This window comes from Glandiceps talaboti, chromosome 15, assembly GCF_964340395.1.
Source record: "Glandiceps talaboti chromosome 15, keGlaTala1.1, whole genome shotgun sequence".
In the NCBI taxonomy this organism is placed as follows: Eukaryota; Metazoa; Hemichordata; class Enteropneusta; family Spengelidae; genus Glandiceps; species Glandiceps talaboti.
The window spans coordinates 4,228,523-4,361,921 of record NC_135563.1 but is presented as its reverse complement, the minus strand read 5'-3'; the positions used below and the strand labels follow the sequence as shown (position 1 = coordinate 4,361,921).

General features: G+C 35.8%; 5 protein-coding genes across 7 annotated transcripts in view; 2 read left to right on the top strand and 3 right to left on the bottom strand.

Annotated features, from left to right (window-relative positions):
* Positions 1 to 8,814, bottom strand: part of LOC144446389 (solute carrier family 28 member 3-like) — a 21,651-nt gene extending 12,837 nt beyond the window's left edge. Inside the window, exons 1-4 of one of the 2 annotated variants that reach the window (XM_078136138.1) lie at positions 8,784 to 8,814; positions 8,234 to 8,399; positions 3,980 to 4,117; positions 2,600 to 2,883 (exon numbers count right to left, since the gene is read on the bottom strand). In XM_078136138.1, the coding sequence (XP_077992264.1) occupies positions 2,600 to 2,883; positions 3,980 to 4,117; positions 8,234 to 8,347 (536 nt within the window). In that variant the 5' untranslated portion in view covers positions 8,348 to 8,399; positions 8,784 to 8,814. Of the gene's footprint in view, positions 1 to 2,599; positions 2,884 to 3,979; positions 4,118 to 8,233; positions 8,400 to 8,546; positions 8,626 to 8,783 lie in introns of those variants that run through there. The other variant, XM_078136137.1, reaches the window with a different exon arrangement.
* Positions 8,815 to 11,867: 3,053 nt separating this feature from the next.
* LOC144446676 (nucleotide exchange factor SIL1-like) lies at positions 11,868 to 20,492 on the bottom strand. Its single transcript, XM_078136495.1, has 7 exons — positions 19,996 to 20,492; positions 19,000 to 19,232; positions 17,508 to 17,699; positions 16,149 to 16,270; positions 14,604 to 14,871; positions 13,055 to 13,119; positions 11,868 to 12,695 (listed from the first exon to the last, which is right to left on the bottom strand). The coding sequence occupies exons 1-7, from the start codon at positions 20,267 to 20,269 to the stop codon at positions 12,392 to 12,394; spliced, it is 1,458 nt and encodes a 485-aa protein (XP_077992621.1). The 5' UTR covers positions 20,270 to 20,492; the 3' UTR covers positions 11,868 to 12,391.
* A 296-nt stretch (positions 20,493 to 20,788) lies between these two features.
* LOC144446850 (uncharacterized) lies at positions 20,789 to 51,013 on the top strand. The gene is made up of 12 exons (XM_078136691.1): positions 20,789 to 20,899; positions 21,354 to 21,448; positions 23,279 to 23,401; positions 24,109 to 24,199; positions 24,903 to 25,099; positions 28,648 to 28,776; positions 29,510 to 29,655; positions 32,012 to 32,054; positions 35,831 to 36,016; positions 36,879 to 36,926; positions 46,243 to 46,317; positions 48,565 to 51,013. The coding sequence occupies exons 1-12, from the start codon at positions 20,875 to 20,877 to the stop codon at positions 48,613 to 48,615; spliced, it is 1,209 nt and encodes a 402-aa protein (XP_077992817.1). The 5' UTR covers positions 20,789 to 20,874; the 3' UTR covers positions 48,616 to 51,013.
* Positions 51,014 to 61,982: 10,969 nt separating this feature from the next.
* On the bottom strand, positions 61,983 to 80,276 carry LOC144446849 (fibroblast growth factor 18-like). The gene is made up of 5 exons (XM_078136690.1): positions 80,251 to 80,276; positions 79,959 to 79,995; positions 78,481 to 78,682; positions 66,742 to 66,848; positions 61,983 to 62,574 (listed from the first exon to the last, which is right to left on the bottom strand). Exons 1-5 carry the CDS (start codon positions 80,274 to 80,276, stop codon positions 62,260 to 62,262), a joined length of 687 nt encoding a protein of 228 aa, XP_077992816.1. The 3' UTR covers positions 61,983 to 62,259.
* A 14,118-nt stretch (positions 80,277 to 94,394) lies between these two features.
* Positions 94,395 to 133,399, top strand: part of LOC144446554 (F-box/WD repeat-containing protein 4-like) — a 77,079-nt gene continuing 38,074 nt past the window's right edge. Inside the window, exons 1-3 of one of the 2 annotated variants that reach the window (XM_078136344.1) lie at positions 94,395 to 94,898; positions 96,206 to 96,208; positions 103,246 to 103,338. In XM_078136344.1, the coding sequence (XP_077992470.1) occupies positions 94,711 to 94,898; positions 96,206 to 96,208; positions 103,246 to 103,338 (284 nt within the window). In that variant the 5' untranslated portion in view covers positions 94,395 to 94,710. The remainder of the gene's footprint in view (positions 94,899 to 96,205; positions 96,209 to 103,245; positions 103,339 to 133,399) is intronic. The other variant, XM_078136342.1, reaches the window with a different exon arrangement.

The following is a 133,399-nucleotide window of genomic DNA, read 5'->3' as shown; positions in this document are numbered from 1 at the left end:
AAATTGTGTGGTTCAGATTACACTAAATTTTGGAATAGGTGGGGTAGGTAGATTTTTTATTATTATTTTTTTGTAATTATTTTTTTCACGTGTGAGTGTCTAGTTCAGATATTTATGTTATGTTTTCCGCTGTTTTCTATATGGTCTCTGTGTTACTGGTGTCTTCCTGTCAGATATACAACCATTATAGATTGGAAGAACACTTTTACATTGTCTTTTTAATTACAATGTAAGTTGATGTCAGTTTCCGCGTCCACTATTTCTCGCGAGACTTCACAATTTTCGCTTTTTTGTTTTTTTATTGCTCGAATACGTAAAACAATGTTTAGGGTCAGCAGTGAAAAACTAGGTTGGATCGGGTAACCGGAATCAAACTATTTTTTATGTGAAGTAATTGACTTTCTTTAGGGCTAATAAAAAATGTGTGGTTCCGATTACGCTCAATTTTAGAATATGTGAGGTAGGTAGATTTTTTATTCTAGTTTATTCTATTTTTTTCATATGTGAGTGTCTACTTTTCCAAATTGTCTCTGTGTTAGTTATTTCTCCAATCAGATGTACAGTCATTATAGATTGGAAGAACAGTTTTATATTGTCTTTTTTAAGTTGATGTCAGTTTCCGCATCCACTATTTCTCGTGAGGCTTCCCATTTTTTGCCATTTTATTACTTTTTTCTCGAAAACGTAAAACAAAGTTTAGGGTCAGCAGTGCAAAACTAGGTGGGGTTGGGTTGGGTAACCGGAACCAAACAATTATGTTTTTAGGCCTTATCACAATATGTATGTATTGTTTCAAGTATTAAAGACAAAATAATGGGGTTTTTTTAAAGTTTGTTTCCGTTAACACGACTTCAGAAAGTAAAAGGTATTAGTAGGTATTTTGATTATTTCTAGTTTTGGGGGAGAAATTGCTCCGACCCAAAGACAAGATACTCATTGGTTACGATACTTCTGTGACAGTGTGATGATGTGTACAAGGCGTAAAGGAAGGCACGATATATGTGAAGTAGACGAACGTAGAATACACACTTTTACTAGCTGTATCAATTCAACAAGACTCGGTGTCTATGGAAACGGATTTTCTTTTTAATTGGACAAACATACTTTGGGCAAGAAAATTTACACGTAAATAAAAGTAAATTCTCGGTATTTACCCTAGTGATCCGGTCTTTATGAACGTAAAAAATCTGTTTAGGATCGGCGGATTAAACTAGGGTCGGTCAGGTTCTCGGAAACATAGTTTTTACATATTTGTTGTGGCCTAAAGGTGTAATGACAGTGCAACGAAAAGGGTTGTTTGAAAGAATAAATGTACTCATGAATGTACACGAACAAGGGAATACGTGTAGATGGATGGATGGGAGGGTGGGTGGGTGGGTGGATGGATGGATGGACGGACGGACGGACGGATGGATGGATGGATGGATGGATGGATGGATGGATGGATGGATGGATGGGAGGGTGGGTGGATGGATGGATGGATGGATGGATGGATGGATGGATGGATGGATGGATGGACGGACGGACGGATGGATGGATGGATGGATGGATGGATGGATGGATGGATGGATGGATGGGAGGGTGGATGGATGGATGGATGGATGGATGGATGGATGGGAGGGTGGGTGGGTGGACGGATGGACGGACGGATGGATGGACGGACGGATGGATGGATGGATGGATGGATGGATGGATGGATGGATGGACGGATGGGTGGGTGGGTGGGAGGGTGGGTGGGAGGGTGGATGGGTGGGTGGGTGGATGGATGGACGGATGGACGGACGGACGGACGGACGGATGGATGGATGGGAGGGTGGGTGGGTGGACGGATGGACGGACGGACTAACGGACGGACGGATGGATGGATGGATGGATGGATGGATGGATGGATGGGAGGGTGGGTGGGTGGATGGATGGATGGATGGATGGATGGACGGACGGATGGACGGACGTACGGATGGATGGATGGATGGGAGGGTGGGTGGGTGGATGGGTGGATGGATGGACGGATGGATGGATGGATGGAAGGGTGGGTGGGTGGATGGACGGACGGACGGACGGACGGATGGATGGATGGATGGATGGATGGATGGATGGATGGATTGCTTGACTGATGGAATAAAGAAATTGACTTGATAAAACAGAACACAACACAATGGAAATTATTATGACACTTCTCTCCTCGTCATTTTAAAGCTGAATTAGCTACAATCTTTTCGACAACAATTGATATCAATGAAAATGGTTAAAATACCAATAATTAGACATAATTGTACATGTTAATTTGAGGTCTGTTTTATCCACATGTAAGACTGTCTGTTTTATCCACATGTAATACATGGAAATCGTGATTGAATGGAGGGGGAGGGCGTTGAGTTTTGGGTACGGACCCAAAAATCAATTTCATTGGAATGATTCTACCATATCATGTGTACAGCTGCATAATATACATTCACCAACAGGTGATTCAATAGAGTTCAGGGTGCACAGTATTATAAACAAGCCATTGTATCTGTTTCAAAAGGACCTCTGTAAATGAAATACGTGGAATGAATTACATATTTATTTACAATGTAAACAAAGAAAACATGTAACTTGCCATTTCCACACTTTCCAATATTTCTTGACGTGTCCAACAGGGAGACCACATGTAGATTTATAAATCAAATCTCCCCAATAGTGCTGTATAAACTTGTACAGTGTAAAAAGCACAGCTACAAGAGTACCAATCCACAGTGCCTTAGCCCTCCATACATCATAGAATAGAGCAAAGCCAAAGTAAACCAGGTATGCAACCATCAATACAGTACAGATTATGGAAATAAGAACAGTACTGTGTTTATGACAAAAAGCTGTCACGGCTTTGTCCATATCGTCAATTGCCTGAAATTTCACAACACAAAAAAAAATTAAATTGAATGACGGAATTTAACATCGAGTTCAAACAGTATTATTACGCAATGCGTAAAATCGGTCACTAAATGGTGATATTGCCCTCGCTGGCATGTGTTATTACTTAACTATACCACAACACTTCCAGACTAGTAACTTTTTTTTCTCGTAGTTCTTCTTAGCCTTGTAACATAAAAGAGTTGCAACTACGTATACACAACAGACTATCGTAGTGACCTACCGAGTAAGATTAAACACGTTTTTGCAGGCAAGAGTGATTTTCCATTCAGGTCTGAAGTGTTGGGTGAGGATTAAACTGTATATGTCTAAATTTACAAGTTATTAACTGATACACAGTTTGGAAGGTAAACAAATCTAGCTAACACTTTTAGATATAGGCAGGCGGGCGGGTGGGCAGGCAGGCAGGCAGGCATTCAGACAGACAGACAGACAGACAGACAGACAGACAGACAGACAGACAGACAGACAGACAGACAGACAGACAGACAGACAGACAGACAGACAGACGGATGGATGGATGGATGGATAGATGGATAGATAGATGGATAAATAGATGGATGGATGGATAGATAGATAGATAGATAGATAGATAGATAGATAGATAGATAGATAGATAGATAGACAGACAGACAGACAGACAGACAGACAGACAGACAGACAGACAGACAGACAGACAGACAGACAGACAGACAGATAGATAGATAGATAGATAGATAGATAGATAGATAGATAGATAGATAGATAGATAGATAGATAGATAGATAGATAGATAGATAGATAGATAGATAGATAAATTAGATAGATAGATAGATGGATGGAAGGATGGATGGATGGATGGATGGATGGATGGATGGATGGATGAATAGATAGATAGATAGATAGATAGATAGATAGATAGATAGATAGATAGATAGATAGATAGATAGATAGATAGATAGATAGATAGATAGATAGATAGATAGATAGATAGATAGATAGATAGATAGATAGATAGATAGATAGATAGATAGATAGATAGATAGATAGATAGATAGATAGATAATCTCAACAAATGATCACACCCTACCTTGGTGAATGGATTACTTGGAGGATTGAAATCATCTGATGACTGATCATCGATGATCGCAGTTGATGATTCCGTTGGGTACAGGATAATATCATCGGGAGATTTGGATGGGATATCATTCAATTCAATATCGGCTGCCTAGATGTTGAACAAAACGATACACATATCAAATGGGTTCAACATTCGTCTATTTATATTTATCTAAAAGTGTAATAAAATGATAACTATATTACAATATATCATTATCTAAAATAAGTCGTCTGTCGAAAAGTTCAACGGTTGAAATGTGTGTGTGCACATTATACATAATGTATAACTGCCCCAATGTGTGAGTTGGCGTCCAGGGACCGGGTGATTAACTGTCATATACGACGGGCGTAAACGTCCAATTTGGAGTTGTCATGTCTTTATTTGTATATGACAAATTTATGTATGTGGTTTACTGTTTTTTTTCTTTCATATAAATACAGTCTTAAATACTTCAAACCACTATACGTATGTCAAATCATGTGAACAAGTGGTATACAGAAACTCGTTTGACGACACATTTTTTTATGGACACCTAAGACTTCAGGCTTTAAAGAGTGTGTCTATACATGTAGACATTGTTAAAATCTTAGCAACCACAAAATTCAAAAGACCAGCATCGATTAATGTACAATTTAACCTATGGTAATTTAGGTATAGGACGAGTCAGGCGCACTATACAAGGGGAAACTAGAAGTAAACACTTCTAATTCTTGTACGTGATTCATCCGGTAGGCCCGTCGTACCGCGACTCTCTATTGTTATACAGTGCAACTATTGTTGACACCTTTTGCATAACTCATACAGTATGCTAGCAGGACTTGTTCCCGCGGAAAAGGTTTTTGCAAGGATTCGTGATATAATGCAGCTAAAATGAATCCATCGCCGCAAAATATACCTTACAAAATACTATAGATGGGATTTGGTACAGGCTACTAGTACTAGATTATGTTAACAATATGAACGTTAACAGGTTGCTAGTTTGAGATTCTATAGACTATAGACTTATATATTATGTATTTGATGAGTTAACTTATTTTTGAGGTGTAATTTTGTATACAGGATATTGCTTTCCAGTATACATTTTTGACTTTTACTTCCATTTTCAAGGTCAGGAGAAGAGAAAAAGTAATGAAAATGTACCAGGACGTATTGTAAAATTGCACCCTATATCTCTGACGTCATTGAAGGAGGCATAATATGGCAATGCAGACTACATGAACACAATGGCAAAAGTAATAGGCAATGCAGTGTCGTTAAGATAACTAAAATCACCGAAGTTTTAAATAAACCATATTCAACAAGGTGATAGTAAGTTAACTGGGACAACACTGCTCTACAATAACTTGTAAAAGAAAGGTCACTTCAGGTAGCACGCTCTTCTCAATGCAGACTCTATTGTTGAAATTGGGTCACGTAAAGTGTATTTGTCATCATCGTTATAGTTGAGCTCTCACCTTTAGAAATCATTATGTACAACATACAGGTATTTGGTTGTTTACAGGGAACTTGCCAATCAATTTTTTTCTCTCTCTCTCTCTAGAAGTTTGGTGGCCATTTTGAACTATAACATGGGTAGATTTGATATCATTCTGTTATCTATTGTAAACTGTTATTAAATTAAGGGCTTGGTAATAACTATTTTTCGCACTTTTTTTGTTAGCCAGATATATAAAAAATTACGAATGAAGTCTGGCGAAACATTGTTTACAGATTATCTATGAGACTGGGACCCGTTAAAATTGATTTTGGTGTCGACCTGTCATTACCATGGTAACCCTATAAGTGAAGTTGACAAATTTAGCCCTAATTGTTTTGTCAGGTAAGTCAAAATGGTATACAAATGGCAGGCACACAAATCCATGGATGACTGCTTGTGAGTATGGGTCAAATGACATTGTAAGAAATTTATTTCTGGTATGGTTACCATAGTAACAAAAATGTCTCCGCTGTCCGAGGTTATGTTTTCACCACAAGAATTGCTCAAATAACAAGTGAAACTCATCATCTACTTCCTATTGTTATTGCATATATGTCAAATTCTTTCATTCATAGGTAATCTTGGTTTACTTTTTCTTCCTATTTATATACCCATATTATGATCACATCACTTAATCTAAAGTTTGACGAATTTCTACGAATTGTAAGATCTAATACATTACTTAAGTAGTATCAAACTTAAATATATTCTTGAAAATTCTATAAGTATATAATTTGTTACCACTTCCATCATTCTTTGTATATCGTTGAATAAATTTGTTCTCCAAGCAATCAAATATTCATTAGACATTTTTTTTCTTTAAAACTGATGATATGATTTAATTCCAAATGATTTGAACACTTTAGTATAATTGTAACTTCCTAAATTCTGATGAACAAAATTGTCCAAGGTGAATTTAAATCAGAGAGATTTAAACAAAGTTTCGGATTTAACATTTTCTCATGTAATACAGACTTTCTGATATTAAACTTTGCTTTCATTGCCTTATTTTTCATTTTTACTTTCCATTTGGCGTATTTTAAATTACACCATGTATATGTACATGTACATATGTATACTGCCTAACTGCTTCAATTACATTATTCTCAAAATAAAATGACTGATTGGCAATGAGACGATTACCCCAATAAAGATCATTGCTTTTGTCTTTTTAGTGTTTAGCAGAAAGACCCCAGGTTTTACTAAATGAGTTTAATTTATTCATACAATTCTGTAAACAATCTGCAGATTAATTTTTTGACATCAGAATTGACTCATCAGCATGTCACAAATAATTTATTTTCAAACCACCCATTTCAATTGGAGAATCTGAAATATTACCGAACATATCTGGAACATCATTAAGAACTATATTAAAAAGTTAAGTGTGGTGAAAGATAGGAACATTGTTTTCTGTATCTGTAACGTAGACGTATGTACGCACCAATACTGGTTGTCGCGTACGTAGTCAAGGGTCGCGTGTGGGGCAATACCATCAAAGTACTAAAAGGGCTAGTATTGATAACATTCAGTGCAGTTTTGAAGGCATGTGTGTTGGATGCACAGCGAACTTCTTGAGGTAGCACATTCCATAGTGGTGTTTTGGCATAAAATGAATGTCGATAGCAGTCTTTATTTGTGGTTATCACTTTGTATTTATGAATGCCTGATTATCTGGTCTAGTACTGAACGTGGAGTATTTGATGGTTGAATGTATTCGTTAATGTTGTTGTTTTACCCCACATGAAGAGAGAAACTCATCTGAAATCCCATTTGCCAATTTCACTTTATACTGAGTGTTGTCATAGATAACTTTATAACATTATAGAAACCTCCTGTTATCCTGCATATTCAGAAATGAACCTTTTTCCCCAAACAGAATCAGATGTTTTTTTCTTTTTCTTTTTTTTCTAGCTAGTTTCTAAAGTCACGTTCTTGATTTAAAGTTACACTGGGTTTACCTTGGCACTGTAGAATTTAGGTCGTTAGCATTTTACTGTCTTTGTGATGTCTACATTTCTATTCTTGCGAACAAAGCATTCCAAGGGTACCAAACGGGGTCACAATTCGTGTGACTATATACATAATCCAAACACTTATCACTCCGCTCTTTGTTCTCCTTTGACATTGAGATATTATAGGTATACAATATGCTGAGATAATGTCTTCCAGCGATCTCACAGGGGAAAAGTACAATGTTAACTGAGTGCAAAATGTGACAGGCAAAAGTTTACCTTTGGCAAGTTTTTTAAACTGATCGTCTGAAACATAGGAGTAACGCCTAGCCTTAGAAATAACATCGCAATATTCCTAGTGCTATTCGACCATTTACAATAGTCGGTGTACGTAAAAAAATAGCCCCATATAGTCCATCGAGGAAATGTGACAGAATAGAAGTTTCCTGTAGTGAACGATACACAATTTACGAGAAAGTTTTCGATTTGACTTGTAGTTTGTTTACAACTTAAAGTAATATTTCAACTGCTCTGAAATACTCGAAATTCTTCTACAGTACAATCTACACATGTTATATATTACATATTCAGATACTAGTATTTACATAGTGAACGTATTGCACCATGTTTACTTACATGCAAACATTAACTTGTAGCATGTGTTACTTTTACTGTATATGCCACAAGGTAAGGCTTATATGGCCCGGACTAGGGTTACTTGTTCCCATACACCACTACTTCAAGTGTGGTATTTCAGCTACTGTTTGATTTGTAAGAATCTTTTAAACTTACCTTCATGGATGACTGGCGAATTCCAACCGAGTCAGAAGCGTTTTCTGGGTTATCGAAATCAACCTGTATTCCCATTGAGAAGGCAACATTAGTGTTTCCTACATCTCTTGACATGGTGGGAATCGTTGTAGTTGTCTCTAATGTGTATCAACTTAAGAGGAGCGAGCTGTCAGATGAAAAGCGAAAATAAGTAAGACTTCACTGCAAGGACATTGCAGTCAAGCCGTATCTAAAACTAACTCTGCCTTACGACTGCACGTATCCCGTCTTCGACAGAACTTTATGATAACATCATTATACCATAAATAATTACCTTGCCGCTGTTATACAGCTACAAAGTTTGCTTTGTGCCACTCGAAGGTGAAACTCTGAAGTAAAATGTCTGCCGTACAGGTATGTCAATTGAATACAACCAACCAAACAATACTTCAAATTTATTTCAGAAACCTTGTGTGACCTTTACGAACAAAGTAACCTCGCTTCCACTCGGTGAACAAAAGAGAACAGACTACTGGCTTTATAAAGAAAACCAAATATTTAGTATACCTACCGCTGTTATGCATGTCAGCAATACAGGTCAAATGTTTTCTGGTTGTGAGAGTACAACGAAAGTGACTATCTAATTAATTGTGACCCGCGCATAATGAATTAACCTTGAAAATTACGGTAAACGATGCCGCCCAGGGGGCAAAGGTTGTCAACATACCTTTTCTGAAAGCTCCGAATGTAATCTTCATGAAAATATCAGTTAGACTTTTCAAAAGAGTAGCATTAAGTTTTTAAAAAACAGTTACCGTGGCAACGACCTTTGAATTTTGCCAGGTCAGTTTCTATTATGAATCTCAATGCCTTTAGAAAGCTATTCGCATGATGTAAATGTGTAAACATATACTTTCAACATAGATCTATGTGACCTTGGTAATTGATGGTCAAGGTCAAATGAAACGTAATACATAAATGACAAAAATGGGAATATATGATATGGTGTTGTGAAAAAGTCAAAAGGCAGCAGTAGTATACTTTTTTGAAATTTTCTTTTGATATATATAAAGAAAGGTATGTTAAAATTTAAGTTGGTCTATTTTTCGATGAATTAGATATGTATATATATATATATATATATATATATATATATATATATATATATATATACACACATCATTGAATTTGCATGCAAATTATAAAGACAATGTCAATTCTTATGTGAACATTTAGAATGTGAACTTAGCAAACGTTTGTGATAGATAGATAGATAGATATATAAATTAATTAGATTACAATGGCAACTGTTTTTTAATACTGTAATATATCCATTTTCACATTTTTCACTAACATGAAATTTATATCTCAGCAATAAAACATGATTGATTACCTATATCTCACTATATGTAAGACAACCATTGACAAAATGTCACAGTCTGATTGCTTTGTTTGTTTTTAAAGTTTGCTTTGTTAGTTTAAATCAGTGCCTCTACTGCTAATAGCAAAAACCAAATGTAAAGAAATATAAATTCTGCTCACAAAATTTACAAAGCAAGCCAAAGCCAGTGTTTTAGACATCAGAATGGAATGAATGATAATCCATATATCCACTTGTATATCTACTTGCCCAACCAACCCGGATATCATTTCAATATGAAAGACCATTTGATTGTTGCCATGGGCGTGGCCTTGTTGCTAGGTAGACATGTATTCACTTTTTTGATACATATCCACTTGCCCAACTAACCCTGTTATCTTTGCAATATAAAAGACAGTTTGGCAGTTCTTATTGGCGTGGTCATGTTGCTAGGCAAACACAGGAACACTTTTTAAATGTTTATCATACAATACCTATCAGTTTTTATCTTTGGCAGACTTTGCAATACACACCATCATTTGATTGTTGCTATGGGTGTGGTCTTGTTGCTAGGCAAATTTCCATACATTGTTTTGAATGTTTATTCATTTGCCCACCCAACAATGTTATCTTTGCAAAATATACTGGCATTGGGCTGTTGCTAAAGGCATGGTCATAGTTTCTAGGGCCAGTTGTGTCAAAATGATTTGAAGAACACTAGTATCTTCAGAATAACACTTTGAGAAAGAGTTCAGCCATATATACCAGGTAATTGTCATGATATAAGTTTCTAACCAAAATTGAGATTTTTAGACCTAATTTGCATATCACTTATTGGATCATTAAGTCATGAATATTTCTTCATCTACATGTCCCCAGATGCACTCTCATTAAATTTCAGCCAAATTTGCCTAGTAAAGTTGGAATAAATATTTTTTACCTAAAACTCACTTTATATGTAGTTTGCATGTCACTCACGGGATCCTGAAGTCCCTTCATCTACACATCCCAAGTCAAAATTTCAGGCCAATCTGCCCAAGAGTTTTTGAGTTTAAGTTTTCTACCAAAAATCACATTTTCGACCCAAACTGCACATCACCGATGTGACCATTTTCATTTGAACAATTTTCACCTACACACCCTAAGTAATGTTTCCATCGAATACCAAGGCAATCCGTCTAGTGTTTTTTTTTACTTTAAGTTGTTTACACACACACACACACACACACACACACACACGCACACTTCACCATGCCTAGTGATTAGCTAACAACTAAACAGCAAAGGTTACAATACAATTTATAAAGTTTTAATACTTAAGTCATTTACAGTTTTTAAAAATCTTGTTTGTTCTGTCAATGAGTTTCCTGAGCCTTATCCTACACATTTTGAGCTATATCTCACAACTTATCAATAATAAAAAAGACTACATTGTTACAAATACACAAATGTATGACCTGGGACAAATCATTACAAAAAAGAATGTCATTAGAAACACCAGCAAAATTACAAGAAATATTGCTAGATGAAGTAAATTACTTGCAAGCCTTGATTTACTTTGTGAGTGAAAGGGCCACTTTTATTGGCTAGAAACCATGTGATGTCTGCTATCTGTATTGTTCATCATGAGAAACATAAAGTGTAGTCGTCAATGCTTTCCAATCAGGGAAACATGAAGTGCGCCCTCTAGTGTCCAACAGAGCTTTTAACTGCCAGTATATGTATATCTGTTAACATAAGGTGGTAGATGCCACTTCACGAAATAAATGTTTTATCTTAAACTTTTCATTCTGGAGAGTAATTTCATAATTTCACATCACATCATTTTTCCTTGGTTGCCAGGAAACACCAACTTGAAACTGTTTTTCACCTCTACTATGATGTCAGTGGAATAGCATTGCATCATGGGTCTAAACAAACCATAATATCTATTAGATGCACACTGAATATTCATGACTATTTATCTAAAGGAAATAAGCTCTTAATTAGGAGTCAACACACTTATCCTATGTACTCATTATCCATACATATCAATTAATTTAGGACTGTTCAAAATTTATAAAAAAGACACCAACATTACTGTGTTGACGACTGATTTAAGGGAAAGGATACCTTGCAAATTAGTTTCATTGAAGTCACTTTAACTTTGCAGTATGAAACTATCATCAATCTGAACTTAGGCAGAAGTGACATTGGAGCTTTGCTACAGAACTTCCATTCAACATATATTATCAACTGCTTGTATTGTTGTACAACAACAACAACAACAACAACAACAACAACAACAACAACAATAACAATAACAACAGGAATAGTTGACACTATGTTTTAATGGAAATTGCCAAGCAATGCCTGTAGTAGGTCACTTTAAACTAAGTTCTGATCAATGCCAGCTCTATACTGATAAGTGAAAGTGAATGAAACCAACGCATTTTATCATGTTTAACATCAGAAGTTTTATTACACATAGTGAATTCACAATGTACAGTTTCCCTGTCATGGAGAACATAGGGTGAGTTAATACATCTTTGATAGCAATATTTTCAACCATCATTTGTTATCGCTAGAACTCAAACTGAGTATTCAGGAATACAAACAAATTCAATGACTAATACTATACCAACAATAGTACAGAAGATAGTTGTAATGTTATAGAAGTAATGCATCATATTATACTAGTCTAAGACTTAGTAAAATCATAGACTGATGTAAGCATTGAAGTAAAAAAGCTGACACACTCAGGTTGTATTCCTAACTTCCTGAGATATTTCTATTGGCACTGCAAAATTCAAATTTAGAAACTGACATTAATACAAGGGTTAAAGTTCTGTGTGTCTAGTATGCAAACTATCAAGGATTTCACCAATTAGATTTTTGAGTCCAGTGAAATACAAATCACCATCATTTTCTTGAGCTTCTTCTAAAGCGAAATCTTCATATTCTTTATGAAGTGAATGTAATGTGTCTTCTAAAGATAACTGTTTATAATACTCTGTACATGGATCCAGCATGATCTTCATAGCATGGAGAACTTTCTCCCTGTGGTCATGTTCAGGAACCAATAAAAGTGTTGGTATAAGTTGACACCAGCCCTGCTCTATCATGGCTGGTAGGAGAGGGATCCTGTCATGAAAGTACAAAATGTGTAATGTTTCTCAATGAAGTGTGCCCTCTAGTGATGATAACTTTTGACTGCAAGTTTTCAAAACACCATCCTTGTCAAATTTCGCACCAGCACCCACATAGTTTTACAGTTTAACTTTTACATCAAAAATAACATATTTATGGTGTAATCATTTCGATTTCAATCCTATTAAACATCCAAACTGACATCCCAACAAATACCAAAACAATTAGCCAGGTGGTTTTTACAATAAGTTGTTCACACACACACACACACACACACACACACACACACACACACACACACACACACACACACACACACACACACACACACCTAATAAAGTATATGTACTTACATATGATACTGTCTTTGTCTTTCTTTAGTAACATCATCTGTTATGTCTGTATTCTCAAAGGTTTTCTATGAAAAAATGTCAGACAACATTAGTTCTTAGATTTATGATTTGATGATACCATATAATAACATACATGGTATAGAATACATTATAATGTGTTTATCATATCAATTGATTTTTATGTCCATTAGGGAAGCCTTAGTTAATTCTGCATTTCTCATAACTCAACCAACCCTACCCCTGGTATATCTCTTCAATCTGGTGGAATAATTTTAAAAATTGATGCCCTCTATGTCAGAATTTGAAACTAATCACAATGTCACTGATGGTAAGATGGCAGCCACGCGCATGCATCTTAGCAAAACTTATCGTTTATTGCTGAAATATGGGAACTCTAATAAAACAGATTCAAAGTTTCCTTCTGACTTTAATTGTCATTTCTAAGTCATTCAGACTGTTAAAATACAGGGGGTATGGTTATCAGTTAAATGTATCACTAACATGTACACATACTTTTATTCACTTTTTAACAAAATTATAACGTTAGGATGAGAAACTAGAAATAACTAAGGCTGCACAATCAAAACTAGTTAGCATTTAAACTAACTACATTTACATATCTCAGGTCAATAAATCACTTTGTATCAGTGTTTTAATAGAAGCAAGTTTGATACATGATAAGGAAAACTGACAACTTCAAAGTTAGACTTTTACCCTGAAGTCAGTCTTGTCTCTGTATACTGATATTTGACTGAACTTGTCTTACTGCTTAACCCAGTCTGATTAAAATCTGATGTAGTGTACATGGCGTGATTTCTTTTTGGTTGTTTATTGTCGTTTGTTCTTTTGAGCACTCGTTACATACTTCTGACACATTACCAAATTCCCAAACCACACGAGCGCACTGAGTGAATTCACTCAACAAATGAGAACGCATACTATGCTGAAACATATGAATGCAGTACTTCAGAGCGCTCTGTTCAAAAAGAGCATGAGCACAGAGCGCAGAAAACCATGTTGTTGTTATTGTTTGGTGGTTCGCTTTCTTTCAATTTTGAACGTTGAGTGTACTATATTGTAAGACGGATTCTGGTTGGCTACTTGTAAGTATGAGATTGGGTTTGGGAAAACCTATGGTATTGTGTCAGATTTATGTAACGGGTGTTCACAAACAAACAAACGACAGCAAATGTAACAGCCAAAAAGGAAATTGTGGCGTGTACACTACATCGGTTTTTAATCCAATTGTGCTTAACCCTGCCATAATTTAAATATGCTTCCTGAAAAGATATAAACCCTTTTCATGTAAATAAATCTGCTATTGCATCCTTAGACTATTGTTTCTTGTTTTTATCCTTTTGTCTCTTCTTTCTGTGTATTATGTAGTATTTTCATAAGTTACTAAAATACATATCCAAAAAACAGCAACTTTTTTTTTTAATAACAAAGATTGATAATGAATCCAAACATGAATAAAATACCCAATGTCTGTAGGATAACAGGGAGTTTTGAAATACTAAACATGGAATATACATGCATGGTTTCTCACCTGTTCAACAAGTAAATCATGAAGTAATGTGGTAGCTTTTACTTTCAAAGGTAAAACATTTGAATCGGTTTCTCTGAATAGTGATGATAATGAACTTAGTCCTCCAAGCTCCAAAAATCTCTTCTGTGCAAACGGGAACTGTCTAATGAGTGAGGATATCGCATATAGGACTTTCTTTTTGACGACTATAGGTTGATTGCCAGACATTAAACGTAGTAACAGTTGTATGGCACCTCTTTCTACAGCTTCTACTTGAACAGTTGGATTGCTATAAATGAACATACAGAGTTGTTATTGCTTTTACAAAACATTGCAATCCATGCTGATGAAGTTTCAACTTTTTTAGCACCAAAAAAAATACTTCGCACCCCCCCACCCCCACCCCCACCCCCTGTACACACTTTTTGACAATACCACATAAATACCACTTTATGTGCAGTCATACCACTCTTGGCACTATTGATTGCTACTGTACTACGGTAAGTCGGTAGCAGTGTGGTTATCTTGTGTGCTTCTCACAAGTCTTGGGTCAGTCCCACCCAGCATCAGATTAAGACTTAACTAAATCTATATGTAAGAAGGGTGACCGTGATGTTCATTTTCACCCTTCCAAACAGCACAGAATTTCCTCAAGTACTTTGGTTTCCTATTGCTTTAACACTAGGGTAGTATAGGGCACTGTACATTTGGTGAAGATATCTCAATTCCCAAATTTGATTTTGGGTCAAAAATGTGCATTATTCAATAAGAATTACTTGTGTTTACATAGTGAACGGAAGAGTTGTATGTATGGAGTTACAGGAACACTCATAATTTCAGAGAATCATGTTAAAGAATCATTTTCAGAGAAGCTAAGTGGTATTGGTTGACAACCATTATATATCCTACTATTATATGTAAAGACATTGTTTTATGATAGTCAGAAAGATACAATGTTAGCACCATGCTATTGGCTATCACTAACAAAGTGAAAGGTGTTGGCTGAAGTGTGAGGGCGCCCTACACAGTGTACCTTACAGCCTTAGCTATGTTTAGCACCGACTCACACAATTTATACAAACTTCATAATTGTAGAGTCTGGAAGAGGTTTTATGCAAATGTTGCTCCTATTACCATCAACGTTGGTGGAAAAGTCAAGTTTATCACATTTTTCACGACATACACATTTTGTATACCACAGAGCACATAGAGCGAGTTACTTACAAGATGAGTAGATACATATCACATCTTTGAATTTATACCCGAGACACACAAGCCAGGTTGAATGGGTTCAGACAAAAAAATATGGGTGTTTATACCCTGACCGTTCTAAGTCATGACAACTCATGTCAACGTAATTGCTTTGAATTTGCAGTCCTGAAAATATGAGTCCAAATATTCTAAATTATCATTACTTCCCTGACATTTATCCTTTTATATCCTTCCCAAATGTTTTTCTCTGTCCAGTCGGAAAAGACTTGTGACCTAGCAAGGCCCCTTAGGTTACTCCTATTTCCCTTGGCTGAATGAAGAGAATATTGAATACCATATCTAAATACAAGTTACCTTTGTACAGCTGATCCAAGGACAAATGCTGATTCCTGGCGTATGACATCTACTGTGTCATTGAGTCCTTTAATTATCAGATCTAAACCACCAAGTGAAACCAAATCACGGGCATTGTCAATCTGAAAGATCAAATTAACACAAGTACAGCAAATTCTAACAATTTCAATTATAATGCATTTGATAGTTGGCTTTATATGTTCTGACCATACTGATGTACTATATGCTTTATCAGGGTCCTGGGACATAGAAACACAAAACAGTATATATATTTGACACCTACAACCAAACACAGGCACATGTACATTATACACATCATAGTTTCCATAAGTATTCAAATTAACTTAATTATATTAGGTGCAGCCAATGAAGGTGTTTGTGCAAAAAGCTGTTCATACATGATTTTTCAGTGGGAGGGAATTTTTTTGTACTGGTCAGTGGGAGGGGAAAACATCTGGTATTTCAGTGGCAATATTTGGATATCAGCTAGTAGGTAAGGGGACAAGGGAAAGGTATTTGCAATGAGTGTTATTAAATTTATATCAGTGGAATTTGATATAAAAATATAATAACCTGAGTGGTTTGTTGATGTCTTTTATGACATATCGCAACTATCAATATCTTTTTGGAAGAGAAGATGAAACTGAAAGATCGGGTGGCAAGGGGCAGTGAGGAGTATGCTGATATAGGAGAATGGGGAAACAGATACATATTTCTGGGTAGATTGCATGTGGATCAAGAAGGAGGGCAAATCGTGAAGTGTTCAATTGGCACATTACAACAGTTTTCACTTTCACATTTAATTGATGATACATGTTTAACTAAAAATTGCATCAACACAGTTTATTAAAGTGGCACAAACTGAGTTTATAAAATTTTTACTCAAGTGAAAATACTTACACAAAATCTCAGTTTAACTCTACTAGTACACGTACATTGTATACTGTTGATGTCAATGCATACATTCTATAACATTACAATTGTCATCTTAACATTTGTTAGTCCAGTCGATTGCATAGCAGGGGATTTCTGCGACATTTTTAAAATAAAAATTATGTCATCTGCCCATGTATAGAAGATATTTTGATACCAGGTTTGTGTTCAGTCAGTTGTAAGTGATGGTTGCATATACTTTGCAGTATGTATAACACTAAAAGTGCCTTTTAAAGATGCAGCAATATTTGACTCCAAAATGTATCAACTCAGTTTGTGCTCCTTTAACTGTTTTGGTGGGTTTTTAAAAAAAAATGAATTCAGAGTATTTCTTCATTCTCTGCACCTGTTATATATGGTGCTACAAGAATTGCCTACAAAGAGTACTGAACATAAAGAGAGAAGACAAGAAATTATACTACAAACCTGGTGAGCATAATATTCTAAGTCCTGTAAAGCAGTTTGTCTGTCTTCAATTGTAGCTCCATCATTTTTATATTTATCCAATAACTTAACAATGATTTCAGCATCGGTTTCAATGTTAATATTCATATCTTCAAAGTCTTTCTTCAAATCATCATATGAACGGAATTGTTTTTTGATCTCCTCTTCATGGCCCTGTTACAACACAGAATAAATCAAAATGGATTCCGCTTGTTATTGGTACACATGATGATGCTATCAGTTTCATATGGCTACAACAGAGCTAAGTCTGCCCCACAATACCATTAAAATCATGAAACCTTTAACAAAAATCTTACTAACACTGCCACATTTTATCATTTTGCATGCAACAAAAATGCTCTGTTAATCAGCATTTTGTTGAGCCACACAATACAATGTAACACTGTTAATCAGCTTTTTGTTGCGCCAGACTATACAATGTATTATTACATATATACCAGAGATTACTTACACTAGTGCATGCACACATACTAGTGGTATTTGCATTGCAGTGCAATACTGGAAATGTTATTGCATACATGTATGCAAATGATATGCAAATGAGGATCCGATCTTTCGTTGAACACAAAAGTGTGTGATCACACAGTGTAATTTTTACAGAAATTTGCTGTTGCCGATAAACATATTTAATAATAACAGGCTGTAGAGGACACTGCAAGCACTCACTGCAATTACCCCAAGTATGCCACACTTGCACTAGTGCATCATGGGGGTTCGGTCATATCACTGTTTAGTAAGATTTTCATCAAACTAGATGACATTTTGTTGTAGTTCTGTTGATTTTAATTGTAAGTGAAATTAGATCCTACTTTGTGGTTTTTAATTAACAGAAAACTAAAACATTTTGATGTCAAGGTATCTGTTTTTCAACTGGTTTTGAATCTTACTTAAAGTGGCACACTGTAACAGTCATTGGTGTTTTTTACTTCATCAGTTTACAAACTACATAAACAACAATTCAACTGATCTAGTATAATGTCAATGTCAATGGCATTAGAGATTGTTTTCTGGCAAGTTTAGACCACTAGATGGCTTGTTTTACTCGACAGTTTAATTCTTTGTGTGTGTATTCAAATTATATCAAACTGTGTTCATAATTCTAACTTCACTTTGAAATAGTATAGTACATAGTAGCTCACCAAATCGACACCATGGCTTCATCGGTGTTTCTGATCAGTTTGGTGAGCTACTAGTATTCCTTGGTGCAAACTGAAATTAAATCAAGGCACAACCACTTTGGTATAAAATTGAGGGTGCCTTTAGTGTACCTCTTTCCTGCTTCTATTTGTACGGGTGAAGTAGTCTCTTACGATTTATAAACACAGACCGAACATTTGCACAGATGAGCTTTCACCATTCTATATCAACCTGTTTACCTATTATGCCTAAGTACCAGTGTGACTTGCATCAAAACGAAGTGATGTCTAAAAAGTAGAACAGTGTTACACCATACCTCAATTTCATGCTTAACATCATCTTGTTTTGCTTTGAAAAGTTTCAAGGCATCTTTCAGTTCTTCCTTGCTGAATGACTTCTTGTCAGTGTTCACCACTCCCATCCTTTCCCCTTCTTTCCAATATTTCATTCCATCATCATTCTCCTTATCCTCTTCATCCATTAATTTGGCTTCCTTCAGTCCAGTTTCTAGATTAATCCTGACATGTAAACCAGCTGGTATAGCTTGTCCTAAAACACAAAAGTGTTCAACTATTATACAGTAATCATGTTCATGCAGTGTCAATCATCAGACATATTTGGAGAGCCACATTCAACCAAGAAACATAAACTTGAACTGAGAAATAAGTATAATCTCTGGTCAATAATACTGTAAATTTAAATTATGATGGGTAGGCACAAAGAAATCTATACTATAAACAGTAAGCATGAAATTCAAATGACCTATCTCAAGATTTACTGTAAAGATCTAGTTGTACTTCTCACCCATTGTGGTTTATTACTGACACTAAAAATAAATTGGACAGATGGTGCTTTAAGCAATATCTAATTTCTGTTGATGTTACTAGGTTGAATGTGGCCATTTGATCATTGAAGCTCAGGAATGCAATTATCATTTCTGCTATTAATATATACACTGTCATATTTCAGTAAGTGAGTTTTTATCCTTGATAACTTTATAGTTGAAGAGATTAAACTTCGTGTAATCATTTCATTGGTCGATATCAGTTGAACCAGAGTAAGGTCTACACAGGTTGAACAAGAATGGAGAATAGACCTACTTTACAATAGATAAACATTTTTATTCAAGCTAGGGAGTTCGGTTATGGACAGGCAATACCTCGCACAAAGATTTGTACGTTGTGTCTCCTTCAATAGGTGAACGTTGTTATTACACGTGTCCAAGTCATTTTAGCTTCTGGTCTACATCTAGTATCTGACATTTATTTGAGATTGACTTGAAGTGCAAAAATAATGATCACTTGTTCTTTACCTGGTTTAATTGTCTGCCAATCCTTCGTTGGGTAGAATACTTCTAGTTCTTCATCCTCGCCATCGGCCAGAGTAACGTACCCATCCCCCTCTTCGTCATCATCAGTTTCAACTGCTACGACGGCAGTCTGTTTCGCACGCCACTTGTCAATTTCTTCGTCATCGAGTTTTTTCTGCTGGCCCGCCAAATTTGCTTCGTGGCTTATAACTTTCGTGATGCCATAGATAATACAGAATATGGATAGAAATACCCAAAGGCATTGTCGTGCGTTCATGATTCTACGGTATTTGAGTTAAAATTCAAAACAGCTTTCATAAATCGAAACTTGACGAAAGGTTGAAAATTGATTGGAATATTCAAGTTGTACACGTCGGACCTGACACAAAATGCACACTTTCAAAATTTCTTGTCGTAGTTTTGACTAGACGAAACGATCTTCTCCCCTCTCTGAAATGAACTGCGTTCTATTTAAAGAAATAACAGCATAAATGGTTAGATATGAGCTGTAACTACCACGAAAGGACACGTCAACCTTCCGCGCTACGGCTTTGTTATGATGACCTCCCTTGACCCCTGACCTTTCACATCCGCACCAATCACAGAAATTATTTCAGATAGTAAATTACAATTTTGTGAAAGTTATGCAAGGTTATTTCAAGATGAAATAGAGCTAGAAATAAATAGGATTCAAGAAATATACTTCGAAGATTAGAGACAAAAAATCGACTGCAGAAGTCGCAAGCTAAGATTGGTGCTGCGATTTCACAACCATTATGCGCATGCTCAGTGGCCCAACTGCTTCAAAACACGTGTAGGGGAGCTGTACTAATTCAGAAGACGTAAATTTTAGAAGTAACTAGAAACTAGTTTTCAGACAGAATGGAAGCAAATGAATATTTTTGGGGTGAGTAGTGAATGGGCAATATCCCAAACAGTTTAGTAGTATAGTTGTTGATCTCATTTAAGTCGAGACGTCGTATAAAATGCTGTTCTGGCCTGTTAACCGTTAACCGTTAGTTTTAAAGCATACAGCACCACGTGTGAATCAATTAGTAGTACTGATTGTTCTGTAAAGCGATGTATCATTAAGTTTCCTCACCTTTCTTCATTATTTAATATTCTCTAAAATCACTGAATTGGTGTGAAATCGGACGGCTCTTCATTACAATCACCCTATTAACACAGCCAATTGAGTCATTTACATGAATACAATCTTAAACAACCAACCTAACATTAACAAGCACAGTGTCGAGTAACATGAGTAAAGCATACAAAAATAAGGTGCAGAAATCGTGAATACAACCCTTTGAAATTGATGAGTATAGTAATCAGAAGGTTTTGATATTTTTTACCTACAGGTGCTGAACTTCGCGAGGGTAAGACCATAGTAAAATGGTCTCCAGAAAGTGAATCTGCTGATGATGATCTTCGGCAGTTGTTGGAGGTTCAACAGGTAAATTATTAGTCCTGCTGGCAGACGGATTATGGAACTTGCTTCTGGCATTGTGACTAAACAGATGAAAGAAGAAAAGGGACAGTGTCAGAATTGAGTCCCAATTTAATCTATCTGCAAACAGGACTAGTAGTAGGAGTACACTATTATCTGCCTTGCATCAGCTGATCGTACAGCATCATATGCTGCTTACAGGACTGTAGTTCTACTGATCAATTCTGACCATTGTCACTTGGCAATCAGAATCAAAGTTCAGAAGTACAGTCAAGCAAGTGAGGCTATAAATTGTAACTTAGAACAGAATTTAACCTTACTGCTTAGCAAGGGAATTAAATCTTATCACACTAGTTTAGTAGACAGAACTAATGTGGTAGACCTATCATTAATGTGTAATCAGGTACTATATAGGTAATACAATATTAAACCAAGGGTAAATACTACTTTGGCAACTAAGGTTTTGGTTTGCGAAGATCTACTCAAATGAAAGCTAAATGTTGTTCATTGTAGTAGATTATACAAGTGAGTATTAGCAGGGCCTCTATTGCTCAGATATATACTCACCCTGTAATCAAGATAGTGTAAACATTGGAAATTCTCAAAAATGTACACTGCAAGACCACTGAAGTCATTGGAAATGTCACCCTACTGTGAGTACAATTAAACCAGTGTCTATTCAATACCATATATCAATATGTCACAACTATAGTGTAAACCAAGATTTCAGGTTGCCAGAGTAGTATTCAGAAAAGTAGATTATTAGTTAACTAGAGTCAAATTGTATTTAACTTTCAAGCTACTTAGGGTTATTTGGCCAAGGACAGGTTAAAGATAAAGAATGGATAATGGATTATTTAGAACCTAAAACTTTTGCAGTGGTGTGTTACATATCTTTGATTTACATGTGTGTTATGATGTTTACAAACAATTAAGAGTTTGACACTCAAACTTTTGTGGTTTTTGTCAAGCATCATGTGTAATCCCAAGGTATATTTTGTATTGATCTGTTCTCTTGTACTGATTTGCTTTTCATATTGTCCTGCTTCGCCCAGTAAAGTGTCGTGGTTGTCAAGTCAAATGTGCACATCTGGGATCCTCTCCTGGGGCGGTACCAGTGGTCAGCTCTGGTAGGGTGCTGGAAACCCCAGGCCCCATTTTAGACTCAATTTTTCCAAAAATCAATACCCCATTTTAGACCATTACACTTACCGGTTTTTGAAAGCTGAAAGTTTAGACCAAAATACATTTTCCTTAGGAGGCAACATTTTGGGGCAATTAATGGCAGGTATGATTTGGTAAAGGACAATGGACCACATTTTAGACTAAGCAAAATCGAAAATAATGCAAAGTGAACTGTCGCTGTTTTACACTTCAGCTTGAAAAAAACAGACCCCATTTTAGACAGAATAGACCAAATCCCTCCACCTGGGGTTTTCATTGGTCCCACACTCCAACCAGAGCTACCCACTAATTCCCCTCCTACTCCCTCAGGTATAGGTTTCCTTGAATATATTCATTAGATTGGTAACACTGTATGAAGTTCAATTCTAATAGCTTGTTGCCTAGCAATAACAACTCGCAAACACAATTTGACAAAACCTAGCATTGTAGTAATCATTACCTGAAATCGCTCTTACAAGTTATGTAGTTGTTGGTTGTGCTTGTCATATCAGAATTAAACTTTAAAAGGAACTTAGTTTAACGGTATAAATGGAAAAATGCACACCACAAGTAAAATTCAAAATAAAAGAATATAATTATTGAATATATGTCTGGTACATTTGTAATCCAGTTTACTTACGTCTATTTGCTATACCTTGTTTTCTTTGATAGGCAGTACTTGGTGGTAAGGCAGTGAAAGGTCAAAGAAACATAGTGGAAGTTACAACCAAAGGTTACAAAGACACACTAATCAAGCAGCCAGTGTTGTCACTTGAACTTGGCAAAGAGAATCAGGTAAGTTGGTGTCTATGTTTAAATCAGAATCTCCCCAATCAAGCTACTGAGGGCGACAAACCATCTTGTGAATTCTGAAATCTGAGTACATTTGTATCATATTCAAATAATGAAAGTCATATTCCAAACTGTGATTTTGTACATTGTATGAAAACAGATCCCAGCTGCACATACTCTTTACATGATATATTCAGCAATGTCAGAAAGTGACTTTTCATGTCTATGAGCTACTGGATGGGGTGGGGTAGGGAGGAGGGTTACTTCTTGTAATTGGATAGTATATGTGCCACCTTCTGGGATGTTTTGTTTTAGCTGTTTAGTCTAAAATAAGGATTAAAGGTTGGTTTGTCAGGTGAAGAGTCACTCACACTATTTTTTATTGTGTTTCATCTAATTTTTAGTTCTGATGGGTGCACAGTTGTTTTATATCCAGCTTTAACACTCTCTGAGATGTTTTTGTTTTATTTCTCCCCATGTTGAAATGTCCTGAAATTCCTGTATTGCCTAAATTGAGGTATTCACTTTTTACGTTACATGAAGTCTGGGATTGGCAGCAGGACGGCACACCACTACTAGATACTGATTAGTGTACAAAAGCCCAGCTGTTTGCAGAATCATAGTCAGACCCGAAATGAATGGATCACATGATTTATTGTAAAGCCATGTTTGATGTACTAATTATACTTATTTTTTTTCATTTTCTCCAGTGTCATTTGAGCCTCAGTTTTCGTCCACCTGTAACATTTAAGCTTACTGCCGGATCAGGACCAGTGTATTTAGCAGGCAGACATCTGATGGGTCAGTATTTTATTCAGCAAGGCTTTGCAACTCTAGAGGGCGCCAAACACAACTTAGAACAGATACAAAGCTTATACAATGGGTTATCTTTTACACAATTGTATAGTTTCAGATGGAGGTGTACGTGTTGTGTCATATTAATTCAAAATGCTACCAATTTGTCCTTTCATTTGATATTCAGATAAAATGAATGGAACTGAGATACTAGGGTTAGGGATGTTAGATATCAAATTGATTAAAATGTTTATAGAGTTTTTTTCCATTGCAAATTGTAGGTTTGGCTCAGTGTACTTCTGATGTGCTGAAAGATCAGACATTAAAGTGGCCATTATTGGTATTTATTTTGGACTTTGTATTCAAAACAACTTTATATTTTCCAACTTGAAAAAGCGATATCGTTATCAAACAACATATACCAAGTCCTTGTTTGTCACTCAATGAATTGTGCTATTGTAATGCTACAAAAATCCTAGCCAGTAACTAGTGACTGCTCAAACAGTTCTTTGTTTTAGGGCAGAAAAAAAAGACTTTCCCCCCTCTGTGTCACGTAAACAAGGAAAATGGTTAGACCTAGGGATGTTTATGAGTTGATGTGGTGATCACAACTTGATGCAATGTGTCTTGGTTGTTTCAACAAAAACACCTTCATTCCATACCAGACAAGCAATGAACTTAAATCCATTCTTTTTTATTGACATTTTAGAAGTAGAGTTAGGAGGGATTGATGACAGCTATTTTGAAGAAGCAGAAGACGAGGAGGAGGAGGAAGAAGAAGAAGAAGAAGAAGACGAGGATGAGGACGAGGAGGAGGAGGAAGAGGAGAAGGAAAGTGGTGCTTCTCCAGATTTGCCCAAATCAAGGAAACGACAAGCAGCAACACCTGTTGAAAAAGCAAAGAAGGTAAACATGATACTTAATTGTTCCCTGTCAACAGACTGAAATTTTATTTTGTCCCATAACCCTACAGACAACACAATTTTCTTAATGATTTTCTCAATGTGATGTTTAAAATGTAAAAATAACTGATATCTGTAAAGTGTTATGATCTGTTCACTATTAGACTGAGACTTAACTGATATCTGTAAAGTGTTATGATCTGTTCACTATTAGACTAAGACTTAACTGATATCTGTAAAGTGTTATGATCTGTTCACTATTAGACTGAGACTGAACTGATATCTGTAAAGTGTTATGATCTGTTCACTATTAGACTGAGACTTAACTGATATCTGTAAAGTGTTATGATCTGTTCACTATTAGACTAAGACTGAACTGATATCTGTAAAGTGTTATGATCAGTTCACTATTAGACTGAGACTGAACTGATATCTGTAAAGTGTTATGATCTGTTCACTATTAGACAGAGACTTAACGTATATCTGTAAAGTGCTATGATCTGTTCACTATTAGACTGAGACTTAACTGATATCTGTAAAGTGCTATGATCTGTTCACTATTAGACTGAGACTTAACTTATATCTGTAAAGTGCTATGATCTGTTCACTATTAGACAGAGACTTAACTTATATCTGTAAAGTGCTATGATCTGTTCACTATTAGACTGAGACTTAACTTATATCTGTAAAGTGCTATGATCTGTTCACTATTAGACAGAGACTTAACGTATATCTGTAAAGTGCTATGATCTGTTCACTATTAGACTGAGACTTAACTTATATCTGTAAAGTGTTATGATCTGTTTACTATTAGACCGAGACTTCACTGATATCTGTGAAGTGATGTGATCTGTTCACTATTAGACTGAGACTTAACTGATATCTGTAAAGTGTTATGATCTGTTCACTATTAGACCGAGACTTAACTTATATCTGTAAAGTGTTATGATCTGTTCACTATTAGACCGAGACTTCACTGATATCTGTAAAGTGCTGTGATCTGTTCACTATTAGACCGAGACTTAACTGATATCTGTAAAGTGCTGTGATCTGTTCACTATTAGACCGAGACTTAACTGATATCTGTAAAGTGTTCTGATCTGTTCACTATTAGACCGAGACTTAACTTATATCTGTAAAGTGTTATGATCTGTTCACTATTAGACTGAGACTGAACTGATATCTGTAAAGTGTTATGATCTGTTCACTATTAGACTGAGACTGAACTGATATCTGTAAAGTGTTATGATCTGTTCACTATTAGACTGGGACTTCACTGATATCTGTAAAGTGTTATGATCTGTTCACTATTAGACTGAGACTGAACTGATATCTGTAAAGTGCTATGATCTGTTCACTATTAGACTGAGACTTAACTGATATCTGTAAAGTGCTATGATCTGTTCACTATTAGACTGAGACTTAACTGATATCTGTAAAGTGCTGTGATCTGTTCACTATTAGACCGAGACTTAACTTATATCTGTAAAGTGCTATGATCTGTTCACTATTAGACTGAGACTTAACTGATATCTGTAAAGTGCTATGATCTGTTCACTATTAGACTGAGACTTAACTTATATCTGTAAAGTGCTATGATCTGTTCACTATTAGACTGAGACTGAACTGATATCTGTAAAGTGCTATGATCTGTTCACTATTAGACTGATACTTAACTTATATCTGTAAAGTGTTATGATTTGTTCACTATTAGACTGAGACTTAACTTATATCTGTAAAGTGCTATGATCTGTTCACTATTAGACCGAGACTTAACGTATATCTGTAAAGTGCTATGATCTGTTCACTATTAGACCGAGACTTAACTTATATCTGTAAAGTGCTATGATCTGTTCACTATTAGACCGAGACTTAACTTATATCTGTAAAGTGCTATGATCTGTTCACTATTAGACAGAGACTTAACGTATATCTGTAAAGTGCTATGATCTGTTCACTATTAGACTGAGACTTCACTGATATCTGTAAAGTGCTGTGATCTGTTCACTATTAGACCGAGACTTAACTGATATCTGTAAAGTGCTGTGATCTGTTCACTATTAGACCGAGACTTAACTGATATCTGTAAAGTGTTCTGATCTGTTCACTATTAGACCGAGACTTAACTTATATCTGTAAAGTGTTATGATCTGTTCACTATTAGACTGAGACTGAACTGATATCTGTAAAGTGTTATGATCTGTTCACTATTAGACTGAGACTGAACTGATATCTGTAAAGTGTTATGATCTGTTCACTATTAGACTGGGACTTCACTGATATCTGTAAAGTGTTATGATCTGTTCACTATTAGACTGAGACTGAACTGATATCTGTAAAGTGCTGTGATCCGTTCACTATTAGACCAAGACTGAACTGATATCTGTAAAGTGCTGTGATCCGTTCACTATTAGACTGGGACTTCACTGATATCTGTAAAGTGTTATGATCTGTTCACTATTAGACTGAGACTTAACTGATATCTGTAAAGTGCTGTGATCTGTTCACTATTAGACTAAGACTTAACTGATATCTGTAAAGTGTTATGATCTGTTCACTATTAGACCGAGACTAAACTGATATCTGTAAAGTGCTGTGATCTGTTCACTATTAGACTAAGACTTAACTGATATCTGTAAAGTGTTATGATTTGTTCACTATTAGACTGAGACTGAACTGATATCTGTAAAGTGCTGAGATCTGTTCACTATTAGACTGAGACTTAACTGATGTCTGTAAAGTGTTATGATCTGTTCACTATTAGACTAAGACTGAACTGATATCTGTAAAGTGTTATGATCTCTTCACTATTAGACTGAGACTTAACTGATATCTGTAAAGTGTTATGATCTGTTCACTATTAGACTGAGACTTAACTGATGTCTGTAAAGTGTTATGATCTGTTCACTATTACTAGTATTAGACTGAGACTAAGTTTGTAATGTGTTATTGAATGTATAATTGTGAATGAGGTATACAAATCCCCCATAGTAAGTAGAATACCCCACAGTTCTCCCTGATTTGTTCGTAGACATTATGCTTTGAATTCAGGAAATCTTGCCAGTGTACATTGACATATTTTAAATGAGTTGCCACTGGTTGGTTTCTAGATATTGTACCATTTGACTGCTGAAATGCAGAGCTTCAGTGCCGCAGACATGAAACCATCTTTAAGCACACATTGTTATGAAAAACTGAAGAATTGGTCACATAACCATCTGTAAACTGCAAATTTTAACAGTTAACAGTTTACCGACTCATTAAAAATGAAATGGTTGACAAATAGAGGACAGTTTCATTGATAACAAGTTTGTGGACAATTTCATTGTCTAAAATAGGAAAGGGTATTGCTGAATCATGGAATTGAGAGCATGGTTGAAACAATATGGACGAGACAGAGAGGAATATAAGGGCTGTTTTATGTAAGACCAATTTTAGTACGTAAAGCTAAGAAGGAACTAAGACAGACAGCGTAGATTGATTCTAAGGTAGTTAAAATGATAACTTGGCATTCTTAATTCTTCTTATGATATTCATATTTTGTCTCCGTAGGTGGCTAAGTTGGATCTGAGTAAAACTCCAGAAGAAGATGACGAAGATGATGATGATGAGGAAGAGGATGATAGTGAAGAAGAATCAGATGATTCTGATAGTGATCTAACAGAAGAAATGAAGAAAAGGGTAAGAACTGTTGACTTGTTGATGTTAACAACATGACTCACTGTATGTCAGACTTTTGACAGTTTTCATTGTGAAACAATTCTGAGATGTCTGGAATTTAAAATTCTTGTCAAAACCAACTAGACCAGGACAAGGGGAAATTGAAATCCACTAATCCTGCTTGGAAATCTACTAGTCCTCATTTTGTTTCTTATAAAGTCTGTTTACAGTTAGTACGTAAAGCTGAGAATGAACTAAGTAAATAGGAGAGTGTACAGATTGCTTAACTTAGTTAAAATGATAAGTTGGCCTTCTTAATTCTTCATATGATATTCAAATGTTGTCTCTGTAAGTGGCTAAGTTAGATCTGAGTAAAAATTGCAAAATGGCATCGTCACTAGTTCGACGATGTTTACATCGCAAATCACATCCAAAATAGATAAATTACGACTATAATTCTACTGCAGAAACAAAACGGAGTAGTTATTCTTTGAGAATAAGTATATATTTTATGCTCCCATTTATATTTATTGGTTCCAGTGTTAAAAATTGACATGACAACGTACCTACGCCCTACTGTCCATAGTATATACAACACTATGCTTGAACAAATGTATATATATTATTTTCTGTTCAAAAACAGTCATTTGGCTTTGCGTTGTATATGTATGTAGTGTTATATCATTATCCAAACACACCCTCATGTATGAAAACTTGGTTTTATGGTTTTATTCTGGTCACCTATTCCTTACAGCTTTTTGATGATGAAGCCATGGAAGAAGATGATGAGGATGATGACACGTATGATGAAGAAGACAGTGATGATAGTGATGATGAAGATGATGATGATGATGAAGATGATGAAGAGGGAGACAGTGACGATTGGGAAGACGCAGACAGGTAAGATGATTTGATATGGTGGATGTTTATATCACAATTTTAATTCATTATTTGTCATAGCCCCAATTTTAGGATACCTAATTTGTGAGATTTAAACTGGTTGTTATGGTAAGTGCTCAGGATTAGCGGTTAGAAGGTCATGGGTTTGAATCCCACTGGAGATGGGGGGGGGGGGGGTGGTGTGTGTGTGTTACTATGACCAACCCAAACCCAGGGTGAGTGTTCTACAATCTCAATTGGTAGGCTGTACCACTCAACCATGTCTCACTAACAAGACGAGTGTGAACTTGGAGGGACATATGTGCTATGTTTGCCGCGCCTAGGATAGCATGGCATGTGAACAGTTGAGAAAAGCCCTGGCAGTTCAACAGTGAATAACATGATATGGAGCATGCAACATAGCCTGGTCACATAATCCCAAAACCTGAATGGATTCCTGTAGAAATGTATGAGATTATGTTTATGTGTGTATATGTCTGCATAGAAAGAAAATCAATCTGAACATTTCCCAGCACCAAGAAAGAAAAAAATCATATAAAGTCCAGTACTACAACTGAATCTGAGAATGGAGGAGTCTTGTATTAAACAATTCAAACTATGTCATCTGAAATATAGCCCTGTGGTGTAACTAATATTTAACTGATATTGCAACATTTCATTGTCTGGCTTTCTGTCTTGCCAGAGTAATATTATTTGGTTTATTATATACATAGACCCTCATATTCCCAGGGTGTGACGTCAAAGTATAGTAATGTGAAATCCATACATGTCATATTCCTATGTTTTGACATCACAGTATATAGTAGATTACCGAACATCAACCATCATCATCTGTGTATAACAGTGAACAAATACACCTCTTTTGGACACATCTATCATCTTTCGTACCGCCACTAACGTACGTAGACATGCCATAAACATTACAACATAGTAAAAACCTCCATTTGTGATATGTAGTTGCACAACACAGTGAAATTATTGTCTGTTAAATTCAACTATCGATCAAATTTTTGAATGACTTTTGACAATGTGTTTTTGAAAATTTCACAATGTTTTTGATGTTTTAACTTATCATTATTAATGTTTTTAGCCGATGACTCTGAGCCAAGTTCTATGCATAACCGGTGTAGGCATCGGTATGACTCATTTTTTCCAATGAAAGTGTCTACATTTTGTCAAAGAATTAACCACTGCTGTTGACAAACGTCTTGTCATTGGCAGAATGTTCCCTACCTGAAAGTCTGTGGTATAATATTACATATACATTAGTAGTAGTAGCGACAGCAGCTGGTGTAATGGCGACTATATTCAGAAAACAGAATGAACAGCTGAGCCCCATCACTTCATAAAATTAATGCACGTTCATCATAAGTTTAAGGATATTTTAGTATAAAATTGTCATCATAATAGGAAAAATAATGGGTCTATGTAAACTATATAATAGATAAATAATCTCCCGGTATTTCTCATTCATGCTATGTCATGTCGGACTCATGATTCCCCTATGTCCGTATCCCACCTCACCTATCGGCTTAGTGGGATAGGGCCGACATGAGGGGAATCATTCATCCTCGATGACGTAGAACTCGTTCAGAATACCGGGAGATTAAATATAATAATTACCAAGATAGACACAAACTAAAATTATTGTCACATGTTGATACAACAGTGGTGACATATCTTTGTTTTAAATATAGTCTCAGAACGGTGGCTCTCTGAAAGCTAGTTCAATCAACCTGCTGTATACTGTTTTGAGACTTCCAATGTTTACACTATTATGATCATATGGTGATTAGATTTGCACAATAGAGGGAACCCCTATCACTCACTTGTGTAATCTAAGATAAGATAAGATAAGATACTATAGGATAGATAAGATCCGATAAGATAAGATAAGATAAGATAAGATAAGATAAGATAAAATACATGTGATACTTTATTGAGGGAAATTGAAATGTACCATCAAACAATAGTTGTGTCTATCTCTCAGTAAACCAAAGCCTCCATTACCAGTCATATTACACTTGGGAGTATTATGTGCAAAAGTGCATTTTATTTCCAAGTCATGTATAAATTGTGTTGTACCACACATATCTTAGAAATAAAGTAAAATGGAAATGATTTTCTTGGATAAACTAGTGTTAGAATCATGTGACACGTTAGGATTATATTGAACAGCGCCCTCTATGGCAATATTGTGAATCTGGTCACATTCTTTTTGGCCAGTGTAATCATATCTGAAATATTTTAACACTATCAATTGTGAACTCCAAGTTCTCTTTGAATTTAAACAATGTACAAGATTTATTCATAATTTTATTTTTTACTTACTATTTTTATTTTTGTTATATTTCAGTGATGAAGAGGAGGAAGAAACACCACAAAAGAAAAACACTCAGGTGAGTTGTGATCCAATTTAACATGAAAGTTAAACAAATATATAGTTGTCATTAAAAAGTCTCAAGGATGGAGAAGGTCTTTTGAAATCCATCTTTATCATGTCTGAGTATGCACAACTCTGGTTTATACAGTCATGTATATATCAATCCAAATTGTGTTAGGTGAGGTAGGAGTAGGAAGAGGCTACAACATTCATATGTGTAAGTTACTATTGAGTCAATTTCACAAATGCAAAGGGTTGTGGCATGAATTTTAATTGCTGTGGTGTCTATTGTGCATGATATGATTGCTCCATGACAAGGGGTGGGGATGGGTACAACCAGTGACAGGCAAGCAGTTACAAGCAGATCATGTTACTAAACAGGAAAATAAATGGATTAATAACACTTGGCACAACATGTTGGAAGTACAGAGACTGTGTATTACATTTCATGGTTTGATAAGAACAGCTGTATGGCCACTGTATGTGTACATGAGGAACTTGACATTGCTTGTGAGTATGAGCCATTCTGTAAAGAGACCATAAAACATTTATCAAGCCACAGTAGAGATCTGACTATGTCCTGACTATCTCTCCTATTAAATGTAAACATGAAATGTAATAATACAAGTCTCTGTAAACCCAACATGCTGTGCCAAGTGTTATTAATCCAATTCAGTTTTGTACTTAACCTGTTTCTAACAAGTTCTGTTTGTAAATGCTTGCCTGTCACTGGTTGTAACTTAGTAGATCAGTGGTTGTTAGGATGCACATATTTAATTGTGTGTTTCTCATTGTAACGCCCCTAAAAATTATGGGTTGGTTGGTTAAACATTTAAAAAGTAAAAATCAAGTATTGTATGTGTATATATTGGTGATACTTTCATTTCATAATCATATTTTAAGTCTGAATAACTTAGAAATGACAGTGAAAATGGAACTTCAAATCATTTGTTTTAGTAAAGCCTAGGGGTACAAGCTGAGTGTATACATGTTTATGATTAGTTTTTACACATATTTTAAAAGGTACTTGCATTAATGTACCAACTGAAGCATACTTAACCACCACTTGCAATTGATTCAAATTCAAACCTAGTATTAAGGTATAACCCATAAACGATCTGATGACATAATTTATGATATGTGCCAAGAAATGTTCAAGAAATTCCTCCTATGCAATCAACTGTTCTAACAATGCCAGAAGACAATTGAAGTTTTATAGAAGACATTCATCAACATTAACAGCATACTGGAATGTGGTTTTATTGAAGTATTTTCACTTGAGTATAAAAGCTTATAACATTTTAAAGTTCAAACATTTCAGAATTGAACGATAATTTGGTTTAGATGCGTGTTTGTGTGGTCAACATCATACAATCAGTAGAAACATAAGAATTAAGTATGATCACCCTTACACACACAGAATGACACACAGTTTACAAGGGTGATTGTTACATGTGTAGGATTGGAATTCTATTTTTCCCCATAATGCACCATTCAAGATGATAGTTTTGGGTCATCTTACCCGCAGTACATAGTACATAAATCAAGTCTCTTTAGAAATATTTTCTTTGCAAATTACTTTTAATATATGGTTCTTAGTGGCAGGTTCATAATCTGCACATTGCTTGTTACATACTTGATTACTTGTAGCTTCCGGTATTCTGTTTAGTGTCAACCCAATAGAATTCATTCACAGTTAATCAGTTTAATACATATATGTTTTCATTTTGATTTTATGAGATACCCCCTGTGTGTGCAATAAGATATCAGGGGTATGAAAACAAAAAATAGTCTTTTACCAGCAATAAAATTACACAATGTAAAATCAATGTTTAAATAATTAATCCCAACCACTAAATATTACCTAAGGAGACATCTAGTTAGGTTTCCACTGTTCAATTTATTTCTGATTGACTGAAATCAAGAAGACAAAATCTGAACCACACCTATGCTAGTATTGTCAGCCATATTATAGCTAAGAGCAAAGCAGGGTGAGATTGTAATGTGACAAATTAAATGTTTACAAAGTCCCCTTTTAAGCCTGTCATGAAAAATTAAATTGGTCTTGATTGATCAGCACCTATTTTTTTTTGGTGATAGCGCCCTCTAGTGACCAGACTCTAAAAAACATTTGTTTTCTTATCACAACAATGCTTATTCTGTACTGCTACTAGTGTTTGTAGTGAGTTAATGATATGACTGGAAGCAATAAAAACCCAGCAAATGTTTTTAAAATGACATTAAAATGACACAATTTTTTGGTTGTTAAAAAATTAGGAAAACTGTACATTCTAGGTTTTCTAGTATGTATGTGTGCACAATGTTTACTCAGATTTGTTTCCTTTGGAGGGGCACAAGCTGAGTATACATGATTTAGGATGTATGTTTGTTGCATATTTTACTTACTGAAGCCCACTTAACCATCATTTGTAATTGACTGAACTCAAACTTGGTATTAAGATATAACTTAAAAACAACCAAAAAAATGTAATTTATTCTACGTGTAAGTAATGTCGAGGATGTCCCTACTATGTACTCAACTTTTCTGATTACACGAGAAAAAATTTGTAATATCATAGGCACTAGTATTATGCTAAAATGCTGTAATCAAGGTTGTAGATAGATATTTTCACTTGGGTGAAATGTATAGATAAACTCAATTTGTGTGAGTTTAAAGTTGTAATTTGTATTGGATCAGTATATTTGATCGACTTGAGGTGAAAATCAAGCCTCACTTACAGACTGGGGGGCTTTAAACAGATGGTTCATGGACTCTTTCTTTGAGGAAATAGTCACCCCATGGAGTGATGTGTACATATTGTACATAGAAACATTTGAAGGTCTTATGTTTCAATCCCATTCATCACATTAGATTTACTTTACAAGTGGAGTCCTCGGGACTATATGTGGAATCATTCTTTTGTTCTGGACTGTCATTTTCTACAGCTTTGTCAGGCGCTTGTTTTTGACAGCTAAATCCTTATCCAAATTGGGCCTTTAAGAATCTTGACGCTTGAGTCTCGTGTAGAAGTAAAGTTTCCAAGAAAGTGGTGAATTGTTGGACTCTTATCTTTCCAGTGAAATTTTATTGACAATATTTGAGACATTACCCACAGAAGAATCTTTCCTATACTATTGATATTATGCTAATGATATGAAGTGTTAGTCCATCAGACAGGTGGCATAACTCGGGTCCAGGAAAATGTCTCTAACTGGCATACTTTTAGAAACCACAGATGTTTTGTGGGCGTAAGAAAACAACCGGTACACAAGATTTGAAAAGATGTAGGGTACCATGGTACTGTGACAAAAGTGTATGGGAGGCATAATCATTGGCTTGTAATATATAGCTCAATTCACAAATATGTGACTAGTACCTTTCATTCAGAACTGACTATAGTAACTAGGTGAGGATATATTGTGACTTCAACACAATATATTAAATATGTAGCTTCGCACTCACAGCATGAAGCTGGTGATTTGTCCACACCTCACAGCATTATTTGAAGATAAAGAAACAGTTCTCACTCAACCTCCCCTCACAATCAAACTCCAATGAAATACTTTTTGACTTTTCTGCAATCGCCATCAGTGGTGTATTGTTTATTTAGAATTTCAGCATGTTATTGTTGAATGGCGAAAGAGTGAAAATAGTATGAAATAAGGTGTGAAACTTTTAACAATGTGTGAAGGCTGTCAGCATGTGCTATCAGTGATGTGACCCAGTGGCTTCTTTTATGTGACATAACTAACTTCAATTGTGGTCGCTTTTGGGTGTGCTTATGTTTGTAGAAACAGGTGAATGGAGACGCCAGCAAGGCCAAGGTCAAAACTTCGGTAACCAAGAAAGAAGAGAAAAACAAGCCAACACCAAAACAAGTCAAGGGTTCATCAAAAAAAGTAGAGCAGAGTAAACCAACACCAAAATCTGATAAAGGAAAAGACAAGGCGAAACCTACACCTAATGCCAAAACTCCAGTATGTGTAGACTTTGTTTGATTACTGGAATGTTGAATTAATTTTGAGTTTTTCCATGAAGGCATTCCCTTACACCTCCATGCTTGTTTGTAGCATCATAGACCAGGGAGTGTACAAGATCTATGGTAGAATAAAACACAAAACACCAAAGACATAACTGGTGTAATTGTGAAGTAAATCAACTGTTAGTGTGTCAGCCAAAGTTATAAACTCTTGAGTACAAGTTACTATTCATGTAATTACGACAAGTTTGGATTATTTTTTCCCCCGGTTAGAAATTTTTGTATGTTCTTGAGATTCTTGGAGACAAAATTTGATGCAATATTGAGTCAGATGCATTGTATAAATATATACTGTGATGACAAAGAAAAACATGCAAACAGTAACAAAATTTCATGTTTTGTTTCTTCTGAGTAGTCAGTGAAATCTGTCTCTGATGGAAATGGGACGGTTTATAATAATTCTATGTTTGGTCAGGTACTTCTGATTTACTGATTCAGTGTAAACCTAACACTTAGGCCACTAAGAAAATATTTGGTTAGCTGAGGGGGATCACTTTCACCACGTTGTTTTAATTAAGCTGTTGATGAACAAGGAACTTAAAATCACTGGGCTGCATTAAGTGTTCTGGAAATGAACCAGAAAGTACCAACTATTATTGTAACACAAACGGAAGTATAACACCCCAAATGGTTCAGATTTTAAATAATTTGTTTTGAAATGTACATAAATGAAGGCAAAACAATTGATACATTTCATGCTTAACAAGTCAAGTACACTATAAGTCCTTTTCCTGTTATAATGCCATACAAGTTGTAATTTCTGATTAATGTGTTGTTGTTTTCTGTATTTCTTTTCCCAGAAACCCAAGTTTACTTCAATAGATGACATTAAGACAGATATATCCAAGGTAAGGAGCATAACCATGTTGTCATGAAACCCCCTGGTGGTGATTATTGTTTTGTTTTGTTTTGTTCAAGGCAAGAGTAATGAAAATGAAGAGACTAGCCCAAGTAGATAGATGGCTGAATAGAAAGTGATTGACAGCACTCACAAACCTATTCAAGTTGCTGTATTTACAGTAATGTAAATAAGAACCTGTAGGTGGCAAAAACAAATTCCTGTTTTTTACTTTGTGGCTACTTTCAACTACTTGTTCATGTGTATCTCACTTTTTGGAGTCATCATCATTATCAAAGGGTGTTAGCTCCACAACAAGTTCTCTAATTTGTAATCTACAGTTTTAGAACAGAGGGGGGTAAATCTGGTTGATTTGTTTACCTTGTATCATAAATGTTGGTTTGGAACCTTGGTAACAGAAGGTGGAACATCTAGTAAAAGTTGTTATTGCCAGACCTTGTACCATAATTTGGGGAACCTGGTGAACTTGGATGGATTTAACCAGCTTATCAAAAACACCATGTATTTGTAAAATTGAGAGACGTAGAAAAATTGATTAGCCCCCTCATAGTTCCTTACACAAGTATGAAACAAGGGTGACTAGTTTGATCATAGACCCTCCATCAACATAGGGTCTATTGGTTTGATTGCAATGTTTGCTCCAATGAGATACAAATAAAATCTTAATAATAAGTCCTTTTACTACTGTGTTATTGTGGTTGGAGGAAAAAGACACCTACCAAATGAATTTCAAGTGAAATACTGTGCCATTGAGATCACTTTATGGAGTGTTGTAATTGTAGGAACAGCTGTACCACCACATAGCAGTCATTTTGTATGTCACATATATATATATATATATCTATATACTAGTTGGTGAATGATATATCAGAAACTAATTGAATTCAAAGCCAACCAAGTGGGGACAGCTGAGCTAAATTGTACATCTTATTGATAAATCAGTCAGGAATACTGTTGATGGGAAACTTTTACTGACCAAATACATACAAGTGATTCTTTGTATGATTGCTTCAGTGTCAACGTACAGAAAGTTGCCTTCACCCCCCCCCCCCCCCCAGCCTCTCATTTTACGACTCAACAGACGAATAGTTGCAAAACTCTCAGAACATGATTATTTTACAGCTGCATGATCAGAAACATTGTTATATCAGATCTTAAATCTGTGTTTATACCTGCAGAAGCTGAACTTTAAAGAAATTTGAGGCAATAACCCTGATTTTGTCTGAAATATTAAGCACCACAGAAGCATGATGTCTATGCACATTGTCGTAAAATGAGCAGGGTATAGATTCCATGTTTTCTGTTCAAACATATGCAACTTGGCTTGTGCATGGTCAAATATATTATATCAGCCAGTACTTTGATTCTTGTATTGTTCACTTGATATTCTTTGTTTTACTGACAGTAATCAAGACTAATAAGCTGTGTACCCGATTGTATAGAAATAACGATACATTGTAATACATTGTAACTTAATTTACAGTATTCACAGTCTCTGACACTATCATTTTAAAAAGATCAGTTTGTTGCTTAATCCAGGTTAACATGACTACAGGTATTACTTGCCAGTTTTCTTTCATTCAAACTATTAAGTTCCATTATAAGATTTGGGGGATCAAGGTATTACAAGGTAAAAACAGTTTCTTTTCAGGGTTTGGTACAAAGCATTTGTATGGGTAACCTTAGCAGGGTTGTGATTTAGGTCGAGAGTCTTCCAACTAGTACAGGTTGTTCTATATCCAGCGCTCCAGTCTATAACTGTTATCCCCAGTGGTCAATGTGGTTCATCAGCATGGTGAAGTACATTTAAAGAAATGATCAGTAAGCTTGGAGAAATTTGATATATGCAGTATTATTTTTTAGTAACGAAAACTTTAACAGCCCAGTTATATGGAAAGAGAAACCTATTTAAGATGCACAAGCTGAGTTTATATATATTTGGGCGTAGTTTTTGCTGCATATTTAAAAGGTACTTGCAGTAGTGTACTTACTGAAGCACAATTAACCATCACTTGCATTTGACTGAACTCAAACTTGGTATTAAGATGTAGCCTATGAACAATCTGATGACATAATTTATCATGTTCATCGAAAGATGTTCAAGTAATCCCTACTATGCAATCAACCGTGACTATGTCGCCTAGTTTCATTCCTCTTTCCTCGATTTTTTAAAAATGAATTTGTTGATATGTTTTCAAGTTTATATGATCTAGATTTTATAGTCTTGTGAAAAGGAACAGTTTCCTGTTGTTTGTCATGCTTTCCCAACAGTATGACTTTTTAACATTGAACGGTTTTGTGAAAAATGAATTTTGCACTTCAAGTTTACAAATATCCCATGCAAGATTTGTCATGAATTGTTAGATAAATATGGCCAAATGACGTATTTTGATAGATGTGTGTGACATTCCACAGCACATCAACAAAGAAGCCATGACAGTTGATGCTGTGTTCCTCTTGAATTTCAAGTGGCCACACACAAGTTGTAAAAAAAATCAGAAAAACCTAAATATTGACAAGTGTGTTTTGTGATTAAAACAAATTGGAAAGTGTTCTTGAAAAGTATGTGTACACATAGTATGACAGCACCAAATGTACACCAGAACAAAAGATCCAGTACACAAACAGTCACAATTTAAAACAAAGATTTCAGTGTGGGTTGTACTTGAGAGAGCAGTATGTTCACAAAGTTAAATGACACAGGTATAAGAATGTTAATGCAGTGTTTGTAAGATTTGCAATGTTCTTCCCCATTGTACAGTCAATTTACTTAAATCTTGGGCATTTCCAAACATGTTTTGTACATGCTGTTTTACTGTCTGACTTGTTGGTATTGGTTAGGCCCTCAAGATGTATTTGCCTGCCTGGTATTATGCTTCTGTCTATCTCCAGTCATTGTAACCACCCTGAAGGTGTGTATACAGATTGAGAAAACTGTTTTTCTCCACGGTGCACGGTGTGTACGTCTTTTGTTCCATTCTGCACTTGGGCTCAATGAGATGCGATAAGTGCCGATCTTCTCTTTCTCCTGACACCTCCAACACAAAAACAGCTCTCTCTTAACTGCGCTGAAAGGCAAAGATTGATTTTTGTGTGCTTTCTACAGAAAAAGGCCTCCCCAGACTCTGACGTTGTCCTTGACAACACAATTGAACCTTATCCTTGTACAAGTGAATAGCTGTCTGCTAGAGCCACTTGACAACAAACAGTCGTGTCACTTTCACAAAGATTACATCATTTAACAGTATTATTAACCTTTGACCTCTCATTTAGGGTACACCCCCCATTGTTGTCGCCAGGTTAGTGCAGTCTACATGTTACCAGAAATTATCGTACAACACCATTTCCCGCCAATGCTAATTTTTGTCACTTTCCCTTTTTTTGTAAGAATTTTGTGTCAAAATTTTAACCAATCTCTTCTCTGTGTCTGTGTCTTCATTAGAATATTAAAGTTGTAATATTTTGTCAATTTTTTCTTACAAGTGAAATTATTATGTCAACTGAAATAGCCATGATACCAGTTAGTGTTTCAGCCATCTCTTCACCAGACGCCATAATTACAAATGAGGTCGTGTGACTTCGGCTAATATTTCATGATAGATGTGCCAGACAGGCAGACTTTATTTGTTGCAAACATTTCAACACAGACAGGTTTTAATCCCACATTGGAAGCAGTCCAGTAATAAATGAGTTACACAAGATATACAAAAGAAGTAAAATATTTCCAAATGTTGTATGTTTGCGATACAGGAAGTGAAAGACTTGAACAATGGCGGCATACATGTAAGAGAAAAGTCAACATTAGACAAGTGCATATGGTAAACACTTGGAATGACGTTTGTGTCCTGTCACAGAGTACCACCACATATCGACACTGAAATCATTATTATTAGCTTGTTTTCTGACTTGATGGACCGTTCATTTTCTCAATCTGGTTTAATCAAACAGAAAAACTGGCTTCATTGTTGTTATTTTCAAGTCAGTTCATGTAACTGATAGAAAGTAGTAGAAAGAAAAGACAACTAGGAGAAATGGAGTGTGTAAAACATCTGTTGCATTGTGCCTACCATTGTTACTTGGCAAGGGTTCTCTATTGTCATATAAGACATGGAATGATCCACAATGTCTTTACATGGAGATGACTTCAAGTTACCTCAATTCCAGTTTAGTTGGTCAAGTGATTGAAAGCCTACAAAGTACAGATGGTCAATTGAAAGCCTACCAAATTATACGGTTTGCAGAATTTGAACAAGCTAGAGTTCTAGTAAAAAGCTCTCCACAATACTCTTGTAAATTGGTTTAAACAATTTTTAACAGGTTTAAAACCAGTTATTAAATAAATAGACTTTCGCAAATCTGGTGACTTTTACACAAAAATTTTTGTACAGAGAGTATAGTTTTTCAAAGGGAACCAATTAATATACACTAACTACCCGGCTATGAGCGCACTAGTAGACATCTATTACTAAGAGAACTGTTATGCAGCAACTATTTCCCTAGGCTGAAAGTCAGGATGGTAGGTTCCAAGGGGAGGTGTTGAAGTATACTAGGGGTAATAACATACACTTATTGCCTCTCTATGAGTGCACTAGTAGACATCTATTACCCAGAGGGCTTTTATGCAGCAACTGTTTCCCTAGGCTGAAAGCCAAAGGAAATAGTTGTTACATAACTGCATGAGTGGAAATATGACATCTACTAATGCCCAAATAAGGCCAGACAATAAGTGTTTTATATCACATCATATTCTCAAGCACATATTCTTTTTATAGTCAAAGCAAATTAGCAGTAGGACTCCTGCTATGTGACTAGTGCCCTAGGGAAAATAGAATGCGACTAGTGCATGATCAATGAAAGTTGATGTCACTATGGGTCACTAGACTACACCATGTGATACGATCTAAGCCAATCACTGACAACTGCAAGAAAGTGATGTGTTATAATGGATAATACTAGGAATTCAAGTACCTATTATTTGCTGACTACACTTTAAAATACAACATTAATTCCCAGTGTCTCATTGATAAGGATTTGCAGATCTTGTAACAGAAACGGAAAATCTAGTAAAAGTTGGATTGGTTAGTAAACATTGTACCATAATTTTAGATAAGTCTGAAAATAGTGAAATTCATTTGTTATATCATAACTCAGTAGTCCTATATAAAGGCATTGTGACATCTGATATTAACTTAGCAAGCTATTTATATGATTGATTAGTTTTCTGTTGAGTTAATAATAATGATAGATATTTGAAGGTAGAGGTGCTTGTAGACCATGTGCATCATATATTGATATTAATTTGCTGTGACTTTCAATAATGATGTTACAGTCTGGTTGATAATCACAACTTTAAGGAAACTTAATTTTTGTACAAGTTTTGGGGTGAATCTTTTAGTCATAATGAAGTATATGCAAATGATTTTAAACTTTTGTTGTCCATAATACATATCCTGCATTGTATTTTTTGTAGTCCAACATTTTTTAGCTCCGCTGTCAGCGAAAGCTGAAAGCGTAGCTTTAGGTATAGGTGGGTATTGAGGTATAGAGAGTAGAGTGAATCATAGGTGTCCGTCAAACTTTTATATTTTTACTATCTATTCCGAAAGTGACAGTCGGAATTCTTCGATATTTGGTGTGCATGTTCCCTGGGGGGAGGCTATTCAGATTTGTTCATGCCAAGTTGATCTGTGCCATTTTCAATTTTTTATGATTTTTTTTCATAAAATGTCATTTTCATCAACTCCTTGAAAACCTCTTATTAGATTGCTTTGATATCTGGCGTGTTGATGCGCAGGGGGTAGCTTACTCAGATTTGTTAATTTCAAGTCAGCACATCCTCATTTTTATTTTTTATGATTTTTTTTTTGTAATTTGAAAAAAAAATGAATATGTTAATGAGCATAATGACCGACGCCATATTGGAAATCAGTCGACGAGACTTTAAGTAAACTGCCACTTTTCAAAAGACACTATTGACGTCAAACAAGCAATGTAATATGTGCTATAGTCATAATTCTACGCATTGGGCGCCCAAATGACAAGCGTTTGTTCGAAACAGGGTTGTAAACTTCAAATACATAATCAGCCAGTCCGCAACATCCTCATTTGCATACTCTATCCTGATTCGACCAGAAGCTGAAGGTGACCTCATTCGACCGAGCGATTTTCCACAGCAAGTATCTTGAGTATCAACACAGGACGTTCTTGGTACTCACTAAAATCACACTTCAGACCCACTATAAAAGTGTGATGTTTTCAGATAACATGTAACTTGTGGTTAATTCTATATTGTCGTGCAATTTGGAATGACAGTGAACCAGAATTCAGACAACTTGCGTAAGGAAGGGCATGCCAGGCATGCGGTTGAAGTTATGGCCGACAGTTCACATGTAAAGTTAAACGACATGAACGTGTCTTGCCTTTCCAAAATGCAAATATTTGGCAAGTAAAAATAATTAAAATAATTACAACTTTAATTTGGCTTCAGACTTTGCATTATGTTTTGCGTATCTTTCCCCGTTTTACATGTAAATCCGAAAAGGTTCTCTCTCATCATGTCATCAGTGTCAGTGATCATACCGCGCGGGGTAGTCATCTGGTGCACGAGTCTGTATTACTGACTTGACTCTAAACACCGGAGGGGGAGGGACAATTGTCAGAATCGAGTCCCGAATTCCTCCGTATGCAAGCAGGACTACGCGCGGGGCTGCTTTGAGTACGAGCGAAGTGAGGCATGTTGAGGTATTTTGTTGAGAATTATAAATATTGCGAAATGTCAAGTACAAGGTTTAAATACAATGGAATGATGAAAAAAATGGCAGAGTCTGCTGACAGGCGCCGGTCACAAGAAACACTGTGAATTAAAATATCAGACGATGTATGTATTAATCGCCGACAATCCACCCGTATGCACGAGGGACTAACCCGGAAGCAAGTCGTTGTCAGCCATACGTTACAGTGGTAACATCGTCCGAGAAATCGCTGCGTTCAGAGTGTCATTATTCACAGAATTGTTGTTTTCGAGTGAAAACGCGTCTTGAATTGTATAACTCTAACAAATGAAGACATGTCAAGTTATATTTTGAAAGTTGTATCGCTAGTTTGAGACGATTTTCTCACGCACTATAGTACTATCGAGGCTTACTTGGAAGTAGTAGGACCTTACTCCAGTTCATCGGGAAGTTTAGCCAGTCCGATAATTCTTTCTGGTTTAGTTTACAACACTTTTGATCACGCAGATTTTGTTGTTGTGATGAAAAGAAATAAAAAAAAAAGATCATTTCAACCATTTCGTTGTGTTTTCTTTGTGAAAGGTAACCGAACATGAACGAGTGTTACCACTGTAACGTATGGCTGAGAATGACTCTCTTCCGGGTACTTGAGATTGTCGCCGTACGGAAACTAAGATGGCGATTAATACATTTCTTCCCTATATATATCTACCACAACTAGTACAAGTTGAATGTTGTTGACTTTGTAAATTTGTTAGAAAATTGAAATTCAAATTGCCTCAAAATTATTTTAGATCCCTAGTTTATTTCATTCATCATTAAAATTTTCCAGGGTTACAGCTGTAAGACACTGGAATTATTTATAGCCAACCTCAAAATCCTCTTTTTTTCTTTTTCTTGTGTGCATTTCCCAGTCATTTTTTTCTGAGATTTTGTGCAATTTTTCATAACAGTAGATTTTTGTTATAAAATGGTGACTATGGTATAAAAGTACAATACATTACCAACTTCTGTGTAAAATGTGTTTTATAGTGAGACATCATATGAAACCACTAACCACTTTATTGCATCGCTAAAACAAAACTGCATAGTGAAGAGCTGAAGACCTGAACCACTTCTACATGTCACCAAAATAAAAAATTAAATTAAAAAAAAAACAGCGGAGCTATTCTGACCGATAGGTCGCTTGTCTATTTCTCACGTAAACACAATCCTCACTTTTTCTTGTACATAAAAGTGTGCTCTTAACTCGTTATCCATACCCCCCCCACACAGTGTGCTCTTAGTTCTGTTATCCATCCTCCACAGTGAAATGAGCATATACATGTAGTCCATCAAGTCACTTGTTAAAGGCTGCTGCATAGACACCAAGTTACCAATACAGAGCGTGGCTTTCATTCCATACTGTCCTTCAAAAGACAGGGCCCAGTTCAACTTAAGATTACTGATGGGCATGAATAAAAAACCCAGTTTTTGTGGCTGAATTAAAGAAAAAAGTCTGTCCAGAACAAGAGAGTGATCCTATGTAATCTTTATAGTGCCCCTGCACTAATAACACTAATACGAGAACCTAGGATGGAATACTTGGCCTTTAAAGACAGTCTGTAGAACTAAAGACACAAATTACCAAATGTTGATCAGATGGTAGCTTTGAATCTTTCAGTCTGATTTACACAGAGGAGATAACTATATGTCTTGTACTAAGTTGTAGTATGTATTGGTACCAGGCCATGCCAGGTAGATTCTGTGAAATCAGTTTGAAGTAAGCTTGTAACCCAATATGGCCACTTCTTGAGATTCACTCTGAGACTACAGACAGCAGTAACCTTTGACCTCTTCATCCTACAAACCAATACTTGAACATCAAGTAGGTCAAGAGATGATTTTGCAAGTACAAGCACCCAAGCTATACCTCCTTGTCACTGAGTGGTCATACAATAAACACGGCCAAAACAACGAGTGGCAGGGAGGTTGGACTGTTTGTTTTACTAGTTTACCTCCTAACAACAACTCCTTGTGAACAAACACAACATTGTGAATGCTTCCCTTTCAACTGGGTTCACATACATTGGCTCAGTCTCAGATGTATCTACTTCAGTGTGATCACATACAAACTTTGTGGGCTTGCTCAAACTGAGGAGCACTTGTAAGCTAGTAATGGAGAAGACTCCTAAAGCATATAATACTACTATTCAAGCAGAATTAAGCACTAAATTTAAGTAAGTCCCCACTTGCAAAATGGTCGGCAGTTTTATTTAAAAATCTGGAATTGTTTCTAGGATGCTAGAGACATGATGAGAAATGAAATGTTTTCTTCTTGGGCTGCAATCTGTAGACAGAGTTTACACTTTGCTATAATTTATTGGATATGTATGAAAAATATCATAATTTCATCTGTCTTAAAGATTATATTTCTACAGAATTGAGAAATACTTGATCAGCGTTGACTCAAAGTTGTGGTGTAAAAGTTTTTTAGAATGTAAATGTTTACTCTTCACTCAAAACAAATAGGACAACCAAATAGTTGTACCCTATCCAACACTTTCACAGTTTGTTCTGTTTGATTATTTGTAGTCCCCTGCACTGCCTAAGAAAGAAGGCCGATTTGAAAACTGGGTGCGAAACAAATACAAGGTTGACGACAAACAGGTAGGTCTTGTGTTATCTTTCTCACTATCTTATCATTTGTAATCAGAGCCTTTTGCAAATCTTATCACAGGTTACGATCAAAGCCAGGGCTGTGTGAAAGTTAATCCGGCCTTTTGTGATTGGAATCATCTTAGCTTGTATCATTACCAGAGGAAGAGACACGGCATGAAAGACAGCAAATAGGGAAACAAAAGGCAAAGAATAGGGAAATTATCTAACAATTGAGTACAATGTGAAAAGTAAAAGAGGAAAAGTTATAATTATGAGGTATTAGGGGTAATTAAGCAACAAAGCACCCAAAAGGTGATAATGAGTCAAGACCTGTGTTTCTTCTTCTTTCATACCTGTAAAATGTTATCACAAGATATCCATGCCTTCATAGTTTTTTTGCCTCCACTGCCCTAATGGCTTGTGGGTGTTTGATGTACTCTCCTGTTTTGTTCATTGTTTACCTTGGTAGCAAACTGACTTCAAAGTTACTTTGCTGCTTTCTATTGTGTCAATTTGCAACCCCTTAGGGCTGTTTGTTGGCTCTTTCTTGCTATCCTATTAAAGCTAAGAATATATCACTTTAGTGATCCACCCCCTCGCCTCCCACTTTGGTCAATAGCTCCCAGGAAGTTGAGCATTTGCACTTCGAATTTGGAGCAATTAGGAGTGCAGTGGGCATGCAAAGAGAATTGAAAAAAAACAACCACAGCAAATGTGATGCAGCTGGAACTTTCAATTAAAGAGTACATAATTGCAGTAAATTGGACTTTGGACAAAATGGGTCTTTTTGAGAGAGAAAATGAGTGCCGACACAAATGTGGTGTAATTGGTAGCCTGTCTAATTCATGTAAAAATACTGGCCTTCTAATTGTGTGTCAGTAATTTAATTGACGTTACCTGGGTTTGTGAATTTGCTGACCTATCGTGAAAGTAGAGTGTTGTGTGGCATTATGGTATCTAGGCAGTAGCAGTGGGCAAATTGACCAGATACACAATACACACTTCACTGGAATAACGTCATAGAGTGGCAGTCTTCAAATGACGTCATTCCATGCCAGTCTGCTTTATTTCCTGGCATCATTTCGTTTGAGTAAATGCAATGATTATATTTGGTATACATATATTTACACAGAACGTTGACATTTTGCAAACTGAAAACACAAGGAAACGATAAAATGATACCCTTACAATTTACACAAAGGGAAAGTAAACGTTCATGGAAAGGTTAGGATAGCTGCACTACAGACTTGCCTTCAAATGCTACTGAAATGCTACTAATTGTAGGTGATATTATTTTCATTGTTTCATCAAAATTGACTGCTTGGATTTCAGATATACAATTTACTCAAAATCAGGCTGAAAGACGTGTCTCTTAAATTTCAAATTATTGAAGTATTTTTTCCATAATAGTAAACTAAAAGATTTTTTTTCTGTTTTTTTTTACATTGATAAAATAAGTCTCAGCATTTTATGGCAGGTGTGTGTGTGTGTGTGTGTGTGTGTGTCTGTCTGTCTGTCTGTCTGTCTGTCTGTCTGTCTGTCTGTCTGTGTGTGTTAGTGTGTGTGTCTGTCTGTGTGTGTGTGTGTGTGTGTGTGTGTGTGTAAGAACTAGGTAACTGAAATAACTTTAAATCCTAGCCCTCTTGGGGATGATCAAACAATGTCATACAAGCTCAATCAATCAAAATTTGTTTGTTTAGGGGGAGGGGGTCTAGGTCAATGCAATTGCTGAACTTCATTTTTGCACTGTTAACCAAATTTCAAAAACTTTCCCACCTTCAATGATAAAAGGTTCTGTATTTACTACTGAGATGTTGATTAAAATTCACTGCTAATACTGTGCTGTGTTTTTCTGGTTAGTATTTGAATGTGTTTACAATGTTTTTACATCGTATTGATCATAGTGGTCAGACCATTACAATTTTCACCATGCATGGTTTATACACCATCTATAAATGTGTCGATGGCACACTTGTGAACATTCGTATAGGACAAGGGGGAGGAGGTTTTGGCATAAACGAACAAGGTTCATTTGTTGAGCTGTGTGCCATTGTGCGATCGTCTCTTAGAGGCATTGATTTAACACATCAAATAAGAACCAACAAAATAAGTAGTTAACAATTGTTAAAAGATGTATGCACAATACCTGACAGATGGACGAAAGGTCAAAGAGAAAAGAAAAAAATACTATGCATTTTCTCTTCCATTTCAAGAACTTACAGTGTTGTTTTTTTTTGTTATATTTTCTTTTTGCAGAAGATTAAAGAGCTTTGGACCTGGCACCAGAAGACAAACATCAAATCATAGTACCTTACAAGAGTTTATATAGAGAAAAAGACAGAGTGCTCATACCCTGAAACACCAATAACTATAAAAACTGGTGTGGGGGAGAGAGAAAGAGAGAGAGACTAGTGATGTATTTTGTACTGCCCATGTACTGTCATAAATTATGAAGTACTTCTTATCATTCCACTAACTGTGACAACTAGAGATGGAGCACTCTAACTTCTCTATAACAAACAGTTTCATGGACCAGTTTTCTTTTGGAAGCACCACACGTATTCTGAAACTTCTGTATCTACTAAAGTGCATGCTTATACTAAAGTTGATACTTGACTAGACAGAAGCCCTTTTCATGTGTTCTAGAGAAATTGTTATAAAGAAGTTACAGTCCACCGTACAACACAACCCATAACTCTTATTTTACACTTGATGTGAACACTTCTCAAGACCAGTTAGTGACTTGATGTTTAGGTAGTTCCCTCTATGTTTGTACAGGGCAGGTGAAAACAACACCTGCAGCAGTGACAGTCAACAAACCTGACATCCACATTTTGCAGTTACTAGTATGTTATGCATCAATCTTTGTAGGATATTGTTCTTCCATTTTGGCAAGACTGGCAAATGGTGCAATCGATCTTCACACTCAGTTGTGGCTTAGACCACCACCCCCCACCCCCTAACATATTACTATTTTCAAATAAAAAACAACTATTTTGTTGCATCTACACCTAATGTTTACACAGAGACAACAAAAATGCAATGATTTGAAAAAACTACCAAAACAGTCCATTTTCATTTGAAATCTGAGTCCATATATCTTGATGGGAGAAAACAAAAAGATTCAGAAAAAGGAGTTGTGTAAATGATGCAACAATTTTAAAAACACACTAATTTGACTTGGGAATAACCTGACCGATGACGTACTTATGCACTCACTTTTACCACTGTGTTATGTGTGTGCACGTACAACATCATCGTTTTCAATTTGTGCCATCTTTGTGTGTTTCCATGTAAATAGTGAAAAACGTTTGCCAGATTATTGTGTAAACACATGAAAACATATTAAAATGGAAACAATAGGAGGTCTTTTATTCAACCTTATAGAGTGGGTGTGGTGGAGAAACATATTTTTGGCAAATTTAAATACTGGGATGTCATGTGGTCATGAATAATCAAGTGTTGCAAATAATAGAAGTGATGGGGGGTCTTTGGGTTGTACCGAAATAACAAGTGACAGCTTAGAATGTAATGTATTGTTATTATCAGGGTATATACACTTTTTCACATACTTAAGCCATTTTTTTTTAGTTTTGTGTAGTTATATATCACAAGATTTAGTTGTTTCAAGGTAATGTTATTACTCTGTGTCTGTTTTACTGATTTCTTAACAAATACACAGCATTTGTAAATCTTACCGTGATTGGACACAAAACTATAGTTCATAGATGCATTTATTATTCAGCCAATCAGCATTGTTGATTTCCAGTTATGTAGGGAAAGTGAAGTGTAGTACGCAAGTCATCAAGAATCATGTAATTTGATTGGTTTAGAAATAAGATTTGAAATAATACAAAACATTTTGTACCTAGAGTATGCATTGCATTGTACATTGCATAACAAGACATTTTTTTGTCTACTCAAGTGTAGTCTTGTTGCTATGGTAACACTTTTAAAAATAGAAACCGAGTAAGAACAAAACATTACGTTGCTTTATTGCAGAAAGGTGTTAGAATATGGATGTGATAGATAGAGAGAGGGAAGTAGTACTTCAAAGTTCAATATGGACATTCTGAACAAAATGGCAGCCATCTCAAGTTCTATAGTAGTGTTGTAGTACTACTAATTCAGATGAGTTTTGAATAAAAGTCATGAACTCTTTATAGTGTGATTAAGATTGCAATAATTTTAATTCTCAAATCACCATCTCCAAGCTGTATATTGTCTGTTATACCATAAGGTGTCCATGACGATGCCCTCACAATATGATGTCTCTTAACAGTGTTGTTAATGGTTACAATGATAGAGTATAGTTCTATATACTTTCAAAAGTCCAGTGAAGGAACCATCAGAGGGTTTCGTTTTGGCCTCCCCTATCTAGTTCTACTTACATATAGTCAATGTAGTTGAACATCTGCTGTACCCATCTGACTTTTGTTAGAAGCCTCCTATCTCACACCCACCTAAGTTTTGTTAGAAGTCTTTCCTATCTCAAACATAGGATTTATAACTCACCAGTACTTCATATGTTTTTGACCTAATATAGTGTACTTATGAAGAAATGAGAAACAATTTTTTGTAAGTTGATTATGGAAATCACACTTCTGTAGCAGTATGTATGTATGTCATTATCTTTACAAAACCTTATCTGAAATCATGTTCCACACTGTATGTAAGAAAAACTGTAGAAAAGAAATAAAAGTCAACTGTCTATTTCTAATGACACACCCTTGTTTGCATGGCATTGCTATCTTTCACATTCACTGTAGGAACCTTTGTTGGGACAACAGTCATTAAGTCTTTGTTTTCGCCCAATTATTTCATTGTTTACCATTACAATAGAAATCTTGGAGACACAAAGCCATGATGCATTTAATGAGGGCATGTGTATTCAGTGTGTAAGTTTGTTTTGTGTCTTAATTGTGTATTCTTTCTTGTCTTAATCCACCCACTAAAAATCTCTCCCTCCCTTCCCCTCCTCCCATTTTCTAAAACCCTTTCTTTTTCAAAAAACTGATTAAAATACAACAGTTCAGAAAAGATTAAAAAGAGTGGATGGGTAAAAAGTTCTGAAAAAAGTTGTGAAGTATGTTTTAGACTTTTGTAAGCCATGATTTTGTTATCTTTGTTTAAGTTTAGGCATCAGTTGAATTTCTTAGAAGATGAGGGGGCACCAAAAGTCATTTTGTCTTCACTTGCAGAATGAAGCATTATCATGTAGTTGTGTAACCATTTGTGGTCCTACACTTTATACCAGAGTTGGTAGTTTAAAAGATGAAGTGTGCCAAATGTAGGAATATTTCAATATTTACAGTCACTTGTTCACTACAAGGCTCTCATTATTGACTGGTCTAGAAATCAGGAAATATTACAATGAGACTCCAGCAACACAGACGTCTTTTCTTGCTAAAGAGAATAATTAGTACCATTTAAATTTATGAAAGGTGCCGACAAAGCTGTGATAAACGCCGATTTGCACAACTAATCACGCAATGGGATGTAATTAGGTCCCGTATGTGTAAACAAGCAAACAATTGTTGAATAGTTATGAGTTGCGGCAAATCCAGCGCCCTCAATGTCACAAACTTATTTGGCAGACAATAGCTTGGCATGAATGGTCTAAATTGACCAAGTAGTTCAAGTGTGACCACTTGATCTTGCTCGTCACCTCAGTAGCCTACAACCGACCCCTGCAAAACTTACACTTTTCAGTTGTCTAGCTTCTGGTATTCCGCCATCTTTAACGATAATCACAATTTTCAATCATGAATTTTATTTGGACGTTGCTTTTTCAGTAGAGATTAACTTATTAAATGTGACAAATTTCAAAAACATGGAATCAATACATGGTTTTTATAGACAAGTGCCAGTGTGACAACCATACCTAGCTTTGTACTTGGCCGGCGCCAGGTACAGAGCGATCTGGTCTCGAAAACGAGGCTTGATTGACATTTCGTGTGATGTCACATGTAAATCAGTGAACATTGTCGTCTGCCAAAAGTTAGTGCCTGGATATTTGATTGACAGATTATTAACAGGTGGGTGAGTGTCATTTTACTAAATCATAGGTTTTCCAACAATATACAAACGAACCGGCTAAGTTCTGAACATGCATACCGTGTTCGCTTTTTCTTCGTACACCTGCGCTCAACCGAAAGAAAAATGTACGTATTTACACAAAATTTCTTCCGCAACCGTTCAAGTTTAGCGCGCATTCTCGAGGTGGTCGTTCGTTCGTATCAGAACATTGAAGTTTTAGAAAGAGAAACATAGTTCCTTCAAATACGACATATCCATTACAAACCGTGGAAAGAACATGCAATATCGAGTATGCACGATTATCATGTTTAGCCTCAGTACCATTAATAATTGACGGGATGATGACAAATGATGTATATCACTTGTCATTCAACAACACTCTTACAGTATTAAATCAAAGTAAGAACAAGAAATAGTATGTAAGGTTTATGTGACTAGTGCTAGATACTAAATATGAATTGAAGGAGGCAAAAGTATGGGGGGGGCGATCGGAGAAATATCCCACTATTAAACTAGTGCACCCAAAGTACGCCGTTGTATCATACATTGTATCAATTATGACGTGCAGTATATATATATTCTTGAGTACCAAGCTGATAGTTTTACAAACTGCCTAATATATTCTATGATTGTTCAAATAAGTCACGTGTTTAATTATCTCAACATGGTATCAGTCATGTTCTTTTGAATACGAAAACCATTTCCTTGTCACAAATGGAATAAAAGCCACTCTTGTGCTTCTGCTATGTAAATGGTGAAGATTGCACATGATTCAAGCTTAATGGAGGCCCTTATCCCTTTCGCGATACAAGTTGATGTTGCTGTGAATTGTAAACATATATATACATAGCAACAAATAGTTACAGAATGTCTCCTCGCTCTTCACTTTCTGTATTAAATGGCATAAAAGTAATTTTAAGTTTACAATAGAATTATATTTGAGATGCGTATGGGTTTGATGAACTCGACGATAAAATGCTTCAACAAGTAGACAGATAGTAAGGGCCATATAGAATAGCAATACTCCTTAGGTACCAAAAAGTTACCATTAAATCGATGAGACTCTTGTAACATGTAATGTTTCCGATGTGTTATTCTTGACTGTGTTGCCTCTAGCTATGTCTATCCCAAATCACTTGGGGGGGGGGGATAGAGACAGACAGGCAGGCAGGCAGGCAGACAGAGACTGGCAGGCAGACAGGCAGACAGACAGACAGACAGACAGACAGACAGACAGACAGACAGACAGACAGATAGATAGATAGACAGACAGACAGACAGAAAGACAGACAGACAGATAGACAGACAGACAGCCAGACAGCCACAAACAAACAAACTGTGTTTGTGTGTAACATCCGACTGTAACATACATACATACATACATACATACATACATACATACATACATACATACATACATACATACATACATACATACATACATACATACATACATACATACATACATACATACATACATACATACATACATACATACACAGACGGACGGACGGACGGACGGACGGACGGGCGGACGGACAGACAGACAGACAGACAGCATCTCAGACTACCTATTACACTGCATTTTCGTCAGAGACCATGTTTTCACTCTCTTACACTGATTTGTGTAAACTTCCGCGACTACGTCAATTTGCTTTAGATGAAGATTTGAATCGTACGTCATTTCGTTACTAAATTGTTGACGTACCAGTGGAAACCCCTGGATAATCTGTCGATTAGATTTTTATCCGTCGCTAATGTTAAATGTATGAGATGGCCTGAACGTGATGGAAAGAAGCGTTAATTATACTAATACTGATGTAGACGTGTGTTGTGGTAAAAAGGCGTTAATGCTACGTGAAATCAATCGTACTCTACCTTTTTCTATCCCATGTCTCATTTAATGGCCTTCACCGTTTGACATTATCAAGATGGCATTATCTTGTATTAATTCAAGCGTCAACGATTGCAATATTAATGTATTTGCGGTTTCTACGCTGTGTTGTTTGTCCATAGTCATAAACCATTCGGTCTCTTGACGACAACGCAAACTACTTCTTTCGCGATCTTGACGGCTACGCAAACTACTTCTTTCGCGAGAGTGAAAAAAAAGCTTACTCGACAAAATGCTGCCGTCATCAACAGGGCACAAACTTAGATTATTACATTTTGGGACGTAATTTCTCAGTATTCTACGATCTTCTGCATACTGAAACATAGTTAAGTAAGAACCATCTATTGTAAGAGATAACTTATAAACGATCCGATGACGTCATTATTTTTATACTATAAAAATGTCGAGAAAATTCTTACTATGCAATTAACAGTTCTAACAGTTGTATTAAATGTCATGCAACGACATTATACTAAGAATAGTTTAATTGGGATTTTGTGTAAGTTTGTTCACTTATCAAGAGTAAAAGTTTATAAACTCAGCATGTGCCACTTTCCGTTTCAATTCTTTTTCCACTCAAAATATTCCTGGATTGGTTTGGTTGCCAGGAATGTTCAGACATCACAATAAGGCAAACTTGCAACTGGAACAGAGCGTCAGCTATCTCGACAGAAATCTTCTATATATATTTCAATGTCTGGCACGATAAAAATCCTACAAACATCTTAGTTAAATTTTGAGCTTCCGATATCTTTCATTGCCAAACCAATACAGTGTAATATTATATGCTTTGATTAATATTCCAACATTTTAAACAATTATCCTATTCAGAAGAAATCATTTATAACAATCTACGAAGATAGTTGGGCATTGAGTGCAAATAAACAAGGTAAGATGTTTTATTGAGCCTGAAGATAAAGGTAGTAACGTTAGTAAGCTTTGTGGCGAGCCAAACGACGATCTGTTTCTCCGTTAATACGTTAAATTGTAATATTGGGTTGGTTTAGAGTAAGGGCTGGTGAATGAACGAGCAATAAAACTAAAAATTACTTGTTGGTCAGCAACGTTTTCAAATACAATTATGAAAGAATGTATAAATGTTTCAAATGTTTTCCTTTACGAACGCCCATTGACGTACGAACTTTTCTTAATGGGAAAATTGCAGTGGTAATTTCCTGTTGTAAAGAAGTATGAAAAGAGGCTTGAAATGTTACGATTGAAAGGGTTTCACTCGCGTTAGAAACTATCGATATTTTATGCATGAAATAAACACGCCACTCAATCATTTCTTAACTATAAATAGCCACAGAGAGTATATCATGGACTCTAAATCATGACTTTGCATATATATATATATTGTATGTATAATTGTGTCATGCCCATCTTTCATTACTTGGCAAAAAATTTAACAAAACATGTTTGTTTCCGAAGTCATTAGAAAATAGGTTAAGTATAGTAGGTCGGAATTTTTTAATTTTTTTTATTATATATTTTTTGGGAGAAATTGCTCCGACCCAAAGACAAGATACTAGCTGGTCACAATACTTGTGTGACAGTTTGATGAGGTGTAAAAGAAAGAAAATAATTGAAGACAATTGTGTGAAGCCGACAAACACAATATGCCGATCGGCTGTACTGTATGAATTCAACTTACAGTTTGAAAACGTCCAGTTTCCCTGGAATGTTTTTTTTAAATAACCAAAATAATTTGGCAATAAATTTTACACAGATATAGAAGAAAATTCTCACTATTTTGAATGTAAAAAAAAGTTTAGGGTCGGTGGCTTAAACCAGGGTCGGTTACCGGAAACACACCATTTTTTAAAAATATGCCTGATGTTACAAATCAGCTTGGGAACACAATTCACTGTTTAGTACAAGGATGTGTTACGTGGGTTCCCAAATGAAGTAACAAGAACTCACTGTTTAATTATTAAGATCAGTATAAATGTCATATTGGCATACGACATGTAATTCCATTTCAGTGACAGGATGAAGTATATTATCCATATTTGGAATGTTCCAACGTTCTTAATCTTATTCAACGCAGTATGTGCATTCTTGAAATAAACGATTACATAAGATATTTCCAATGGTACTCTTAATCAACAACTTTAAAGGTTGTCTGTCTGTCTGTCTGTCTGTCTGTCTGTCTGTCTGTCTGTCTGTCTGTCTGTCTGTCTGTCTGTCTGTCTGTCTGTCTGTCTGTCTGTCTGTCCGTCCGTCCGTCCGTCCGTCCGTCCGTCCGTCCGTCCGTCCGTCCGTCCGTCCGTCCGTCTGTCTGTCTGTCTGTCTGTCTGTATGTCTGTCTGACTGTCTGTCTGGCTGGCTGGCTGGCTGGCTGGCTGGCTGTGTCTGTCTGTCTGTCTGTTTGTCTGTCTGTGTTTACTTGTTAGCTTAAGTTATCCAGTTAATTTGTTTGTTTGTTTGTTTGTTTGTTTGTTTGTTTGTTTGTTTGTTTGTTTTTCGTCTACCTTTACGTTTACTTCTCAATATTTGATATTGTGCATGTTTCAATGGAACAAACAAACAAGTGTATGTAAAATGTGTTAATTCAGCATTCTGTAACAATGTTGTGAAAATTTGTCCACAGATCTCACAGAGAGTTGGGGAATCCATTCTTCCATTCTATTTTAGATGTACCAATTGTAACGACATTGTAATGACATTGTTTGGATTCTTTATTTTCATTCTGACTTCATCTCCTTAATTACAACTAAAACAGAACAGATCGTCTCTACTTGGCTAATCGTAGTTTATCACCCTCTTTAACCACGTTGACAAAAACAGAATAGATCCCATCTATTTTGATAATCATAATTTACCATCTTCCTTAACTACTGTAACACAAAAGAGAACATATCCCATCTGCTTAGATAATCGCGGTTTATCATCCCTGGCCCCTTAACTACACAAAAACAGAACAGAATCCATGTACTTCAAGATCGTGGTTTAATATCCCCCTTAGGCTGGGGCAGAATTTCCGGTGGGGGGGGGGCGAAGAGAATGTTTTGGTCAAAGTTACCATTAGCATTTGGCCAGCCAGCCAGACAGCCAGTCAGTCAGTCAGACAGACAGACAGACAGACAGACAGACGGACGGACGGACGGACGGACAGACAGACAGACAGACAGACAGACAGACAACCTTTACAGTTGTTGATTAAGAGTATCATTGGAAATATCTTATGTAATCGTTTATTTCAAGAATGCCCCCCTGCCCCCTTCGCTCTCAAAACAAATCACCCCCCCCATGAACCCAAGAATTTTCGTAGCTCTCCCTCCGCTACACATATTTTAATGTGTAATTATACAGTAACCCCCCCCCCCCCCCCCTCCCCCCACTTCTGAGATGTACAGTATGGTATACATACATTAAACTAATAGCGGAAATCAACTTCAGCGTCCATACATAATTACAATGAGAGATTTCTTTACAAATAGATCCGGGCTTTGCAACAAATTTGGTCTCACATCTGGTTGTAACCTGTGGAGTGATGATGGGCGAATGGTTAAGGTTGTTGCACAGGCTATTTTTCATCCCTATAATTCTTTACTTAGTGGCCGGCTTGGAATGTTCGAGCCCCATCGATACCGTTTGTTTCTGAGTTGCTTAAGTCCTTGGGCAAGATTTGAACTATGACTGTGCCTCAGTCAACCCAGCTGTATAATTGTGGACCTGGTAGGATAGAGGTTGCATTGTGAATGCTTTAATCCCATGCGCTTATAAAGGCTGCAATGGATTGTATGCTCCCTAGGGAGTTGAGGAAGTATAAAGGGCCGTTGTGTCACTATAGATCCGAGCCAGGGGTAATAATTGTAAAGCGCTTTGAGCATCCAGACTGGGTGGGAAAGCACTATATAAAAACCAACTTTATTATTATTATTATTATACTTGGAGATACTTAGCCAGCAAAGTGGTAATGGTAAATGAAGTGAACAATTTCGCAAATATTCAAGGTAAACGATAATATTGTTCCTGAGGATTGAATTTTTAAAAAAAGCCTCCAGAGAGAGAGAGAGAGAGAGAGAGAGAGAGAGAGAGAGAGAGAGAGAGAGAGAGAGAGAGAGGGGGAGAGAGAGAGAGAGAGAGAGAGAGAGAGAGAGAGAGAGAGGGGGGGAGATATAGACAGACAGACAGACAGACAGACAGACAGACAGACAGACAGACAGACAGACAAAAGGCATACACAAATACATGTGCATGGTTGTCACCTACATCATCACTGAGTATAAGTTATAGAAGTTATTTACTTTGTAAACTACTGCTCCTGAGGTTTAATTTGGTTCAAACCATGAGCAGAATACTGTATTTCGCGCGCCCCTTCAGACCATCATAATTTTCATTTCCCCCCCCTTTGAACCCACAATTCTTTTCATGCCCCCCCAATTTCTCCGCAGCCCCCCTTGTAAATTCTGACTACAGCCTTAATTAGATAACAAGACAAACCCCATATACTTGATAATCGTGGTTTATCGTCCCCAGTCCCCAAATAACAACAGAATCCATGTACCTCAAGATCGTGGTTTAATATCCCCTTAATTAGATGAAAACAAGACAAACCCCATATACAACTGCTGACATCAGACTGTGGACGAACAGAACCTGTTACAAACAGGGAAAGTAAACAACTATAAACAACTATAAAACTTAGCACAGCATGTTGGAAGTACACAGACTTGTAGTATATTCCATCATTTGATGAGAACAGTTTTATGGCCATTTTACATATTAGCTCCCGTTCACAAACAAATTTCCAGTTCCCCTGGCATTTCCTTTATATGTAAAGAAACCATAAAACTGTCCTTATCAAACCATAGTGTGTGTAATACAAGTCTCTGCTGTTCCAACATGCTAAGCCAAGTGTTATTTAATCCAATTCAATAGTTTACTTTCTCTGTTTGTAACAGGTTCTGTTTGTTCACGGTCTGATGTCAACAGTTGTACTTGGATAATCGTGGTTTATCGTCCCCAGTCCCCAAATAACAGAACAGAATCCGTGTACCTCAAGATCGTGATTTAATATCCCCCTTAACTAGATGAAAACAAGACAAACCCCATATACTTGGATAATCGTGGTTTATTTAGCACCTTTATGGATTGCTTACACGTTATATTGAATCGACTCGAAAATACAAAGAAATAAACACAATACAATCGGCACAAAACAAATATAAACAAATTACAACACGAAATCGTACGGATCAAATACGTACAGACTTGCTGAGTCAGAACAATAACGGTAAATAAAATATCCGTTGTGTCCTTTTCTACGTAATACACGTATACTTGTGACTGGCTACACTTTTTTGTTGAGGTTTAATATTAGCCGGACATGTATTTAATATAATATTCATGCTCATGTATTAAAAACATCTGGAATGCTACTCTTGGGTCTGACGCAAACCCATGTTTGAGTAATTAATGCTTTTCTATTACAGATAAGATAGACTAATTTCAGTTTTACAGAAACTCATCAAAACACACTGTGCCGGAGTGTTTGAACTTGTCACGTGACATCAACTAGCCAATTGGGTGATTCATGTTTGGGTTCACTGCTGTGCACTTCAACTTTAGTCAAGGAATATACAAGCATTCATTGAAAGCCTAGTTTCAGATTTCAGATTCGGAATCTGGATTGGTGCAAGAGGATTTGATAAATTTGTTCTAAAGCTCAGATTACACCGCCATAATTATAGTAAATTTGCTATAACAGCATTGTGGCAATGTCGTATCATACAAAGGGCGTTTGCTATATAGACTACATTGGTTTTAATTTGAAAAAAAATTCTACTGTTTGACAGTCGTAGGCTAAAATTGCAATGATGTAAAATGTTTAATTTTTGGGATGTTCTGAGTTTCGTTAAAACTATATGATGTCCTACGACTTCCAATGAAATGCGTGGCTTTTTCCTTGAAACAAGTTAGCGTAAAAGTTGCGCTGATCAAAATCTTACAATGGCACAATGCAGTTTTCCCATTTCGTACAACGCTGTAAAATTAGAATTCTCTCCATGTCGGTGAGACGTTATCGACATTTAGCTGAATTTGTTTACATCTTGTATGTTGCCTTGGGACATGGTTCAGCTTACACTGTCGTTATTTATGAGAACGAATTCACACCTTCCATTAAATGTTAAAGGTGGAACGTCGTCCGCAAGCAAATCTCTGTCGACACTATTTTCATTCCATCTTAAATCCCAAAACTCAAACATTCCATTAAAACACACGATGAGGCGGTGTTTCATTTTGAATGGTTGCAAATGCCATGGTGCGCATGTGTACATTAATTGATCTGAGATGAGTCTGTAAGTAAAATCTGTGGCAAAGGAAGATACCATATTCTTGGCTCACGTTTCAATCTATCAGCTATCACCTGAGTAATCTTAATCAGAGTCGTTCAGAAACGAGAGAATTCCAGTCGTTGACAACATGCTGGCTTAATTGCATCTGACAGGCACAGTATGAGGTGAACAAAATGGCAGCTTTGGATAGTTTTCAAATAGAATTAATGCCCACCTTTGAGTTGTCGCTTTTCTTGACGACTGACATGCTTCATCTAAGTATACACATGTCATATGTGTTGTCAAAATACAGTCTTTACATCGAAGTATTTTCATGCTTAATTCACATAAATGTACAAGGTAATTTTGTTATACTCGCCATCTAAATACAACCCTGGTCCGAGAAATATAGAATTTAAAATACCAACTCTTATCTCTGAGAGCTAGGTATTGTTGTAAATTGGAAAACAAGTAACACGTTTCTAGACAGTGTCCCAACATAACAGAACCTACAAAATTGCTGTCTATATCTCTATTCAAGACACAGTCCTCATAACGAATATAATGTGTCTGGTTTGGTCACTTTACCAGTAGGCTAACGCCAAAATTCAAATAGTCCGATAGTGGCTTTTGTGATAGTGAAACATTAGTAAGACAAAGTCATGAAACTTTCACCTGTCGTTATTATTACAAATATTAAATGTAAAATTATATATATATATTAATTATATATATATATATATATATATATATATATATATATATATATATATATATATATATATATATATATTTATATATAACTCGGTGAGTATCAATCTGCTAAGACAGTGCTCTATACCGCAGTGGCAGAGCGTAATAGTTTATATATATATATATATATATATATATATATATATATATATATATATATATATATATATATATATATATATATATATATATATATATATATATTTATATATATATATATATATATATATATATATATATATATATATATATATATATATATATATATATATATATATATATATATATATATATATCGATCTACAGCAGCAAACAGAAGGGCTTCATAAACTTTCAGACCTGGATCTTTGTCATGACAGTGGTTGTTTTTTAAACAGTCTGGGTGCTCTTTTTTGCAGTTAAACTATTCAATTGAAAGGAAAGAAATGAGGGAAAACTATACAACAATGCTTATTATTAGTCGATTGGAAAAGTGACCAAATCAATACAATGGTATAGATAATAATACAACACATCCCGAATTCGGGAAAGTCGGTGTGGCATCTTTCAATACTTAAATACATATGGTACAAGTATTATACATGGCCAAATAAATAATAGAATATAAATATATAGAAAACTTCTCTGAAGTAAGTCTCTTCAACATTTGGCATATAAATTACACAGTTCAATATAAAAATATTCAAATCATAAATTTACACGGATTTTATCACATAATTGGGACGACTAGAGCTGACGCATGCCTACAAACAAGGGTGGTGGTATCGTGACGGTGCTGATCTTGAAGACATAGAAAAATCCAACTGCGCATGCTTGTCGAGTCAATCGACATGCGCAACTGCCGGTAATAACTAAGGATGTCCAACTTGCATCTTCCCGGTCCAATAATCCCGTCAACTCCTCTGTGAGTTTGGACAATGCGCCCTCACACTACTGTATTGCTACCATCTATAGATAAATCTCTACGTAAATCAGTAGGGGCTACCGTTTAGTATCTGCAAGTGTTGAACTATAAGTCTGTATCTTCATAAAATTATACTCCAAAATATTACGATGAAAGTTTTGATTTTGAACTATTTCAGATTGTTTCCTTTCGGCATCTTCAGGCACTTGCCTTTTCAAAAAATGCGAAGTTTTGTGTCCAGTCCTTACACGACGAGCATTCTTAGCTTCTCCGTCTTTTTTAAATGCAAGAATCCAATCTGGATGTGAGACAGACCTGAACTCTGTGAATTTATTCTCTGCAATTTGTTCTTTAAAAGTGCAACTGTACGTGTCGTCGTCCCGCCTTTTTCTCTGTTAAAAAATCAAAAGAGAAAACAACAATTAGAATTATGGTGTTAATACTTGCATTAGAAATTACTTTTAAGAAGTGTTGCGCAATCAGATCTGCGCATTTGTCACGCATTTCAAGCATATAGCGATGGGGCCATGGAAAAACGTGTATGCAGGCATGGTTACTTCGAGTTCATTAAAATGCATTGCTATGCAATAGGCAACAAGCCAAAAACTCGTGAACCTTAGTCAGAATTTGCCCAGTACACTTCTCCAGTCTATAAACGATTTTCTCCATAGATAAAAGGTTGCCACGGATCAAGAGAATACGATCATTTAGCAAGACAGATAGGTCACATGGGATTTGATTGAGAAGGCAAGATTCACGACCTGCTAAATGCCTTACAATAATTTACAGCAAAATATAGCTATGTACTTAGAAGATTTCGAAATGCTATGAGCGACAAACGTTTACGACCCGGGCACAATATATTAACACGTTTTTTTTCTTCCTGCGGTGCAAATGTCAGGTGTCACTTTTTGTAATGCAAAATTATTTCATAAGGTCCGACTTTTTTTGTTCTTTGACCTTGCAGTGGCGTGACTTCATCAACCGCTTCGAAGGATCAAAGTTGACAAGGGTATTTTTTCTTAACAGAATAATAATGTACTTTGAATCCTCAAGAGTTTAAGTATAATCGCCTGTAATTCCCTAAATAGAAATGGTGGTTGATAGGTCAACGGAACTATACATCTTTCTTGTTTCGACGATTTATCCCTTTCGGCAACGTTTGGCGATGGCAAGTGCTTCTTTGAGTAGCCATGGGATGTAGGTTAATGATACATTTAGTAAATGAGATCACATCTCTGTAACGCGCCTTGAGTATATCATTGACACATATTGCAGACGACCGTCAGGAGCATTGACACGTCTGACTGTTGGCATTGCCTTTACAAGATATATCGTTGCTGTGAGTGACTAATTACCATAGCTAGCTAAATTGTCACCTTTATTTTATAGTTATGCGTATACGACCCAGCGTTCTGGCTGGAAGACAATCTTTACGACTTGGGAAATAGAGCGAACAATTCAATAAAGTTAGGCTTTCAAAAAAAAACAGAAAGAAAAAGCACCCTATCATCACTACAAAGCACCAAATTGTTTTACATTACATTACGCCATACTATACGAATGTGTTTAAGGGTAGATAATCATAAATCATTTGGTGAAAACTTCTTAGAGGATATCAACATGTTTTATTTCCAATTATCGAATTTTTAAAGGGGGTGTTGTTTGTATTCATGTTAAGCTATACCCCCTCCAATCTTGTGGTTTCATGTTATAGTAAGGATATAATATTTGACCACTTTCTTATGACCATGTAAACCACTCAAACGCGACATATTTGGACATTAGTAACTATTTAGGCAGTCGTGTAGTATAACTTGTGACGTCACTTGACTTCATGGTTTCCCTCAGGTTATCATTTTATTGTGAACACTTCTTTCGAAAACAAGTTTTTGTTACGGTTTTCTTTTTTGCACAGGGCTTGTAGTTTGTTGGAAACTTGCTAAACTAGACAATGAACTGTTGCACCAAAATAATACGACCACTTATTTTGACAGTCTCGACGGTGTTGATCAACTTTTCCACAGGAATGAAGCCGATGAAAAGAGAAAAAATGGATGAAGACGGGTTAATATCACGGTATCCGGCTTCAAATCCATACTATGGAAGAGAAGACAAAGAAGTGCGGGGAAGATGCATCACCCCTGATGTTTTTTTTAGACATTAGACAATCCCATTCACCTGGGGCAGTGTCCGGGATAAAATCTGCTAGAGGACAGCGTCCTTGCAATTTCGTTGGTGGCCCATACAGCTGAAGTGAAAACAATTCAACTAAAGGTGTTTGCCAAATTCCGTTTTGTTGTTGTAGTTAGTTCAACAGATAATAACTGTATAGTGTCGGTACTCAAACAAAACGAGATGGTGACAATTTTGTGTTAATACGGAGGGGTGCGACTAAACACTGACCCACTCTTGCAGATCGGTATTCTATTGAACCAGGCACACATTTCTCCCTCTTATGCGTGTGATATGTTTTGAAATTTTAAGGGTATGGGTGATGGTACGTAGACGTGTGTTGGCCATGTGGCTGAATAACGTGGAAGCTTTATACAGCATTATCATACACATTATTTATCTTGACAGTGCTGTTAATTTATATTGATGCACGCATGCCTGAATGAATACACCTTGAAAAGAAGTATTCGTTCTTTCAACCCGCACACACTTCGTGATGCACTTCGTCTCATGAGTTACTAAATATCATACACGCCCTCCAAACCGAATGGAGACTGAGAGGCGGTTGTCTTAGCAACAACACCAACTTCTTTAGCTCAGGTACTTGTTTGGAATGTGAACTATAAATGACCTGTGTGACAATTTTCAAAGAAATCTATGGTAACTGTAAAAGCTTGCTTTGTAAGCCTAAGGTTACAACAATTCTATTCTAATTGTCCTTTGAAAGTTGAAAATAAATCCTTCGCGATTAATTCCTTTGTAGAACTTTGATAGCAGACGCTGTATCTCTCATTAATCATTCGGTGACAGTAATTTTACATGTCACATAAAAGACTTCTTAGTCCTGTGAGGTAACGTTAAACTTTGGGAATTTGAGGTAATTTCAGGTATAATATATATCATTTTATTTCAGATACCACGCCCTCAATTATCAAAAAGATAGTATACACACTATAGAATCAGAAATTTGGGGTTAAAGTCAATCCACAGGGAAGTGAAATACCCGAAACGTTATACGAGTGTGTTGTTTTGAGCAACTTAATGAGAAGACAATGGTTTCTAAATCGGTTGATTGACTAATTGGTCAATTATGTTAATTTTACAGTACAAAATGCCTGCTAAAAATTGAATCCGGCAAGCCGATTATATGCGTTGCTTTGTCTGCTCCTAGACACTTGAGTGAACATGGCCTGTCATGTTCCAAATGTAGCATATGTGTCGTTAACGAGTGTGTATCTTTGAACGTATTTTTAACGCAGTTACTACCAATTTATGATAATTTAGCTTAAGACATTACCCTAGTCGACCAACGATAATAGTCAAAAATTGGTTGCTCTTTTCACACCATTTTTATATTGTCCTAGTATTGTTCCTAAAAGGACAGACATCACATAAAGGAATTCATGTAGAGAGTTGTATTTCCATACCTCCAATTTACTGTATTTTTTCAGAGGTGACATGGATGTCAAGCTAATAAAAGGACCCCCTACTGGTCGAAGTACAGAACATTTCTGACCGACTTCAGATGCAACTACATTATCACAAAAATGGTCTTTTGTGGGTTGACTCATGTCAGTCAATCAAATCAACAAGAACGAAAAAAATGAAACACTGAGCTATTTGAAGGTGATCGCAGTAGAGAGGAGACTTGAGGCATATATAATAAACTGTTCCGATTTGGTATGGTGTATTTGTTATGGAGAGGATACGATAATCCCCCGCTTTGAAAGCTGTGCTGTGCCTAGGGAATAAACTCACTCCTATTGTTAACCGCAGCTAGCGTGTCCACAAACAAGAACTATCCGTTGCGATGGTGCAATGAAATTATTCTCGGTACTCTTGTGGTGATTGTTTGTACGTTGACAGCGTGTCGAATTGTTCCGAAGGAATCTCACTTTTTTGGCGGCGACGTTTTCCAACCGCGACTAGTGTTTGCAGAGTAACCTTTGCTTAGGTTACTGGCTTTGTGGGAGTTTAAAAACGTTGGCATTATTCCTTGACCTCAAAGACTTGAATTGTGTATTGCAAACCAGACCTGCTTACAATTAAATAAATACTTCATTCCACATAAACAAACAGAAATCACACAAATAGCAAAGCAAATAAATACGCTTCAAACTGTATGTTCACGCTGTCGCTTGTGGTCACTGGTTGTCAATACGAATTATATTTCAATACAAACGAGTATTGCGAAAATACTGAAATATTACGTCTTCTAGAATAATATTTCTAACCAAAAATAAATAATTTTGTGTACAGAAGTTGTGACATTGTGTTGTTGGTTTATTACCCGGTATCTAGTTACTTATGTATCTCATAAAAAGTATTTACATTGATTGGAATGATGAAAGGGACAATAAACATGATAAACAAGTTATACTTACTCTGCCTACAACTTTTCCTTTGGGACTCAGACACAAATAAAAACCACTTTCGTTTCCTCGTATTGTGATTTGACTTTCCAAATTATCTCCTTGTAATATTAACCTAGCTGTTTGAGAGAAAAAAGGAAAGAAATAACAAGAAGTTACTTAATTGAGAAGTAATTGTGCATTGGCCACGAGTGTGACAATGTGATCTATTGCAAGGATATGTCCAAGGGCAAACGACATCACAATAACAAGTGTTTTAATAAGTTTCCGTACATTCCGATCGAAGTTTTTCATTTATTTCACACGTTCATGCCACAATAGGAGCCAATGGTAGATTGAACCACTTGTGTTTGAACGGTCAAAATGGGTCAAAGGTCACGTTGGGTTAAGGGGCAAACTGTAGAGGAGCTCCATATGAAATGAATTAATTAGATATGTATTTAAGCGTTAATCGGAAGGATGTCTAAGCAATTATTAATGCTTTAATTACTACATAAAATTCGCAACTCTCTTTCGTCTAGAATGATCTGTCGTTTGTCTAGATGTTAGAATCTTCCATAAAAGTGACATACAGTAGTTATATTGTGATCCATATAGTGTTACAAAATGAATGTCAAATATCATGAAAATAATTTCAAAAAATGGTTCAGCAAAATGGCTTTCTTTCATAACGGCAGTTTTATGACAACCCTACATTCTTTACTCAGGGCTTTCCTGCACGAGAGATTGTTCACTTATTGGCAGGCTTTCAATTTCATTCTCAAAATAATCATGTGAATAGTGCTCAGTGTTAAGAACTAAATATATCATTTTAAGTAGGGAAAAGCATGGCGAAGAACAAGAAGGGGATGAGGTGGATGTAATGGAGGAGGGAAGGAGGAGGAGGAGGAGGAGGAGGAGGAGGAGGAGGTGGTGGTGGTGGTGGTGGTGGTGGTGGTGGTGGTGGTGGTGGTGGTGGTGGTGGTGGTGGTGGTGGTGGTGGTGGTCATCGTTATCACCATCACCATCACCATCACCATCATCATCATCATCATCATCATCCCATGGTGTCGAGGCGCAAAGTTATGGTGATGGAAACGAAACAGGACGGTGATAGGTAGGACAATGAGTGAAAGTGACGAAGGGTGATGTCGTATAGGTTTGCTAGAGGCTAATATTCTTCGAATCCAATGGCTCAACATATAACATAGTTATTTGGCTTTACTGTGGTTAGTGGTAGGTATAGACTCTCTTTGTCTTCCTACGGAAACATTATATATAAGAGCATTGCTGTGCTCCCAGTCACTTTTTATTTACTTGTGAAGTTTCACGCCATACTCTCAGTGTTTCATTTATAGCGTGTACAAACCACTTGAGTTCCTTCATTGTGTGCATCCATTTGGTGCGCTTGTAAGACATAAAATACATGACACATTCCCATTGACGGAAGAATTTCGTCGCACCTACATACCGATGCCGATCAACTATTCATAAGGTCGTAAGACCGTCTAAAGAGCTTTCGGGATCCTTGCCAAGTGGTCTAAGTCTGGTCACCTTGCTTGTTACAGTATTCTTTCCCTTTCCCCTTCGGGAGATGGATTTACTCTCTATACTATTACAAATGCTGTTGATTTATTCCCACACTTGAAGTTTTCGAATTAAAATTAAAGTGATAATAACACGCATAACTTCGCGAGGCGAAATTCTTTCTTGGTTGTCTTTGGGGTGGCCTGATCCCGTGTGGTATTATTGTTTGCGGCGCTGTGGGATAGTCACTGGTATATCAATACAAGTACCTGGATGCCAATGATTAAAAATGACTCCAGGAATCATGTAGTAGAAAAATGACCAACCACACCAGGTGCGTCACCATAACAAATATGACATGGTCAAATGTACAAAATGTTTAGAATTACCAACACGATTTTCTACGGGAAAGCTTGCTTCTTGGACACTCGAAACCCCCCCCCCCCCCCATAATTTGTTTTTGTCAATATAGTGACTTGGTGCAATGTGGTGACTTCGTGAGATTCAACATTTAATTGACGGCTACGGCCATTTTAGGTCACTGGATCGGGATAGACTTGAAGAAAACACTATAATTCTGTGTTGCTATGAGCAAGGGAGTGGTCGAAATGTACTGAAACCTGAACAGACTACGGAATGCGCATCCCCCAGTGCACTCTTTCTAACTATCGTATTGATGTTTGGCGTTACCAAGCAACGGTGTCACCGAATACCTCGTATCCTTCACCACTTGGTCATTGACAAGTTATGTCGGTTTATGCTGGGGTAACTGTCTTTTCAAGTGTATCTGCGCTCCTTTTCAACTTTTTCTTGCAGACAGAAAACTCAATTAAATCATTATTAATCGCGGGGCTAACACCCGCTACCACTCATCAAGTTACTTTCACAACAACATGTTGTATGCGTGTTAATTTTTTTTTTACTTTTACTCATCGAAGCACGGTTCGTGTTCTCCCTGACGGACAATATTCCCTGCTGTGATTCGTGTTGTAGTATAGAGATCCATCGAACTTATGTGCGTGCTCTTCCATTTATTTTGATGGACCTCATGCTTACTAAGTTCATACTGGTCTTTAAAGTTGACAAAAAAATGTATAAACCATGGTGAAAACTAGAGACAGTCGGATGCGTGAGATTGGATTTAAGATAACGAACTCTGACAAAATTTATCATCAGTAGCACATAAAATATCAGAATAAACACAAAAACGTGGAAGAAGGTATGTTTTCCTTCGACAAATAACAGTAAAAATAGAAGTATCGGGTTCCAAAGTGTCAAAATGTGATGAAGACGTTATGCGGAAGAATTACATTTCAAGGAACCATGTTTCAATACACATCATTTGGTGCATAACAATTGAAGCACCAACGAACACTAGCCAACACAATCCAACCGACAAAACAACGACCAGAAATCAACCCTGGCTTGCAACAAGAAACGTTGATTTTGTATTCGTAGTCTACAGAAGAAAGAAACACATTTCAACGACAGTCCACTCATCGGTTTGTAGGATACACTCACGTCAATACTATGCACGTGGTCGGCATAATTAATAAATAATGAAGTCCATGGGTCCGGAACCCTGAAGATTTCAACACTCTGAGAGCACTTCCTGCACTGGTTTGAATTTATCAAATTACAGTACACCCAGTTTAAAAATTAACTGGCTGTTAGTAATATGGAATGATCGTGAAATCTTAATCCCCCCCCCCCCACACACACACACCTTAACCTTGGAGTTTCGGGATTTTCTCAGTTTAGTGCGTGCTAAATAGCACTAATATAGTCCGGCAAATACAAGGACAGACATATAATTATTATAGATATTATGTTTACGAAATAGACATTGGAGAGGGTATATGGTTTATAGGACTGACTCAAGTGTTCTTCCCTATTGTTCCAAGACTCCAAGACTCCAGACATTTTAATACAAACGTTGGCCATCCCAAGTCATTTTATTAGATTTCTCATGATGAGAGCTTTAGAAAAGACAGACTACTTGTTGGAGAAATTCGAACAAACAAACTAACAAACGCATGTTCTTCAATTGCCAACATTGCTTTGGCTATTGTAATCAAGACAATGGGTTTAAATTAAGTGGCCCGCTCCCGATGGCATATTAAGACATCACAACAAATATATTCATTTCCTACAACCTGCACATTTCACGGTTAAAGAAATCCTTTACGAAGCAATATTTTTTCTTGTTATTGTAACAAGTAGACACGACTTCTTGGTGGTCGATTTCAATGACTAAAGGGGATACCCGTTTCTATGTTTTATTAAGGTTAGATCGACTAACTTCAATTTGTATTCTAAGAGTAAATGTATTAAACTACGCACGACCCTATTTGCGTTCAGTTGAAGACTTTCATGTTTTCTGAAACAGTCGATTATTTGAAATTAATTCTGCGGAAACATTAAACTAATATAGTTGTCTGCCCACGCATAGACCTTCTCGTTGATCATTTAAAATATTCATAAAAGCAAACTTTAAATTGCAATATTATTATGGGGCCATGATGTCAGACACGCTGACTTTAATTTCATATTTCCGTAGTCTGTTTAATTTTGAAATTTATCCTCGCCGAGACTAGGTGTCGATGAAATACGCCAAATATGACCGTGTTAGTTTTAAGGTATGGTGCAAAAGACCAAAAGATTACGCACTGCCCGTCATACCGTGTCCATTTCATCATTTTCTTTTATTTTTGGAGACTTTTGGTCTCTGAAACTGACACATTTTGACAAACTAGTGTAGTGATTTGGCGCGCTTATCCTGCATGTCTCAGCTAGATTCACTGCTTCCCCAGTCTGCAATTCTTAGCCGATAGACTAATTGTCTCAGAAACTGATCCGTGTCGTCCATAAATTCATATTGATAGTTTGCTAATTCTCTACACGGTCTAATGAAAATTCCTCCCACGTGCAACTTTGCGGTTCGACCTAAAACGGTGGGTCTAAATAAATGTCCTATTTGTGCAATTAATTTCACCCGTGCAACGTGACGAAATTGCATCGCAAAACATTCCGCATGTACCGTCTAAAAGCTTTTCAGCGTGTTTGGCGAAGACACCATTTAATTACTCGAGATTTACACTGCTAACAAAAAGTCGAGATTTTACTGAGAAAATATCGACATTACGACTCCGACGATTCATTTAACGTCATCTGATTACGTCAATCTGGGTGCAATTTAATCTTGTCTTTCTTAAACGTCATACGACGTCTTCCTAATTCACATGATAGATACTACTCGCCACCATTATTTCAATTAGTCTAATTTGATAGTATCGTGAATGACAGCCTTCCTTAACACATTTAACGCGTTTATCTGCCACAGTAGCCACGTTTCCTTTTTGCCACTATTAGTTCTAATGACCCGGTGTTAAGCATTTCATTTTTCTCACTTGTGTATGATGTTGGTAATTAGTTCTATTGCGTGTTGGCGGAGTCTTCTCATCGTGACCTGTTTGCTCGCTGGTTGGCACCACGACATGGAAGTTAGCTATCGGTTTGACGACTCTTGTATTAATTGGCAGTATGCTCGGCAGACATTTTCATCATGACCTATCTGCTCACTGGTTGGCACCACGACATGAAAGTTAGCTATCGGTTTCTCGACTGGTGCAATAATTGGCAGTATCTTTGACTCACTGGTAGACAGTTTCATCAAAAGATATAATTTGTCTATTAAAGTTTAATAGTAGCAATTTTAAATTAGTAGTCGCAAACAACTGACAAGTTTTTTACTCTCAGACTGAATATTTCACGATGTGAAATCACAAACATGGATTGTAGAATATTGACGGAGATTTGCCTTTAGTTAGTTGGTTTACTTTTAATTAGTTAATCTGTAATTTCAATGCGTAAGCATCATTTACAAAATGTCTGGAACGGTGGATGACTTTCTTACAATAAAATAACACTTTCTTACAATGAAAATGATAAATTATCCGAGTAAGTGTAAACATTCTAACAATTTGTACGAATCTTGAGAGTTAACCACGGTTTCTGTTTACGTTGTCCACATACTAAGTATCTACCAAATTTATAGTTTTACCAAATTGTTGCACTTATGATGCTTATGCAAATACATGCCTATGGAGCATTTTAACGTGTTTATATATATATATATATATATATATATATATATATATATATATATATATATATATATATATATATATATATATATATATATATATTATGAAAACATAGTTTCTGTGACCGAAGTCATATCTACCTGCCTAATTACAAATATATAAGTATGTCGCATTGGTACGCACATGTATGTATTAGGTTAACCGGCGTGAACTTTAACCTCTGGATAAACTAGGTACACGAACTAGTACATAAGCTAAATTGGTTTAAAAGCATATAACTGAACTACATGTACCCCTGCTGTTCTAGTATGAACAAGTCTCGAGAGTCGTTCAACTTAGAAGTCGTTGGATGTATCATGACTTTTGCCTATTCTTTCTTGAAAACAATCTTTCTCTAAAAGTAGAACCGAAGCTGCTTGTACAGTGACTGCTTTCAAAATGAATGATCCAAAAGTTTTGGTTTTTTAAATATTTTAAGCCTACACCATAGACCATTTACCAAGTTGGTGGCGGGTCTATGCCTATACCAGATCCTTTGTGATATATATAAAATAAATAATTTATGTTTTATGGCAGTTAAAAGCTTGGAAAAGTTTACATACGTATTAACAACGATAGATTTGAAGACTGGTATATCTACAGTTTCGTTACTCGAAGTATTTTTCTTTTCTCCGACGCCCTGATTGTGTGTGTACTGCTGCCGTAAAGAGGGCTGCACGTTTTACGACAATGGTGTACCTGTAAGTTGACGCAGTCACCAATGTATTGGAAATCACATTACCAAATTCTCAAAATGCTCGGCGTTCTCGTCAACGTACTTTGCCCCAATCAGAAGTTTGAGGAATTTGTGTCCCCGGGTTGGTCGCCCGAATTCATAGCAAATTTATTCCTGTGTGTTTTTCTCACAGGGTTTACATTCCTATTAAGGCCTTTCTATTTTTACCCTGAACTTATATTGAACTAGGCAAGGTGTGACCGACCATCTAAGGCTCGATGCCGATATGTTTTGTATGACTTTAGTCTCGGGAAGTCAAATAAAGATATCCGGATCCAGGACGAACTCGTAACGCTTACACAACTTCTCCTGTAAAAATATCCGAACATTTATTGATTTCAATTTATTTCCTTTGTGGTTTTAGGTAAATAGTTTAAAAGCTTATCTCGGTTTTCAAGTGCAGGCCAACAGGGTTTACGATTGAGAATCACTGAAGTAAAGAATTATGGGTAAACCAATTTCTCAGTAAATGCGCTTTGTCGCCAGGAAGAGCCGTGACGTTCCATCCATCACAATGCTGATCGTCTGCCAGTAAAGGAGAGGTCGGGGAATTACGGCTTATAATTTTAAAGAAGTGGGGAGACAAACCTAAATCTCCATGCAGACGTCTTGGATGTGGTAATTAAAAGCAAAAGGAAACCGAAAGCTAAAAATTACACAATGTAGTCGAATTGCCTTCCTACAAAATAATACAACAGACAAGTACTCACTAGGGCTACCTGCATTCTGAAAAATTATGGCGGGTATTTCGCTAAGACATTTTGGGAATTTAGTCGCTACATTTTGGAATGTGATCAGAAATAATTGTATACTGAATTTACTACATTGAAATTGTGGTGAGTTGTTGCGTTAACTTGGGTAGTGGTGGTCATAAATTAACGTGTTTACGTCAGACTGTACCATCATCATCTCTGTCAATAAGAAAAGCCGAAAATAAAGTAAAGTTGTTCCGTGTTGGTGTGGATCAATGCGTTACGTTATATCTTCACTGAACTATCTGTCAGGGGTAGCTTTTGTACCGAAATCTCGCGATTTATCCGGAACGTGACATCAAACGTGACAGTACGTTTATGTGACGAAAATATGTTGTACACAACGGGGGTGGCCTAGGTACTTTCGGAAAAGGATTTTCTTTCAGACGTGTTTTATTGCGCACGAATGATGAAAATTCATGACAAACGGAAATTCGACTTCAATCGACACATTTTCTCACCATTGACTATTTGACAACGTGTATTTGTACAACTTTCCTGTTTCGAAGAGTTATTTATACACACCTAATACTTGGTGTTTGTTAAAATATCTCAGGTGTTTTTCCTGTTCATATGTGGCTCTGACAACCCCTCGGGCCATGACACTCGTAAAACCGCCTCAATGCCTGTAAAAAGGTATGGTACATTGTACGAACTTTCACCTCCAGACATACATTGAAAAACATCGCTGCCGTGACATGAGTGGGCTCTTTCATGTGTAGCGGGAAATTTAATACCCATTTCAAACGTAACGGCAGCTACTGACGGGCTTATTCGGTCAACGCCGGGTCTATTTCACCACTGATAAATACTCAAGTGTCAGGAGCTTTCCTTCTCAATCGGTTAGTAACTATCCATGGCGTTCTATTACCTATCCACAGCTGTAAGATTCTTTGTCTGCTCGATTTTCAGCCCATTTTAGGCAGACAAGAGGTTCATTCAAGCGGCAGTACGATCTTTTGCTCCCTGTGATAAACGCACATTTTATATTTGCGTAAGACCAGTAGCTTCATTATTCGAGTAATATGGGTAGCTTTCCATACCCCACTGTAGTTTATTTATCTTCTGTTAATAGTCTATCCTTCGTCCTTCTCCAGTCACATTCAAGCCAATCAGTTAACACGTACACACCAGTTAACAAATGAGTTCAAGATTTAGCAAGTTTGGGAAGTGTCAAATAAATCCCCAAGTGAGTTAGACGTGACATATTTGTCTCCCTCCTAAAACTCTCAATCTTCTTCCCAAGCAACAGTTTTTCAGCTTGATTTCACAAGTGAAAGGGGTTTCTTAAGAAAGATTCATTAAAGAGATCAAGAGCTTAATTCTGCCTTATTGGTAGATTTGGAGTCCCTCTTTTATTATGACGAACTTTACTTTCTCTATGTTTATATTAGGGATTAGTGACTGCGGTGTGCCTAATGATACACTATGTACGAGTGTTACACTTTTTACTTTTTTTTCACTGGTGAGCTCGAGCTGGAGGCGATCGACAATACGAAGTAGAAACCTGAGTTCAAAGAGTTAAGCATGCTGGTGCGTTGCTGAGACATCCCCATCGACCCCCCTCTGTGTGCGACTTGTACAAAATATTTCTTGTTGTATTGACTTTGGGGCTGTCCTTATTATGGCTATTTTTGTCACCTATGACTGGTTCCTTAGACCAAACATAGTTGTTATTACGCCTTCGAAGAAGAAGAAACTCCCTCTTCTCTCTCCCTTTCAGTGTTCGGTTTGGGTGGCCTCAATATTTTACGCAAAACAAGGCTTCCACCCTAACAGGATGACAATTGCCTGAACAATATGAAAGAAAACGAAACGTCTTAATCATTCTCTCAACCATCAATTTCGAACTATTTAAAGGGAGGTTCCGTGACGTCATAATGAGTGGTGTCATAAGAGTTCAACCATGCATTGCTAGGGAAGGCTTCGACCACACAGTTGGCCAGCCAATGAGGCTAATCAATTTTACCAGTCAAAAGAGGTTGGAAAACATAGCTTTGTCATGTAGAAAAGTTACAAATTTAGCTAGATTTAACGATTGGTGCCACAAAAGACACATTAGAAACCGAGAGAAACGACCTCCAGTGTGTGGTCTTTAGTTTGTCACTTTCAACAGAAAGAACGGCAGTAAAAGTCAATTGTTTTCAAAATGTTGGGAAGAGCTTCAATAGCTTTGCCAGCTGGAGCTATTGTGGAGTGAAAGACTCTCGTGGCAAATCATTGACTTTCAGACGGCACATGACCAGCCTTTAGCAAGATTGACACTGCAATTTCTAGCTATTCTCTAGCTTTGTGGAGTTTGTTTGGAAGAGACAGTGAGATGAATAAAAGTCTGCAAACTACGGTGGTTAAGGGTGGTGAGTGGGAAGAACTGGCTTCAGGGCGAGTAACAGTCATTTACAAGTCGGACTCTAGCCCCCTCTCGTCTCTTTTATGTCTTTTCCTATTACGTCTCAAACAAAGTAAAAACCAATACAGCGTCGTAGTCAATGCAGAATTAATCAAGTACTAGTACTCAAACAAACTAAATACAGTGCGTCTTGTCAGCTACTTGAAAATGTACATACGATCATGTGATGCTTTTCTTCGATCGATTGGATGAAATAAGGGGTTAGAAGTGAGATCCTATAGAGTTAGTATGATCATTTGTGTTTTAAAGCTGCTGTGCACACATATTGTAGGTTTATTGCCTTGTCTTAACTACTTAAGGATGTCCTTCAAAGTAAACATTTACTCGGCAGAGTAGACCAATTGTATTTAAACCATGAAGGTGGGGCACTATTGGTGTTTTAAAGACAGTGTTATCTTTTGCTATCTGCTTTGTCTGCCCATCTTTACAGGTTTACTTCCGGGGTATACTAGGTTTATCTCTGCATCTTCTTTGACTCTTTGAAATGTCTAAAGGTTACTATTATACCGTTTTCTGTGTTTAACTTAAAATAAAACGCCTAACAACAGTAGAAAGGGTTTTTATTTTGAAATGGTAATGTTGGCATCTATGAAGAAAGGGTTCTTGAACCCTCCCTTACTTAGTAGAGTATTTTTTTCACTCCGTCTAGCAACTGTGTTTGCATACATCTCGTTTACAATTATTTTCTTACGGGGTTGGTGTTATTTGCGGTCTACGGATTTCCCTCAAATACTGACTATGGTTACGATAGGGTAGCTACATGACTCGGTATTGAATTGTCCAGCCTGTTTACTTGTTTTCACTCACCCGTGCGATTGTCTCATTGCTTAGCCCTTCTCTTATTGCAAACAACTAAAGCCGCGAGTTTACCTAAAGCTCACGTACTATTGCTAACTTTAATACTAACGACGTCACGCTGTTTTGCCATGTTTTATAACACGATAATCATACAAATCTTAATAGTATATAAAATATCGTAAGAGTAAAGACGGCACAGGAAAGGTTAACGAGTTCTCGAGTCCCTCTCAACTTCAATACTTGGAGAGAAAGATAAATTGAGCAACGTTGCCGCACAGTTTCTACCTGGTACGATGTCATTGTTTAAATCGTATTGCCCCTCTCTACTCTAAAGCTGTGTTTGCGGTCAAATAACTTACTAAAGAAATACCACGAAGGTAGTAAATGAATGGGGTGGCATTTCACGAAGGGTGAACAAGAAGATCATTTGTGGACGTCCCAACTATCACAGCCTGGAGCAGGGCCAATATTGGTATGTGTGCGAATAAAACTCCCGCTATTTAACCCGCACTCGGATACACAATTGCTTTAGAAAGCGCTCCATAAACGACATTCTTTGAGTCGAAAGCAAGAAAAAGGCTACATATAACATATTATCATTACCAGACTGAGAAGCTCATGCCTCGGTCACGTTTTAGATGTTATTGTGACGTCATATATAAAATTTACATCATAAGTCAGCATTTATGACCACTGAATAAGCTCATGGTGCCTATACTTAGTGTCAATGATAACTGGGAATCAAAATTCACTTGTGTGAGATGGCAAGGGTCGTTCTTGAAAGCTGCACACTTTAAACTGCTTCTGGCCATACGAGATTAAATGTCTACTAGTGAATACGTCCCATTAGACCCAAGATGAGCACTTCTGCGTATCTACAATGGTGGAAATGCCATCACAGCGGGTAGAATAAATTGGAAAACACCCATTCGTCAAATTGGGGACACCTATCTACTCAAATTAGACATCACTTAGCCCCAAGACGACCCCAATTCTATAAAATGCTTTGGTTCGAGTCAAACACTTGTATTGTCTCAAGACTGCTACTTTTTGTGCCTTCTGACAATGTTATTTTTTCTCTTTTTTCTATCCGACCTAAGGTGTTTCCTCGACAGGTTCAAGTCGTGCTTCGTTTCACTCTCCCCAAAAGAAAAACACCGCGGCCACTTTAAAAGCCCTGCATCATTGCTAAAGTTTATGACAAGCTGCGATTGAACACAATGCCATGAATTGCCGCACTTCAAGAGCCTTAGGCTCCTGTCAACGGATAGTCTAGCCTCTTTTACTTACTGCATGTCTTTTAAGGTTCCGGACCAAACTACCAATTTGACATATTTTTCTTCCGTTCACCTTTCCATTGGAAATTACACAATAATAATAACAATAAGTACATTGCCCACGTACCGTAAACGTCTCCGTTTTCCCCACGAGCGTCTACATTTTTCCCGTAAATCCGTATATGTTTGCCGCTAGCTTTGGAATATAACTGACTGATGCGTACGACAGGTATACTCAGTGGGTCGTGCTTCCCCATCTGTTCATTAACTAGTCCACTAACGTGCTCGTCAAAATCTTTCAAATCTGACAGATCTAATTGTATTGATTCCTGAAACGAAAAAAAAAAACATTTAGAGTTGAATAGAATATGGTCATTATTCTGATGGTGATACCTTTCAGTGCATTTTTTTTGTTTTCAGATCATTTCAACGGATAATATCGCTGTCCTTGAGGCCTATTACTAAAATGTACCCATTGTTAAGTAAGGTTGTCCAAGTTGGTGTACTAGTTTTCATACCACTCTTTAGCGCACGTTTTTTTCTTTAGATTGAAGTCTTCGAGCACCTATGGTTTTCAGTGAGCCTCTTTACTTTCTCATTGATATGTCGTCCACCTTGCTTCTAACGTCAGGTGTGTTAGTGCATTCAAAACACCATGATATATTAACATGTTACAGTGACATGAAAGACTATGGGGTGAGACGGTAGTGAAAAACGAAGGTCAGCTAAAAACATCAAACACGGTTGTCAGCAAGACTTCTGTTGTTTTAGGACATAACAGGTCAAATAGACGCTGTTTGCAAAGAATGTAATCGAACTTTTGCTGTACGTCACAGTGACGGTTTTCGACCCCTTTTGCGATCGATTAACAAGTTGTGCACTATTGTTTTAAATCGAAGCTGCGCTGCAGGGTTTCCCCAGGAATGAGATGTCTTTTCAAAATTGTCGAGGACTATTGGTCCAAAGAGCCCGATTTACTTGAGCGAATCGAGGGATCAAAAGTTGAAATAAATAGACATGTCGGACAAATAAATATCTGGTCTCTATTCACACTCTGAAACTTAGAGGTCTATTGTTTGGTTTTGACGGCTGTTCTCTCAAGAAAGAAGGGGAAAGTTTCAGTTTGTATTTCTGTTTGGTGGCATTGGCGACAAACCATGCGTTACTCAGATATCTTGCTCAAGTACTGGCCCCTCTGCTTTTATCTAATACCCGGGGAGGGATTCGACTTCAATGGACTTCAAATAATACAGACTTTGCAACTCCACAATCAATCACAGAATACAAGTATTTTGCTATTGATTAACTCACCTTGGTCGATTGTGAAACCTTATAGCTTCCAATATCATAAACTCTTTAAAAGAACCGATTGACTCGAGAGGATATATTATGCCGAGTTGGCCAGTAAAAATAATAGTAACGAATCTGAGAACTAGCAACAAGTAAAGTGTAATTAGTTTTTGGCTTGGTGCCACTTAAACTTCTGTAACTTACGACAGACCATACTACAGTATATGCGACAATAAGCCGCCTGCACTTAACCGAGTCAAAAGTGAGAAATGGAGACTTGTTGTATTGGTAAAAATGAATACTAGTGGTACATACCTGTATTTGCCAGCAGCAGAAAAGTACATGGAAAAGCCTGCATCGAAAGATACAAAATGGAGAAAGAAAGAACGAAATTAGTTGTATGTAGTCTCAACTGATGTTAAGCTTAATTCTTAAATTACTGTTATGGTGTATATCCAACCACTTCGCTCAATTACTCCGAATTCACGTGTAACATGTCTCCGATTAAGTTGTATGAAAGCTGAAGGGAGCCTTGGGAATGGATAGCAGACAGTGCACGGTGACACGATGATCACCGCTACTCGAATACACAGGTGGATGTACCTACAATGTATAGCACCGGTGGGGTAACATAATGGACTCCAGCGTCCGGATAGGTAGTCCTATATATATGAGGAAACCATAAGACGCCACCGATCAGTGTACTCTCTCCACGCTGGTTGTTCGACTGTCCTCAGTAGTACTAGTAGCCGTAGATGTGAAATCAGCGACGAACGAGCGTATGTGTGCAGAGAGCTAGCATGTACAAACAGCGTAGATAATAGGGCCAATATTTGCATATGTGATGTTCAATGACAGTCATACAGTTTGAAGTGGTACACTCGATAAATCATCCTCTTCTCACAAAAGCAAACCCGACCTCTCAGTCCGTCGAAAAATTCACAGAATTGCGATGGAAAATCCTATATGTACACTCACTAATACACTCCAATTACCCGGGTGCCAATCTTAAAAGCTTTTCAGTTCGGTATTTTTTTTAAATCCTAAAGATGTGACTTCCCAACACCAGCGCTTTATGCATGAGTGCTGCCTCTTAGCGGAACCAAACTAGCTATGAGGAGTGACTGGGCTACTACGTGTTTATCTGGTCAGGGGAGTGCAAAGCAAGGCGCTTTTAAGACTTCTTTTCAAATCGAAATGGGGGAGTCCAGACAACGATTTTAAAGTCGTTCTGCGGAACAATCAAAGTGCCGATGGGTGGGACCTTCCATCCAATTGGCACCTGTATTCATGTTAATTAGCTTGATTGACTCGACTAAGGGTTCATCAACATGCTGCGAAGTTATCGTTCCAGCACTGGTTTCACCTGGTAATTGACTCCATTTCGCGATAATTTACAGGAGAATACATACCAATTGTTGGCCGTTTTGGTAAAGCGGCCAATATTATCAACTCCAATGCCGATAGCACCAATTAAGGCCAAATAGCTTCCCGGTGAGAGCTAGAGGGAGCCATAACGGACTGTAATTATCACCAACTTGCACATTTATTAAGTAGCTTTAGGTCCAGGTACATAGCAAAGTGTGTGCTCCCTAACAGCAGGCATGCAAATAAACACACCATCTAATAGCTACTGTATACGCATTCGATCCGCTCGGCACGGGCTAGGTGTAACGGAGGACAAAATACAGAACAAATCGCAAAACATCCAGAATCCTAGGTAATTGAAATAAGGAGATCACACGGAACTGTCAACAAGATGGCATATCTTTTAGTCAGTCACGCCACCACGCTGTGAGGTACATAATACTATTTGTTCGTTTATATTAACTGTATAACTATACAAGGTAACTAGAGGTGCAACACTGCTTTCAGAGTGGCGCTGTCACCGTTTGGCTCGTCACAATATCAAAGACTAAAACGGACGCAGGCTAATGAATATGACTCTGACTATTAGAGTAGTCTTTTCTCCACTTATATGTTTAAGTGTCCTTTCTGTAAACAAATTATGCATATGTGAGTTCCAAAGTGAAAGTTTAAAGGCCGTACTCATAGAATGCGACAAAGACTTAACTGAAATATTTTCACAATGGAGTCTTTCTGGGCGACGACGTATTCTTCTAGTGTTTTGAAACGTTCTACACTCCAATACCATCTGCCACAATATGGTTAATCTGGCTGAAAACAGTCTTCAATTGAACTGACGTTTTCCGTGGTAAAGTCTTCACCACCAATCTCATTGGCTTTGTAAAGTGAGTAGAGTGAGATATGTGTATTAGTGCCGCCGTGTCCTCACCACTCTGTATAGGGTATTTGGGTGAACGAACTCAGGCAAACAGTCACATGGAGTGAAATCCAAAAAACACTGCGCAAATAAGACCAAACAAAGGCAACGCAATAATACATATGTACGGCCACCTTCACCGCAATTTAAGCTTCTCACTGCGACTGATAGTGTAATAGTGGAAACAGTAATATCTTTAACATATAAAAGGTAATGGATATGATGTTCTATATACACAACAATGTAACATTAAAGTGAACTTACAGAAGCCTGGTTTGCAAAGTCATGTCTTCGTCGCAAGTCCTTTCTTGTATGTGCGCATTTCAGAATAAACAAGTACAAACTGTCAGTAAAGAGGTAATCCGCGTTTTAAGTACTCTCAAGTTCCGAGTCCCATCTATCTCTGGGAGTCTAGTTCCGCCGACAGATGATGTCGGAAGTCGTTCCAATTGTCGATTCACACCTAGGTGGACTTGGAATTCAGTGGGAACTCTGGTCGGAGAACTCCTCTACCTTAATGTCATCCAAGCTATTTCCTTCGGCGTTGTGACGTGTGGTTATTTAAAGGCTGGAATTTTTCCTAGTGTCTGGGAAACACCAACAATAACCAAACAATGCTTTTGGGCATATTCATTGGTCAGCTCAAAGAAGAGTATAATACCTGTAATAAATTCATTTAAAATAAAACCTTATTTTGAAATAGCCATTTGTCTGCACAATCTCGAGAAATCCCAACACACGCCATGTAGTTTCTGTGGACAAAGGTTGGAGCAGTTAGGGTAAGAGACAGACAGGGCCTTTTTTGGTTCCACCATGTTCATCATTGTGATCCTGTGGCCACAAAGTATTTTTGGTATTTGATTCTGAATAGGACTATACCATTCGATGATTGAAAGAAACTACCCCCGGGGAAGACACTTTGCAAAAACACACAATTTAATGTCGGCAGAACCAACCAACCTTGCTCATTTGTCCGCATTTAGCGCCAAGACCATCACGAAATGGCCCACGTCGAGTAATTTGGTATCCAGGGCACATACGGCACATCAATCCGAGATACAGCACGAACCTGGCGGCACTTGGAAGACTTTCTCCCCATCTCCTCAAAGTCATCGGACAGTGTCTTTGTTCTTTTACGATATGACAGGTGCCTATCAACTTTGGGCACGTGTGTTAGATGTGTTTGTTACCACCCCGATGTTTGAACCGTCGCTGTACTGTTTTTTGCGATGGCCAAAAGAGTTCCAACCACTCTCCACTCATCAAGAAGTATAGTAAACAAATAATAAGTACCAAGACTAAACCAGGAGAGTAGTTCAACCCTATTCACATTGCCATTTTGAAAAAAAAGTCATTGAAGATAGAGACTTGTTTGTCACCTATGCATACAGTATACTGGGCAAAAGGCAAATAGCAGAAGTTAAAGACATTGTTGTAGCTAAAGGGGCCAATAAACCTTTTATTAAATGCAGCACGTTTGAAAGACCTTATATTTTACATAACTACTCTAGCCACAAAGTCTATGAAAAAACTTGTAAACTGCTTTCTATGAACAACATTTTTTCGATGGACCAACACCCCTCCATGAATAGTGAAAATAAAATGAGAGGAAACTGAATGAATTGACCTGTACTAATAGTTTTTGAAGGGAAGAATCTACCCTCCTTTCAATGCCGCATTCCTGGCCAATAACATGGCTTTATTTGTATTCGGATGGTTGAGCAAGAAAGTCCTGATCAGAAAGCGTCGACTTTGTCAAACATGGTCATCACGGGGGATTTACAGAAGAACGATACTCTGTCAACATCCCAGGACTTTAAGTTAGATCTATTCCAATCCCTCAACAGGGAAAACAAGCCCCAATCCTCAACAGACCTAACCCACGCTCTTGATCCTGAGAAAGTAGGGTTTAATTCTCTCACTAGAGATTCATGCAGCTTCATTGCTTCTTCAGTTACCTTCTAAAAATCCTCTTGAGTAGAGAAAGAATAACAAGCCACCGACGCAATCCGAGTCCCTGGTTGCAATAATAACCGCACACATTGGACACGATAACTGAGGCGGTGTTAGTAATTAGCAACTGATCCAAAACAATGTTTGAATTTTAATTTGTTTTCTATTCTCAGTCGACTTGACCTGAGGACAAGGTGACACTGAGAACCCAATCACTAGGTTAGATTTAAAGATTTTATATCCTACAAACATTTTTTTAAATGTTAATTTTGGGAATAATATGTCTTTTCCCTCATCCAATCAGTGCAAACGCGACAAGGTACCGATAAGCGCCACAAAATAAAGGGGTCATCTCAAATATTCACAAATGGCAGAAATGGTTCTAATAGATACATTTGGAAGTAAAGTGATTGTCATGGAGACGGACAGACAGGGAAAAAACAGACGGAAGGAACATTCAAAATATCTGATGGGTGGAGAAAATTAAAAGAAGAAAAGGTTGACGAAACACGAAACTTTAGGAAGAATAAAAACAGAAAGGAAGGAAGGAACCAGGAAAGGGGAAAGATAAATTTTAATCTAACAATTTGTCCAATAGTTAAATTTCATGAAATCAATATTGCTATTAAGTGTTTTTGTCATATCGCAGTATATGACTTGTGAATGTCATTCACCTTCAATTTAGCTGTCATTCTGTAGTTGGAATCGAACAGTTGTCAACACATAAATAAAGAGATATAACAATACGACTACATTGGAATTTTCTATTCAGTCGACGAACAACATACACGAACTGTGTGACCCCTGGTGGTGTAAGCTAAACGAATAACAATCGCACAATCCCTTAGTATTTTTGTATTATCTTCAGCTCTGTTTTAATCAAAATGTAACTCGAATGCATACACAAATTATGATTTTAAAGAATTTTGAACAAATTATAAATGAAAACGACTAAATAATGTGAGCCTGTATAGTGGATAAACAATATATAACAATAAAGTAACGAATATGTATCATTGTTCTCAACATACGTAAACCTTGATACCAAATTTTTCAAGTTTGTCTACTCTTCTTAATTTGGGTCGACAACAAACTTTACTGGAATTATACATTCTTTTTCAACTGCATGACTCTATTGTTGGTCCAGAAGTGCAAACAACTTGATAACTGTAATAATACACTTTCTATACTAAAGATGAAAGGATGCCCCTCTTTTTTGAAACCGTCATGTCTCCTGTCTCCCTCATCGGTTTTTCCTCTGCTTTCGTAATTTTGTTTGTTTGAGTGAGTGAGTGAGTGAGTGAGTGAGTGAGTGAGTGAGTGAGTGGGTAAATCTATGTATATGGTAATGTCTATCTATCGGCTAGCCTGCGTGCCCCTTTAATCCACTTGACCCTCCATGCCTCACTATGTCACTCTCTCAATGCCATTGTCTGTTTGTCTGTCTCTATTTTTGGTCTCTGTCCCATCCCTCTGTCTGTATATGTATCTGTCTCTCTCTCTCTCTCTCTCTCTCTCTCTCTCTCTCTCTCTCTCTCTCTCTCTCTCTCTCTCTCTCTCTCTCTCTCTCTCTCTCTCTCTCTCTCTCTCTCTCTCTCTCTGGCCGCTATTCAACGTTTGTCATAATATATTTATTTTGTCGGTTTCACACTCGTGATCTATGTAATCAAAACATTAGTGGTAGGGGGTAATGATAAATATATAAGTAGTGAATTGTTCATTTGAAATGTCACAAAATATTTGATAAAAATGTCTAAAAATACATCATGTAATCTTAAACAGTCCGACACTTTCCCATTACATCCCCGGACACCGGAGTTTATTTCATGGGCATATGATTCTGACAACCGCATACCAGTGTTTCATGTCCGGTTTGCGCGTGCTTCCACAGCCGTGGGAAAAATAAAAAAATCTTATTGCCTATAATTTCCCCTATTTACTACAAATAAATCGGGTTTGCAGGCTTCCGTGAATGCCAAAGCGATTATTGCTAACGACATAGTTTCATGGTTTTCACCACATACTTAAGGTAATGTGAGAAATATGATAGTTGGGTATTCCTAGAGCCGTACCCGATTGAGCAAACACAAACATCATTTACCTGTAGTATGTAAACAATTGGTTACTGAAACTCTACTTGAATTATTAACATACATGTATGTTTATTGGTATATTAAAGTATTATTTACGGATACCTTAACCTGTCCAGTTCATTATAGTTTCAATAAATAAATAAACCCGGCCCCGAACAGTCGTAATAGAATATGCCAAACGTTTCAGACAAGGACAACTTTCATAGCCCAGAGAGTTGTTGTTAACTTGTGTCTAACTCTCCAAGTCATTGGCTATATATGCAGTAGGAGCTACCCTTTAAATAGACCATTTATACCAGTAAATCTATATTAGATATTGTAAATAATGTGATTATAAGGAAATAGATTAAACAAAGTAGTTTATATTGTATAAAGGTAAATAGCAAAGTTATAACAAATGTGATGAATTGGAACTCAAATAAGTCTTGTCCGCCAAGGGAATTCCGGCGATTTAAAGTTTCCAAATTTATTCTTTGCCCTCATCATCTAAGTAGCTGCGGATTTATAGACTCAAAGACAACCCTATTCATGGTGTGAATTATGAGTGTTAGAGGAACGGAACCACAATACATGACTTTGTATTGTGAATAAAAACACAGTACACACATATGAACAGAGACACCAAACAACGTTCGTCTCATTTAGACCCTCCACGTGGAGGAAGTATGATAACTTTTGAACCAGATAAATTCGCGACTCTTTGTTACAAAACTGATCTTGCCACACACACACTCCATACAATAGGTTTTGATACAACCCTACAACTTAAAAATCCATTAAGCCTATACCTAAAGACAAAACCGGAAAAACTAGACGACTAAACATATCAGCCCACCTGTACTTTCGTGGTGCTAAACTTTTCCTTATATAGACACTTCCTTGCGTCTAGACAATTAGCAAAGTTTGGCATAGAAATGCGACACGACTGACTGCTTGATGCTTTCCCCCGTAAATTTATAACAATCAGTAAAAATGCCTCGTTCATTTTTTAAACAAAACAAATTTAAACAAAAATAATTTTCTACTTCAAATGTACAGATGTATCTTTTACCACTGTATTTAAAATCAAATATTATATTACCAACTCTTTTAAAAACCCACTGAGGTGCGAGACTAGTCGAAGATTCAAGTAGTGTGTGTTCTCAATGCCATTTACTGCTAATGTTACATTCGTCTTATATCAATATTCTTTGCATCTACAATATATATACTTAAACGAACGGCGTTATACCTAGGGGCTTTGCAAATTCAGGAAATATAAAATGAGTATTTATAACATTTTACAAAAATTACAATTGCCGCCACTTGTGAATAGGCATGGTATTTGTATGACACAAGAATCTTTATCAAGGTACAAATATGACGACATGCAATCTTAACTAATGAGAAACACGTGACACAATAGGTATATTGGGAAGTGGTTTAGTCCATGAAGTCATCACAATCGAATTTGTATGCATCAATAATGTACCAGATAGGGGGTAACGTTACCAAATGTCATAGATAATATTAATAGGAAATTATTGCTTTAAAATGAGTAATTATACTGGAGCCATGATCTTTATAATGACTATGAGGAAGTAGTCAGGTCTATGAAATCATCACGACCGTATGTGTGATTTATTAATCTGGGTGTAAGTGTACTAAGTGATACCAATAATTTATTGGTGGGAAATTTTTACCCGGTAATAAGCAGTAAACGAAACTCTGCTGTGACAGGCCATGTGTTGCAATATTCAAATAAACACATTTTCATGCATAAAATCATATTTGTATTCATAAATTTCATGTTACTATTAGTCAATGTCAATCCATGTGCTTACATGTATTTTTATGTTCGTTAAAAAATATCATGGTATATTTCCTGCGATATTGTTCTTACTAAATGAGACATGACCAGGTAAGTAGATCAGGATGGAATCGAGTCAACGAAGTGCTCACGACGACAGAGTCTGGTAGTTATATTTATGAAAGCGTGACAGTAAATCAATGTAAGCAAGACCATGACAGTCGTGTGTGTAGGAGGACTATGAAAAACACATACATGGCGTCCCCATAAATTAATTTAGCCCACGGCCACCCTGTATCAAGACGTTTATATTAATACCAATCAATTATCAACCATTGACGTACATTCTGGATTACGATGAAATTGCTAAAGAATGAGCCTCAACTGATAGCACTCACTTTTTAGGACAACATCGTGACGGTGCTCGTACACTTTCAGATGAAACAAGCCCTACAGTCAGTCAGTATTCTTAGAATGAAGGAAATCATTTTTTCCTACATGTAAGACTCTCCTGTTTCCGTGTTTATTACAAACTTATATTATAATGCATTTCCACACTGTGTTCAAAGCGGTCACAATGACTTTTGCCACTGGCAAGGACCTATAATGCCACAGCGGCACTTTACACTAAGTCTTCCTCAATTCCCTGGGGAGCATACAATCCATTGTGTAGCCTCTATAAGCGTATAGGACTAAAGCATTCAAATTGCACCCCATCCTACCAGGTCCTCAATTTTTACAGCTAGGTTGACTGGGGCATGGTCCTGGTTCAAATCTTTCCCAAGGACTTTAACCATGCACTCAGAAACAAACACCAGCTAGAGGCGAGGCTCAAACCAGCAACTTTTAGACCCTAAGCCGACCACCATAACCTTTTGACTATCGTCACTGCACGTCATATAGAGTCAGATAGCCTGTCAAATATTGTAAACTAAAATAAAATATAGAACTGCCGTCAAGATGTACAGACAAATAAATACAGAAAAGTGTACCTGAAACAAAGAAAATTACACTTCACTATATACTTTTTGCACAACCACTAGTCATTTATGGTCCAATAGGAGTCTGTAACACTATGATCACTGAGTATATAACCAATTATGTGTGATTATGAGAACTTTGGAGAAGCTATTAAATAGAGAGTGTCCTATATAGCTGTATAGTTCCACTGGTAGATCATCAAATCAACCCTTTTCTTGTACACAGTTTATGATTGTGGTAATACCTCTATGATTTATTTTCCTTTTAACAATATACTTGAAAATTTACTGTTTGAAGAACTTAACCACAATTTATTGATAACATCGGTAGTTATAGTCAGTCATAGTTCAGACCACTGTAGTAGTCTGAATTATAATATAGCTAATTGTAATGTGACAACTGAATTCCATATATGCAGGACCAAGTCACGTCAAGTCTGATAAATCACAAATGCATTCATAGAGTCGTTAGTAGCACCATTTTCATAACTCATATAAAAAAATATTTTTATCTTTCCACACCAATCCCCAACAAGCACTACGTAAAGAATCTAAACTATTTGCCATAATATTTTTCAATACGATTCCAGAGCAAGGAAACTACTTGGTTGTACTTTTTAAATAGAGGTGTGATTCTTTTTTCTTTTAAATCTGCACGTTCATGTCATGTGTTTATTTAATATTGTAAAATTGTATTCGTGCTGTTTAGACTGCGACTGTGTATTGTTATGGATGTACCAGATTACGACGGACGATGCTGAGGCAAAATATTTAGTATATTGTTATTGAACTAATATATACCTCCTTCTAGAAAGTTTTGAAGTACATGCATGTGTTTCAAGAGAGAAATCTCAACCCATTGTCAATGTGTATGCGGGTATGTCTACGTGAATATTTTAACAAATATGAAAGTTTACGTTTGATGTGTTGACGTCAACAATTTCCGGAGATTTTGTAATACTACACCACCGCTGTAGATACACGTGCACGTGTCCACGTGAGTGGCTGCTCATAGGTGAGATAAAAGTAGGATTATTTTAGCGTCGATGTTTCTCGAAGTTTCCAAACGACAAACAAACAACAACAACAACAACAACAACAACAACAACAACAAAAATAGAATGATACCAATAAATGTGTGTGAGTTACGTGTTTAATGTCAATCAATCAATCAATCAATCAATCAATCAATCAATCAATCAATCAATCAATCAATCAATCAATCAATCAATCAATCGATCGATAACGCCATGATCACAAAATGTATCACCAATCTGCTTAAAGTTCTACTTTTTTCAGAGACATGGAAATCGGTATTTATTTTTAATAAACATCGATGTGTATCGGCGCTGTGAGTCAAAGGAGAGTAGAATTCCCTGGAGATGTGACACTTTGAACCAATCACGTGCAGAGAAGAGCTGAAAGCATTCAGTGTGACATTCCACACGATTATTGCCGTTGCCGGTTAGTCTTGCCCCGGCCCAGTTAAGCTTGTCACACACGCCGACATGGGACATACGTCACTGTGTGTGTCTAGCGTTCAGCTGTAGTCCAGAAACCCTACTATGTGGTGTATGTAGGAGTGAGAATAGAAATGACCATTTCTGTGTCGATAAACGCAGACTTGTACTCACTAGAGGTGATATATCACAGCAACTGAAATATGATTGTGAAATGTGGAATAATAACTCCATTATCCCAACAAATACACGTATTATCGACAATTACACCAACAATGAGACAAAACCACTTAAAGGCCAAAAAATACATAAGACCAAAGGCATGTGTGCGATGTGGTTCAATAACGTCCAACAATATATAAGGACTGACTATTATCCTTCCAAGAATAAACCAGTATACAATTCAGAAATATCAGACACACAGTATGCATATATATGCACACACAACAAAGATACTACTAAATGCCAGGCAAACCCGGAAACACATTTGTTACATGAAACTGACAATGTTTACATGGCAGAACAACGCTGGCGTATATTACTAATCCTATGAGCTCTTAATATTTCTGATGTAAATTATCCCAGTTACTAATGCAGGACGTTACCAATTAAGTTCTCTCCTTGTAAGCGATGGTTTTCATTGTAAATGTGAACAGCGAAAATATGATTGTCGGTGTCTTCGATAAACGAATGGGTGCGTTGATAGAAATATAATATTATCCTTTTGATCTCCCGACACCTACATTTGATCAATTCTTATCGTTCGCCATTACATCAGACCTATATCGTTGGTGTGGATACAAATGCCACCTATATTATACCATGATGCTAACATAGGTGTGTGGAATCTTCACATTGTTGGCATGTGTGGTATGAGAGATTTTTTAAAATCAACCAACCTTTGGTCGAAAGGTCTCTAGTTACACAGCTCCCTATGACATGTTTCTCACGATTTAAACATCAATTTACATTATTTGAAATTGATGATGGTACATTCATTTTGACACTACAGACTGGCAATTAATAATTTGCTCATTTCAAGTACCGGTAGATTTTCAGCCAGATCTTGACATTTCTTATTTGCCTTCCGCGTTCACCCAAAACACGTGGTGTTCTGGGCCTGTCAACTACGTCACAAGCAAGCTCTTATTAAGCACACATCATGTTGTTGAGAATAAAGGTGTCGTTAACTCGTGTTTTAGTACATGGTCCTAAAACCACTGCAAGGAAAACCTGGATTTACATTTTCGAAACTTTTCGCACTTCTTGTATTACATCATCACCGAAAAAAGGAACTATGCGACAATAAAACTATTTTTGTCAGTGAGGTTGTTTAAGGACACCGGCAGTAGGAATCACACATCATCAGTAGACTTGACATCTTGGGTTAACATTCATATTTATACTCAATTGCAATTCTAACCATAGCAAACAAACTATTGTTTGACATTTGAAAGTTAGCGGGTTACAATACACTGCGTTACCCCATCACGAGTGCAACGGATCTCGTCGTCTGCTAACCACGGCACGAACACATATTCCTTTTCTAACGTTAACAGGTGTTCACCAGTTCTATATATCACGCCGAAAATACACTTCATATGTGAGATAATTTACTATAGTATAATTTAACAACTCACCATTTAATGCGAGAACCCATCACCAAATGTAATAAAGAATTACTCCTCTCTCCTGATGGAAGTCAATACCACAATTCAGGTCCTTGATATAAAGCCAATAGGCCTATATAGGTTTTAAACTCGAGAGAGCTCTGGTGGTTACTTCTCTGTCAAACTGCTCAAATGATATCTAAAGTATGGACGTTGTTGTCCTGGAGACGTCTATGTAGGCATGCCGTGGATGACACCGCCTACTCGAGTTGAAAACGCATGTCTCCGGAACAAAGAAAAAATCCTTGTCTTAGGGGCGCCGGAAACATTTAAGAGCCCAGTTAAAGTTAGAAAAAGACAGAATGTTCGAATATTGGGAGTGTACGGACATACAATGGAGTAACAACTAAAAACCGTTAATGGTCGAACGTGGAGATATGCCAATGGTGAGATGTCTGTTAACAGAACAATAAACTAACGACACACTTCTATTGCTGCCTATGTCATATAAATATTTTTGAAAACATAATTGTCATTCCCTTCCTAAAAATCAGTGATGCGTAGGACCAGGTCGTCGAGTTCTTTGATTGTTGCATGTAAGAACATTAGAGTGGTGGTCTTAACTTTTATCTCAATCTTGGTTTATTGTATGCATATTGGTGGCGAACTGTTCACCACACTGTACACACTCCATGTGGCGCTCTAATACCTTCAACCTATCACGTCACTGTGACGTAGCTTCTCTCTGCATTCTTACATATATATTATCACATTATCATATGAGAGATATAGATAGAGAGAAAGGAGAGGGGTAGAAGAGTGGGGGAGAGGAGGAGGAGGAGGAGGAGGAGGAGGAGGAGGAGGAGGAGGAGAGAGAGAGAGAGAGAGAGAGAGAGAGAGAGAGAGAGAGAGAGAGAGGGGGGGGGGGTTAGGAGATGTGACCGAGAGAGGGAGATGCAATGCCCATGCTTTTGATACCAGTTCTAACATGCTAATACATATTAACGTTAAATTGTTCATGATTCCATGATTCACTTCATTTTTCACCAAATGTCAATTATGGTATTTATTGTGGTATAACAGCTAACGGATGACTACAATTAGATAATTATGTGGAAATTTAAAATACACCCTCTCAGGACCCAGTTAATATCCTCTAATATTATTCAACACATAGGTCCCTATTATAACAGGGGTAGACTATAAAATCGTTTGCTCTGAATATTATTGATGTAAACACGGCGTGAAGAATAAGACATCTTGAAATAACACTAAATTGCTGATATAAACACCCCTATATACATTCAAAACACCCCTATATACACTTCACAAACGGAACGTATACTTTTGAGGCCCACCTCTTGCTAATGATATCCAAACATGCCATGGTGTGACACGTATCAAAAACGCCTTACACAAGCTGAAGGTTTACAGTAGACATTGTCATTGTCATTGTCAACAATGACGTAGCTTAACTTAAACTTAGTGTACTCATTTATTGACTATAACTTTAAGATGAGCAGCGAGTCGACAAAACCTACTAAATAGTTTATAGCTATAGTCATATTAGATATGCTATTCACACGATTTTTCACATATTGAAAGGGATATAGTTGACACAAATGGAAGAATAATACTATTGACCAATTACTTTTATGTTTGAGTGGGCATCATTTTTAATCTGATATGGTGTTGATAAAGCTTTGGGTTGGTTTTGCCATTGTCCAAGGGGAAACTAGTTATATAGGAATTGCATTTTGTATTTCATTAGATGTCCTGACAAGAAACAAAAAGGCGAGTTACTGAGTTACGTGAATCATTACCATTTTCCTGTTCCTGGGATTTACCCCTCTCTGAGTCCCTATCCCCCCTTCTTTTATACCCTTCCTTCTTCTTGAATTTTTTCACACGAAAACAAATTTACTTCTTTAAAGAAGGCAAAAAAAATTCCCAAAGGTTCTATTATACAGGTGATTCGGTGAAAAACAAACAAAACTGAAAAGTGTGGCGGCATGGCTTTGTCCGGTCTGTCGTGGAATGTGAACCGGTTCAATACCTAACTGGTCGTAATATGGGTCACACTTTGTCTAGCATGGACTACTGCACTGTGCACTAAGTGGGTTGTGATACTCGCTGCCCGTGCTTTTGAAAACTCAATAAGCGTATAGTATTTGACCCTCGACAAAAAAAGTTTATGCTTGTAGTTTATACTGTTTTTGAGTGCTTAAAACCATTTACGCATCCTCGACTCTGAGGGTCATGATATTCGACTCAAATTCCAAGTACATGTATATTGACTATCCACACCCATATATTTGTGATCGTCTCGAATCATACACTTTCGCCATCACAAACAACAAGCGTTTACTACGACGGTCACGCTCAGATAAACACCTAAAGTATTTACTTCAGTTTCTTAGCCCTTTTATACTCAAATAAATTCCATCCACTCAGGGACCCAATCAACAGAAATGGTACAGAAAGTTTTCATGTCATGTGTGGTGGCGCTGTACCCCTTACCGCGGTGAAGACAACTTGGAGAAGAGATTTCTCCAACAAATAGGGCGATTTCAATATGGCGATTGTGCGATGTTGTTATTCTTGTTGTCGTTGCGAAATTTCTCTACGTATTGCAAAATGACTTGACGGAGGCTATATTTCATTTAGTAACGAAAAGTTGAAGAGAGCACAGGACAGCCGATCGCTTTCTTAAAAAATCTACCGTAAACAGGAGATATTGGTTCTGTTAGCGAGCGGAGATTGACGCGACTTGTGTCACTCCTCGAATCAATTAATATAATTTTTTGATTTTTGTATTACACTATTTATTTCTGTTTTGGAAAAAAAAAGCCACAGCGATCCAGTTTTTGTTCAAGTTAACTTGTATATTACATTAACATGAAGCTCCAGTTGCTGGATTTACCGGAAGAAATTATCCTCGAAGTGATATCATTTTTGAACCTGCCAAGTATAGGACGTGTGTCAAGCGTGTGTCGGAAATTCTATCGTCTCTGCCAACAAGATGTCGTGTGGCGGAGAATAGCACGCCGTCTGGTGAACATCGGAAAGGACGAAAGCTGTTCACGGTAAATACACACTCACTTATTAAAATAGTATTTCTTTTAAAAAATGCGCTGGAAAGTACTTAATGTGAACGTACCTTATAAATGCACCACCACCATAATTAAATGCATCCATGAGCATTGACTGTGTGCTACAGGAACATGCATGGACGTATTATGATCACGCAAATGTATGTCGAATATTTCGCAATAAGTCATGAAGGCTTGGCCAGAAACATGTGCACATGTTTCTAGTGAATGACAGCGATTGTCACAAAGAATACCGAGCTATTTGTGTCGGCCACTAGCACGTCGACAATGAATGCATAGCATTCCAACAGGTGTTCATCGATCAGTCACTCTGCCACTATTGCTAAGGAGGCGAAAAATGTACAATTTTCACTTCCGAATCAAATCCACATAACAAAAACCCTTTGTTTGTTAAAAAAAATCACACATAAATCTATAACTGTTGAGTACAATAGGGGAATTAATTAAGTGATCAACCATTTTTAAAGCACTTAGCACTTAATCACATAGTACCACTAAACCATGCCCCCTCACTGTTGCAACCTAGTTAAAACAAGGTTTCTATGTAACTTACATTGTACCAGTTATTTAAATATCTACTTGAACAGTGGTATCCTAATAATTTTATCAGGTTAGCCACACAGCCTGACTGGAAACACCCAGTTGCTACTGACAGTAAATCACATGCCACTGTCAATAATGTGTTGACCTATATATAATATATAAATATATCTGTGTGTGTGAAATCTCACAAAGAGTAGCAGTCTTTCTTCTAACATCATACATAATGCCATAAATCAAGACTTGACAGTTATGTCAATTTACTTGTAAAATTTCCCCCTGAAATACCAAGCCACTATTAACTCATCATCACCTGTTATACCTTACTGGAAATGTTGAATTGGGGAAAAACTGTTATATTTGAGAGTTTGTTTAGCTACATAGCTGAATCATTCAAGTATATTAAAGTGGCCATATGGATGAAGATTGGGTATTTAGTTTGGATTTTTAATTTATAAAAGAATTTTATCAAAGTGTCCTACTTGCAAAATGAATGTGAATCAGCATAGACCAAGTCTGTGTTTGTAACTTAATACATTGCAAAAAGCTACAAAAGATGTTGTAAAATAGTTTGTTATTTTACATAATCTTTTGCAATGTATTGAGTTACAAACACAGACTTGGTGTATGCTGATTCACATTTATTTTTCAAGTAGGAAGTTATGACAACATTGATTTATAAATTAAAAATCCAAAATAAATACCCAATTCTCATCCATAATATGGTCATTTTAATGTAGTATGTTTATGGTTAACTCTGTTATCAGGGTTCCCAAAACTTTTGCAAAAACACTGGTAACACTAGCAATTGTACACATGTAAACAATTAAATTAAATTAAAGAACCTGAATGAGAAGTCATATTTTTGCCTCTCCTTGTAATTTGCACATGGCAACTAAATATTACATGAATGAAAATAGTTGCTGCACCTGTTTCAACAACAATGAATTTTTGTGGTTTTTTCATCCAAGGCAATGACACACAAAGGTATAGCAGTCATTTTGAAATGATAAAACTTACCCTACCTTGTTTCGAAACTCATTTAAATTTTAATGTATCTGAAGACGTCAGATATGGGGTTTTCTTCATTTGCAGCTTTCATGCATGACTCTTACTGTTGAATTATTGCCAGGGTGTGACAGCTAACAAGAAGGCCCTACCTACATGTACACACTTATTCTGTGCTCATGGTGGTTCATGATTCATATAATTATACTCCTAACAACACCCAAATTAGCCAGTAATATAGAATGTTTGGGATGAACATAGGAGGTAAATTCCTTGAGTTTTAAAATTTCAATTAAAAAAACAATTTGTAAAATCTCCTTATTTCACTAGGATTTATAATGTAATTAAACTTAGAAGTTTCTCTCTCCTTAATGTTTTTTAAAGTGTGGGAAACTATTAATTTGATGAGTTTTCTCCAACCCTGTTGCTAGGGCTTTAAATCCTATCAGCACAAAAACACATACTTAAGTTACAGGAAATATCTTAATCATGTAGGAATATTATTTTATATGAATCAGTTGTTATGATGATAATGCAAACTTTGCAATAGAGGTATTTTACAAGGTGTGGCAGTCATAAAGTGTTTGATTAGGTCCTGACATTGACCGATACTTTGGAATGATTTATTTCATGGAGGTAGTGTTTAACATTCTAACTTCTTTGTATGCATGCTTCCTGAAACTTGTACATGAGTTGCTATGCTTGATACATTTTGAGTTAATATTTTTGATATATTTGACACATGAATTATTCAATAAATCAAGCCTGCATATACTTTCTTCAAATCCTCTGTAAGTCAATTCTACAAATCTATTCCATAATTCATCTACAAAAATAACTTGGTTTTCAAAGTGTGGTCGATGCAAATGTGAAAAAACTGTACCTGAGTTTCCCAGATGTTTTACCAGGGTTCCAGATCATAATTATGGTACGAGATAGGGAATCTGTGCAAATTTGACCAGATCTCACCTGTCTCATACTGGGGTTCCCCACCCATATTGCTAATTACAAGGTGCAGAAATCTATATGCAAGTTTTACCAGATTCACCCATCATGTTATCACACATTGAAATACCTCAACCAACTCATTGTACAAGTCTAATTCTTCTGACCATGTAGAACTAGGAGGCTGAATGTTGGAAATGATCTCAAACTTTACAGAAATAATCTTGTCAATTTGATAATCAAGGTTAATGTTGTATGACATTCATATTTCTCATGAGAAATCAAATGTTAAATTGGAAGTGAAAGCTGCCACTGACTTTCATAATTCATTTTCTTCTAATAGAGGTATTTAAAACAAACATGAGTATGGTAAGTCCTGTGATTGGTAATGAATGAAATGGAGGAAGGTTTATGTATGTCGCAAGAATTTCACTTCAAAATTGAATTCATCAATGTCTTATTTTTTCTGATAGTCTTTCTGTGTACATCATTATTTGATTGAATGCAAGAAAATAACTCAGGGGAACAGTTTAAATACCAAAATACATGTTTTGATTGAAATTGATAACACAGAGGTAGGGATTGAGCTATAGCCGAGAGTTACATGTACATGTTGTCAGGTCTTTTTGATATACATATACATGTATTTGATAAAGAGTTCATTATACATACCAAGCTGTATGTAGTTGGGTTGTCAACCACCTTCAATTTTTGCCCGGGTTTTTATATCTAGAGTATTTGCAATTTTATGTTATACTTTCTTGAATAATTCAAAATTTATATATTTATATACAACCTGGCTCAGATTAGCAAAGTACAAGCGCAATAAGTTACAGCATTTCTGTTATCACTGTAGATACACAAACAAAAAAACTATGTACTTTACTTGTCAACCACCATTAATGTTTTCCTTGGGTTTCTATTTTTCGGTATTCACCAATGTATTGTATTATATATATATTTTGATACATTTCTGAGGATGAGTCAAATATTATCTGTCTGTTATCAGCAAAGACAGATGTAAATGATAACAATATATGTAGTTGCTTGTAAAACTCCTCCAGTATTTTTACCTCAGGTTTAAAATTATCTGCGTTTGTTTGTAAATTGTTATTTGTTGTTACATTTCATAGACTAATTTACGTATACACATTTCTATACTATCTGGTGCTAATCAGCAAAGACAACAAAATACAATCAAAATAAATTATTGCTGCCAGTGTTGATATAGAATAAAAAAACGTCCACATTACCAGAAAAGGAAAATAAAAATAAAACTGCAAATAATGCATATGGGAGAAAAGAAAGTATGTACATACCAGAAATATGATATGAATGGACTTGTATGTATTAAAGCCATGCCATCAAACATGCAGTCGTAGTGACTGATCTCCAGAAATGCCTTGCTAAGCTGAACACAGTAGAAGTGGCAATGCCATGTGCTTGCTGTCAAATGGATTTTTGGCATTATCCCGTCCAGTTTTTATGAGTCTTTAAGTGGGAAGTAAATATCTTGAGAGCTGAGTCATCTATTGAAATAATTTTAGACCCCAAACAATGTATGGCTTATCAATGTAACCATGCAGGGAGAGGGCATGTATAGACAGGGATGAAATTAATTATTGCATCATAGTGGTTCCATGAATGCAGTCATTCAAGTACTAAATGAGGGACTTCCCAAAATATTTAGCAGTGTTTTTGTTTTAGACCCTTCACTTAGTATACCATATACACGCATAATTTGAAGTGTTGTTAATTAAACAAGCTATGTATATGTACAACAAGGAAATTGCAGACTGCATCGTGATGTGGTGGTGATGGTGGTGATGGTGGTGATGGTGGTGATGGTGATGATGGTGGTGATGGTGGTGATGGTGATGTGGTGGTGATGGTGGTGATGGTGATGATGTAATTAAGTCTAGTTTCTGTTTTTCCAAAATAAAAGTTAGTGTAGATAAAAATTGTGATAATACTTGGAATTTGAGGTTTCTATTTACTAAAAAGGTAAAAGGAAATGCCACACCAAAATATTGCATGTATAGATAGTCACGACATATAATATTTTTTCAGATATACATGTATATCTGTTCATATGCAGATTAGTATGCAAATTGTTTGAAGTTTAGTTTCAGTGTCTATGCTACCTAACTGATCCTGGGTAAGGAATAACACACCAGGAGTAGGGGTGGGGGTGGGGGGGGGGGGGCATTAGCCAGAATAGTTTTTGACATTGACAGCCACAAGTTTTAGCACATACTACTGTTGTGAGTACAGAACCAAGGATTCAAAAGGTTTGCATACCAGTAAAAATCCCATTATAATTACAACCAGTGACATGCAAGTATTTACAAGTGGAAGTAAATAAATGAATTTGATTAATAAAACTTAGCATGTATGTAACATGTTGGAGCTACAGAGACTTTTGTTACATTTCATGGTTTGATATGAACAGTTTTATTACCTCTTTATGTGTACATGAAAGTCCAGGGGAACTTGAAATTTGTTTGTGAATGTGAGCTTTTATGTTGTGTTTTATGGCTAAAGATATTACAGAACAACAGAAATATACTTGTGCATTATTTGTTGTGCTCATATCACTTTTTACTGAATGCCTGCCATATTTGAAGTTAAAAATCATGATTTACTGCATAAAACTCAAAAACATTAATACATACTAGTGACTCCATTCAAGTGTCTACCACTATGTTATCATGTGTAAGCTGTCTTTTATGACCTTGACCTTGACTTGACCTTCTGGATCTAAGTATCAAAATCAAGCCACTTTTTACATTATCACAGACACTTTGTAGTATTTATCTGCTGCCACCAATTTCTTTTAAATCATGCCACCATTATCACATAGAAGTAAAGAATTTGAGGATATGTGTCTTCTGTGAAGACTTGTTCTTGAGTGATTTTAACTTCTTCTCACAGAACTTAGTACCAAGTATGTGTTGGCTTACTTATTCAAGTTAGTGGATGCTATTTTGAAACTTTGAGTAAAAGTAATATCTCATCATGTGTATTGTTGGTATCTGAAAACTTCTGTTGCCTAGATTGTCTGTTTTGTTGGTTCATATTGATGCAGTTTTTAGAATAAATTGTTGCATAAAAGTTAAAACCCTCAAATGCTAAGCCTTTATGACAAGGATTGTGTGTGTCTCAAACACCTAAATTCTAAGCCTTTGTGACACAAAGAGTCATTCTATTACATTTGCAGTAATAAGTACAAAAACAGCTTGAGTTGACTCTCCAACTAGTTTGGCACCTCAGTTGGCATTTTCAGGGAATAGAATTCAATTTCAATTCAAAATACTCATAAATTTGAACTTTCTAAGATTTTAATGTAGGGCACATTTTTGCCAACACAGATATTTTGTTTACAAACTATAAACTGTAAATGTGAATGGGTCCGGTATGAATACCTATGTTTTGGAGGTTGATGTTGGTAGTGGTTTGAAATGTATTTTAAAGGTTGTTGAACAGATCTCAAGTAGTTATGTGTGGTTGCATTATTTGCTATACAAATACAGCTGTGTGACTCTTCATGAAGTCAAAATAAAACCCTTGTAATACATGTAGTATATCCTCTTCTCTGAAATACTTAGTGTGATTTTGAGTTCTTTTTGCCATACTTATTGACATCACTGTTCTGCTAACAATACTACATCTTGATAGCTATACCTGATTATGTCTGAAATGTACTCTCTCTTTTTTTTTCCTATTTTAATATGTGCTTTATTTTGTAGTGAGTATTTTTTTGCAGTGTAGCATTATTTTGTTTATTCTTTGCTTCATTTTACTGTACAGTGTATCTTTGATAATCCCCCCTCCAGATGTATTATGTGTACTATACTAAATAAATAAATAAATAAATAAATAAATAAATAAATAAATAGATTTGATATGTTGCATAACCTTTGTTTAATTCTCTATGTATTTATATTACTTTACTTGTATTGAGGTCTGAAAGATTGCCCAAATCATACCATAAATCTACATTATTTCATGATAACTGAGCTGTTTTGTCTGTGTGTTTTATGAATGTTTACATATGAACATCAAGTCAGTGTACATATCAATGAGTAGTAAACAGGAATATTTCAAGGAATCAGAACTGATTCAAGTGAAGATTTGTTGTATTTTTCAAGAGACAAAAAGAAACAATGATAACAAAAAAGTTACCATGTATCTACTGTTTGACTCAGTGCATTGTTTGGGGGGGGCGGGTGGGGGGGGGGGGGCGTCACTAAATAATAATCATAGTGATAGTAATAATAGTTTAACATCTTTAAAAGTGTTAGCCTACATTTCAGTGCACTGTTCAAGGCTATAAATGTAGATATGAAGATAATAGTCATTTGACATTTGTGATGGCTTGTCAATATTTTTATACATGGACCAAGTAGCTACATGTATGTGTTGAGAAAAATCAAAGTATCGTTGTAATCCATATCATGATATAGTGTAGTTCATATATAACACATTACGATTACTACAATCATCTCCATTCGCATACATAATGTGCTATAGGGAAAGTCCTTATTCTAGCACAAAAATCTGTGCTTCCCCTGGCTGCGTTCATATAAACATGATGACGTTATGGCATCCCCATGTGATTTTAGTTTCAGGTGGAGTTCAGTTAATGAGCAGTTGTGTAAAGGAACTAACCAATTGCAACTGTCTGTCAATTTGTAATGGATTACTACTGACATGCATTGTTTACCCTTCGTCAGATTTCTGTGCTAGAATAACGACTTTCCCTATATGTGAGTAGAGAGAGGATCGTAGTAATCGTAATGTGTCGTATAAGAACTAGACTATCATGACAATGTATTTAAACAGGTCACTGTTACAGAACTGGTGACGCCAGCTCTGTCACAGTATGTACTTAATTGTATGTAATCAACTGATAAGGAGCAAATCATAAAATCTATCCAGGGGACATTTTGTGCACTCATAGCTAAAGTTATTTGGTCCAACTAACTGAAATGAAAACAATTCAGCAAAGCTATCAGACTGAAAGAGACTCTACTAAATGTAACTAACACACTTGTTTTCATACGGTAGAAAAAATGAAAAATATAAAACACTCAAATATTCACTCATGAAAATGTCTACTTATGATCCAAAAGTTTCTTGGAAGCAAATCCCAGATTTTCGCTGATGTCTCGTCAGCGTCGTCAGAGGTATATTACAATGGGCTATTGTCCCATGTCGCGGAAGGCACAGTTAGTGTACACCCCTGACAATGCTGATGAGGTGACGGCAACAATTTGGGATCGATGGTTCTAAGAAATATTTTGAATCTGTGAGTAGAAATTATTATCAACAACTATAAATCCAGAGTCCATGAATAATCATTCTCGCCCTCAAATATTCATTTTGATAAAAATTAAATTTCATTATGATTAACGTTTTTTCCCACAAAATTTGAAGTTATTTACAACCTTGGGGTATTTCCTGAAACATGAATCAAACCCAAAGGATTTACAGGTCAGGTGGACACATAAAGGAAAGTCAATTCCATGATACTGTGATAGTAAATTTGTATGCAGGTCAAGCAAATTCAATTTATTACAACCGTGCATTGCAATCATATCCCAAATGTATTGATATTCATCTTCATATTCTATGCATCAATTAACCAATTAAGACTATCATGTCATCTTATCAAATTGTGTGATTACAGGTATGTCATAATTGATTTATAAGAACACGTAACTTTATACATAAATCATGAAAGATTTCACTTATCAAATATTGTCTTTAATTGATTCTATAATCACAATTATTGATATTCTCCTTGTTGACTTTAATTTTACAGTCGGTGTCTGTCTGTGAAGGAAAGATGTCGTATTTCAATGAACTGGATGAATGGTAGATGCCGTGATAAATGTCTGATGAAATTTGGTGTCAAGTAAGTAGAGTTCTTTCTTTCCATGCTAAAGGGGGCTTGGGGAGGTGAGGTGAGGGGCAGACCTGTAAGAGAGGAGGGGGGCAGTGTGGTAGTTTTCTGTGGACTGAATGAATGGTAGATGCCGTGATAAATATCTGATAAAATTTGGTGTCAAGTAAGTTGAGTTCTTTGTTGTCAAGCAAAGGGTGGGGGGGGGGGGGGGGAAGAAGTGTGGTAGTTTTCTGTGGACTGAATGAATGGTAGATGCCATGATAAATGTCGGATGAAATTTGGTGTCAAGTTAACAGTAGTAGAAATCTTATGGGGGATTTGGAATGATGTATGGGATTAATATTTGACTGTCTGTTTAATACTACAGTCTATTTTAAACTGATATGCATCCACAGGTAAAAATCACTTAGTCGGGATGCCAGTGTGGTCTCTGTGAGTGGAGGTGTAAATTGTAACAATGCCGTAGTATAGGGACTAGACTAGAAATCACTCTGTGTAGTCCTGGTGTCAGAAATGACAGCATGATTATGAATGGCCAATGTTTGGTCTAAGGTGAGATTGAGGGGGCTCTAATAGCATCGTATAATGTGGAAAAAAAAGTAAAATGTTTTTGTATTAGGAATGACACAAAGTTTTGAAAATACGTAGATTAGGTGTTATGAGGTGATGTTAGAAGAAGTGTTTTTTTACTTGGTTTGTTGTTTACAATACAGCTAACTACTGTGGTGTTAGGGTGAGTTGAATGAAATATTAGTAAAGACTACACTGAGATCTAGGTTGAGAGGAGTTGATATATTGATTATTATGATATTAAGTTTGACATGTACACAGTATGAATTATAAAGATAATATGAAATAATAAATGTCTTACACCTTTGGTCTGTTTGACTTGTGACTTGTAACTTTTAGCCTCATAAATAAGTCACAATGGATAACATTTTTGATGTCATTTCTGAATGGAAACCAGAGGTGAAGATGACAATATGTTTCACACGGTAGTCAGTTGATAAAAAAAGACAAAAATTACACACAGGTTACAGGTAGTCTAATGTTAGACATTTTTTTCTTAAATTAAGTAAAATAGTTACATAAAACATATCCAGTATAAATTTTTGGTACGAAGTCAGTGTGAAATCATTCTACAGTATTCTTTTGATGTAACCTTAGTTTCCTGGTGCTTTTGCTATAAATGAAAATTATGTCATCGGGTCATAAATAAAGTTTGCCTGCATGCAAAACAACATGGTTAAATATGTTTCATTAGAGAAAAGGGTTACATATTATATAAGCCTTTGTATTAAATTTATAGTGACTTGTCAGATGAAATGTTTGGCATGTTTTGCTCTTTCCAAAAACATTTGCCATTTTTTGACCCGACATATACTTCTTGAGTTAATCGTATGGAAAGGGTAGAAATTACATGCTCAGGGGCTGATGAATTTGATCATTATCTGTTGCCACTGATCGCACTCTTTGTTTGTGTACACTGATTTAGGGAGTCTTTTTTGTGTCTGTGCAATGCAAACATAAACACAGCAGACTCCCTAAGCTTTCTGGCACAACAGAAAGTGATGTCTAATCGGTGGGCATTGGCCACTTCTGCAAGTGTTCGAGTTTTTTAGAAATAGTACTCTTGTTGCATTTCAGTGAGTGTGTTGAATTGGTTAATACAATGTACACCATTTCTGACTTTGTATGGATAGAAAACCTCGTAAAAACGTTTGCCATAATTTTTCTAGAATGACGATGGCACACTTTAACTTTAAGTGAAAGTCAAGGAAAAATAACAGTTCAGATCTGAATTGGGCTCCTTTCATTTTGAGTGGCTCACAAAAATAAAATATCCTAGATTTGGAGTCTAAGTAAGACCTAATAAATCAATTGTGTGGTTCCTATTACGCTCAATTTTGACTTGGCAGATTTTTTACTTTATTTTACTTTATTTTTTTTCATATGTGAGTGTCTAGTTTAGGTAGTTATGTTTTCCGTTATTTTCCGTATGGTCTCTGCGTTATTGGTTTCTTCCCATCAGATGTATATCCATTACAGATTGAAAGAACAGTGTTATATTGTCTCTTTAAGTTGATTTCAGTTTCTGTATCCACTATTTCTGGTGAGACCTCACAATTTTTGCAATATTTTTTTTTTTGAATATGTAAAAAAAAATTTACGGTCAGCAATGAAAAAATAGGTGGGGTCAAGTAATCGGAACAACACAATTTATTTTATTAGGCTTAAGCATGCTACCTGCCACAGAACCCAGCGATTTATCAATGTTTCTGTTTTTAAAATATCGTGTAGGACGTCAGTTATGAAGCATTAACAATACAAGATACATTGTATTGTTAACATCATACTCAGATAATTATCATGTAATCTGACTCAATGGTTTGAAACTATTGAAGTTATTCTCAGTTTACGATATACCTGTAACATATATCATGTACACAAGGGGCGGTTTTCTAATTTATTCCATAGGTCAAGCGGTGTCAGAATAGCTGATGTTGCGTAGTTGCTACTATGTGTTATGTTTACATTCTCTTCAATGTTTATTTCCAAAAGTCAGCACTGAGAAGGTTAAACATGTCACCGAGTCTACCAACACTATTAGTTTTAACTCACGTTAAACAACCCTATGGCTATTGCAGATTTGTCAATATGACTGTTTAATATGCCATTGTCAATTATTGTAGCAGTTACTTATAATAATTGTTTATTATATTTGCAAAGTCTGGACAGATAGGGTTAAATTGTAATTGATTCTATCAACAGCATTAGTTTTAGTTGAATGGCTCTCTGAGGTCTGTCTATATGACTGTTATGACAGAGTCAATTGTAGCAGTTAGTTATCATAATTGTTTATTTTCAAGGTCTTTATTGAGGTGTTTAAATAGTAATTGAATTTACCAACAGTATAGTCTGTCTGGCGTGTGTTTGGGTGGAGAAAACAAAATGAAAACCTTACAAAAAAACACCACAGAAACTAGCAATTTCAATTTCATGTAGGACAGATTTGTAGCCAGAAAGGCAGATAGGTGAAATATAGAGCTGTGGCCACAGAGCTGTCAACAAGAATGAGTCTGTAGACAGCGATGACAAAGTCGGAATAGAGTTGTTGTAACAGCTCTGTTGTCATTGAGGATAGATCTCTAACCAAGACAGATCTTTAGCCAAGATAACAGATAGTTGAAAAAGACTGTGACCATCATGTCATAGATCTGTCATGAAGTTGATAGATCTGTCACCAATTATGGAAGATAGTTCGAAGGAGCTGTGACCATAGCTCTGTCAATGAGGTTGGGAGATCTGTAGCCAGGATGATCGATTGTTTTATTAGGTGTGGGTTCATATCAGAAATGGTGCAAATATGTTTGTAGCCAGAAGGATTTATGTGATTATAGTATAGCTGTTGGTCTAGATCTGTTGATAGATACAGGTCATCTGTATGTTAGAAGACGGCAAACTTTGGAAGATTGGTTAATGTCTCCCTGTGGCATAGTGGTTAAAACTTTAATAAAGCTCACGAATAACAGTCGAAAGGTTATGGGTTCGAATCCCACTGGAGACAGGGATTTACAGTGACTGACCCAAACCCAGGGCAAGTGTTCCACAGAATACTCTAAGTCTTTACATTCTAGGCTATCTACAGACTTGATGGGTATAGGCTGTATCATTAGTTGTCTCACTCACAAGATGAATGTGTATTTGGGGGTACTCCTGCAGTAATGACTCGAGCAGTTAAGGAAGATTTCTCACACGGAGCCCACAAGTGCTATGTGTTGCCAGACCAACCTGGTTGACTTTGAAAGAGTCTGTGGACTGACCAGGAAAGCTAGTTTCTCAGTGACGTCATGATACATGTAGTAGTATATTTCCAAATTAGAGTGGATATCTGTAGAATTGTGTGGGTGTTCTTGTGTATTAAAAGAAATCACTGGAAAAAATACGAGGCACAAAAAAATGAAATGAAATAAAGAGATTTTTGTAGATACCTAAGACCATAAATAGGCCAACAGACTGTACTAGAATTGACTGGTTGAGAAAGGTACAAGGTAATACATGCTGTTCTCACTTCTGGTCAATTATCAGATTACCCGGTAGTAGCAGTTAGATTCTTACAAATAATAAAATATGTCATCACAGTTTTTTTTTTTTGAGAATCGTTCAGAATTTGTTATTAGCAATTTAGATAAAAGTGTGCATGTGTGTCACTTTCTGTTGCACTGTAATTGCACAATCAGCTTTTTACAGCCATACTGTGGACGACATTAGTAATGTATTATGTCGACAATTTATATATAGACATACTTGTCAGTCTAGGCAAAGCAAGTAAATATTTAGCATGTTTGGTATTTGTGCCACACGAGGAAATATAACAAAGAGGCGACCTAGACCAGTTTTGCAAGGAGGATAAGGATTGGCTGGTTCTATTTAACAGACAGCAATCAACCAATCAGAAACTGCCTTATTGATTTTAAATATGCCTCACGCTACTGACTATGTATGCTATTAAAATATTTTTTGTTTGTGAATTCATGTTAACTTGACTTATTTAGAGGACAAAAAAATTGTTTTTCTTTGTAATATTATATTGGAATGTTTTTTGGCGTAGAATGAGTGACTACACATATGCTAGCCTCCTTATTCAGTTGAGATATTTGCTAAAATACCAGACACGTTGAGACAGACTACTTACATATTGTAATTTACAATGTACCAAATATTTCATAATAATCCCTTGTACATATATATTATTATATAGCGTGACAGGGGTCAAGAAATTGCACAATCAGTTTCAGTACATGAGGTTAACTAATAACTTGTATGTTGAAGAACTGAGAGTGTTTTTTGAAAAAGCCAAATTTTTCCTCTCGTTTGTTGTCACACTTTGAGAAAACACTCACCATAATACCATGTAACAGGTCACCATGTTATGTTAAAGGGATTGCATGCAGTTGATCACATTTAATATACAAATGTACTCTGCAGGTTTTAGAGATGGTCAACACATTGTTTCACATTTAAACCTAAAATTTTATTACCCATTTTGGCAAGCTTTGAGAAAGCTCTCAGAACAAATACCATATAACAACTGTCACTGTTTCTTGTACAGGGATTGCACAACTCATTATGAAGACTCTTTTGAAGGTTTAGATGGCTAACACATTGTTCTACTTTTAAGACAAGTTTTCCTCATCAAGCTTTTCACAAAACTCTCGCCAAAATATTGTGTATTTATTTGGTATTATTGTAAGTTGTATCTTCCTTAGTGACACTACAGATTTGCGTGCTAAGTATTATGAAAACTAATCTGGTTCTAATCTGAGAGATTGAAATCTGGACCAAGTGTTTTTTCATGTCATCCCTTGTAGTTTTACTCTACTGCAAAAGTCACTGAGAATAACACATAAAAGTCATTAAAATCTTGTCCTCCAATTTTTACAATTTTTATGTCTTTAGTGTGATCACTTAGAAAAGAGAAATAAGTACCAAAGACGTTATTTTATCATGTAAATTTCGTGAAAATAGTACTTAAATCCAAATCATGCTCCTTTCCTTTTCAAATGGGTATCACACTATCTGTTTTTTATGTGTTGTAGAACATAAAAAAAGTGTAGTTAAACTAGTATGTGGTCAGAGAATGGAGTTATTGCGTACCATATCTCACTTTCAGTTTCACCATACTTGTATTTGAAGTACAACAATTGAATTCAGAATAGAAAACAAGTCATGGGTAATAAGTGTAAGAAGAGTAGTAAATGGAGTAGACTGGTGAGAAAAGCCACTAAGCATACTAAAAAGTCTGTCCATGTTCTGTACAAACATTAAAAATGAAAAACATTTATATTTTAGCTGAGAGCTGCTGCTGTCATCAAATTAAAAAAAAACTTCTAAGTCGTAACAAAAATTCATTGATTTTAATTGCATTCATGGACTGATTTGTATATAGTGAAAATTCAATATACTGGTTGGTTTGCCAGTATGTAAACCCACTGTATTACAAGACTACAAAACATTGCTGTCGAGTAGAATTCAATCAAAGAAGTCGACTCGTGTTATAAATTTACACCAGACTTGTCAAAATGTCACTGTGTAGGGTTAATAGTACAGCGTGCCAGGATCCACTAGTCTACAATAAATGATAGGTGACTTCATTCACAGCTACAATATGATGAATCACAGTATTGCTTTAATAAATACATTAAGTGCTACTGGTTGCTGGACTGCCATGTAACTGATAAATGGAGTCAATAATTATAGTTTGTCTTCATGGTCCCTGATAAAATTGCACAATGGCACACTGTTCTCATTAAGTTTGTCGAAGTTTGGATTTCGCAAATGTATAAATTGTTTGACTGTATCGGTACCACTGTGTGAAAAGCATTGAGTGAATGGTCGGTTGGATTACATGCACTCAGGTAGGGCTACAAGTGATTGGTTGACATGTACAGGCATGTGTTAAAAGTATCACATTGTCCATGTTTTTTAACTTTACAGCACACGAGTATTGCATGATTTTTTTTTCAATTGTATATCATTGAGTTTTCAAAGAAAAGAGTATGATGAAACTCACCAAACAGCCTTCACCACCTTGAAGATACGTTTGTACCACATACAGAGTTGTCAAGTCCGTTCATTTAACATGAAGAAATTGAGACTGTAAAATATCTGAGTTGATTGATCAAACAGGTGCCATTTCAACAGTTGTACCACAGTAGGTAAATGCCACACATGGTCTCCCGTCTTTTATGTGTCGTATCAGTGCTCCAAAGTCAAAACTCTAGTGTATTTTTCTGCTGATCAAAAGTAAGCCTTCTGGACTGCTCTTTAAGCTGGCACGTTTTTGATGGAGAGTCTCCCAGTTGGTAGATTCTGTTATCTATGTTTGCATAGTGCTATTCATCAGGTATGTTGCCGGTTTATATACTGTTGTGTCTGCCGACTCAACCCCAGTGCTCTGCGCTGGTGTTGTCCCCAAACCAGGGTCAAAGCTTTTGTTTACATTACACATTTAAGGGGTCCACTCCAAAGTCTTCAATGATGTATAGATTTCTAAAGCAGCAGAAAGGTACAATGGCTAGTGCTTATTCTCCAGAGTTTAACTTATACTGCATTTATACAGAGAGACATTTGATAGTACTAATAGCTCCTAGATTCATAGTTTTTTAACACTTCAAACATACTTATGGTCAGTGAAGATCAGGCACCATGGTAACGACACAGGTAAACACTGATAAACTTGCTATTTGTTTGCAGTAGCACAAATAACTTATTTGCATGTGTTGACAGCCCAGGTAACAGGCCTATGAGGTATGTATTTAAAGCAATGTCAAGGAAAAACATTGTACTCATAGCCTTTTTTATACCCTTGTCATTGAGTTTTGGAATTGGTTCTTTTTATTGGACTATATGTTCATGTCAAAATCTTAATACAACAAAGAAAAAGGGGTGAAAAAACAACTTTTTCGCAATGTCTAGAAGTAGGTATGTGAGGTAGGTTTCATCAACCATTGCATATCATAAATCAGCTAGTTACAATGTAAAAGTTAATTTTTTTTAAAATTATACCTTACTGAGAAAGATGTAAAATTTATACACTTTCCTTTATAACTAATTTTAATATTGTTGTAAACTATGATTTACTATTTTTCACAAAACTACTGTGATAGCGTTTAATAGTTGTATCTTTATTACCTGAATTATGAAAAGTGACTGTCACTACATGTACAAGTGTGTAACAGACCTGTATTTGGGATATCTACGTGTACAAGTGTGTAACAGCTGTATTTGGGATATCTAAATGTACAAGTGTGTAACAGAGCTGTATTTGGGATATCTACATGTACAAGTGTGTAACAGAGCTGTATTTGGGATATCTACATGTACAAGTGTGTAACAGAGCTGTATTTGGGATATCTACATGTACAAGTGTGTAACAGAGCTGTATTTGGGATATCTACATGTACAAGTGTGTAACAGAGCTGTATTTGGGATATCTACATGTACAAGTGTGTAACAGAGCTGTATTTGGGATATCTACATGTACAAGTGTATAGCTTGATACTCTTACCTAGGAAGAAATCCCATGGGTGTTTGTAAAAGAATGAAAGTTTGGTATTATTAAGATTTACATAGATTTCCTTATGGTGCACAGATAGGTGGGAAGTCCGGGGAAGACAGATTGGGGTGGATGGATGGGGATTAGGTAAGTTTTGAATGGATTTCTATACCTAGCACAAATAGGTGGGAAGTTTGGAGAGGGGAGGTGGGGGGTGGGGATTAGGTAACTTTTGAATAGATTTAAATACCTTGCACAAATAGGTGGGAAGTCCGGTGGAAGACAGATTGGGGTCGATGGATGGGGATTAGGTAACTTTTGGATAGATTTAAATACCTTGCACAAACAGGTGGGACAGTCCTGGTAAACATGGGGGAGGGGTGAAAATAGGTAAAATTAAAAATGTAAATGGATTTCCATACCTTGTACAAGTACATGTGTAGGTGGGGAATCTTGGTAACAGAGAGGGGAAGTTGGGTATTAACACTGTGCGTAGATTTCCATATCTTGTACCATAGCTTAGATGGAGAATCCTAGTACCAAATTATCAAAAACACTACCTGAATTGTTATTTTCCACATACATGGAGAAGGGGTCTTGAAGTTTTGAAGAAGTGAGTGGTTGACAGGGGTCTTGAGGTTTTACTTACATGAAGAAGTGAGTAGTTGACAGGGGTCTTGAGGTTTTACTTACATGAAGAAGTGAGTAGTTGACAGGGGTCTTGAGGTTTTACTTACATGGAGAAGTGAGTGGTTGACAGGGGTCTTGAGGTTTTACTTACATGAAGAAGTGAGTAGTTGACAGGGGTCTTGAGGTTTTACTTACATGGAGAAGTGAGTGGTTGACAGGGGTCTTGAGGTTTTACTTACATGAAGAAGTGAGTGGTTGACAGGGGTCTTGAGGTTTTACTTACATGAAGAAGTGAATGGTTGACGGGTCTTGAGGTTTTACTTACATGAAGAAGTGAGTGGTTGACAGGGGTCTTGAGGTTTTACTTACATGAAGAAGTGAGTAGTTGACAGGGTCTTGAGGTTTTACTTACATGGAGAAGTGAGTGGTTGACAGGGGTCTTGAGGTTTTACTTACATGAAGAAGTGAGTGGTTGACAGGGGTTTTGAGGTTTTACTTACATGAAGAAGTGAATGGTTGACAGGGGTCTTGAGGTTTTACTTACATGAAGAAGTGAGTGGTTGACAGGGGTTTTGAGGTTTTACTTACATGAAGAAGTGAGTGGTTGACAGGGGTCTTGAGGTTTTACTTACATGAAGAAGTGAATGGTTGACAGGGGTCTTGAGGTTTTACTTACATGAAGAAGTGAATGGTTGACAGGGGTCTTGAGGTTTTAAAACTTGTGGATACAAAATGTACAGAGAGGGACAGACAGTGACATTGTGGTAGTCTTGTATTTCAGCTTTAAGTTTGGAGGGGAATATTCGTAAATATTTTTTAGAACATAAGATGTTTTCCCCTTATTAGACTCTAGTTCATTTATGTAATTTGAATGCATGTACTTGTCAGTTCGTGTATGTTTTCGAAAAGAACCTTTTGATTATCTAGTAATGAATATTAATAAGCATGAATATTTCTGAATGATTAGTGTGCACTCCTTTGACATGGAAGAATGTATATAATTTGTACTGTTCCCTTACTTACTATGATTGTTACTGTCCCATTAAACTATGTACATTCACTACTCAGTCATAATACGAAGACTTCCAAAGAAATGTTACATTTTGATTGGTCTACAAACTGTACACAGCATGACAGATTATGCAAGCCAAAGCAGAACTGTTATTTATTTATTTTTCCTCGGTGATCCTAACATCCATCATTCAGATCTTAATGCAATTTAGTTGTGATAACCGTAACCCTGTCAAATAACTCTCGTTGTTAACATGTCATCAAAGTTTGGCTGGGAGTCAAAAAATTTACCTGAGTTTTACCGATATGAAATTGTTGCTATAGTGATGACAAAGTTAATATTTGTACAGCATCATGTGATATGATGTACAAGACTAATGTCATCATGAAATATGTGAAAAGCTGTTCGTTCTCAGAATCATTCATAAATTTGAGACTTTTAAAGAATTGTGGTATTGTTGGCGGGTATATATCATGTAGCAACTATACAGTAATCAACATCAAATATAACAATTATATTAAAGTAGTTCTATTTTTAGTGAAGAGTGCATGCACGAATAGATCCTGGAGTCATGCATTACTAATCACAGGTTGATAAAAAAAAATCTGAAGGTAATTCAATATTCATGTGTACATATTCATGTATATAAATGTGCCAAAAATGAATAATAAATATTTTTGAAATATGTAATATCAGTTATATACAAGGATCTTGTTTATTATAGAGTAAAAATGGTCAAATTCTTCCACTGCAAGAAATGAGCATGATATGGCCCCATTATTTGATGGATTTTTATGCAAGGGTACTGACAACGAGATGAATGTTTTGAGATCTTATCAAGGATAAACTAGATATATGAAAATATGGAGAACTGGTCAAATTAGAGATACAAAGTATAAGATTGTCAAAGTATAGGATGGTCAAAGTATAGGATGGTCAAAGTATAAGATGGTCAAAGTATAGGATGGTCAAAGTATAGGATGGTCAAAGTATAAGATGGTCAAAGTATAGGATGGTCAAAGTATAGGATGGTCAAAGTATAAGATGGTCAAAGTATAAGATGGTCAAAGTATAGGATGGTCAAAGTATAGGATGGTCAAAGTATAAGATGGTCAAAGTATAAGATGGTCAAAGTATAGGATGGTCAAAGTATAGGATGGTCAAAGTATAAGATGGTCAAAGTATAAGATGGTCAAAGTATAGGATGGTCAAAGTATAGGATGGTCAAAGTATAGGATGGTCAAAGTATAAGATGGTCAAAGTATAGGATGGTCAAAGAATAGGATGGTCAAAGTATAGGATGGTCAAAGTATAAGATGGTCAAAGTATAGGATGGTCAAAGTATAGGATGGTCAAAGTATAGGATGGTCAAAGTATAGGATGGTCAAAGTATAGGATGGTCAAAGTATAGGATGGTCAAAGTATAAGATGGTCAAAGTATAGGATGGTCAAAGTATAGGATGGTCAAAGTATAAGATGGTCAAAGTATAGGATGGTCAAAGTATAGGATGGTCAAAGTATAAGATGGTCAAAGTATAGGATGGTCAAAGTATAATATGGTCAAAGTATAGGATGGTCAAAGTATAGGATGGTCAAAGTATAAGATGGTCAAAGTATAAGATGGTCAAAGTATAAGATGGTCAAAGTATAGGATGGTCAAAGTATAGGATGGTCAAAGTATAGGATGGTCAAAGTATAGGATGGTCAAAGTATAGGATGGTCAAAGTATAAGATGGCCAAATTAGAGATACAAAGTATAAGATGGTCAAAGTATAAGATGGTCAAAGTATAAGATGGTCAAAGTATAGGATGGTCAAAGTATAAGATGGTCAAAGTATAAGATGGTCAAAGTATAAGATGGTCAAAGTATAGGATGGTCAAAGTATAGGATGGTCAAAGTAAAGGATGGTCAAAGTATAGGATGGTCAAAGTATAAGATGGTCAAAGTATAAGATGGTCAAAGTATAGGATGGTCAAAGTAAAGGATGGTCAAAGTATAGGATGGTCAAAGTATAGGATGGTCAAAGTATAAGATGGTCAAAGTATAAGATGGTCAAAGTAAAGGATGGTCAAAGTATAGGATGGTCAAAGTATAAGATGGTCAAAGTATAAGATGGTCAAAGTATAGGATGGTCAAAGTATAGGATGGTCAAAGTAAAGGATGGTCAAAGTATAGGATGGTCAAAGTATAAGATGGTCAAAGTATAAGATGGTCAAAGTATAAGATGGTCAAAGTATAGGATGGTCAAAGTATAAGATGGTCGAAGTATAAGATGGTCAAAGTATAAGATGGTCAAAGTATAAGATGGTCAAAGTATAAGATGGTCAAAGTATAGGATGGTCAAAGTATAGGATGGTCAAAGTATAAGATGGTCAAAGTATAAGATGGTCAAAGTATAAGATGGTCAAAGTATAGGATGGTCAAAGTATAGGATGGTCAAAGTATAAGATGGTCAAAGTATAAGATGATCAAAGTATAAGATGGTCAAAGTATAAGATGGTCAAAGTATAGGATGGTGAAAGTATAGGATGGTCAAAGTATAGGATGGTCAAAGTATAGGATGGTCAAAGTAAAGGATGGTCAAAGTATAGGATGGTCAAAGTATAAGATGGTCAAAGTATAAGATGGTCAAAGTATAGGATGGTCAAAGTATAAGATGGTCAAAGTATAAGATGGTCAAAGTATAGGATGGTCAAAGTATAAGATGGTCAAAGTATAAGATGGTCAAAGTATAAGATGGTCAAAGTATAGGATGGTCAAAGTATAGGATGGTCAAAGTATAGGATGGTCAAAGTATAGGATGGTCAAAGTATAGGATGGTCAAAGTATAGGATGGTCAAAGTATAAGATGGTCAAAGTATAGGATGGTCAAAGTAAAGGATGGTCAAAGTATAAGATGGTCAAAGTATAGGATGGTCAAAGTAAAGGATGGTCAAAGTATAAGATGGTCAAAGTATAGGATGGTCAAAGTATAGGATGGTCAAAGTATAGGATGGTCAAAGTATAGGATGGTCAGAGTATAAGATGGTCAAAGTATAAGATGGTCAAAGTATAAGATGGTCAAAGTATAGGATGGTCAAAGTATAGGATGGTCAAAGTAAAGGATGGTCAAAGTATAGTCAGTCAAAACAAATTTGATTAGCGTTGGCTATGAAATGAGCAGAACCAAACTCCCTATCAATTATAACTATATCCATAGCAACTTCACAGCTAGAGATGATGACTATGACCATAGCAATAATTGCATACCTGAATTTTTCTAAAAACTAAAAAATCTTTCCACGGGTATTACTTAGAAATTAAACAGTCCACAGCCATTACTGAAGTAGAATTTGTCATAGTCAATGCTAACTTAAAGTTAATTCATTGTTTATCTGAATAAAAATAAAGTTGAAATAAATTTCTGCATAATCAGTTATGCTACAGTAACATTTTACACTGTTTTCAGTGTCTATTCCTAAAGACAGATGACCTCTCAAAGCATGAATTACAAAATAAACTATTAATGGATTTACAGATAAGATTATAAGCTAGGTGTCAAAACTAATAATGTATTGCAACACTTGAAATTGAACCATGTTGAACTGAAGAATAAAAGCACTGATGATGTTCCAGTGTCAATAAATTACTGAATATACAACTGCCACCATCAGACTGTGGACAAACAGAACTTGTGGCAAACATTGGATCAATGACACTTGGCCCAGCATGTTGTAAGTACAGAGACTTGTATTACACACCACATGGTTTGATAAGTACAGATTTATGGCCTCTTTACATTTACATGAAATGCCAGTGAAACTGGAAATTTGTTTGTGAACATGAACTTTTACATTGTATGTATAGTGTGGTGGTTGTATTCAGCATAGGTCTCAGAATACAGTAGACTAAACCAGTGTTTGTGAATCTTTCTAATAAATAGACCAATGACACTCTGTGGATGTTCCAGTGTTTGCCAATAAATCGATGAATATATATACAGTGTGGTGGTTGTATTCAGTCATAGATCTTAGAGTACAGTAGAGTAAACCAGTGTTAAGTGATTTAAATCTTTCCAGTACCTGTAAATACACTAATGACACTTGCAAAGTCAAGGTCTAAAAAGATTCTATATCTATCACTGGTACTAATTTTGAGAGGAGTCTTATTATTAAACAGTATACTGTAGTCTTTTTATTTTCAAATTATTCAGTTTTGATTGAAATGAAAATGAAAGTAATTTGCTTAAATTAATATAATTTTTCACTGAGTGCAGAACAGTCACACAGGAGGTCTGTATTCATGTAAAGTAGAACAATATTTTGAGTAAATTAATGGAAAAACAATTACAAATAAAAAATAAGTAAAGGTAGATATACTTTCCTGTAGATGTTAACTAGACATTTTAGTCTTCATCAGTAATACAGGTAAGGCTAGCCAAGTCAGGATGTGATAATATGATCCACTGGTCGTCTGAGCTGTCATTCATATAAATGTAGACATCTTGATTCTCAGAAGCATTTTTCCTTCACACATTTTCAAGGCCGAGACCATTGACATCAAATTTGATATTTGATGATCAGATTTAAGTTCTTTTCATCTGACGTTATTACTTTCTATTCATCAGCTTCACTACTTCGGAGGAACAAAAAGGTATAGCAGTAATGGAATATATGGCTGATGTCGCCGTGTAACTATATCATTTCTCTGTATCTATAGACTTGATCTCTCTGGATATATTGTACATCTGTAGATTTCATCTCTGCATACATTTAAATTTGTCTACAAGGCAAAATTATCTGACTTGATTAGACGGCATTTACAGCATCACTGAAAAATAAGTAACGATTTTAACCAATTACTGTACTACTTATTGACAAAATCAACCTCTAGTTTAACATATGAAATGTCTAATTATTGGTATTTTAACAATTTTCAGTGAGTATATTGTTGGTTGTTTTATTGACAAAATACCCCAGTTACAGCTAGTGTAAGTTAAACACTAAGGTACCTTGTATGGCAAAACCCAGTAAATATGATCATTGTTACATATGTACGTAGATTGTATTTCTGTGTACTTTATTGTGATTTAAACTATTACAAGGTAAGAAATAAAAGTAAAAGAAATATAATGTAGGGTCTTGGAAGTATGAAAGGATATACATGTAATAAGATATTATTTTCCAGCATTTTTTTCACTTGAATTGAGGAAATACAAGTGGCATAAGGGGCTTTGCTAATATGAGTCAAAGACAAATGAACCCCTTATGTCAGTGGTATTTTCTGGCTGAACGAAGACAAATATTGGAGAATAATATAATCATACCTACATAGACTTAATGTAAGTTAATATTGGAAAAATGGCGATTTTGAACATTTTGATTTATCACAGAACCAATGCTGTAACACATGTCTTGATATAGAACAATCCGGACATAACAACCATATTTTCTGTTCTGACGCACCTAATTTGGCTTGCGGATATAGTGTAATGGTATTTCAAGTGAAGGTATTCATCATGTACTTCCAGTTTCTGTTTTAATGTTTTATTGCTTAAAAAGTTCCTCTTCAACTGTCACAGCATACTCTGTTTGTGCTGATGAAACTACTGAAGCTGTGATAATGGTTTAGAAAGTACAATGTTTATTGAGTGTGACTTTACTGAATCTAATATGTACTAGACCATATCATATGAATTGTGTCTGTCACCTGTCTCTCATACATGTCCAGTCAATCTATGTTTGTACTTGCACCTGTGTACACGCATACTAGTATTTTCACTGCAGTATGTATGCAGTATTTAATAATAACAGAACCGCATGCGACATGAGTTCCAGTGTGGGTACTCAGGGGTATTTGTACTCATGCTTGCTACGCTCATGAAAGTACGGGTGCAGAGAACACTGTAAGCACTCGTACAAATACCCCAAGTTCACCACACTTGCACTCATGTGTCATTGGGTTCAGTCATAATATTGTAATGTTGCACAACCCAAAGTTCTAATTATCCGCAAGAAGGTTTTGTTAAACTTTCCGTTTTCTGTGAGGCGGCGTAGTGGTGAATACATAGCTGTAGAGATGATGTCATTGGTATGCCTAATTATTGTATTCCAACTTTGATATTGTATATTTTTATTGGAAGGTGTTTAAGGATTTCAGTAAAATGGACAATGATCTCATTACAGACAAAACTTTGAAGTACTTAGATGTATGTTTTGATGTTGACCATGACTGTATTTCACTATTCACATTTTAGACTTACATTATGGTCTCACTGCAGTGACATTTCAAAAGTATTTGTTAGAAACAAATACACATAGCACTATTAGTTTATTTAATAGTTGATTTATCAGTGGAGGATGTCCATAGCTATTTCTGTGTGTATGAAAAGGCAGCCCAGATAATACAGGGTCAAAATGTCCTTGGCTAGAAAACGTTTGATTCTTACTTTTGATTTGTGTATGAAGGATTTCAGTAAATGCTTATTTTAGTGTAGATAGTAGAAATGGCACTGTGTGTCCATAATTTTGGACTATTATGGTGTGTGAATGGTAGAAAATTCTTAGTTATCCACATTTTAGGCTAGAAAAATAGAAATAGTGCCAGTGGTCTGACTATGGCCACAACTTTGAATTATTGGTTTGCCATGTGAAGATGGACAAACCAATTATTGACACAATGTGACATGATAGTAATATACTAATAGACCTACATTTAATGTTATCTGTAGACTAACCCCTGACAATCCAGCTATTTTAAAAGATAACCTTCTGGTAAACTATCCCTAAAGTAAATCATGACACACCTCAATTGTTTTACAAGTGTGATCATTAACCACGGGATCCATTTGCAGACAGTTTTGATTCGGAAATAAATTAGGTGTGTACAAACGTATCTATTGAAGTCATGTGATGTGCTGTCTGTGTTTGCCGTCTCTCACATGATAGATGTATAGATTTATCCCACTCAGAATACCTCATTGCCGGTGTGTGCTTTGCACAAATAGTCATCAACCATTCCACTACTTATATAGGAGGAAATTATTTCCGCCCCAGAACATTATAACCTGGGGAATTAATAAAAACTTATTGTCATATCGACCATTGGCAGCCAATAGGTATTAATATCTGACAGTGTGTTACTTTAGTATGTACATTTAAATAGTATGTCAACGTTTCTGTTCATCATAGTACATTCTTTTTGGTAGTTTTCATCATTCATTCATTGTGGGGTGTCTGTGGCTGTGTGGTTAGCTCGTGTGTGTCTTACCACTGCAGCTTACCACCCCAGTGTCAGCTGGGTTTGATTAAAAATTAACCCGATCTGTATGTAAGAAGGGTTATATACTAAAGTTGGACCCTATCAATCCACACATTTTCCTCAGATATTCCAGTTTCCTCCTGCTTCAACATTAGTAAACTAGGACTCTACACAGTAGTGACAATATTTCAATTTCTGCATTTGATTTGGATAAGTGATGTCTAAATGTATTATATATTATATTATATTATATCATATTATATTATATTATATTATTTATTATACTATACCTCATATCACATCTCTCAAACTACAACAGCACACAAAACCATGCACAACATAACAGCTACATGTACATTATGTACAACACAACCCTGTACAATACAATACAGTACAATACAATACAATACAGTACAGTACAGTACAGTACAATACAATACAATACAATACAATACAATACAATACAATACAATACAATACAATACAATACAATACAATACAATACAATACAATACAATACAATACAATACAATACAATACAATACCATACAATACCATACAATACAATACAATGTTCAATGCAACTCTGGGACACACAATACAATGTACAATGCAACCATGGCCAACACACTGCAATATACAATGCAACCCTGGGCCACACAATACAATGTACAATGCATCCCTGTATAATCCAATACAGTGTACAATGCAACCCTGGGCCACGCAATACAATGTACAATGCAACCCTGGGCCACGCAATACAATGTACGATGCAACCCTTGCCTACACACATGTACATGTACAACACAAGTTTGCTCAGTACAATATACAGCACAAAAGTATACAGTAAAAGTTCACACAGCCCTGTACAATACTAAAATATACCACATGGCCCTGTACAACCAAACAGTATATAACACAACAATATACAATATAGCCCTGTACAACCAAACAGTATATAACACAACAATATACAATATAGCCCTGTACAATAAAACAGTATATAAAACAACAATATATAACATAATCATGTACAACACAGCATATAACATAATCATGTACAACACAGCATGACAAAACTTAACCTATGTGAGATCAATTTATAGGTATTATTGCAGTTCTTGTGAATGAGTTGCTGGGTGATTGTGTTAAGTTGTATTTTGTGCCCAGCTGTGTATCGAAAGAAAACACCCAAAACAGAGGAGTTCAACATTTGTGATAACATCAATGATATTTAATTTCAATAATATTTCAATTATGTTCTTACCTCCCCTGCAAAGAATAAGGTTACAAACTTAGTTATTGCAAATATTATTAGCAGTATTCCTTGAGAGTAACAGATGGGTTTCTATATCATTTGTTTTACACAATGTATTTCAGTGAACATATAGCATAAAATTATAGATTGAAGCAATTTGTTCACCTTTGGTAAATACATGGAATATGTTAATTAGGAAGTGATCAGTCACACAGAGTCCGTAGGTGCTATGTTTGCCAGGCTTGGATGTTTCCAGGATAGCCTGTGGACTGATTGGGAAAGACTTGTTTAGTTCCAAAGTGACATTGTTATAGAGCCATGCAACATAGCCATGTCATGTAGTCCCAAACTTGAATTAAATAGATTTCTGTAGAGTGTGTGATTGTGTTTATGTGCGTATTTTATCAGCTTAAAAAGAAACTCAAATCAAATCACTGGGAGCAATTCCCAGCACACACAAAAAAAGTAATCAGTCTTACATGTACATATTTCCAATATACTCCATGAATTCATGTACACAGATTATGTTACAAGGTACAAATTTAATGAAATGAAATAACGCACAAATTAGTCATGCTTGATTTTGTCCTAGTCATGTTTCAATATTTCCACCCACAGGAAAACCAATGTAGTGGAAAAAGGCATTGACTCTGGTCCATTTTAAACTATCCAAGCTAGGCAAAAGCCTAGAAATGGCAGATTGTGGTTCCGTTTTAAAGACACATGTTGAATTAGGATTAAAATGTAGGTGTCAAAACCAAGCAATAACATAGTTTGCCCAGAACAAAAGAATCAGATGTAATATGTATTAAGGTAACACTAATGCGATGATCTGGGATTGAAACATACCACTGTAAGTATATAGAGTATCCATAAGGAGGCATTACCATATTTTTATTCACTGTAAGAATTTGAGTACAGTTATAGTAATTGGAATATAATGCTAATTTGTTGGCTACCACCATATGTCATCTACACAATTGTATTATTTACTAGTCTAATGTTAGGAGCCACTAAAGGGATACCTTGTGTACGATCATGATTGGCTACATCATTATCCAATCAACAGTAGTATTATTGATATTCAGTTAAAGAACTACCAAATGCAGGATCATGATTGGCTATCAATTATCCAATCAGTACAACTGTATTTATTTTCAGCACTCGGTCTAGTCTAACTTGTCTGAATGAATGTGTCTGATTGGCTACCAATTGTCCAATCAACATTTATTAGTTTTATTATAGTTACAGGTTGTCCAAGCAACATACATTTGACTATTACAGTAGCTTATTACTTTCAATCAAAATAACTATTATGGTGCCAATCATCCAATCAAAATAACTATTATGGTGCCAATAATCCCATCAAAATAACCAGTATGCTGCCAATTATCCAATCAAAATAACTATTATGCTGCCAATTATCCAATCAAAATAACCATTATGCTGCCAATTATCCAATCAAAATAACTATTGTGCTACCAATTATCCAATCAAAATAACTATTATGCTGCCAATTATCCAATCAAAATAACTATTGTGCTGCCAATTATCCAATCAAAATAACTATTATGCTACCCATTATCCAATCAAAATAAGTATTATGCTGCCAATTATCCAATCAAAATAAGTATTATGCTGCCAATTATCCAATCAAAATAAGTATTATGCTGCCAATTATCCAATCAAAATAACTATTATGCTGCCAATTATCCAATCAAAATAACCATTATGCTACCCATTATCCAATCAAAATAACTATTGTGCTGCCCATTATCCAATCAAAATAACTATTATGCTGCCCATTATCCAATCAAAATAACTATTATGCTGCCCATTATCCAATCAAAATAAGTATTATGCTGCCCATTATCCAATCAAAATAACTATTATGCTGCCCATTATCCAATCAAAATAACCATTATGCTACCCATTATCCAATCAAAATAACTATTGTGCTGCCCATTATCCAATCAAAATAACTATTATGCTGCCCATTATCCAATCAAAATAACTATTATGCTGCCCATTATCCAATCAAAATAACTATTATGCTGCCCATTATCCAATCAAAATAAGTATTATGCTGCCAATTATCCAATCAAAATAACTATTATGCTGCCAATTATCCAATCAAAATAACTATTATGCTACCCATTATCCAATCAAAATAACTATTATGCTGCCCATTATCCAATCAAAATAACTATTATGCTGCCCATTATCCAATCAAAATAACCATTATGCTACCCATTATCCAATCAAAATAACTATTGTGCTGCCCATTATCCAATCAAAATAACTATTATGCTGCCCATTATCCAATCAAAATAACTATTATGCTGCCCATTATCCAATCAAAATAATTATTATGCTGCCAATTATCCAATCAAAATAACTACTAGTATTATGCTACCCATTATCCAATCAAAATAACTATTATGCTGCCCATTATCCAATCAAAATAACTATTATGCTGCCCATTATCCAATCAAAATAACTATTATGCTGCCAATTATCCAATCAAAATAACTATTATGCTGCCAACTATCCAATCAACATAACTGTATTAAACTACCCAATTATCCAATCAAAATAACTGTATTATACTACCCAATTATCCAATCAACATAACTGTACTATACTACCCAATTACATAACTGTATTAGGCTACCTAATTATCCAATCAACATAACTGTATTAAGCCACCCAATTAACCAGTCAGCATAACTGTATTAAGCCACCCAATTAACCAGTCAGCATAACTGTATTAAGCCACCCAATTAACCAGTCGGCATAACTGTATTAAGCCACCCAATTAACCAGTCAGCATAACTGTATTAAGCCACCCAATTATCCAGTCAGCATATATTTGTAACTGTATAACTAGCGTTAGTGTTAGCTGAGAAGTATAAAGAGCTATCTAATAAGTTATCCTTTAATGTTGGCAACCAATCATGACAAAATTTTGTATTGCTATTGAAAATCAGTCTAACTGATTCTAATGGTAGTTTCTGATTGGTTCCCAACTATCTAATCTAGATCAATACACTTCCACTCTGCAGGTCTATTAAGTGTACTGAATTCCTGGACATTAAATTTGTGAGATATAGGCTCACAATACATATATATATATATATATATATATATATATATATATATATATATATATATATATATATATATATATATATATATATATATATATATATATATATATATATATATATATATATATATATATATATATATATATATATATATATATATATATATATATATATATATATATATATATATATATATATATATATATATATATATATATATATATATATATATATATATATATATATATATATATATATATATATATATATATATATATATATATATATATATATATATATATATATATATATATATATATATATATATATATATATATATATATATATATATATATATATATATATATATATATATATATATATATATATATATATATATATATATATATATATATATATATATATATATATATATATATATATATATATATATATATATATATATATATATATATATATATATATATATATATATATATATATATATATATATATATATATATATATATATATATATATATATATATATATATATATATATATATATATATATATATATATATATATATAAATATAAATACATATAGTTTTGTGGTTACGTCTGTGTCTCCTGCAATGCAAAGACTTGTTTTTTATTCCGAGTCTCTTACCTTGTTTATCTGTTCACCTTTTGTTGGTGTAACTATTTTACAGTATGTGCAATAAAAACTGTAATGTTGTTTGGCCAAATTCCTTTCTTTTATCTTATTCCTAAAGGAAAGTACTAAAAGTGGAACAACAATTAATCTTAGTTTTCGTAAAACGTTGATCAAAAGTGAAAGTGCAAAATGTGTTTACAAGATGATATAGCTATCGCATTAATAAGTGCAAGTTTGGAGGGCAAACTTGTTTACCATGATGAGGCAAATTAGCATGCAGACAGGACAAGAGTTTTGCCTGTGGCATGGACCATCGCAGCAAGAGACATTCTACAATTACAGCTACAAGCTTTCTAATAAAAACCACTGGCCTGTTCACAGAGTTCATATGACTGAATGTGGGGGCAATTCAATAGTAGAGCAATACCTAGGCTATAAGAATAGCTAATCCGGTAAACAGGATATGGTGATTTGACCAACTTCAGGTATTCTAAGTATGCTATTTTATCCACGGCTAGTGTACATATTTGTGTCTTTTCACTCTCACCCCCCATGTAGAAAAACACACAGACAATGTATACTTGTAGGGCGTGTGATGTAGGACGGAGGGAGGGAGTCAGTAGTCATGTTTTTCATTTATCTACACACTGAGGGGTGTGCATGTATGTAGTTTTGTATGACCTCGACAAAATGGGGACACTGATCGATGTGGTGACAATCTAGATGAATAGATCCTAGACTTTATATTCAGGTGGTTTAAGTTTTACTGAGGAGACTTGTCAAGTTCTTCATCCTTCTACTATAATAGATAGTTTCAAAAATTTGAGAGAGATGGGTATGATTTATAAACTTTTGTATCCTTGGCCCACATACATTTTTGAAGGCCCAAAGACTTAATACTTTCTTATGTAGTTTCTTTTGTAGGCTGTTGAGCCAGACAGCTGGGCTAGTAGTGTGGCAACTCATCCTTTGCTTTCAAAGTGACTGCTAGAGTTGAAAATCAATGGATGCATTGCACCCTTTTCAAGATGCTTAGGTCTTGTGTACAGAAAAAGTTTCTAACGAGCTAAGCTTCTTGGGACAAAATAAATTCAAAAATAAGTAATAATGTTGCAGTGTAATTGGCCATAAAAATGTTCTTTGTATGGTCTTAACAACATTGTGTGCATGACTGAATTCATGCACATTTTGACTCAGTGTTTCTTGTGCAAACCCTTTTCAAGTTGAACCAAGTAAAAAATCTAAGTAATTTCTCCCACATTAGTGACTCTAACTTAGAACATTGAATTTGTGTAAGTGGCAATTACTATGTTTTCCCATGATACACATATAGACACTGTGAATTTGATATCATTAGGATTTGAAATTCAAGATATTTCTCAAATACGGAAGCTACCCCTAAAATGTGTTAATAAAAGTCTCTTAGGTAGTATTAGTATTTTAGTAGTTTATTCTTTGGTAACAGATTTTCTGATTCTTGTAAGGTTTATACATACTTTTAGGATGTGTGTCTTAAAGATGATACATGACTAACTCATAATATCGTACATCCTAAACATTATTACATATGTACCGGAGATTACTTGCACTGGTGCATGTGCACATTACATGTAGTTGTATTTTCACTGCAGTGCAATACCGAAAACATTATAAGATGTAATCATTCGCTACACACGAAATCGCATGATCACATTATATGATTTTTATGGAAATTGCCATTTTAGACCCCATGCCACTTGAATTCCAGTTTGTACTCGTGCGTGCAGTGTTTTCTGCTGCACTTTCACTCACTATGCTCATGAAAGTAGGGGCACAGAGAACACTGCAAGCACTAAGTCTTGTACAAATACCCTGAGTATGCCACATTTGCATATTTGCGTGTTGTGGGTTCTGTCATATATAGTATTTAATCACCTGTGGGTAGATATATTTATGTAGCTATTCACATAACATGATGCAATAATTCCAATCCAATTTATTTTTGAGGCCGCACCCTAAAATCACTGCCCCAACACAATCATGATTTCAACTTTTGTTTCGTTACTTATGGATGAAATCATCCTGTAATTAATATGTACAATGTCAAATTATTGGTACTTCAACAGTTGCCGGTTTCCTGATAAAAAAAATAGTATTCTAGTTTAATACCGCTTTGTGGTAATTTATAATTGTTTTGTAATATCACAGACAAAAATATAGCCAGCTTGAACTTAGCCATAGAAAATAATAGTGAACTATCAATGAATATAGTTACATTTTTATGAGAAGGCAAACTGCTGTACCTACAGAGTATGTGTACAAAGTTAACACTTTTCCAGTTTAAATCAAGAATTTGTTTTCCATCGACCTTACTAATCATTACCTGGATGGCAGAGTAAAATACCATTATAGTCGTGTCAAATCATCAAATGTCAAAAATCATTTTAATACAAAATGACTGCAAAAATAAGAATGTGAAGAAGAATCTCTAATTGAGTAATTGTGTCTGGCGTGTTGTGATAAATAACATGAAACGGGAGTAATTTATCAATACACTCTGAAAGAGAAGGTAAATTGAATAAAACAAACTTAGTATTCAGACATTGTCTTCAGCTGTCACTTTCAATTTACTTTCTATCACTGTATCAATTTGTTGCCGGTGCAGACATCATCTTTTTCCCGTGATCATGTGAAGTTTTACATTTACCAAGTGTTAATTCGACTAGTAGACATGTACAGAGGTCAAAGAGACAATTGCCATGCAATTAAAGGTTTGCGTATTGAACAATTTGCTATAGCAATTGCAGTGACAGTTAAGGGAATTTGTATTAGTTACAGGTAAACCATGTACTTCTCAGTTCAGATAAGAGTAAAGTATGTAAAAGATTGCTACAACTTGTATAGGTATCTCTATTTTCATATTGATCTATTTGCTTCATGTTTGGTATTTAGATATTATTCCTAAAGAGTTTTCTTGTTCAGCCATTGAAAATACTACTAGCCTAAGGACCCTTGTCACTATGAGTCTAAGACAGGTAGTGATGAATCCTTAGGTCATAAGTATTTTCCTTGGCTGAACAATGGCAAATATCGGGGAATAATATAAAACTTTCAAAGTGCCTACGCAAGGATTATTGGTGATAAATCTAGTAAAGTGATGGTGATTTTTTTGACACAAATAATCGATTACAAACACTTGAAAATCAGTGACATAGACAACCAGGGGTATAAATACCATATTTTTTGTTCAAATATAGTCAACTTGGTTTGCATTTGGTATAATAGAATCATGAATGTATTAATAATTTTGATTTTGTTAGTTATGCTGATTTTGAATGAGAGGGTATTAAAAATGTCAATATGCAGAATGTTATTATTTTTTGAAAACAAATGTTTTAATGGTTTTTAAGCTTGTTCAAGAAATTGTTTACGTTCAAGCTGAGTTTATACATTTTTGGGTGTAATTGCCCTGCAAATTTTAACACTACGCATAGTATTCTACTTACTGATGTATACTTATCCATCACGTGCAAGAAATCTCAAGCCTGGTATCAAGATATAACTTATAAATGATCCGATGACATAATTTATTATGTGTATAGAAATGTGGAGGAAATGCCTACAATGCAATCAACTGTTCTGGTAATAACAGAAGACAATAGTGATGTCATAGAAGATATACATCAATATTAATATTATACTAGAAGACTTTAAATCCAGGTTTTATGGAAGTATTTTCATTGGAGTGAAAAGCTTATCAACTTAGCTTGTGCTACTTTAATGTACTTGAAACTGGATATGACAAATCTAACACAAGTTATCCACACTGTCAAATAGCTCAAACATTGACAAATTGGTATGAATTTTACCTGATTTTCTCTCTCTCAGTTAATACCATAGTTCGAAAACCCTTTCAAACATGAAACATACCACAAATAGCTGAAACACTGAAAAATTGGAATTTTACCAGATATATTTTTCTCTGTTACCATACATTGAACATTCTAAACCGTACCAAACGTTAATTGCATAATTTAGAAACATTTAGTACTAAAGACGTGTCAAGATAAAAGAACAAAAATTGATGGAAATTTCCTTGGCATGCATTCAACAGAACTATGTGAACCCCAGGGTCTAAGGTGTGGGTTTGAGAATGTAAACTACTTTAAAGAGTTGAACTGAACTATTTTATGGACATACATACTTTATTAGTATCTAATAGGTGTTGATACATGCTGCTGATATGATACAACAAAATACCTGTCATTCAATTATAATCTAAGATGCAAAGAATGTTAAAACGTCAACATCAGGTGATGAGTAGAATTAGTAATACAGGATACAATGAATACAGTATTTTGATTGTAAGTTTAGTTTATCCTATTAAGTTGAGACATTGTTCGCACCATAATATTAAAATAAATGTGACAATGGAATCGCTTTTGCAAGTAAATCCTGACTACTACAGATAGAAGTAAGATTGATTTAATAATTAGGTGAGATTCCTTACATACATTCACAAAAGTGATGTTGTGTAAAGTTTTATCTGCCAAAATAAAGTGGAGTCAAATTGCAAAATGTATCTTTCTGTTAAACATTTTGAGTTTAACCATAAATATGTACATAGTAGCACAGTAGTTATATAGTACAGGGGATGGGATGTGGGGGTGAGGGTGGGTTGGGGGTTATTAAGGTTATTGTTTTTGAGAAAAAAGTCTTGGTCAGGCAAAAAATGTATTTTTAGTATCTGAGTCCAATCGGAATGTTATGTTGGTGAGTTTCTGAGTAATAAATGAAAATCAGCATTGCTCATCATAAATTTGGTTATTAGTACTACATGATTTATTTGAGCCATTGTGCCACTATAAATCCATACCAGGAGTAAGAATTTGTAAGATGCTTTTAGCACAGAGTGGGTAAACACTGTACAACAACTAACATTATTATTGTTATTATCATTTGTTACTTCATTTATATTTGGTTTGTTAGCTCTAAATATATACCATTTAATTAAGTATGGTATGGGTTGGGTTAGCTCGTATACTGCTTACCTCTACAACCTGGGTTTGAATCCCCCTCCCCGGTGTCGGCTGATTTTAATTGAAAAAATTAACCAGGTCTGTATGTAAAAAGGGCGATGGTCAGTTTGACCTTGCCAAATGCAGGGTAATCTGGTTCCTCGTACTTCCACATCAACACTAGGATACTTTGGCACTGCACTGTTCTGTGGTGACCATTTGTATATGGAGGAATAAGGGTTATTTATCTATTTATTATGGTGCCATTGGCTGTATCAGTTACTGATAGTGATAATATTTATCATAATGTTTGTCATCTAGTTTGTAACAGTTACTGATAATAATAATCTACCAATATTTTTATCACCAAACTATATTTTGTATATGAATGTATCAATATCTGGTTCAACACTATGTATCGTTTATGATTTCACCAATTTGGTTTGACTTTAATAAATATATTTATGTTCCCCTTACATTTATTAGTCAATTCTAGAATGTCCAAGTACAAGTGTGTTATAAATAAAGTTGTAATGTAGTGTATGAGTACCCCTGTGGTATTGGGTTATCACCGAGAGACCTGCATAGTTCACTTCACAGTATCAGTAGATAGAATTCATTCTATTGATTTGTACCTTGTACTTGTACATTTTGTATAATAGGCACAGAATGATGGTTGCTGTGATAGCATATAGTAGTGGTTGTTGAGATAGCAAAGGTATGGCTCCTGGAACAACTGTACAGTGAGTGGTTTGCTGAAGGTTTGGGGTCCCGGGTAACAAAAGGGGAGAATCTGGTTGAAATGAATTCATTTGTGTAGATTTCTTTACTCTCGACCGTCATTCTGGTTGGAACGAATCACCTGGTAAATACCTCAACCTTTTTTGCTAAGGGTTACGAACCTTGGGAAATAGAGAGAAAATATGGTGAGACTTGCATAGACTCCCATACCTTATTGTACCATAGATTTGGTGACGACCTGTAGGAGAAAATAAATAAAATATGTGTACCTCATCATTTTAGACTAAGGTTTTTGATGCCTAGGAAAACAGAAATGGAAATATCGTCAAGCATGCATAGATTTCTATACCTTGTACCATATTAAGTTTAGCATGGACCATTCTCCTGGTCAATTAAATTTACAAAGGTAAATGTTACCTACTTAAATATCACCCTGAACAGATCATTGAAAGAATGTATTTGGATCATAGCATTGATTAGGCGTAAATCATTTCATTGTTTGCATATCCTTAAAATTGTGGCTAGGACATCCTGTAGACAAGTAGTAGCCTAGCAAATCACATGACAAGTAGATAAAGTAAGAATAGGGTTGTTGTCAAGATTTGGCAACCCCCAGTAACAAGGAGGGACTTTGAGAAATATACATGACTTGTATAGATTTCCATACCTTGTTATGTAACCATGATTTGGTTGGGACTCCAGTAGAGTACTAGGGGAGCTCACCTGCCATTAAAGTTAAAGTTAAACACTGAAAGAATATACTCAGAATTGACAAGAGTTATATTTTTTTTCAGATCCCATTCCATATAAATGAAGCAGTTGTTTGTATATTGTGACTATAAGACATCCCGTGGCTGTTAATGAAAAAAACATTATCTGCAAAGTTGGTTTTCGACATTGTTATCAAATATTGCATGAGAATTTAAAGAGATTATTGTGTATAAACAGAAGGACTGTTCAAGAAAATAATTCTTTTATTTACCAAAAATGGAAAAAAGTATTCAGAATTTCTTTGAAACGATCAAAATTTTAGACATTTTCTCTCAGATGTGATTGATAGTGAGTAGCATGTTTTACACCAAGTGAGTGTGAAGAACAACCCAAACTTAACACGTCCAGATTGATCATCCTGTTACTGTTAATTGTTGTGTAGCTGACCCCCTTTAGAGGAACATAGTTGTGTTAATATGCAGCATCAAGTTTCAATCACCTTATAATACATTATTCATCACTTAGATCCTTGTTCAAAGGCCAATGATTCAATATCATGTTCTCGGATTAGTATTATCTTAACACTGGCGCCGTAAGGATTAGGCAGGGATCACTCTTTTGTTCCGGATCCACTTTTTCCTGTAGCTCTTCCAGACAACCGTTTAATTTCACACCTAACGTTTAATCCTTAAAAGTCATCCAACATTGCTTGTACATGTTCTGATTTATGGGGATTCCAAACTGGAGGGTACTTTTGTTTGACGAGAGTGACTTGCAAATATGAATGGAATTTCAGGGTGTGAAACATGTGATCAAATGCTAGTTTGCTATTAAAGTAAAGACATAATGCATTGATTGTAAATCATTGGACATACCAGCCTACTGAAACAAAATATAGAAATAATTTAGTGATCTGGAAAGTAAGCAATAGTTGAACATTCCAACAGGTGGTTGTTGTTACCATAATGAAAAGAAATATGAATAAAAAAAAATATCAAAAAATGTAAATATCAAAAAAGCATTAATGAGTTTCCTATAAGTGTGAAATTTATTTATATCACATTTTATACGTAATTGCAATGATTTGCCCAAAATTGAGACTGGAGTAGAAATAACATTACTGTCATGCTTTCTAAACCAATTGGACTTGCCACTGAAGGATAGCAATTTCTTGTGACTTTGTTCCCCAAATAGCAATAGTCAGTGTGGTTACTCACAAGGAAACTCAGTTTTCATATTTTTACCTTCCACAAAATGATGTGTTTTTCATTACAAGGTATAGTGGTAAATTACTGCATTTTATATGAATTAATTCCAAAAACTGGGATTTGAAAAAAGGAATATATATTTTGATAGAGTAAATTAAGTTGACTGAAACTCATTCAGTTTCATTTGGTAAACAATTCAGTTTACTTAGTATATCAGAAAGAAAAGGACAGTTGTCAACTGAATTTATAACTAGCAAACATCTAGAAAATTCTACTTGTCCTTGACAGCAGAGACTAAATGTTACTGTGTAGGGCACACAGCAGACAGCTCAGTCAGAATAGATGTTGAAAAATGACACGACTGTTTAACTTTTTATACCGAAAGTTTTTAATATACCTTCACATTCAACACACAGCAAGTGTGATTTGCATTATCTGTAGATCT

Coding starts and splice junctions, on each gene's coding strand:
- LOC144446676 (XM_078136495.1), bottom strand. CDS start 20,269: ATGAACGCACGACAATGCCTTTGGGTATTTCTATCCATATTCTGTATT. Junction 17,700..18,999: donor ATGTTAAGCATGAAATTGAG/GTATGGTGTAAC, acceptor GTGTTGTAACAG/GGCCATGAAGAGGAGATCAA. Junction 12,696..13,054: donor AGACAAAGACAGTATCATAT/GTAAGTACATAT, acceptor CTTTCATGACAG/GATCCCTCTCCTACCAGCCA.
- LOC144446850 (XM_078136691.1), top strand. CDS start 20,875: ATGGAAGCAAATGAATATTTTTGGG. Junction 28,777..29,509: donor CAGAAGAAATGAAGAAAAGG/GTAAGAACTGTT, acceptor TATTCCTTACAG/CTTTTTGATGATGAAGCCAT. Junction 32,055..35,830: donor CACAAAAGAAAAACACTCAG/GTGAGTTGTGAT, acceptor TTATGTTTGTAG/AAACAGGTGAATGGAGACGC.
- LOC144446849 (XM_078136690.1), bottom strand. CDS start 80,276: ATGTTACCCCACCGGTGCTATACATT. Junction 79,996..80,250: donor CCCCACCGGTGCTATACATT/GTAGGTACATCC, acceptor CTTTCGATGCAG/GCTTTTCCATGTACTTTTCT. Junction 62,575..66,741: donor AAGGAAAAGTTGTAGGCAGA/GTAAGTATAACT, acceptor ATTTTTTAACAG/AGAAAAAGGCGGGACGACGA.